Source organism: Anas acuta, chromosome 20 (genome assembly GCF_963932015.1).
Source record: "Anas acuta chromosome 20, bAnaAcu1.1, whole genome shotgun sequence".
NCBI classification, from domain to species: Eukaryota; Metazoa; Chordata; class Aves; order Anseriformes; family Anatidae; genus Anas; species Anas acuta.
The window spans coordinates 2,835,090-2,971,684 of record NC_088998.1 but is presented as its reverse complement, the minus strand read 5'-3'; the positions used below and the strand labels follow the sequence as shown (position 1 = coordinate 2,971,684).

Here is a 136,595-nt window from a genome sequence, read left to right as displayed (position 1 = left end):
TCTCAGAGGTGTTCGCACTTCTTGAGAAGAAAAGAGGAGAGAAGGAGGAATCTCTTCTTCAGAAGCGCTCAGGTCTCACGTCAGCACTCATAGCTGCCTTGTGTTTCCCAAGAGCTCAGAGGCTGGGTGCCGAATTGTACAGCAAGCATTGCAGTTTGTGTCGGGATACTCAAGGCAAAGTGCTAAGCCCTTATGACTATAATTTGCTGCTTACAAAGGGGTTGAGCTGTTCTGAAAGCCCAGCCCAGATTATAGGTGTCAAATGCTTGAAAATCTGTCCCAGAGCTCTTAATCCCGTTTCTGGGCTCTTCATGAATGGAGCCAAGCCATTCTCAGAAGGAAAACTTGGCAAAAGCAGCCCTCCTACACTGTATGAGTAGAAACTGCACTCACAGCTGATACCAGCAGATGCCAGCTGATACCAGCAGAGCAATTAAAGCCTGTGGCAGCCTCCCTCTGCTCGGGAGGAGTGGTGATAAGGGGGCAGCAGCCAGACACAACAGGTCCCACACCGAGACACGCTTCCCAGGCTGCTCACACCTGGGTGGGAGCTGAGTGCTCCCCAGCTCCACTTGAACTAAGCCTGCACGTGCCACGGAGCACATTCCACGGCTGTCCCGAAAGCCGCAGGTCATGCATGGGCAGGATCAGCGTGCACAAACACCTTCACCTCTGCAGAACGGGGAGCTCAGCCCTCCTCTCCCAGCAGCAGGATGTTAGCACACTGCTAGCGAGGCTGCTCAATAGGGTTGGTCTTCCCCTGTTTGTACTTGCAAGAACAATACTGGCCTGCGTGTAGCTTGCTTTTTTATTTTCTTTTTTTTTAATAGTGTCTTCTAACAGCCCTCTTTCAACAGCATACATACTGCCCATCCAAAATAAAGTCTGTTCAGCTGCTGACCCAAAAGACTTCCCCTGCACGGCTAATCCCCAAGGTCCTTTGCTCGTCTCTGAAGGCCAGGCTGTATGCTCCTGAGTGGCCTGCCCCAGTAAATTATTGGAAAAACAGCAGGCATTTAGCCCATGCTCTTATGACCACACTGCTGCTTGTAACAATGAGTTTCCTTCACGCTAGGGATATCTTCAGGTCTATCTGCTAGGGAAAATTATTTTCTCATATATTATCTATGCTTAAATTTGACAAAGAGTCTGGCCGATGATGCATGAGCTGGAGGAGGATTGAGCTGTTATAGTCTTAGCCGTGTTGCTCAGTAAAACTGGTTGAAGTGGCTAAGAGCTAAGATGGATCTTTGCCATGAACAATCAACTTATCTGATTTACTGCTTGGAGAGCAGCAGATGAACTGATTAGAAACATGCTGCACTTGTGGTGTCTCACACATCAGTAAGTGAAATATGAAGTGACAGAAGGGCCTGAGAAGTGCTTGCTGCAGGTAGACACAGCGAGTGCTGCAGCAGAGGGCTGGTGCGAGTGCACGGGCACGGTGCTGGGAGCACGCAGGGAGCTGCCAAGTTCTCCCAGCCCAGGAGACCTCAGCAGCACCAGGTGTGCAGAGGCGTGCGCTGCAGGACGACCTCTGCTCCAAGGCCACCGCCTTTTCTCTTTAGCTTAGCACCATCTAGAGGGATGCCTCTGCAAAGCCGAGGTGCCGGGACGCACCAGCTGATGGCACACGTTGGGCAAATAACGCCCGTCTGACCACGCTGCTTTGGGGGCAGGAGAAACAGCTGGAAAGCAAAGCCACAGAAGGGCAGCTCCCTCCTCCAGCTGTCCTTCCCGTCGGGACAAACATGGGGCCATGCTGCAGCCATCCCCCTCATCCTGGGGAGCTCTTCTGTGAATGGGCAAATGTCCTCCACAGAGGGGTGGAGGCTGTGGGTTTGGGGCAGGATTTGGGGGGGGTTGGCAGGAGGAGGATGCTGGGGGTTATTGTTTTCCCCCTTTTTTGACTTTACTTTTTAATTATAAACCACCTACAGATCTTGCATCACCTATTCCTGCAGGCTGCAACTAATCCGGTGACGCAACAGGAGCCTTCTAGGCTTGAGAGCCGGCATCTTCCCTCCTGTCCATTCAAACCCTCTTCTTTCTTCTTTTTCACAAGCACTGCACAGGAGCACATCGGGATGCCTGCTGAGGTAAAGGTCTCTGTGCAGAATTTCAGTTTGCAGCCCCGTGCATCAGAGCTTACTGAAAACTCCTGGCATGAAACACCGGAACCAGACCAAAGGCGAGGTGCAGTGACGTTATCTCCTGTCTATCTCACACCATGATCTTGCACTTTCTTCTGCAGCAGCCCAGGCTGCCGGCTTGCAGCACCTTGACACGCAATACCTGCTCGTCATCAGCCCCATCTCTGACCTTACACAATCCCAAGGCAAAGTCATCGAGATCAAAGTCCAGCCAGCCTGATGCTACAAGGAGTGGTTAGTGGGAGATAGGAAGCACATTGCCCTGCTCAAAGGGCAAAGCACAGCCTAACAGAACTCACCTGACTTTTGGATTAAGGAAAAAAGTACCGAGAAAGACTAACAGCAAGGTTTGGCTAAGGATGCACAAAACTTGTGTTCCTTTATTACCTGGCTGCAGTGACCCTGGGGACACAGATCACCGCCCTTCCTCCTTGGCAGTGCTTAGGAGGTGTTTGGATGTGGGAAGGATCCCAGAGACACCAAGACCAAGCTGCTGCCTGTGTCTAGTCTGCTAGGAATCGCCCTCACCTTCCCTGTGCACAGCGGGGCATGTGCAAAGGGGCTTGGGGAGGAAGGACACTCACATGCCAAGAAGTGCCTGCAGTGCTCAGACAGCAGCAGGAAAGAAATATCCCTTAACCAGATGATCTTTGCAGCCCCTTCCAACCCAAACCTTCCTTTGCTGCTGCTCCGTACAACCCAAGCGCAAACTACAGCAATCCTCCGTGGCTCAGCTGGGAGGCTAAAGTACAGGACTGACTTCTCCTGCCTCCAACCCATCTCTGCCAGCCCCCAAGCACCAGCAGCTGCTCCTCCTGCCGGCACCAAGCCCGGTCCGCTCAGCCGATGCTCCCAGAGCTTCCTGCTCCCCTGCCCACGCCCTGCTGCACCCACAGGAGCGCGTCACAGAGCAACAGCCCCATTGCCAGCCCGGCAGCAGGAGGAAGGAGGAAGCCGGGCTGCAGAGACACAAAACCACGGCAGAACTGGCTGCGAGAGCGCCAGACAGGCTGGCTGGGAAGGAAGGCTTTGCTGAGCCCGGGAGAAAATGGTTTGAGTAATTATTAACGGTAAGGAAACCTTTCGTTTGAGGCGAGAGGGCTTAAGAGGGATTTCTGCATGGTAATACTCTGCATACTTGGTGCTTATGGGAGGAGAAAGGCTGGTGATTGAGTGGTTTGAAGCACAGCCCGAATGCAAGCAATTCCTTTCCAGCCTGTTGGGTCCACTCCCCCCATTTCCAATCTTACTTTTGGCTGTGACCCACCAGGGGCACACACAGCCCCCAGCAGATTCTCCTGTCTCTCTCAGCTCTGGGCTGTCTTGGGGGGGGTTTCAGCATAACCTGAGCTTCACATTGCTGCAGTTTGCTGTTGTTTGCTGACAGTTGTCTCCCCCTCCCCAGCCTGCCGCTATGTGGCCAGGAAGATGGGGACCCTGTGCTGCCAGCAGCCCCAGGAGCCACCACCCAGCCCGGAGCAGGCAGCCCCACGGACAGGCCACCAAAGTAAGTTATTTTGGGGTTAAAAGCTGGGGTGTGTGGCCACGTCCTGATGGAGCACGGTTGTCCCAGAGCAACATCTCTCTGGGGCGATCTTTGTGGCCTCGAATCACCAGCCACCAAAACACACAAGCTGGCAGCCAGAGCTGCCCTTCCATACTGCCAGCCTTCCTCAGCCCCTCCCTGGCCCATTTCAGCCCCCAAAATCCCAGTGGATCGGCAGATCGCTCACACAATGCCCCACAAGCAGCCACACACCCCCCCCAGCTGCCCCTAATCACCACCGGGGGCTGCTCCCACGTCATCCAGCCACACTGCTCCAGAGTTAAAGCTCACATCAAAAATGAAATGCCCCCTGAACAGCAGACAGAGGAACCTCAGAGCTCACCAGCACCATTTCAGTGGTCCAGCTGAATCATGCCCAGGTCTCCCTCGGGCAAACAAGCCCAGAGCTGCACCCAGGGGTGACCACCAGGAGCTGAGGCCTGCAGGAGGCCGGGCTCTTCCCCCTGCTGCTCCCACACTGCTGCCTGGGGGCTATAAACCCTCCAGATATCACCTTGCAGTACCACAACATGCAGATCCTTAAGGGAGGAGGAGGGACGTCTCTCACCACTAATGCTTTAATTAAGTGCAAATGAAGGAAAAACACGACATCAGCCATCTGGCCTGCAGCAGGGACCAGAGCAGGGCAGGTGCTTGGGTGTGTTAGTAAGAGGAATCAAACTCCTCCTTTGAGCGTGGTTAAGCTCGTTCCCTGCTGTTAATTGCTGGGTGTTTGTTGCAATCAGGGGAGCTGTGCCAATTAGCACTAACAGAGGGCCCACAGCATCCCCCCACCAGGTGCTGTGGATGAGGGAGGCTGTGTCCCTCCCTGGGGACACCACGTCCCTCCCTGGGGACACCATATCCCTGAGGACACAGCTTACACAGGGGAGCTGCTCGGTCAGGGCTTGGCTCAGCTCCATCCCCTGGGGCAAGGCCCTTGCTGGGGAATGCTGAAGGCAGAGCACTGCCATTCAGCGGGGTGATGTTTTTGTGGTGCCTCCATGCTGACCGAAGCTGTGGGCTCCCCAAGTACCGTGAGCAGTGCCTCCAGTTGGCTCTGTGCCGCCAGCACAAGCCGTGTGCTTGGTCTGTGCCTCCCGAGCAAGGAGCTCTGCGGTGTCCCAGAGCTGCCAGGATACAGCAAGGAGCTCACAGATCCCACCAGCTCCTGGTGGGACACAGGGATGATGCAGGGGCACAAGCAGTGTCCAGGACACAGCGTGGAAGCTGCTGAGCTTCGTCCTGGGGCCCTGCTGGAGAGCTCTGTGCTAAAATCTGGCCCGGCTCACTGCACTAACCTAGCATGGGGCAGGGCTGCCACCAGCAGGTTTTCCAAGCAGCAGTTCACATCCCAGCCATGTCCCTTTGGGAATTATTTTTGTCCATGGCTAATCCTGACTCCCCTCTCCTTTACTCTGATGCTTGTGCATTTGCAGATGTAAACGTGGTGGTATCAGCACCCCCCCAAGCCACAGCCTCACTTTCCACGAACAAGGACGTGGCCCAAGACCAGCCCTGCAGGTCCTGAGGGTAACGGCCCTCGTGGTCCTCTCCTGAAGGCCACGAGCTGCCTCCCCACCCGCCTCCTGGAATCTGTGTGCTGGGAATCCTGCAGCTCTGGGATTGGGAAAAATCAGAAAATCCCTCCTGTACCTGCTCTCGGCACAGAAGCGCAACGACAGAGAACATCCCCATTGGTCTCCCTACCAGAAGTTTCCAGATGGCAGAAATGACCATCATGTACCAGGTGCTCCCGGCACTTCTGGGCCCTGGGAAAGAGCATGAGCCATTGCATTCCACCAGCAAATCAGATTTTTATGCTGTGAAACCAAGCTGTGCTCCCAATGACGTCGCTCTACCTTTAGACCACTTCCAAGAAGGTGAAGTCAGCTCAGGAGCTGGAATGTGGAGTCCAAGAGCCTGGCCCTGTGGAAATCCCATGATGTTTTGAACACACCCCCTGTGCCCAACAAGCCGGTGACCCAGCACGATGAGCAGCACGTGCAGAGCAGAGGGGCTGCAGAGACCACCGCCACATTCCCCACCCCCCCACCCCCAGCAAACCCCACACTGTCACAGAGCAATGAAGGCAGAATTGCAAAGCCCACCCCTGTGGGGGCGATTCTGCCTGACCCCCTCCTGTGACAGCCCCAGCTGATCCAGAAATAAAGATGGATGGAAGGAGGCTGACAGGGAGTGTGGTGGCTTTTTCTCCTGGAGGGGGTTTGCTGTTATGGTGTTTGCACAGAGCCTGGGGCTGCAGCGGGGGTGTGATGCTGAGGCTCCCAGGGAAGACGTGCCTTATCTCTCCATTGCTCCTGATGGAGCGATGTGGGACCAGGAGGAGGGAGCGGAGTCATCCCACACCTCAGGGCAGAGCTGGTACCTGGCTCCAGGTCCCCAGCCCCCTGCCTCTTGCTGCCACCGTAGCCCATGGTTCGGCCTTCAGTGCCATAGAATTCCCTGCTACGGTGCCACACGAGGAGATGATGGCACGGTGGGGTGGCCGTGACTGAGGGACGTGCACACCTCATTCCCCTGATTTTAAAGCCTTTCCTCACTTTGTGTGCACCAGGAGCACCACATGGAGCTGTGCTCCAGCGCTGCAGGAGATGGGATGGGGGGCACCGTGCCTGCCTGGCTGCAATGAGGCTGGAGACCACAGCCCTAAGGACCTTTTATTCTGATCAGTGCCACGTCCCATGACCATGCTGTGGTCCAAGCTGTGTGGTGAGGTGGCCAGGTGCACACAGTCACAAGAAGCTCTGGGGACAGAAGACACCAGCTACCGTGGCCCATACAGCTCTGCGTTCATGGGCTCACCTAAACACACAGCCCCTCGCAGGCTTACAGCCCCTCATTTCATTCCCCATTCCCTCCCATACTCCAAGTGCTGGGGTCTCCTGCTCACCACTGCCTCCTCTCACACACAGTGTGAAAGCACAGTGGGGGAAAATGAGGAAAGGAAAACCAAAAGGACTCAACCTGGCCCAAAGTGCAGCAGAAAAGGGAGTCCAACAAGAGCCATGCCCCAGGCTGCCCTACAGTGGGCCTTTTTTAAGGCCTAATCCCATGGATTGTCAAATGTCCAGCACCTCATCCCTGAGGAGCTCGCAGAGGTGGCAGTCACTGGGCACTGCCTCAAGCTGGCCCCTGAATGGCAACTTGGACGAGGTCTCAGCCACCAACTTGGCAGCGCCTGGCACAGGACAGAGCTCCCTGTCACCAGCAATTCATGCCACAATCCAAATCCGGAGCAGACACCACATTTGTAATGCATAGGTGTTCCCTGTCCTTGTTCCAAAGAGCCCATGAACTGCACCGCACTGCTGTGGGGCTGCTGTCTCCAGCTGTTCCCTGCTGCTCTCCCAGAACCCCGGGTCACAGCAGGGGCCACCCGAGGGTGCTTTGAGCTGCTGCACAATCGTTCCTGGCACCCAAAGCAGCTCCTCTGGGCAGAGCTTGGGGCCAGGCCAGCAGGTTTCAAAGGCAGCAGCTCTCTGATTGCATGTTTATTAGAGTTCCACTCGTTCACCCCCATAAGTCCAGGATGGGGCTTACAGCCCTCTCCTCTGCTTCTCCTCTCTGCTGTGCATGGGCAGCCTGTGTTTCGGCTTCCTGCAGCCCCCAGGGGTCACCTGCCCGGGAGGCAGCACTGCTGCGTGCTGAGCGCGGCGCTCTGGATGAACTGGCACAGGCAGGGCACGCTGCTGGGCTCCACGTGCCCGGCTGCTGTGGTCTTGGGGAGCCGGCCGCTGACCAGGAGCCGGACATAGCAGCCGCTGAAGATGACCAGGAGCTGCTGGGCCATCACCTGGAACGAGGAGGAGAGGCGTCAGTGTCTACCTGCGTCAGTGTCTACCTGCGTGGGGAGCACACGCAACATTGAACACCATTTGTGCCCTCGTTCAAACACCGTCCTTGTCTGATAGAAGCAGGGCAGGAGCCAATGACAGATATGTAACTGCCCCAGATCCCCTTCTGGTCAGCAGTGCTGGCACGCTGTCCCCATGGGACGGTGACGTGAAACGAGCCGCTGCCAACCACCTGGCCCAGCACCACGCTCGGTGCCAGCAGCGAGGCCAGCCCAGGGGCAGGGGGCTGCAGGGGTGGGGTGGTCAGGGCTCCAGGCTGCTCAGGGACCCTCCTGCTGTGTCACCAACTCCTGCTGATTTTTTTTTTTTTTTTTTTTTTGCCTGTAGACAGCTGGAGAGCTTCAACCTGCAGGGATGTCACCTGCACCAAATCCACTTAGTAACAGCGAGCAGAAAACTGCAAAATAAATCAAAATCATCTCTTTTGAAGCTTCTTGCTGAGCGGGAATGAGGACACATTTGTCACTCAGCAGGGCACAAGTCTTTGAGGGCACAGACTGTGGAGATGATGAAGGCTCAGCACAGCCAGGCCCAGCCCCAGCCCGGACACGGGCACCAGGTCCCTGCGCAGACCCCGGGCAGAGGTCAGCTTCCAAATGGGGACCAGGAGGAAATGCCTGGCGTATAAAAGAGGCAGCATCAAGGCCTTAAACATTGACCACCCAGAACTGCCAGCCCTGGAGGAGGTGTGGGTGGACCTCCAGGTCTGCAGGCATTTCTACCAGGGCAAAAGGAGGTGTCCCCAGGGCGGCGTCTGCTGGGACGAGGTTTGGAGGCAAGGTGCCTAGGGAGGCATTCAGCCCATCGAGGAGAGATATTTCTCCTCACCTCTGGTGGGCCCTCAGGAATGAGGCGGAGCAGCTGGTTGCACATTACGGGCTCCTTCTTGAAGTTCACCCCATTGGATAGGAGAGGGGACTCCTCGCACGAAGCCTCCTCCGCTGCCGGCTCGGGCTGAACTGCCGCCTCCATCACCACGCAGAGCTGGTCCAGGCTGTGCCGCAAGCCCGACTGGGGGAGAGGGAGAGTTTGGGGCAGCAGCAGTGTCCTCAGGACACCACTCAAAGCACCTCATTTGTATCAAAACTATCCTCCCAGGAGTTAAAAAAAAATAATAATAAAAAAAAAAACATACAGGATTGGCTAAGAGAAGTTGCCAGCACTGGGGGCTGAGAGCCTTCATCCCACAAGGAAAGGTTGGACATGTGTAACATCAGCCCCTTTGTGCAGTGGTTCATTATGGTCAGCCCTCAGCCCGTGCCTGTCGGTTCATCCAGGGAGGTGAGTGGCCATGGGATCTGGGGGTTTGCACCCCCTCACCTCCCATCCCGTGGCTGTTGCCAGCCAGCAGCGTGTGGATATCCATGCAGCCACAAGGAGGAAGAGACTTTGAGGGACAAGAGGACAAAAACCCCATACAGCTAGCCCAGTGCAGCGTTTAGTTACTCCTCAGGCTATCCCATTTGTTTCAGGAGGACAGCTCAAGGTGTCAGCTAGTTCCAACAGCGACACATGCCGTCAGAATTCACCCCTGACTCCTGGCAACTCCTTTAATGAAAGTCACAGTTAATTATCCAGCCACGCACAGCTACACTAAATAAATTCCTACTGAACTGGGCACCCGCAGATGAAGTTTGTCCCCCTCCCAGTTCACCCAGCTCCCAGTATACAGCAGAGGATGCCCAGAAGGCAACTCCAACACGTACTTCTCATCACCCACCTCCACCCCACCAAAGCAGGGCCCTGGGGGTGGCCACATGTTTGTCCCCACAGGCTGTGCCCGCTGTCCTTTACCTCCCGTGTCTGCCGCAGCTCCTCGAGGTGGGCTGACAAGGACTGGAGGCAGCGCTCGGGGCTGAAGTGCACAAACCACAGCTGGGACGGGGGGGTTAAGGAAGGGACCTCTCCACAATGTCCTCCCTGGAGCCCTCACAGAGGGGGCTGGTGCCCAGGGACTGCTCAGGATGCGGTCAGCAGCCAACTGCTGTGTCACAGCACTGATTCTAAGCCTGGTCTGGGCTAAGGCAAAACCTCCAGGACTGGCAAATGGGCAGCAGAGCAATGGCAGGGAAGGGGGATGTTTCCCCTCATCCCAGACCTCCTTGCATACCTTCTGCGCCATGGCAGGGACACTTGGGGTGACCCCCGGCCACTGCTCGTCACTCAGCTCAGTGGCATCATGTCTGAACAAGCCGGTGGGTCAGGTGAATTAGCCCCCCTAAACTCCTTCCTGCTTTCCTCTGTTTCTGGGGACCCGTTCCATTTATTTGTACGAGATTTGCTGTGCTCACTGTACGATGGAGGCACTACTTGCCGAGAGTTTGCCATGGGGATACAAATCCTGCTTCAAGAGCAGCAGCCCCCCGAAGGCAGCCACGTGCTGTCAGCCAAGGGACTCAAGCCCAGCGAGGAAGCCAGAGGGCCGACACAGACCTGGCATCACAGCAGGCAGAGGAAGCCTAAACCCGTTCTGCTCTCAGGCAGTTCTGGGACATGTGAAGGCTGCGATAGTCCTCACTCACTCAGGTGTGAAACTAAGCTGGGCTGAACGAACATGTAATTCAGGTTCCTCAGTGCTTCCTGCTCATGCTGCACGACCTCACAGCTGCCACTGCTGCTCCTGTGCTCCTCGCTGCTCCTCTCTCTGACCCCATGCTTTGCCTCGTTCCCTCTCCATTTGTATTTCATGCTTCTCAGTACCTTGGGGGTGGTGCGAGATCCACCAGTGAATCTGGGACAGCATCTCCCACACCTTCCTTTTACACCTTCATGCTGCCTTAAAACACACTTCTTTCCTCTAAACCTTTGTCTGGTCCAGAGAAGGCATCTAAAGAACAGCAAAGGACGTTCCCCCACCCCTGACTTCTTCAACCTGCACTTCTGTAAGGTGATGATCAGAAGTGCCTGGCAGCTGGAGACCTGCATGAAGTAGATTCTCTCATGCCTGAAGGAGGGAGCCTGGGGCTACAAATAACTCCTGAGAGCGCTTGGATGCTGCTGGCTGAGCTCCTCTCTGCAAGGCACAGCACGAGCTCCCAGGGAGGGGATTTCTCTGTTGTGTTGTTTTGCCATAGGCACATTGCTGGCACTCTGCTGTTAGTAAGAATCATCATTGTCATGTAAACACAGTACACTTGCAGGAATAATTGTCTGCCCCAAGGACTAATTTCACTTCCCTGTTTTAAACTCTTTATTTCCAGTAGCCTTTGGGTATATCTCAATCCCTACAGACAGGAGAAGAAAAATTCCCCATTTCCCATGCCATCCAATAGGAGGAAAAAAAAAAATCCTAGAAATGCCACCCTCTGGAAATCCTCCCTGATCACCACATCAATAAATACCTTCCCCATCGTTAGCTACCCAGCAGGAATATGAGCGATCCACCACAGAAAGGATACTTGTAGGATGCTGTGCGGCCCGTCCAGGACATCTGTAATCCCCAGAATTAAACTGTGTTTGATAAAGAATTCATTGACAGCTGCCAGCCTCACATCTGTATTCATATTTATCTATTAAAGAACATAGGAAAAATTAACATGCTCTGTGACAAAACCTGGGCCAGCCTACAGCTGCAGATGATCCTGCAGGCTGCTGGATGACCCCAAAAACCATGTCTCTGAAGGGAAGGCAGTGACAGGGCTGTAGCCAGGGCAGGGCATCAGCCATCAGCATGGCCTTGCCACCCCTGGCTGATGTCTGTGCAGCCAGAGATCTCGCTATGTGTGTGTTATGGGCAAGATGTGTGAAGGGGATGGGCTTCCAGCATTGTGTCCTCTCTCCCTTCCCCCAGCTACTCCTAAGTGAAGGACAACTCCACGGGTTAGGAGCTGCCTTTTTGTGCTGCACTTGGGGCAAGGTGGGTGCAGAAGCGGGGCAGGAGAGGAGCCCTGCTCTGCTGGTGCTCGAACGGGGCTCCCCACCAGCCGGGGGAGCACAAACCATGCAATGGTTGCTTTTTCTCCTGTAACAGCAGGCACTTCGAGCCAGCTTTCACCTACTTTGTAGGCGTTACGACACCTAACTCTATAATACCCTTGCCTGAACCAGATCTCTGCGCCTGCTCTAAAAATACTCCTACCACCCCCGATAGCCATGTTCTCCATCTGCATCTAGGAGGTGAGCCAGGTCCCAGCACGCTGGTGGGAGGGAACCCTGCTCCCCACCTGTGTCCACACATAAGTCACCTCCTCTCACCTTCCTCTGGCGCCGGTCAAGGACCAGTATCACGACCACGGTGATGGCCACAGCGGCCAGGGTCACCAGCACGCTGGCCTCCCAGTAGCGCCCGAAGGAGCACAGCTGGACTGTGGAGTAAATGTTTGTCCAGAGAGACATGTAGAAGATCTGTGAAAGCCCAGAGAGATGGATGATGCTCAGAAAACTGTGGAAGGGAGAAAAGTCAAGGGGAGAAGAAACCCTGCCATAAATTAATTAAGTCACCTGGGATTTTTCAGAGGGTGAAAAAGGACAGGAGTTCTTTCCAATAACAAATGGGGGGAGAAAAGGGTCTAGAAGGACTGAGTGAGCACTAGTTTATGATAAAAAACCACCAATCAGTAAAGACAGAGACTGAACTCTTAATGATGATTCATACCTAGGAAGGATTTCAATCCACTTCTTCCATTTAGATAAGAAATGCACTTGCTGAAGCATATTGATAATACTTGTAATAGTCCCTCTATTTAGAGAGCTCCTATGTCAGAGCGCTCAAGGTGGTGCAGAGGCTGCTCAATTACAGCAATGCTCAAATGATGGACGGTGACACTGGGCTCAAGGACTATGCTAAAGACTAGCAAATGTGGCCTCTGCATAAAAAACATCAAAACTGAATTTGTTTGGCCTTCACTTCAGGTGTCAGGCACTGGGCAGAAGACTGCCTAGAAGCAAGTAGGGTACATGCAGTGCATCTTGTCACAGCATCCCCTTGCAGTGATACAACTCATTCCCCCCCTGGCAGTGCCCAAGGCCAGGCTGGACGGGGCTTTGAGCAACCTGGTCTGGTGGGGGGTGTCCCTGCCCATGGCAGGGGGTGGAATTAGATGATCGTTAATGTCTCTTCCAACCCAAATCACTTTAAGGTTTACACTAAACAGGCACCAAAGCCCTCAAAACACCGAGCACAAACTCCTGCGATATTAGTGAAAGGAGAACATGCATATAATGACTACCAAAAAAAAAAAAAAAAGGCATCTAAAATGAAGGGGTCAGTTTTTAACACACCTTCAGCATGCTGGAAAGTAACCTTAAGGTAGCTGCTAGTGGCTGGGGACTTGGAGGAGCTTGTTTTGCCAGAAGCAGCAAAGCAAGACTAGACAAACCACCTGGTAGCCTGCATTGCCTGGGCCATTGGTCTGAATGAGCATCAGGACCAGATCAACTTAAAGTTAAAAAGAGCGTGATGGGGTACTACCAGCTCAGCAAATGCTGGTTACCAGCCCACTCTGAGGGGACTACTGGCAAGAGGCTGGGGAAGGTGTTTCACCCTGTTTTTGGAAACACATCTACGGCAAGCCTGGGAGAAGCCCTTACCACAGCGATGGCGATCTGGAACGCCCTGGAGTTGTAGAACATGTACCGCCTCACTTCGGGCTTCAGGATGGCCTCCTGGATTAACGTCCTCCACTCGTCTGCTGCCACCTGTTCGGGGAACAACCTCGGGTCACCGGCGTGGGGCTCAGAGCCACCAGAACAGGCCTGGTGGGGCCAGGCCCCAGCAAAGCAAAGCAGGCCCCGCGGCACCTTCCTGTGCAGTGTACCAGGCTCCATTCCCACCTGTACAGCTGTCACGGGCCAAAACCCTGTGTCCTTGCCTCATTTGCAGTGAGTGATATCTCCCTGGAAAGCGCAGGGAGAGTCAGAAGAGAAAAGCGTGGTTTTATGACAAAGGACAAGGCGAGACAGATTGTCCCGGGGTGTTCCAGCACACCAGAGTGCTCTCAAGCAATTTGGCTGAACCTACACTGAATGGGTTTCTTCACGGAGGTTTAAGCCAAGATCATTACACTTGACTTGAAGTCAATGAGGAATAGATTGAAATTAAACTGAAACAAGTCACTCTTCAACCAAAAAAAGAATAAAAATAAGAAGTGCCTGTGGTCTGGGTGCAGGTACAAACGGTGCCAGTCCTGTACCCACCCCTACAGGGCCGCAGGGGAGTGCGGTGCTTACCTGAACCCCGAGGGACTTCAGCTTCTCTGCACAGAGCTCCATGTCGAAGGAGGTGGCCGAGCAGTTATTGTCCATACTGAGCACCATGAGCACCTGCCCGTTGGGGGGGTCTGCAAGAGGAACACAGGCCCCCCCGACGTGCGTTAACTGGCTGCAGAACCCCCTTGGATATTTCCAAGGGCATCACGAAGAGCTCCAAAAGCAGCCCAGGGGCCTGCTGTCCCCTGTAAGTAAGGCACCTATGACAAGGGAGGAAACCCAAAGCACATTCCAGGGGCGAGCAGTCACAGATAACGTGATGCTCTGACCCTCAGCAGGATAACGCCTTGTCTCGCTGATCCTTAACTGGGAGGACAATGGACTCGAGCTGCTCGGTGCTGGTAAGTCTCCCTCAGAGATTCCCCGTTCCTACCCACCCCACCCACTGGGAGGTAACACTCCAGCAAACAAACCAAGGCGTTTTCCAACAACCACATTGTCTGGGATGTGGCTGGGCTGTCCCTAAAGCATGATCCCTACAAGCCTCTGGCGACCAGGTCCCTGCTCTAGCATTGGCAGCGCGGCTCTGCTCAGGGCTCCCTGTGATTCCTGGCTTCAGCTAGGGCTAGGATCAGAAATATAATCTATGGACCCAAGCTGCAGGCAGGAGCCCAGGAAGCGTGAGGACAGCCTGCCCTAGATTTGAGGAGCCGGCAGCTCGGAGCTGAGGCAGAGCAGCCTTGGAGCTGCAGAGCAGAGCTGTGATCTGGCATCCCATCTGGCAGCTACCTAGAGTTTACACAAGCTGAGCTACGCCAAGAGGAAGAGATCAAATCCAAAGAAGTGGCGTGTTCAGATGAGATCGTGTTTCATCGACATGTTTCACACAATTTTCCTGCCCCTCTGCAGCTCCAGGGCCAGCCAAGCGTCCCTTGGGTTGCTCCCTGACAACACCTGCTCAGTGCTCTCCACTCAGCTGTGCTGGCTGAGAGGCAGCGCACACTCACCCTTCCCTTCTCTCCTGCTTTCGTCTTCCATCTTCATCATCTCTTCACTGCTCAGGAATGGGAGATGCCAAATAAAATGAGGCAATTGCATTACGAAAGGGCGTGACAGCATCGGCTCCAGAAGGGAAGAGTAGATGCATCTGAAACCTCCAGGATAACGACGTCCTGTTTGTTTGCCAAGCTTAATCTCCTCCAGACACTGAGCCACAGAGGCGGTGAGGATGAAGCAAGAGTGAAAACAAATGGGCTGGGCTCTCCTGTTCCCCACGGCTTTGGTCAAGCTGATTGGCACAAAGCCTATTGGGTGCCAAGCTCAGATACCCCAAACCTGCAGAGGGGCTCAGCTCCTTGACCTCTGCTGGGGTAACAAGAGCTGCTTCATCCTCCCGAAAGCTGAGTGCTAAGGAAGTGCTGTGAATTGAGCAAGCAAGAACCTGCTGAGCACAGCACGCAGGTCTCGCTGCAATGGGGCACCCATGGCACTACCTTCTGCCTCCGCACAGCACTGAACCACGGCTGCAGAGAGGGAGCAAATTGGTACCGGGGAAGAGAGTCCCTTGGAAAGAAAAGCACAGGTCGAGTTTCCCAAAGACTGATTGACTTTTGAAAGCTGAGAAAAGAGGACTTCAGAGGACCTGGGTTTCAATAGTTAGACGGTCATTCACTCCTAAATATCAGGCTTTCCAAAAAAGTAAAGTGTATCCACCCCGTTTCCCAAGCACCGAAACATCCATAAGATTTGCTTACTTTTGCAAATGAGGTGCTGTCAGTGAGCATCGCTGAAAAACCTGCCACCTGCCAATTTAAGGGCACTGCGCTCAGCACTGCATCTCTCAGCAAGTCCCCAGAGTCACAGAGAAGCCCAGGTTGGAAGAGGACCACAAGAGACTACCCGGTCCAGCCTCGCTCGCTTACCTTTTGCCCACTGCAGGGATCCTTCCTTTAAATCGCTCTTGCAGTAGAAGATGGAGGAAAGGGACCCGTTTTTTTCAATTCCACCAGCTTGGCTTTTGTAGGCCATGCTGATAACCTCTCCTTCGGCGACTCTGCGTCGTGTTGTCAGAAGTTCAGCACTTCATCTCCCTCCCTTATCTTTGGCGGCTCAGAAACACCCAGGCAGCAGGCAGCCAGCCTGCTCTTCCTGTTGGGGACCAGGTTGTGAAATCTTCACTCACACTCCCACTGGAGGCTTCCTCGAGATTCTGCTTTCCATGAGCAAGGAGGCATTTTCTAGCCCTGTAAAGAGGAAAGAAAAATGCTCATACCTTGCAGAGAGAGCAATTAAAGGGTAAGAGCACAGAGCCCTTGGGTGCACCCTGCTCTTTGGAGCCTGCGCCCTGTGGATGTTACCACTGGGCGGGTGGTGGCCAGCCATGAGCGCAGCACACACAGGCTCTCCTTTTGCTTCAAATACTTCTTTTTTTGCTGCCATTAGGTGAAAAAGGTATCTCCAGATATTCCTTAAATTATTCCAGCGTCCTTAAATATTCACACTGTGCAAAGAATCGGCCACGCAATAGAAAAGGCTTCTCTTTGTGAGGGCAGAGTGGGGAATTCCCCGGCAGTCAGCGCAGGAAACACGCACGCACCTGCGCAGGGACGAGCAGCCCTGCTCAGCCAGCAGCAGCTCTTTGGCACGCTCTGCTCATCTCTGCCACCCTCCTCTGCTCCCCGCCGTGCCCACGGGTATTCGGTGTGAATGCTGCCGGCGTGGGGCTGCAGCTGCCAGGAGCTGCGGGTGGCTGTTCAAACCCAGGGCGTGCAACTCCAAAGTTTAATCACCTTCCTTTCAGGCAGATCGTCTGCATCCCTGCTGGCTCTCCAGAGCTCTTGTTTTGTTTTAACCTCAGCTCCTGCGTTGCTTTTGCACTGGGAGCTTGGTTTGAAGGTCCCTCGTGGATCTCAACAGCTCTCCTTTGAAAGGGATCACTTCACTTTCTTTACCGGTGGCTGTTGCTGCAATCACCCCCTTGCACAAAGCCAGGAGAGTCACCAGTGAAGGACTGACAGACAGGAAACTGAGGCAAGGGGAGCCGCACAAAAGGTTCAGATGGTTGCAGAAAACCTGCAAAGGGCTGGAAACTCAGCTCTCAAAGCAGCCAAGCCCTGGTGCAGGAGGTGCGTATTGTGCCCGTGTGCCTGGGATGGCCGCGGCACCTGCTCTGAGCGCTGGCTGCTCCCACGTTTTTACAGTTTTACTCCAGAATGAGTCTGCTGCACGTCCAGTCCCTGTGCAACAGCCCCTGGTGAGGCACCCACAGCGGATCACACTGCTCTGCAGCGCGTTTTCCTCGCAGAGCATGGGCAGATGTGTTACCCAGCACATCCCCAAGCACTGAAAGTGAACTCGGGGAATGTCACTTCCTTCCCCTTGGCCTTCAATCCCCTCAGTTCAGTGTCAAACAGAAGGGAAAATGAAAAACAAGACAAAATAAAAAATTTTAAAAAAAGAGAGAGAGAGAAAACAGGAGACAAAAGGAAACCCTAAATTAAAACCTGCCACCTTGCTCTCGCTGCCATTGTGTTATGTTAGTGATGAAGCAAGGCTCTGTGCCTCGGACACCTCGGGAGCACCGAGTCCCACAGCAGCCCCCAGGAGCTGCCAGCGACCGGTGCCACAGGGCCAGGGCAGCTCACTCCAGGGCCCGCTGAGCCTTCCCCAGCACGGGCAAGCCCCAAAACAACAGAAGCTTTGTTTTACACCAATCGTGCACTATAGACCTGGTTTGGCTCCATTGCCTTTCACTGCAGAATGTCTGCCTCTGCAGGGAAGGTTCGTCCCCCCACGTCTTCCCCTGTGCTAACCTGAGGGGTATCCTTACCTCCTGCACTCTTATTTTCTATGCAAAGCCATTCCCTTCGCCTCCTTCAGCCTAAGGACCTTCCCAGACACCTCCAAGCCCCAGCTATCTCAGCAAGTCCTGCTGCTGCGTTTTTGGAGAGGCTGCCAGAGGCTTACCTCGCCCGGCTCGCCTCCTGGTCCTGGGGTGCCGGCTCAGCTCCCTCACCTCCTCCTCCTCACTGTCCTTCACCCGGCACCGCTGGGCTCCCACAGCAGGAGAGAAAGGTCCCAGCCCGAGCGGGGGACACGGCTGGGACCTTCCCTGCCTCTCCCTGGAGGACGAGTGATGAGGCACCGCGAGCTGAAGGCGAGACGCCTGCGCCCCCGCACTCCCCGCTCTCATTACCCCAAGCTGCAAGCACCGACTTGCAAAATCTCCCTGGTGCATGTGACTTTTCCCCAGGCTCGCTTCAGAGCCGTGGTTTTAACCCTCTGCAGTTCCTCAGAAACGCTTCCCCATCAGGCGCGGCCATGGGAGACTCAGCAGCAGGAGCTGGAGTCACCTTTTGAAGGGTGGGGGTCCGGACCTGGACCCCAAAGGGCTTCTTCAGAGGGGGCACGAGCTGAGCAGTGGCGCAGTCCGAAGGCTCTCCTCCTCCTCCTCCTCCTCCTCCACCAGCTGGGCAGGATTCACCAAATACAAATCCCAAAGTTGCATCAGACAATTCGCTGCGAAGACATTAGTCAGAGCCAAGCATCAGCAGCAGGGCTGGAGAGATCAGGAGAGATGAGCAAAGATCTCAAGGCTGAGAACGCGCTGCTGCTGAATTAGCACAGGGTCACAGCAAAGCACAGGGGAGCAGAAGTAATGGGGAGGGACCCACAGCCCTCCTCAAAACAGGAGGCTGTGCTGATAGGGAGGGCGGGTGGGGTTTCCTCTCCATTATGTGCTCCAAAAAGCAAAGAAGGGTTGGGCACATGGCCAGACAGACCCCCCCCCAAAAAAAAAAAAATAAAAAATAAAATAAAAAAATCATGTCCTGGGGGCAGTGCTCAGCCTTCAGGCCAAGAGGTAGCGCTGGGGATCACAGCATCAGAGCCCACCAAAAGCTAGAGGATCCCCAGAGGCTAAGAACGGAGTCAATAAAATTTCACAGTGCCTGCTAGTGAACAGTTAAAAAAAATAAATAAAATGCTTCATTGCCCTGTCAGAGAACACTTCCTGGAGAAAAGGCTGCTCTGCTCTCTGAGGGCTCGATTTCTGCAACCCTGTTGGCTCCAGACTTTGCTGAGCAATGTGTTCATTAAATCACACGGCTGCACGGGGAAGAGAATTGTCTCCAAAACCACTTACCACATGGGATCTTGTTACACTGGGAGCTGGCAACTTGCAGAGTAACATCACCCAGGTACTGAGGAAATCACATCAATCTCGCTGCTGTCGCTCGCTGAGGCCTGGCTCACATCCCCACCCAGGGCAGGCGAAGCGTTGGGCTCGTTTGCAAACGCTCATCAGATCTGGCTTCGTTTCCTCCCCTCCTTGCCCACGCAAGGATCCTGACAGAGTCAGAAGTCGGAGACCAAAGTGCTTAGAAAGAGCATCGTCAGCTCACTGCGGAAAAGCGCCCAAGGCACTGTAGGGACAAGAAGCCTGAAAGCAATTCCCCTAATTACCTGCAGCACGTACACCGCACACCTCGTTTAGCAAGAAGCTCGTGGGTGCACTGATCTTGGCATCGACGCCTCGTGCTATCAACACCAGCAAACCCTGCCAATGAAAGAGGGGTGTTGCAAAAATCAGAGAAATAAAAGAAGCGATTCCAAGCTTAAAGGGCTCTGATGCAGCCAAAAGGCTTTAAACCATTCAATCTCCAGGCTCCTAACCAAGGCTGAGAGATGGTCGCAACGTGCCAGAACAAATGCACGCTGGGGCTGGAGAAAGCCTGCTGAGAGCCCCTGGTTTGTGCCTACCCGAGGAACCAGGGAGGAAGCCCCACAGCACCTTACACCAATCTAAACCAAACGCAAGGCTTTCCAGCTGCTTTCTGAGACTTTTCCAGCCCCCCACCCCCCTGCACTTGCTAATCCCAGGATCGCACCACGCAGGTGCTGGCCCAAAGGAGCTGGTGGAGCTGCAGGTCGGCTGCGTGGAGCCCAGGCCTCCCAGCCCAGCTCGTCCCAACTCCAGCAGTCATCAAACGCTCAGAAACCTCTGCCAGGTGTCGGTTTTCTGAGCACCTTATTCAGGGCGTAATTTCGGTGCTTTTGTTAGTCAGATGAGAGCTTACCTGGTATCTTCTCCATGTGAGCAGACACCCTGTAGCCACAGGGAACAGATTAATCACTGAACGTCTTACAGGCTATTTCAATAAACAGCACGTGTATTTTAGATTCTAGCCTGCCAACAAGCGAGGCTTTGCACAGGTGCCTTTATAGCCAGGCTCCTGAAGCACAAAGCTGTGTCTGTAAGGTTCCTGTCCCACCTAGTAACAGGCCCACCGAAACTTTAGCATTAAGCAGACAGAGAACAGAAATTCAAGCCTCTTAAACCAGCAGGGAGTACTGCAGATACAAAGCCAAACAGCAAACTAGAAGGGAATTTGGAAGGTCAGGCAAAAGCTCACCAGAAAGAAGGAACTTTCTGCCTAAAACTGAAAGAGGACACTGGCAAGATCCCAAGCAGACGCGAGGTTCTGCGGCTGCACGGCGCCCAGCTGACACCCTGGGCCTTGTTTGAAAAGCCAGGCAGAAGCAAAGAGGCTGTGTCCTGCGAGTGGAGGTCTTCCAAATGTCCCCAGGTTGGGCACTCGAAAGCTGAAATGGGAACGAGTGAAATTAAAACTGAACGAAAACACAGACTTTTCTACTCCAGAAAGCAACGCGTTGGCTAAAAGCTCGGCTTGCACAGGCTGGCAGGGGAGTTGGTTTTGTGTAAACCAGAATTAAGGCAGCCCGAGGGTTCTCTTAAGCTTCCCTCTTTGGTGTCTGAAGAAGCAAGTCCTGACTCATGTTAACCCAGGGCAGAGCTGCTGGCAGAGCCTCCCTCTCCCACTTCTCCTGCTCTCACCTGCCGGTCCCGGAGGCACCACAGCCTGCAGCGGGCTCGCTCGCCCTGCTGGGCAGCACCTCCAGGCTAAATCGTTCCTGGTGCAAATTAAGCCGATGACTTCTAGCCTCAATGAACCTGGTGTAAAATCAACACCTGCCCTCTCTGAAACAACTCCTGGCTTATTTCAGGTCTCCTTCATTCTGTCACGGGGCCTCAAAGCTCCGCATCCAAACGGGGGGCAGAGACCTCACCCTGTGCACAACCACAAGGATTTCTGACTCCTCCATCTGACCCGGGACACTTGTATTAACGTGCTGCAGCACAGCGGCATCTCTTCCAAACCAAGGCATTTGCCAGCTGAGTCTGGGGGAAGTTTAATTGTCACAGTCCCTGCAGCGCTGTGCAGCTGGTTATTGGTTGGGTTTCTGTATTTGATCTCACCTTTCTTAGCTCAGTTTTGGACTTCTCTTTGGGGAGTTTCATGCTATCAGTTTCAGATCATTTCTCCCATTTATCAAGATCATTTTAAATTGTAATTCAGTTCTCTGTACTGTTTGTATCTCTTCCCAGCTTGGTGCCCTGGACATACATTATAACTGTACTCTCTATTCCATCGCTCTGCATTAATGAATAAATTACAGGGAACCTGATTCCGGGAAAAAAACACTGCCATCTGAAATGCTTCCCCAGCCCGACAGCAGCCAGTTAGCCCTGTCCTCCGGGGTAACCTCATCCTCTGTCCTCTTCTCAACGCCACTTCTGAGATCCTGCCACTTACTTCAAGTCCCCCTGCTTTAAATACTGAGGCACATACTCTTCAGCCTCTTTTTTTATTTTCTTCTGACCCCCAAGACCATATTCTCAATTAATTACATGGTTTTACAAAAATATTTTTTCTGCAGTATCTGAAACCAGCCAGAGCTGCTGGCACATCACTGTTATCCCTGCCCTGTTTGCAGTGCTCTGCATGCAGCTGCAGGCTCTCCCTTCGCGGGTCTTGTTTGCAGCTGTGCCTGCTGCAGCAGCGAGCAGCAGCCAACACAGGCAGATCTCATTTCTTTGGATGAATCTGCACTTTCAGCAGAAGTTGAAGATAACTTTCATCAGTTTGTTGTTTTTTTTTCCAGTGAGCCTTAATGAGGAGAACAAAGTTGTCGAAAGCCTCATCCTGCCCTTCCCCTCTTCCAGCACACAGTCTTCTTTTACAGACGGCTTTTTTTTGTCAAACAGCTCCACAAAGCTGACAGATTGACAGTCATTAAATACAAAAACTTCATTTCACAATATTCCTAAAATACATGTTTCAAATGAAAAATGACACTTGCTTAAAGCATAAAGTGCGGTTCTTTTTCTTCCCTATTTCTGCCTTTTTTCCTATGAAGACTTAAAATATTATGCTTTTTATTATGGTAATGCAAAAACCTCTTTCTTGCACCTCAAATTAAAAAGAGGACACTTGCTATGTGCCTTGGATAATGATTTGGCTATTGATTCAGCTGGTGCTTTATTAGATTATTTTGAGACAGCCTAATATAATTTCATACCTATTTATTTTCTATTTCTATGCCAGTCCAAGATACAATCTTTTCTGCAAGAAATTAATACTTTCTCCTTTCAACCTCAAAGAAAGATTAAACTAACCTTCTTACTTGGATTATTTTGGGGAACTGTCTTTCAGCGAAACATTTATCTTGAGGGTTTTTGATAGTCTTTTTACTAATGCTTTGAAGCCAAAACCTCAGTTGTGAACAGTCGATTCTAGGCTTTTCTTTCTTATTTTGCACTAATGCAAGAACTACTGGTGTCACATAAGAGAAGAAGATTCCAGATGGGGAAGGAAACAAAGGAAAGGAAAAACAACCAGCTTTCATGTAGGCAAAGAGAGAGGAAGGTAAGAGGAATGGCATTGTTCTTACATGGTTATCTGCAACTAGCTGGTCCTGCTTGCTGCGTCTGATGGGCACGGGTGCAGGGAAAACAGCAGGAGCCCGGAGCTGTGGGCAGCAGGAAGGCAAGGACTGCCAGCAGCCTGATGGGCTTATTCCTAGCCTTAAAAGCTCCAGGCTTTTTAAAGATCATCAGGAATTGCGTAGGGGTCTTGCAAAAGCAGGAGGAATTTAAGGTTGGCCAGTTTGGATTTACACACTGGAATAAGCTCAATGATTCCTGCAAGGCAAATCGTCCGTGTGAGCACCCAGCCTGGCGGGACAGCAAATGGCTCCAGCCAAAACCAGCTGCAGCCACGGCACTGGGAAGACTCGCGGTCCTCTCTTGTGGTTCTGCACTGTCCAAGTCAAGCTGCCCGGGGACTTTCCGATAAAGCACCAGCAGCCAAAATTGCTCCTCTCTCAATGAAAACGTTCCCAAATTCCTGGGTTAGGGATGATCTGGCTGCTTTGTTTCACTGCTTGGACCCTGGGAATGGAGCCAGAGGGGAAAAGGAAGCAGGGGTGATCTTAAATTAGAAAACTACTTGCCCTAAAACTAAAATCACATGCTAAATTTCAAACAAAATGTTCCCATAAAAATAATTCACTGATTCTTGTTCCTATTCCACAGGAAGCCCCATCAGCACTGCTTTGCCATGTGCCTGCTTTCTGGGGCGCCTCTTGGGATCACCCAGGCTGTGAAGGACCAGGGAGAGTCACCCCTGCCACCCCTGCACACGCTCCTGTCTGCTGCTAGGCCCTTTTCCTACTTAGATTCTGTATTTAGCTGCAAGAACTGTACAAGGGATGAAGCCCAGGACATACTGAGTCTGAAAGGACAAAAAAAAAAAAAAAAAAAAAAAAAAAAAAAAAAAAAAAAAAGGAAACATCATCAGACAGAGCAGAGGTGTTGAGGGGCTTTGATTTCATCCCTCCCTTCCAGAGGGGGTGCTGAGCATAAAATTAAATTGTCCCTTTTATCCTTTTTGTCTCTTTGGTCACAGCCAGCACACCGTCTCCCTCCTGCAACAGGCACTTCGTTCCGTATTCACACTGGCTAACGAGGCTGCAACCACCCATCTAGACGGTCTGCGTGGGACACTGATGTTGAAACTGCCCTGAGGTACCAAGTACATTTGCACCCAGCTTGCCCAGAAATGCCAGCGGCCAGCCCGTCCTCAGCATCACCTCCAGCAAGGACTTGAGCAGCCTGCCCGTGCCAGGCAGCAGGAGCTTTATCTGGAGCTCCTTCTCAGGCAGCAGCAAGGAGATGCTGACCTTCAGAGCAAACACCACAAGCTGAGCAGGGAGCAAGCTCTGTGAGCACAGGCAAGCCCTAAAAAATTGAGCTCGGGCTTCAAGCAGCACAAATGTGTCCTAATTGTGCCTTGTACTGCATGTTAAGCCATCCAGATGACGCACATATTTTGGTGTTAATAAGCCATTTGTCCATCTGGTGCTCTCCCCGTGGTGCAGAGGACAAGACTTCTCCATGGTGTTTTAAAAATGAAAAGCATCAACTGTAAAGTACACATAATGTCTGAAAAGAAATACCCCAAAGACCAACTCCAAACCATCGCTGATGAACGTAGATGCAACAGTGCCAAATCGTGCTGTGTAAGTCCTGTACTGTGCCCATGTGGATCCCAGGAAACTGCTCAGCTGCACTCAGCTTTATCCAGCACACAGCCACAGCTACTCGCTGGACACTGCACAAACAAAACCAAGTCGGTGCTGAACACTTTTTACCTCCCTACAGCACCAGGACTGACTGGGCTGGCAATCTGTCCATATTTCCAGGGGTCAGAGCTCAAAGTAAAAGAATTGGTGCTACAGATGCTTAAAGCAGCTTCTGATCCCTTTCTGGAGTATGAGAGCAAATTACATCACATCTACAGGGGTCACATCTGCAAGGGACAATGCAGACAGAGCAGCAGCAGGGAAACATCAGGGACAGATTTGTACTAGCAGCTGGGGCTGGTTTTATTAACCAAACCTGCTGCAGAACAAGTGGAGGTCTAGATCTGATGCAAGAAGCTGTATGTCTAACTCCATACCTCTGTGCTTCTAATTCCTTACGTCTGCCGGTAGAAAACTGCTCCCTGCAGAGTATTTGTCAGGAGCCTGGCTTCAGCACACAGACAGCAGGATTCCTTTTCTCAGAACACCTCATTGTAAGATTAAAGAATCTCAGTTTAAACCAACACATCTACGCTGTAAACAAAGCCAGCCTTCCTGGCGAGCAGTAATTGGAAATGCTTCTGTGCAAAGTATGCAGTCAGGTAATCCTCACCAGTTAAATCTCAGGGAAACATTACAGAAAATCGATGTTCTTGCAAGCACTGGAACTTTTGCATGTTCTGAAGAGTAAGCCTTCACATCCTCTTTTGCCAGAAAGGAAATCATCAGGGGAGTTTTACTTCTTTTTTCCTTTGTCTCTCCCTATTCCAGGATACCAGGGTAAGAAGTGCTCATGTAACAAAGGGATACGACAGATCAGTAGGAGAAAGTGGGGACACGCACTGTATTTTTTCTGGACAAACAGCCTCCTTTTCCTGATAAACAAACTGGATGAAACTAATTATTGCCTGGGGCTAGGAGGACTTTTTTTAGGAGTATCATGCTGGAATCTGAGCACCTGTTCTCAACAGGAGGAAAAGTTTCATCTCCAAAGGACAGACCAGAATTAGCATGGTTACAACCTTTTAAGAGGCCGTATCACTTCTCCAGCCATTAGACCAGACTGATTAAAAATGCTTTGGTCCTGTTCACCTTGTACCAACCTGGCTTTTTCCCAGCTTGACACATTTCACTTCACAGGAGGCTTTTGTTTCAATTTTACAACCCATTTAATAGCCTCAACTCCTAAAGGGATGCTTTCAGAACTACAGTACAGTAGCATTAAAGTATTACCACAGGAGACACCACAGCAGTCTGCTCTTTCATCGCCCTGCATGACTGCTGGCAGATACCCATTTCTTTAAGGCTCCCATCCACCCTGCTTTCTTCCCTCCCTCCCAATCAAACTCTACAGGTCTGAGAGGCTTTTCAACGCTGCACTGAAGTTCTGCAGAAATACCCAAGGTTTTGCCTGAGGAAGAGCATCAAGGTTTCTTCCAACTGCATGAACTGCAGGTTAGATTAGCTACATGCTGATTGAGGTCTCCTTTTTGCAAAAAAGCTTCAAACTAAACTCAAAAAAATCAAAGTTACATTTAATATTCTGCTGGGGGAGGGTGGGGTGGAATAAACTGCTAAAACATGAAAGTTCTTGATGTACCTGTGTGTATTATTAACTAAAGAGTGAGACAATTATTTCACACTGTTCCTGAGCGCAGCAGGATGCTACAGGATAAAGCATGACCTTGGTATAAACAAGCAGTGCCTAGGACTTGACTAAAGGAGGGATAATTACTGCACAGTCCCTGGCTATCTAACTATACTAGTGAACTGGCAACGTTTTATTTCCCCTAATAGTCAGAAGGACATTTGTTCCTGAAGGTTTTCAGAACGATCTGGCTGGTAGAGCATCAGACTGGAGCCAAGAGGAGGAGCTCTCTAACGGGTTTTAAACTTACAAACTTACCTGCTGTGACCTTCAGACACTTGCTTTCTCTTTTATCAATATTTTATATTCATTCTTCAGTCCGGACTCTTCATGTAACACACTGAGAGTACCGACAGGATTCAGAACAAGTTAGCAGGCACAAGACTGACTAAAGAGACTTTGGAGTTCACTGAGTGTTTTTACTTTCAAGTGTCATGGTGCCAGACTTGTAACTCAAGCTAACAGCAGAATATACAGAGGATATTCAATACAGAGAAACTCAAGCACCCGAAGATTATCAGCTAGCACTGTACAGCCAGAGAATTCTTCTGACGAGGTTTAACCCTGTATGAAGGCTTACAACACACTGAAAAATGCATTTTGGTCAACGAGAATACAGTTACACAGGTCTAAATGACTGGCTCTAGGCTAGCATCCCTCTCCCCTTTCTAGCTCTCAGAGGAAAGGCTCTCACTGAGTACTATCCTGAAATAAGGGAGCTTTAATGTGCCAACCTGAACACGTTTAATAACTTAGCACAGATTTGTGAAATAGTCACGTGAAGTTTGATTAAGCTCTGAATCTATGGCAATGAAGAAACCAACAGAAGTCCGACAAGATGCTGATAGCCTACAACTCACTGAAATAATTTAACACCTTCACAAAACAGGTAAGGTATGGCTGAGAGCTGTACATTCCACCTGAAGCTCAAATGCTGCTACCAGCATTTCCCGTACACTTCTTCCTTCTTCCACCACTACCCATTGATGCGGTAATTCACGTGGATTTCAGGTTTGATGTCACACACCAGTGACAGCAGCTGGGAGAGGACCACCTCACGATTCTTCTGGAAGTTCTGCTGGATTACACTCATCTTTTCCTGGGTCTCCTTCTCAACCTCAGTGGTGCAGCTGCCATGAGATCCAAGTGCCTACAATAGTAGAGGAAAGAGGAAGCTGACATGCAAGTTGTTTCACAGAGAGAACATTATGATTAGCTCTGTATTTTGTCCTTCTGTACTGCCTCAGTGCACCTCAACCATTAGTCTTTGCTGGGGAATAACTGTTCTGAAAGGACAGATGAGTACACTTGGATTGTCCTCTCAGATTTCCCCCAAAACTTGCCCTAGTTTATCACCCACAGCCCATGTGTTTTTTATCTTCTCAGCCATTAGCTACCAGTTTAGAGCAGAAGCTTCAGAAGAATTCCAGAAGTCAATGTCCTACTGTACCAGCAACTGGAACTGTGAATCCCTGTGCGCTGCTGTAGCTGATGATATAAGGAAGTAAGTACTTGTGATTTAGTTTAAGCCCAGTCTTCACATCACCCCATTGCTAGAAGAATCTTTATAAAAATCCCTGGCTTGTTACCAGGATTGTGGGATGCGTGATATGCACACCAAGGAGTTTCTCGTGGATTACAGCATCTCCCTTGCTCCATAAGCAAAGGCAGAGAGAGCAAGTTCCCATTTTAAGTGGGGAAAACAAAGGCATGGAAAAGTACACTGAGACAGAGAGCACCGTGGGACTCAAATTCAAAGAGCTTTTCTCTTTGTAGAAGGGTAAGTTAAGCAGAACCAACTGTCATGCAGGAAAGTCTGCTTGTTAGCCTGGAATTACCTGGTATCACACACCCAGTGAACCAAACTAAAATGGGATTTTAACACATTCATTTTGACCAACTGGCAGGAAGGCTGTTGTACAGAAAAGAGGGGGCGTTACTGTGCTAACCAAAACCTGGACAGATGGAGAGCTGCCAGATCATTTCCAGAATATTTCAAAAGAAATGGCAGGGACGCACAGCAAGCAAAACCACCCTACCTGTGCTACAGCCCTCCATGGGAAAGGGGCTTCAGTTCTGCACCTCTGGGCTCCAACTCCTCTTGCTCAGAGCGAGAGGAAGATGCACACCCCAGCACGCAGCCAGGCTGAGCAGGGCACAGGCCTCACAACTTCCTCAGCAGAAGAGCGCCGTCCACAAGGCAAGTGGTTTCTACCAAGTTAGCACCAGGGAAACCAGCTGGCCATAGGAGCAACGAGCTCTGTCTTTTCTGATGCTGCTACACAGAGCAGGCGTGGGGAGGCTGAGAAACCCCAGAGCACCAGGGGGTACACGAGCTCACCACGCTAATTCACTGCCCTGAATAGCTCTGGCTCTCAGGACACAACATACCACGCTGATTCACTTCCACCAGCGTCTCCACGACACGTGGCTGTGCATCAGAGGAAGGCAGTTGGGGAAGTAGACCTCTGGTAATGTGTTCCACCCTGAGGGGGATTCTCAGGGCAAGTACTCGCAGTTTTAGGGCTAAGGGGCTGGACAGGTAACAGGGAGTGCTCTAGCAAACCAACCGCTGCTTCCTTGGCCTTGAATTCCTTCTCCCTCTGCAGGCGGTACTGCTCAATCTCTGCCTGGGCTTCTTCTTTGGCCTGCTTCAGCCTCCGATTCTTTCCTGTTTCCAAAGAACAGGACATGTGAAATACAGAAGCGAAAGTACTCAGAGCATGTTGCCCCCCACCCCTCCAGCGGCCTGATGCAAAGCCATTACTGTGGCATTTGCTATTGCAGCACCTCCTTCTGCAGGAGGCTGTCAGCACCGCACAAACTGCACACCCGCAGGGCTTTGTGGTGTCAGCCTCAGGGGCACGAGGCTGCCCCAAGTAACGCAGAGCCACTGCCCGGCTCACCGAGCACCCAGCTTCCAGCAGCCACAACTGGAGCAGTTTTCACATCCAGCAGATACATGAGGCAAGCTGCAGGCCCGGCTTTGCTCATGTGAGCATCTCACAGTGACCTCAAACATCACGGGAGGAGGAACACAAAGTTTTAGCTTTGCTTCAGGTCAGTTGTACAAGCAAGAGAGAGAACTGGGTACTGCATGACTTCCCCCCCGGGCTTCCCAAAAAACTCTTCACTCAGAGCTATCCTCAGAGGGCGTTACAACAAGCTGCTCCTTGCAACGCCATCAGTGGGTACAAATCATAGAATCACAGAATCATTAAAATTGGAAAAGACCTTCAAGATCATCTGATCCAACCACTGGTACCACCAATGTCACCCACTAAATCCTCTCCCCAAGCACCACGTCCAACCTCTCCTTGAACACCCCCAGGGACGGTGACCCCACCACCTCCCTGGGCAACCCCTCCCAATGCCTGACTGCTCTTTCTGAGCAGAAATGTCTTCTCATTTCCAACCTGAGCCTCCCCTGGCACAACTTGAGGCCAATCCCCCTGGTCCTATCACTGGGTACCTGTGAGAAGAGGCCGACCCCAGCTCCACACCCCTTCCTCTGAAACAGAGGCAGAGAGCAATGAGGTCTCCCCTGAGCCTCCTCTGTTTCAGACCAAACACCCCCAGTGCCCTCAGCCGCTTCTCACAGGCCTTGTGCTCCAGGCCCTTCACCAGCTTTGTTACCCTTCCCTGGACACGCTCCGGGGCCTCGATGTCCTTCTTGCAGTGAGGGGCCCAGAACTGACCCCAGCACTCGAGGTGCGGCCTCCCCAGAGCCGAGCACAGGGGGCCGACCACCTCTCTGGCCCTGCCGGCCGCACCACCCCTGTCAGAAGCCAGGCTGGTGAATGGCAGCACCCCCCGGGGCCAGGCTTAATGCGGGGGGCCTCCCCGCGCGGGGCCGCCCAGCGCCGGGCCCAGCAGCAGCTCAGAGCGGCCCCGTGCCCTCGCCGCCCGCCCCGCGCCGCACTCACGCTTTCGGGCCTCGGCCACCTTCTCTGCCGCGCGCTTCTCGGCCTGCAGCAGCTGCTGGATGCCCTGCGACTGGCTCGCCATGGCCGCGCTCCTCCTCCTGCTGCTGCTGCTCCGCCGGCAGCGTCTGCGTAATGCGTCACCGCGCCGCTGCGTGCTGCGTCACGCCGCACGGACACGCCTCCTCCCGCGGGCCGCGCGCTCGGCCACGCCCCCTTCGCCAGGCCACGCCCCTCGAGCCCCCCCCCCCCCCCCAGCTTGTTCGCCCATCTCGAGGATGGGATTTGGGTGGGGGTTTTTTAATTAAAAAAATAAATAAGTTATAAAACATACATTTTAGACATTATAAACGTAATAAATTTACATTTAATACATTTAATACGTTTAAATTAATTTTAAATTATTACATTAATACAATTTACGTTTAATACATTTAATGAAATTAACAAAATTAAAATTAACAAAATTAAAATTAACAAAATTGATAAAAAAGGTTTTTAATATATTTATTAAACAAATAAAATTTTGAAAGTTACTTTTATAAATTCTAAAATTCTAAAATTAATAGAAGTAATAAAAATAAAGGGTTTCATCTTCTATTAAATAAATTATAATATAATAAATTATAATAGTAAATTATAAACTATAAGATATATTTTTAAAATTCTGAAGTTAATAAAATTAATGAAATAGTAAAAGTTAATAAAATAATGGTATTAGTTGAAATAATGGGTGCATTTTTAATAAAATGTAAATTATTGTTACTGATTATGAATTGATTTTCATAGAATCATAGAATCATAGAATATCCTGAGTTGGAAGGGACCCTTAAGGATCATCAAGTCCAACTCTTGACACCGCACAGGTCTACCCAAAAGTTCAGACCATGTGACTAAGTGCACAGTCCAATCTCTTCTTAAATTCAGACAGGCTCGGTGCAGTGACCACTTCCCTGGGGAGCCTGTTCCAGTGTGCAACCACCCTCTCTGTGAAGAACCCCTTCCTGATGTCAAGCCTAAACTTCCCCTGCCTCAGCTTAACCCCGTTCCCGCGGGTCCTGTCGCTGGTGTTAATGGAGAAAAGGTCTCCTGCCTCTCGACACCCCCTTACGAGGAAGTTGTAGACTGCGATGAGGTCTCCCCTCAGCCTCCTCTTCTCCAGGCTGAACAGGCCCAGTGCCCTCAGCCGTTCCTCGTACGTCTTCCCCTCCAGGCCTTTCACCATCTTCGTAGCCCTCCTCTGGACACTCTCCAACAGTTTCATGTCCTTTTTATACTGTGGTGCCCAGAACTGCACACAGTACTCGAGGTGAGGCCGCACCAGCGCAGAGTAGAGCGGGACAATCACCTCCCTCGACCTACTAGCGATGCCGTGCTTGATGCACCCCAGGACACGGTTGGCCCTCCTGGCTGCCAGGGCACACTGCTGGCTCATATTCAACTTGCTGTCTACCACGACCCCCAGATCCCTCTCTTCTAGGCTGCTCTCCAGCGTCTCGTCGCCCAGTCTGTACGTGCAGCCAGGGTTTCCCCGTCCCAGGTGCAGGACCCGGCACTTGCTCTTATTGAACTTCATGAGGTTGGTGATCGCCCAGCTCTCCAACCTATCCAGATCCCTCTGCAAGGCCTTTCCACCCTCATTCGAGTCCACAACTCCTCCAAGTTTGGTGTCATCAGCAAACTTGCTCAAAATGCCTTCTATTCCTACATCCAGATCGTTTATAAAAATATTGAAAAGTACCGGCCCTAAAATGGAGCCTTGAGGGACCCCACTGGTGACCGCCCGCCAGCCTGACGCAGCCCCATTCACCATAACCCTTTGGGCCCTGCCCGTTAGCCAATTGCTCACCCATCGTATGATGTTTTTATTTAGCTGTATGCTGGACATTTTGTCCAGTAGGATCCTATGGGAAACCGTGTCAAAAGCCTTGCTGAAGTCCAAAAAAATCACATCAGCTGGTTTCCCTTGGTCTACCATACGGGTGATCTTATCATAAAAGGAAATCAGGTTAGTTAGGCAGGACCTACCCTTCACAAACCCATGCTGGCTGGGACCAATGACTGCTTTGTCCCCCAGGTGCGCCTCAATACGTTCGAGAACCATCTTCTCCATGATTTTACCAGGCACTGATGTGAGACTGACAGGCCTGTAATTGCTAGGGTCTTCTTTCTGACCCTTCTTGAAAATCGGCACAACATTTGCCAGCTTCCAGTCTACCGGGACCTCTCCAGACTCCCAGGATCGTTGAAAAATAATTGAGAGAGGTTCCGCGATGACGTCCGCCAGCTCCTTCAGCACCCGGGGATGAATCCCATCCGGACCCATGGACTTGTAGGGATCCAGGTGGAGTAGCAAATCCCGCACACGTTCAGGGTCGGTTGGGAGTTTGTCATCCCCACCGTCCCGGTCCTCCAGCTCAGGGCAACCTGGGTCCCGAAGCCCATCATTGGCATTGAAGACAGAGGCAAAGAAGGCGTTAAGCGTCTCTGCTTTGCCTATGTCATCGTCTGTGAGAAGACCTTTCCTGTCAAGGAGCGGCCCTATGTATTCTTTAGTTCTCCTTTTTCCATTCACATATCTAAAAAAACCCTTTTTATTTTCTCTCACAGACACAGCCAGCTTCAACTCTAGGTGTGCTTTAGCCACACGAATTTTCTTCCTACAGACACGAGCAGCATCCCTGTATTCTTTCCATGTCACCTGGCCCTCCTTCCAGTAGCGAAACACTCTCTGTTTCCGCCTAATCTCCATAAGAATGTTCCTGGTCAGCCACGACGGCCTCCTGCCCCGCCTGCCTGACTTGCGATATTTAGGAATTGAATAGGAATTTAGGAATTGAATTTTATACATTTATAAATTACAAACTTAAAAACTTCATGGGTTTTAATTGTTGTAATCATTGTGGCAACCCAGGCAGCCCGTGGCGTGCCCCTGGTGGCAGCGCTAGCATTAACACCAGTGCTGATGGGGATGTTGGTAGCGGTAATGGTGGTGTGAATGTTGATGTCCCTAATGCTAGCGGTGCCGCTAACGGCAGTGCTCATGTTAACGCTGCCCTTAATGCCATGTTAACGTTAACGCTGCGGGGCCAGCTGTGCGCTGGGAGCTGGGCTGGGGAAGGGAGGGCTCCGGGGAGACCCCACAGGGCTGCCAGGGCCTGAAGGGGCTGCAGGACGGCTGGGGAGGGACTTGTCAGTGATAGGACAAGGGGTAATGGCTTTAAACTCAAAGAGGGTAGGTTTAGATGAGGTATAAGGAGGAAATTCTTGACTCAGAGGGTGGTGAGGCCCTGGCCCAGGCTGCCCCAAGGAGCTGTGGGTGCCCCATCCCTGGCAGTGCCCAAGGCCAGGCTGTTTGGGGCTGGGGGCAGGGGGCCCTGCCCATGGCAGGGGCTGGAAACAGATGGGCTTTAGGGTCCTTTCCAACCCAAACCATTCCATGATCCTAATATTGTCCCCAAGCACAGAGCCACCAACACACAGGATTCGTGGCCACCCCAAATACCTGCGCTGAGGGCACCTGGAAGACCAGCCCCATGTACAGGCACCAGCTCTACCCCACCCAGCCCTCATCCCGGTGACGATTCAGAGCCCTGACCACAATTCCCTGGTACTTTTTGGAGCATAAATCACGATTATTGCCAGGGTGGAAGTGCCGGGAGCTGAGGCAGTGACTCACATCCCCGCAGGGTGGTGGCTGGCACGCCGCTCCCGTTCCCCGTGATGGAGGGGACACGAGACGATGAATCAAATGCTTATTTACAGAGGGGAACGGGGATGATGAGCGTGCGGCAGGGTGACCTTCAGCAGGGCCCGGAGATTAACTAAGTGGGCCTGTCAGCCTAGCCTAACGCTCGCTTCAGCGAGAGGAAGATAAAGATGGGGAGGAGAGCTCTGACCATAAATCTCTGTTTTGAAGCAAGCCAGGGACAGGCAAAGTGTGTGGCCACGGAGCAGGAGCAGCTGCTGGGTATGGATGTGGGCACGTCCCCAAGGCACTGCCAACCTCATGGGGACACCCAGCAGACCTGGACAAGCCAAAAAAGCCACCTAGGATCTGGTGGTGGTCAGCTGGTGCAGAACCAGGCCATTTCGAAACAGAATTGGCCCAGAAATGATTTTTTCTCATCTTGCTCCAAGAGGAGCCCCCTGTCCTTCTCTCACCTGTGCAAAAGTCTCCAAATATTAAACTTCCTCCAGCTCCCACAGCCCTCAGTTAATGGCCATTGTTCCCATTGCCATCCATCATCGTCCCTGTTAGCTGCTGCCAGTCTTCAGAGATTTCGTATACTGCTAACTAAAACACTTGAGCTGAACTTACAAATTTCTTCACAGCAGAATGCTTTGAAGGCATTGCAGCTCATCTCCAGGGGCTTGCAGAAAAGCAACAGTCACCAGGATGTTATTTTCCTCCAGGACGATCAGGCTTTTTGGACTTGCTGCTCCTAAGATAATGATTCCCTTTTCTACCACCAGACATATCCTGGTTATAATTGCACAAAGCTTTCAGGCAAAAATCCCACCTAAAGTACAGCTTTGGGTTGACCAAAAACATCTGACGAGCTTTTGACTACTTCATTTCGATGCTTAACAAATAAGACAATAATAGTTTGTGTATAAGCAATGCTTCCTTTGGTTGCGCTGCTTTACAGCTTAAGACTGCTCAAAAGCTAACCGAAGCCTCATGGTGCTGGTCACATGAAGCACATGTGAATCTCAGAGCTCTTTGATCCATTTTCCGCTTCAAATTTTGAACAAGAATTTCTCCCACTGTGAAAAATGGGTTTCCAATTCCCAGACCTGCACTGGCATGCATAAAGAGATACTTATACAGCTTTAACCCTATCAGCAAAGGGTTTATAATTGAGCAGCACAAGTACTTCTGAACTTGTCCTTTATTCCTCCAAGATTAATTGTACACAAGCTCATCACTAGCAATTACAGAGGAAGAGGCTACTACTGCAACTGGCACTAGCACCCCATTATTTGCCTGGTGCTGATTACTTAAACCATAAACTCAACTCACCCTAAATTTCACGTACCCCACATTCAGTGGAAGACTGTAAGAAGAATATCGTTAGAAGACAAAGGCTATTCCCACTCTCTGCCGTGGGAATACAAGTTGTTAAAATCCTTCTGACACAAACGTATTTCCCTGGGCTGCCCTGCCCGAGCCTGGCTCTGCCTGTGCGTGCACTGAGATAGGTAGCAGCAGGAAAAGTTCAGTATTTCAGAAATACTGCCTCAGTGTCAGGAAAAGGTTGGGTTTTCTTTCTTGCAAGCCTTAAAGACCAATTTTCATTTTGGAGAGGTGTCTGTTGCCTTTCTGCTTTTGTTCTGTGCTGGCTCAGGACTCCAGGCACATGCTAAACTGGTTTCAGAATCAATCAATGAATCAGACCTTTCCAGAACCAGGAAGAAAAAAAAAAAAAAAAAAAAAAAAAAAAGGAACAGATTTCCTTCATCTTTGTTTTTATTTCAGTTTCTAAGCACAGAAAACATGCACGATGTTTTTTGAACCTGAAGTCATTACAGATTCCAAGACATTTCATAAAGATCAAGATTTTAACCATTATGTTTGGCTTCTTTCCAAATCGGGTAATCACATTTCCCCTCTCTAAATTCCCCTGCACCTTCAGTTGGATGCGTTATGCTCCGTTCCCTGACTTATGTTCTGCTGTGCAATTGTCTGCTCTTTCAAAAAGGTTTTGTGTTGAATGCCTGGGAACTGAGCTGGTTTCTCTCTTCTGAGGTTTAATTCATTAACACAAATCACTGCGGCATTGAGATGATGCAACTGTTGGTTGTGGATAAATGATTGCTGGTTGATAGTTTAAAAACTACCAATGAATAATTGACTAGAATTCATAGTTTGGGGAATATTTTACATTTATGAGCTGAGTAATAGAAATCCAAGCACAGCATAGCAGTAGAATTTAAAATTGAAGAATCAAACCTCCAACTATACAAGTTGGTACTGCTTGACTGTACCCAATCTACACCAAGAATTTGGCCCAAAATACCCAGAATGAAAGAAAACATTTCATTTTTCGCTTTGAGTCTGTGATCAAGGGCAATTTAAAGCCTGCAATAACCCAATTGCAGTGACAGAATTACACCAGCAGAATGGACTTATGTTTGTATTATAAAGAATTGACTTTTTTTTCTTTATTTTTAAACAGTTCAAGAAACCATATTTCTAGTGCCAGCTCTCATTACCTTTCTCTGCGACAAGCATGCAACCTTGGGATGCTGTGAGGGAAGCCGTGCAGGCTTGCCTCAGTGAGTAGTGGGGCAGTCCAGGGGCTCCCCTGGGTTCCTCCTGCCCACCAGCACATCCCCGTCTCCCCAAGCCATGCTGCAGCCTCTCTGTGACCCAGGTGACAAAAAATAATTGTCCCCAAGCCCGATGCTCGCAACGCCATCAGTGTCCCAGTGTTAGGGAGCAAGACTGGCAGTCAACCACATCCATACAGCACTGCCTGGAACGGGGTTTTAGACGTGATGATGACAAAACAAGGCAGGTCCTGTTATAGCTTGGTAAGTGGTTTCTCCCCTAACACATAGCACCAAAGCTCTGACTGCTGCAGGCAAATATCAGTTCTTCATCAGCTTCTGCAAGACCACGGTTTTGCTCCTGTTCCACCTGCAGGAAGCCTCCTGCTCAGTGCTGCTTCCCCTACTGGTTAACCTCTCTCTGGGGTTTTCATCTTGGCTTTGTCTGCCCCAAACCACTGCTTTCTGGTGACTGCATTTCAGTGATGGATGAAATGAACCCCGCTTATGTAGATTGCTTGGTGCTTTGAGACATGTTTGAATAAATGACAGATTGCAGTAGAAGTCTCATTCATTATCAATATTGCTCAGAAATATCAAGTGTCTGAGGCCTCAATTTTATTTGGATGCTCATTACAGACTCTGGGGAAATGGAGAAAAATATGCTATGAGACACCAAAACTGAGCAGCACAGGGATGCCAGCCAGCATCAAGCAGTGGGAGAGAGCTCTTTTGCTGCTAGACCACAAGGGAAGATGTGGGTGCTGGGGGATGCTTCTCCACCACGTGCTCCTCCGAAGGGACAGCACCTGGGGCGCTAGCCAGGGCCCTGTTTGCCTCCAGGCTTGAGGAGATGCACAGCAGCGCCCTGTGGGCAGGCTCCTCACAGCACTGCTCACATCAGCTGGCCTGCTAAATGAGGCAGAGTTTCTCCACAAGCAGCAGCGAGAAGCTTCCCTGCCAAATTTCAGACAAATGCTCCGGGTGGCCCCGGGAAGGGGGACGCCGCCCGCTCCCGGCCTAGCTGGGGTCGGAGCCTGCGGTCAGACAGCAAACGTCTGCCCTCGGACCTGGGCGAACCCCTGCACACAGCTCCCTGCTGGAACCGAAACATGGAAAAATCCTAATGACTAGCCTCTGTTTTTAGGCTGTTAAACACCTGGGGAAGCCTGGGCTCTGCATCCCCAAGCTTACCGGCCCCATGCCCTGACATGGGGCTGTGGAGAGAGGCCCAAAATAGGCCGGCAGCCAGCACAACCCTCTCATGCTCCTGATGTTTTTGACAAACAAGCCCCCAGAATTGCTCTGCTTTGGCACTGCTCAGCACCTATTAGACCCCCAGTTACTAACACTGGGGAATTAAATCCACCTAGCTTACCCAACTTACCCCCTTGTTCTCCTCTTGCTCTTCCCTCACCAGCCCAAAACCCAGCTCCATCCCTCTCACTTCAGTTGGGGTTTGCCAGACAGCACTGAGCTGCAGGAAAAAAAAATAAAAAAATAAGAGTGCTTTCCCCACCACCTCATCCATCAGCTTCACGGCTCTCTCTTCTGCTGCCAAGAAGGGTTCTTCAGCAGCTGGTCACAGCAGAGCCAGCCCAGGGCCATTGGGTTTGCTGCGTTACGGAGGCTGCAATCATCATCTGCTTAATTGTGTAACGGGCAGGGGCACGGGAGCCGAGCTGGGTGCCATGTAATGAGATTGCAGTTCAGGAGGTTTCAGGACATTAACAGTGTGATTAACCTGAAACAGCCATGGTAACAAATTGGTTATCAAGAACAATAAATTGTCCTCTTACATAGGTGGCCTGGGGTTTTCCTTGCTGGGCTGTTTTGTGCCTCAGAAAGCCATGAGTCTGTCTACGAGAATATAACAAATTCAGCACAGAGCAATACCCGGGAAAAGACCAAAAGCACTTGATTAAACTCTATTCTGGGAATGCAGAGAAGAAAGAAAGGGAAGGCTGCTGGCTTTTAGGTCTTTAAGATGAGGACACAAGTAATGCGACAGCTGTCATCCCAATTCCCTTCCCCAATCTACAGGACAGTCCTTTTGGGGAGGAATTTGGGACTGACATTGCAGGGCCTGGAGCCAGGACAGGACGTGGCTGCTCCAGGCATGAAGGGCAGGGGCAGGACATCCTCCAGCACTGAGCTTTCAGAGCCCCAGGATGTGCTGAGCTGCTTGGTGGTGGGCTGGGAACCCCCTGCATCTCAAGGCCCAAGCAATCCAGGGTGTTTCCTGCAGAGTTTTCTCTACACAACCACTGAATGCAGACTCTAGGACATTGCCAAAATTTCCAGCTGCCTTTCCACCATCTGCGGGCAGGGAGTCAGCAGCAGGGCTGGGGCAGGGCTTATTCTGTTGCCAGCCATCTCCTGGGTGCTCTCAAGTGTGCTTCATCTGTAGCAGCCCTGCAGGAGGGTGCTGGGGGTGCAGCCCCTTCCCAGGTGCCCTCCAGCAGCCAAACCACAGCAGCAAGGGGCTGGTGGCAGCCCCAAGCTCCCTGGTGTGTGAGGAGCACGGAGCAGCTGCTCCTGGTACAAGGCTAAGAGTTGAGCTGGAGTCTGCACATAGACAGATGGGACAAGCGGCACCAACTGCTGCTGTCAGCAAGGCACACAAAGCAGCTTTGGCAATCCAGCTCAGATTCAGGGCCACAGCTCTCCGTGTTAATTTGGGGCAAATTTACAGCTCGTGTCAGAAATTAGATCCAAGCCAAGGAGAGCCCTGAGACATCCAGGGACTGAGCCAGGACAAGTGTGTACCATGCTGTCTATTGACCTGTGTTAATTTTGGCATCAGAGGGAAGGCAGCCTGTGACCCATTTGGGCTTTCAGGCCTGTTGGGACCTGCAGGAAGGCTGCCCTGCACCCCATTCACTGCCCCCTTCTTCAGGAGACTCTTGCAGAGGTCTCTGGGCCAGGAGGAATACAGATGGAGATGGGCAGATGGGGCATCCCAAAGCCTGCTGCACACTGCAGTGCTGGAGGAGTGGGCACCAGGGAAGACTGAAAGGGCAGGTGGGAGAAGTTGCCCTCTTCCAGCCTTGGCAGCCCTGCTTGCAGAGGTGAGGCTTCCCTCCGGGAGGAAAACTCCATCCCGTAGCATCTTCCTGCAGAACAGCTTCCAGCACCTTAATTTAGCTCTGCTGCCACCCCCAGAGCCACCCAGTCACCGCAGCACTCTTCTCCCATGGAGGAGCCTGCAGGATAAATGGACAAAATGCCTTGCTGCTCCTTAAAAGCCCAAAATCCAAAGGCCACAGGACAATAGACACGGGTCAATAAACACAGGACTCAAGATGGGTTTCCCCAAACTCCCTGCGATCCCTTCCCAGCAGGGCTCAGCTCGCTGCCACGAACTGATGGTGGAGGTGGAGAAGAGCAATCCATTTCGTCAGCCTGCTGGTGACGAGACACGGGATCCCAAGAGAGACGTTACAAATCCGTCTCACAGATAACAGCATAATTTAGGAACCCAGGCCATTACTTCAAGGATTGCCGTGGCTGTGTTGGAGCTCTGCGTTCACCCTTGGCCTCACCTGAGCCCCGACAGCATGGATCAACACAACCTATTGATTTCAGCAGGATTTTGATGGCAATCCTAATGCTCAAGGCAGAACAATGCTCCTGCAAGGACTTCTCTGCTTACTTAAGGCTTTACATTGTCAATTGGGTTTTGCCAGTGTGCGTGAGCTTGCTCTTTCCCCACTCCAGGTGTTCTGTCAGATTGATCCTTTCGTTACCTTTTGCAATCAATGTGTCTGGGCTTAGAAAGACGATAGGCATGGAGGTCAGCAGCCAGCCTGGATGGCAGTGCTGCAGCACCGTTATCTGGGTTGTATCCACCTCCCCTTAAAGCACAGACCCTGAGGGGCTGCATGCCTGGGGCTTTCAGTGGCTTTGAGAGGGTTTCCCACTGAGACGAAAGGGCTCAGTAGTAGCAGGTGCCTTTGATAATCACACCTTATCTTCACAGACAGGTGCTGAAACATTTGAACAATGCAATGCCAGGCTTTTAAAACCATTTGGGCATTTACAGATGACACTAAAGGCCACTTAGCAAGAAAGCCTCTTCTGGGATTCTCAGAATAAAGTCCCTAAATCCTCCTCACAAAGATGACAGCCTAAAACCCTTAGGTCTTGCCTGTACACCAGAGCACAGACTTAATCACATGCAAACTAACACCCACTCTTACTACCATGAATGCAAATACAACTAGGATCATTTATTCTGCTCCAGCTGCTGCCAGAGAAGGGAATCGCTCTGCCAGTGGAGGCATCTTTATACAAGTGAACCTGCCTTCACCCGCGGAGATGTACCTTGCAGCAGCATCACTACACAGACAGGTGATGGACACATGGAGAGAAGTGAACCCCGAGGAACAGACTGGAGCAACGAGCCTACAAAGGAGGCAGCCGTGCCTGCACATCCAGAGGCAGGCATGAGAAAGCCTGAGGGAAGTGCAGCTGATTCATCCAGGGATAAATTTGCCACTCCCAGTGCACGGATCCATCATTTTTAGGCTCGCAGTACTCCTGCCCATATATTTGCAGCATTTTCAGGTGTGGACAGCTTAGTTTGCCACATGTGAATCCATTGTCTGAATGACATCTGTGTTCAAGCAGAGTCTGAAAAAGCTCAGCTTTGTACCTGTCAAGAAGTCCATCTTCACAGCCTTTACTTACACCTTCATGGTCCAGCCACGATCCTGGTGAGATGCCAGCACAATGAGACAGAGGTCTCAGCATGGTGAGGCTGCACCAATTCTTGTACTAAAGGACGAATGGTCGAGTTATCCACAGCTGTTTTACTGGGAGCTTCTGGCTGATTTACATGGCAAAGTGGTACAATCAAGTGGAGGTCAAGCACACACAAAAATAGAAGCTCTTCTCAGGTTCTTCACATGAAGCATTAAATAAGGACTGCCCCTCGACTAGGGACTTTGGGTGTTGCTAGTTTCAACAGGCAGAGTTCTTCACTTCTGGTACTTGGCAGCAACTTTTGCATATTAATTCTGATAAGTGTTCCAGGGGTCCTTGCTGTATGGAAATAAGATGTTCATTAGCATGTAGCACAGGCAGATGTGCCACCCTTCCAGGTGGAGCTGTGCAGGCAGAGCACGCAGCTTTCCTTTCCCCTCCTGCAGGGCTCTACATGCCCATCCAACCTACACTGCTGCTGCCCGTTTGTCCTCACTCTGCAGATCCCTGCAGAACAGCAGACCTTAGATAAAAGCAGAAGAAACCTCTCTTCCTCAGACCACACACCTAACCAGCAGCTCACCAGGCAGCATGCTAGCAGGGGCTCCGTGAGCCTGGGGTTGGGGTGGAAGCCAGGATCCCCTGGCAGAGCCCAGAGGTGTCAGTGCCATACAAGCTCTTTACATCCAAACTGCGCTGATTTCATGACCCGCTGCTGATGGAGCCCCATGGAGCAGTACACATTAAGTCTACCTGGCTCCAGCAGCACAGCCCCAGCTGGGCTCCTTGCCACGCTTGTTGTTCTGCCCAACATAAAATACAAGAAAGTGAATTTGCAATAAAAAGGAAAAAAACATGAAATTTCTCTTTGCAATCTCATTCTGCTCTGGGGCAGGACTCTGGCAGAGTCCGAGCTCCAGCTCTGTTTCAGCCAGCCCAGCGAGGAGGATTAGATCAAAGTTTTGCTCATTCCTACCACAGGCAGGGTGTCCATAGCTCTAGGAAACACGGTCTGGCTGCTGTTACTGATACTGAAAAACAGCTATGATGGGTAAAACTATCATTTTTTTCTTTCAGATCAAGCCCAAGTTTACTGGTTCACGATACCTAAGCTCTGGCATTTTGTTTAAAAGGAAAGGTTTGTCTGTCTACAGTGCTCCGGAAGATCAGATTCAGGATAACAGTGTGCAGACACCTGCTATGTCCACACCTGGAATTGTGTTTAATAGCAGGCAATTTAACCCCCTGACGGTCCTCATTTTGTACGGAAACTGTGCGGGGATAGAAGGGGAGTTGGCTCCAACTGTGCTCGGTTGCTATGTAATTTCCTTCATTTTTTTTTTTTTTAATAAAAAGATGTCTGTTATCAACTCCAAACATTTAATACATACAAAAAGTATACATACACAGACAGCCCTCCACGCCCCTTCTCCTCCCATTTTGGGCTGATGCCCGAACGATGCCAATGAACGAACTGCATCCAGCTGAGTGGAACACCCCGCACAAAGTCAGCCACAGAGCTCATTACAAAATGCTCAGGCCTCCCCGTTTGAATCCCTTTCCCACGCATGATGACTGGTGTTTAAATAAGTACATAGCATTTTCTAGAGCATTTCACTCACTTTAATTAAAAGCTAATATTTATAGAGCCAGGCAGATGTGCTATACACCAAGAGAAAAGAGGTCTCCCCCCTGCCTCGCCAGTGCCTTTCTGCAGTAACGACCGTGTAATCGCTGCTAAACTGGAGTAAGCACTATTGATTGGTGCCTCTAATAGGGCATATTATTTTAAAGAACTTGCAGGAATGGACTATTCAAGCTCCTTTTATTTATTGAGACTATGAAGGCTGTAATCACACGGGAGAACACCTGGTTATTTGTCACACACTGGTCATTCAGGAGGTGTATCCGACACCACGGCCACCTAAATGAAGTGAAACAAGCACAGCCTCTGCTGTAGAAGAATTTTGTCATCATCTCATGGCACAAACCAGGCTGTGGCAGCCCACAGGCTGCTCCTGGCATCACACCAGCTTCTGACCTCCTCTGGGAGCACCAGAGACCAGCAAAGAAGGACCCCGTGCCCCATGCAGCACCTCACTGACCGCCAGTGTCTGCAGACACGTGGCAAAGGCACCAGCTTCAGCTACTGGATGCTGCTAGCATTGCACCCCCACACCAAAACCCCAGTGTTTCTGCTTCGAAGAGGACTACACTGCAAATAGGGACACTCCACAGGGCAATTGTACATCCAGGATTAAGATGGAAACCAGCTCGTGGAGCAACACTTCATTTAAGTGCTCTTAATTTGCCACTTTTTGCCTAGTAACTAGCACTGCTACTCCAGAGCTGTCTGCGTTACAGCATCGTGTGTTGGTAATTACGCATTATCTTCCTTCAGCACATCCCATCACACAGATTCTGGCCACAGCATCACAGCTCCCCAGAGAGCTGGGCTCGTGCTGTGGCTCTGGGAGCAAACACCAGCAGCAAGGGACGGCTCTGCAAGGGCACAGAGCAAAGGGCAGGGGGACAGTGACACCCTACCTGGGCGAGAGAAGCTCTGCTGATAACAGCCAGTGACCTCCACACATCCCTGGGCACAAGAAGCCACACACAACACAAGTTGGTTCCCAGGCTGAGCTGAAATACCTCTCCTGAGCCAAGAGGGGAAGCCCCAGGTGGGCTGCTCAGGGCAAGCAGAGCCAGCTGGAGCCCAGGGAGGGCACTTCACCTGCACGGTTCTGCCCTTCCAGCAGGATAATTCAAGAGCTATTAAGCAAAATCAGCCCTTAGAGGAGCTCCATCCCTGCTCTCCTGGCAAGCACAGCCCCCCTTGTCAGGGCTGTCACCATCCCTCCTTTCACCATCTCCTCTCCCTGCTTTTCTCCTTGTCTCTGCTTCACCTTCACTAAGAATTTCCCACTGCAGCATAATCACAGGTGCTTCACCAAAAAGCACCTACATGATTTAATGCCTATTAAACTCAGGATCCTAGGAAAGAAGTCCTAAATTAGTCCTGCATGTTCCTTGTCAGACCATTAGCCATTTTGACTTTTAGGCTATTTTCCACTTAAATCTGGGCTTTAAGTGTTTTCTCTCAAATTTGTTCTAACGCATGGCATGTTATACATCAAATAAAAGGTCCTGTTTGCTGTCCTTGCTCTAGCCGTAGTGCTGAGGATTTCCTCGAGACAGCTTAGAGGTGAGCTCCTGTCTGTGTGCAAACACCCGGCGTACAGCAGTGCTGGGCTTCCTTCGCCTTCGGGGGGAAGGGGTGATGGAGGCTGGTGCTTGGAGAGAGATCCGTGGTGTGCGAGGTCGGTAACTGAGTGTACAGCCCTACAGACAACCCTCCTTTTGGAGGCTACAGTCCTGATCTCTCTGTCCTGAAACAGGGAATTGATTTTGTTCTTGGAAGTTCAGTGGTGGTAGCAGTGATGTTTTTTACAAGAATAACCCTCTGCAGCTTTCTGCTGGTCAGGATGCAGCCACCTGTGTTAGAACAAGAGAAAGGCAATTCTGATATCCTGAAAGATTTCTTCTCATGTTTATCCCTAGCATTTTGTTCAATGCTCCTTGCAAAGTCTCCTGTCTGCAGTGAAACACATGGCCATCCAGAATTGCAGCAGTTAACAGCTCTAGGAGCCTCCTCGCCTTTCTCTGAATTATTCTGTGCATCCCAAGGATCTAATTTACCGCTTAAATGCTCTATTTTGTCCCCAAAAGGAGCGCTGCCTACACCAAACACCAGGTGACAGGAGCACTGTGCAGCTCACTATGGAAGCTGCAACTTCACCTTCAGTCCTGGTTGATCTGAGACAAATTAATCTAAATAGTACCTACTTGTGCCAGACTCAGTAAACCTGGTGCTGTTGGGAAGCTCACTGTGTGGGGAGCATCCAGACCCCCTTCCCCAGGGAAGGAAGAGCACGTCCCGTGCCTACCAGGCTGTGGGCACCATGAGAATAAATCAGGAGGAGGGAATGCACGGTGGTGTCGGACACTTGATGTTTCTCTGTCCTAAAACACAGAAAAAGGCTTGCAAGCTGTGGGTGGAAATCCCCCTGAGATGTCCCTGCAGCTCTGGATGCTCCTGAGCTAACTCCCTGCAAAGGTACCAGGGCAGCTTCTGCTTCTAGCACACAGAAGCTTCTGCTCCAGCACGGCTGGGGGAGCTGAATTGGGTCCTGAGGGCTGCCCGGTGCAGTGCTGGGTTCCCTGTGTAACCCCTGCCCTGTGCACGAGGGAGAGGAGGGGGCGTTAGGCACTGTCCCTGCCCACCCGTTCCTTGGCTGCTCTCCTCCTTTATCATCCCTGGAAGCTTTATTGCCAAGTTTTTATGCAAAGTAGAAAAAGGCTCATTAGATGATGTCTGAAGTGCTCCTCTGTTGCTGTTAAAATGCAGCAACCGTGTAACTGAACAAAATGTTCTGGTTGGGTTAATGCCGTGTGCAGGTACAGAACGACTGAGCTGCAGAGCAGCGAGAAGCCTGCAGAGGAAGGGGAATGGCCGCAGTCTGCACACGTGGCAGGCTTAAAGTGTGGGGAGAAGCCCAGACACCCTCACTCCAAGCTTAGTACCACATATGCTAAAGGTCTCTGACCTCCCTCACAGAGCTCCAGAGAGCAAATCTGGAAGAGGACGGATGCACCCCGGGTTCTCTCTGGTCTCTCACCCTTTTTTGCAGGCCAGGGACATGCAGAGATCAGATTTGTGAGGCTCTCAGGGTTGCACTGTTTAGGGTCTGGTCCTCAGGCTAAATCCTCAGCTGGTGCCAGCTGGGCAGCGCTGTCACAGTTCATGCAGGTGAGGTAAGTCCCTGTGTCCATCACCCCCAGGAGCTCCTGATCCACAAACACCAGAACAGAGCAAATCCCGGTGGCAGAGGGCTAGGAGCTAGGTTCAGGAGGGCAGCGCCTTGGGACGTGTCAGCAGCTCTCCTGCAGCTCTAGGTGAGAGCTCTCCAGCTGGGCAGCCACAGGGAGCAAGAGCAAGCTGGAAGTGCTGGTGGCCTCTGAATTCTGCTCCTTCAGCTTGAGCTCTTAGAAAAACATGCTGAGAGGAGAAACACAAGCTAGGCATAAGGAAGGTTTTGGACCTTGCAATAGTGTTTTGTTTTTTAAAAAGATGCAATATTGCTGTGTGCAGGGACCTCTGTGTCCTGCTACTAAAAGCCACAACCACTTCATGCCTCTTTGCCTGGGAGCAAATCCTCCCATGCTGGTGCCTGATTGAATCCCCAATGCTTCCAAGCAGCAAAAAGGGGGTTGGACAAGGATTATATCTTTATCTTCAACTGTCTTTATATCTTTTGCAATTCCTTTATTCTGAAGGTCTCCAAAGGTTACAGAAGTGGCACCTGTGCAGCTGAATCTTGCACTGGGAGCAAGGTTTTGATTGCTTCTCTTTTGCTTATGCTATGGAAAAATTGTTTTCGTCTGCCTGCTGATGGGCTGCAGGGAAAGTGGAGCACAGGATGTAGAACTACAGAATTTATCAGATAAACCAGTGCTTAAAATATCCTTCCTCGCTGCATCCCATTACATCTCTTCTCCCTGTTCCTGGTCTCGTTCAGGATACTATTAACTCAATGGCTTCGGTCCTGGCTCTGCTTACAGCACAGCATTAGGTCAAAATTGAGCATCAGCTGCTTGAGCTGCAGCAAAATTCATCTCAGTCTTCTGATAGCTGTAGGCCAGGAACCCACGACCAGGAACAAGGTAACGAGTAATTCATACAGAAAAGCTAGAAAATTAAATCTGTTCTACTAAAGAGAGGAAGATTTAGACTGGAAAAGAATCCATTTACTCCCCAAGTCCCTGCTGTTGCTCCCGATTTCCAGCAAGGGCGTGATGCTGGGGGCGATGCTGGCTCGGGGGCAGCCTTCCTCCAGCTGCCCGGGCGAGCAGCTGTGCAAAACTTACTGCGAAGTCTGTCTTAATGTGGCTTAGGCTGAATGAAGACATCTTTCTTCCAGGCTAAACAAGGTGTTTTAATGCCAGCCAGTAAATTATCTCGTGTAATCTAGCTGCTGCCTCCTGCTGAAGCAATGCCCGTGCTTGGGAGAGAAGGAGCTGTCTCCCTGTGAGTGAGTGTCTGCAGGGCAGCCCGGCGGTGACCTTGCTCCGAGACCTGCTGAGGAGCTGCCAGAGGCAGAAATCTCTTCCCCCCTCCAGGTAGACACCAAGATTCAGAAGAGCCCAGGCGACGGAGCAGGGTGTTGGGCTGAGCTCTGCGGGCTCTGCCACCAGCCTGGGGAGGGATCGTTGCCTCACCCGCGTAGCTTTTTTCTAGCTTGTATCAGCTTCTGTTTAGATGGGAATCTCATGAATAGTATTTAGGGACAGAGTGGCTGGGGCTGGTAATTCAGGTAACAGTCACCGACCATCCTGATGGCTGAGAGCAGCTTCAGTGTGTTCAGCTCCGGCACGATAGAGGCAGAGAGGTTGCTGCACCAGGAGCAAGCCTGAGGCTGAGCCTTTTTTCCTCCCCTTCCCACTTGGCAGCACATCCTGCTTGGGTGCATCTTAAACTGCTTTGTAGTGGAGCATATGCTTAAAATTCGGAGTCAATGGACGCAGGTTTGGAGGCTAAAGACACCAGAGACCGCTAGACTGAAGCACCAGTTTGGGCTGAGCTGTGATCCCCTACCTGCTGCTTTGTGCTCAGCATGTTGCTCTGGGAAGACTTTACTCTGGTTGGTGCAGATTTATTGCCGATTGACTTTCTTCATAGCACGCTGCAGCCCGCGGAGCCTGTCCTGCTTATCTCGAGTGTCAGAGAGCTACCTGGGAGCTGAGGAACAGCAGGAGCAGTGCTTGCTAGGTTGTTCACCAGGTTCATGTGGTGAGGGACGGAGCCCTCCCACTCCCTTTGCTTCCCCCAAGCAAGGTGGATTTCCAGGTGGATGGAGGCTGGCTGGAAAGCTGCTGGAGAAAGACTGGGTGTGCTTTAGGAAGTCTGTTGTAAAGCAGCTTGGGCTGAGCGCACCAGGACCTCCAGCATCTCGAAGGAGGCTCAGGCTGGGTTATGCAAAGGGTGTTTAGCATTCAGAGCAGCGTGCTGGCTGCTGGGCTTCCTGCACTTCGTGTGTTGCTGCTGCCGGGAGCTCAGCGAGGGCCACGAAGCCAGCTCCTCAAAAAAGAATAACATCATTTGGTGTAATAAGCCCGGTGGCTTTTTACTCTTTGCATCTCAAAAGATGCAGCCAGGTGCCTAGCGTAAACCCAATTGCTTAGCGCAGATGTGACTCCATCCAGGTTTCTGTTATTTCTTCCTTTCCTTGCTTTGATATGCGAGATGTAAAATCCACAACTGCTGTAACTAAAGAGATTCAGACCTTCCCTTGGGAGATCCTGCAGTAAAAAACTCACTGAATGCCTGCTGGGGCTGCCTGCAGTGCTAACAGGAGGAGAGCAAAAACCCGGGGGTCTCAGACATGCAGCACCAAGTCTTCTGCAGCCCAGCCGGGGACACAGAGCAGGAGCAGGCGGGATGATGTGGATGATGCTGTGCTGCAGGGCTGGTGGCTGCCAAGGGTGCTCTGGGCTGTCCCTTGTCCTCCTGGGAGGGCGTTTGGCCAGATCTCCTTCCTCTGAAGCTTCTGCAAAACAGCTGTGGAAATAGCTGGCTCCTAGGAGTGCTGTAGTGCCCTCTGTCCCGGGGCCCCAAAGCACAGAGGTGGATCTCCCATCCCTCTGCACCCTGCTGCTGGGTCCCTGGGGAGCTGCAGCCCCACCGCCACCCTGTCAGCACCAGGGAACAAGCACGGGGGGCAGAAGGCTGAAAGCACCCTCCGGGGCCCAGGAGGGTTGGTGTAAATACAGCTGGTAGCAATTAGTGAAGGGTGATAAATAAACGCTTGTTCTTTTCACTCCTGCTGCCTGGCTTACAAGCGAATTTGGCTTCTTGTGCCTGCAAAGGTTTTGTGCTGGGTGGTGTTATATGTGAGCTGTGCACACACCTGCATGCCCAGCTTTAGTTTATAGCCAATAGTTTAATTCTCATCTGAAATACAAAGTCATGCTGGAAACCTGTGAGGATGGAAGTTTGCACCAGGGAAACTCCGCTCTCCTTCGGGGGATCGGGAGGGCTGGGGTCCGCACGTCGCTGCCTGTGTGGGGCTTTGCTTGGAGCACGCCTGGGTTCAGAGCCGCAGGGACAGGCGATCCTCCACGGGGGAAGGGAATTAAATGCTCCAAAATGCGATCGGTCCCTGGGGAGATGTGGCAGGATTTAGACGATGACATAACGTGCTTGTCTCGTCTCCGCTGCTCTGCTAATGAGTCCGATTTGGGAGCATTAGAGATGTATCCGCGGGCTTTCCTGTGTGTGAGTCAGGGGATCACAGCCCTAATTAGCCTCGTCCTCTGCCAGCAGCCGAGCCACTCGGCTGTCCAGCACGGGCAGAAATGCCCCACGAGTGCCCTGCACGTTTGCCCAGCACAGCGCTGCCTCCGTCACACCTCGTGGCTGCTGAGCAGGGCCTTTGCCTGGCATTGCGGGCTTCTCTCGTCGTGGCTCTTAGAGAGATCTGCGCAACCACTTCTGTTCTGGAGAGCTTCAGAAATGTGATGACAGCTTAGAGGCTTTTTATTCTCTATTGGCTGTTTCTCACTTTAGGAGAACTTTCAGCATCCTGAACAGTATTTTTTCCCCTCCAAAACCAACATTTGCTTCCCCCAAATGCATAATTTCTATGAGAAAATTGGCGTAGGGGAAAACCTTCACTGAAGCTGATCATTTGGTGGAGAGAGGATGCTCAGCTGGGTCCCAGAAGGGAGGGGAGGTCAGCTTCCCTCTGTCTGACCTTTCTGAAGGAATCTGGGTGCTCGTCCCTCACTGAGAGCGTAGGCATCTCCACAAGGGCTGTTGTGGGAGCGAATATGGGGGAGGTGAGGATGCAGAGATTTCAGATAAGGGGATGATAAGAAACAATGAGGTGTGTGGCCAAATGCAGCTGTGCTGAGCAAAGACAGTCTCAGGATGAGTTCCTCTCTCTGAAGTCTTTTGCAGCACGGTCTGTGAGCTCTGGCGAGCTCCTTTGTGGTGTGGAGCCCCGCTGGAGCTGGGTGTCTGTGCTGCAGCTGCTGCAGCCGGCCGTGGTGCCGTACACCAAGGCCCAGCAAGGGCTGCGCTCTGCTGAGGTGCTTGTTCCCTGCACTGGAGACTGTGCTGTTTAATCTGGTGGCACCACGGGGCTGGAGGCAAATAAAAGCCTGCAGGGACAGGAGCCAGGCTTCAGGCTTGCCCTGGCTTTTTTTTCATATCCTTCCATGCTCCTCGTTCCCCTTCACAGCCTTTTTGTTGATATTTGGTGCTGAGCTGTGGTGGATGCTGGCAGCTGCTCAGTCAGCCGTGCTCCTCCGGCACCTCTCAGCATTGCCCCTGATGGCATGAGATTAATTCTGTAAAAGAAAATAAAATGACTGATGTGATTGAAATGCCTTTGCCCTGCTACATTTAATCAGCGGCAGTGGGTATTTATTGCCTTATATACCACTAATCAATAGTGATTAGTACCTCATTAACCTTTTCTGTTTTTCTGATTGTCTTCTTGCAGTGTTGTAATAACAGAGCTTCCCTCTCCAGCCTGACAGAGGCGGTTCTGTAGGCTGCAGAAGGAAGTGCTGATGCCTCTGATGAGGTCTGTGACCCTATTATTATGAGGAGGAATCACCGTGCCACCCATCCACACCAGGAGGTGGCAAATCCTCGCGGGGTTCACTCACCTCCAAGCTCCCATGGCAAACCTCTCAGCCCCGTAACTCTGTGACAACGGCTGAGCAAAAGCCTCGGGGGTGCAAAATCTCTGGTGTGGGGGATATTCCCCAGGAAGAGAGAGCAGCCTGACGCTCCGGTGTTGTTTCAGGGTGGTCACAGCAGCCAGGAGAGCACTGCTCCCCTGTGACTTGTTGTGTTTGCACCTAGGATGCACTTACAGCCTCTGTTGTGACAGATGCGCTGAAAAGCAAAGTGAGCAGCTGTGGGGAACCGCTCCCTTCCTCCCCTGCTGCATTTGCTCCCTCACATCTGTGTGACCAGCCCCTGGGGCCGAGTTCCCCGGCTTGCTGGGCTGAGCGGTGCTCCCAGAGCAAAGCTGCGAGGGACGGGGCGCAGCAGTGCACCCGCTGGGACTTCCAGCGCCGCAGAAACGGTGGTGGGGAGGTGGGCCCGAGGAGTGCAAGGTGGGCCCCGGAGACTGGCAGGCTTCCACAAGCAGCAGACTGGGATAAATTTCTGCAAATTAGATAAATTTCTTCAAATTAGATTAGCACTGTGCGGGTTCATTAATTCTCAGTGTGAGTGAAGCCCCCTGAAATTCCATCTGCTGGCAGGCTGAGCTCACACCGACGAGCTCTGCGCTGCTCAGGCCAGCTCTGAAACCGTCAGGTGCATTTTGGGAACCCTTTGGGACGGGGCTGTGCAGCCCCCAAGTGTGTTTGGTGTCCTCCAGCCACAGCGACTGCTGTAAGTGCCACAGCTCACGTGCAGTGGGATCGAGAGGGGTGTGAAATGGGGTTTAATGGGTGTGAAAGCATTCCAACAGCATGGAAACAGAAGTGTGTCTGGTAATACAGGTGAAACTATTGCTCTTCAGTTAACTTTTTTGATGTTGGCAGTATCTAAAAGTCATCCTGTGGTGTCCATCCTGTGGAAACAGTGTCTTGGTGGTCTGGAGCAAAAATACTTCTCTTCAATCTTCTGCATAATGAGGAGCAATGAAACTCTCACCCCACCGAATCTGTCTGGGGCCGGCTTTGCTCACTGCAGTCTCAGCGTGGTGCTGAGTGATGCGAGCGTATGGATTTCCTGGTATGCAGCCACGGGAGGGTTTAACAAGTGTCTGAGTTTCCTGCCCCTCCGCCCGCCTGGACCTGGCTCTTAGCTCTGCCGTTGGCTGGAGCACGTCGAATTGAACTTCATCTGATTAAGCACGGCAGCGCCGATAACTTGGAAGTGTTCCTGTTGTGAGTGGATTACATTTGTGCTCCTAACTCAGAAAATCCCCCTTGAAATGATGATTTCTCACTGCTCCTCGAGCTTTGCCTTAAATATGACTTCTGCCTGCTACGCCTGGAGCTGAGGCGAGGGAGCACACGTCTCTGCTGGTTGTGCAGCACCCGGCGTGGTGGGGAACGTGTGCCTGGGACCTGCTAAACCCCCTGAGGAAGCTTTTTCCTCTGCTCTGGCTGTTTCTGTTGACCACTGGACTGCAGCACTCAGCTGATTGTCGTCCATGCTGAGGAAAGCACCTGCTCAAGCCACGCAGCCCAGTCCAGCCGCCCAGGGACAGGGGATTGGGAGCCAATCTGCTAAACGGGGATTTAAACCAGAGGCAGCCCCGAGTGCCTCCGTCTCCTGACACTCCCAAGCAGCACAGGCAGCCGCCGCTTCCTCCAGGCCCTTCCCACAGTTCAGCCCAATCCTCCAGCTCTGCAGCAAGGGCTTTCCAACCAGAAATAAGTTTCCCCATCTTCTTGCTACGCTGCCTTTTAATTAGGAGCACAGCTGCTCTGGAAACGCGGAGCTCACTTTTCAGAGCGTGCTGGAAAGTGATTACAATGGATTAAAGTGGAAAGGTTAGGCAATTTATTCATCTGGCACTTAGCAAATGCATTGGATTATTTTGTGCCGCGGGGATGATTTTAAAAAGAAAACAACACCGTTCCAGCTCTCGCTAGCCCTGAGGTTCCCTGCTGCACGAGCTAGGTGGTGGAGCTGAAACGCTGCTTGAGCTGAGCTGTGCTGCGTGCAGTGACTGTAACGGAGCTGAGGTGAACCTGAAGGTGCTGCTGTTACCTTCCTGGTGTCAGTACAAGCCCCTCTGGTTACTGAATCTCCACCTGAGTCAGGACTGAACGTGGACTCTTCCAGCCCTCACAGATCTCGGCTCCAAAGGATGACTTCCCCGAGTGTTTGCAGAATAGTGCTGCTTGTAAATGGCATTAACTTCCCGTCCTGAGCACCTGCTGCCGAATATCCAGCTGGCAGAGCTCTTTGCTTTCCACAAGGACTGTTCTGATTTATGGTGGTGAGAAGCTGGCCCGTTTTGCTGAGCAGCCCTGGCAGGGCGCTGCGAGCCGCTGCTCCCAGCAGCTGTGGGGCCCTTGCTCAGCAGCTTTACTCCTGCTGAGAGCTCTGAGAGGTTTCGCCCGGGTGTGGGAATGTTCCTGTGCCTAAGGGCAGGATGAGCCCCTTCTCTCTGGTCCAAAGCCGTGTGCTGCCCTCAACTGCATGGCTTAAGTGCTTAAAGCAGTGGAGAGGATAAAGCCTCTAGAAATTAATCAGCCTCGCTTCAAAGCTGAGGGTCTATGAGAAGATCTCAATCCCTTTCTTTTCCAGGCCCCCCCCGGTTGGACAGTACAGGGTAAAGACCCAACTTGCAGTGTTCGATCAACCTCAATCTGAAGAATATCTGGGAACAAAACGTTGCAGGTGTTTTGGGAGCAGCTGTAAGTAGAACTAGAAGAGGTGTCACATCCAGCCCTGCTCCAAAGGGGTGCCTCGGAGCTGTCCTACAGCAATCAGCAGCTGAACGGGGCATCCCAGGAATGAATAGCCTCCCCCAGAACCCTCACAGCAGCAGGAAAACAGAGTTCTTCCCAAGCACAGCTCCTCCTGCTGACTTTGTGTGTGTGTTTCTGGGAGGTAGCATTGGTTTCAACTTGTCTTCGGTTGGGAAACTGCCTTTCTGATAGCTTGCAGAGCAGCAGTCAAAAGATCAGGGCCGAATTCCACCGCTGGGGAGCGTTGGGTCATCGAATGCCAGCGGTGGTTGTGGTTCTGACGCTGCCAGGGCTGACCTGGATGCGCTGCTCCAGGCTGGGGCTGGTGCACTGCAGGGCTGCTCTTTCTGTGTCGGCTCATGTCGGTGTCCTCAGCAGCTTCTTGTAGGATTCAAAATAAATAAAAAATTTGGAGATGCTCAGATACTGTGCCTGTGAGAGTCACAGCACTTTAAATAGCAGAGTCTTCAAGGGGGTTACTAAAATTAAAATTGTTTACATGCGATGTGAAGACATGAAATATCTTGTTTGCCCTTCGCATTTTGTTTGGCTGTTGTGGGCGTATTTTTGTTTTTACTCACTTTGTCATATATTGCCCCTTTTTTTCCCAGCAATGTTGACTGTTCCATCTGCTTATTTATCACCCACAGCTAGAACCCGAATTTCAATTACCAATCTGCTTTGTTTGGTCTTGTTTTATACGAGGCATTGAAAGCTCCAACAAAGCTTTAATACATAAAACTACTTGTAATGCAGCTGTTAAAGCTTTCCGATCATATCCATGAACAAAATGAATTCTATTGCTATCAAGATGCGTCTGATAAATTAGGTTTAATCCTCCTTGACTGCAGTGGATAGAAGGCACTTCAGCAACGATAGAAAGATTTCAAATGGATGAGATGAGAAATGTTTTTGCTTCAGAGACGTGAAAGAAGCCAAGATCTCAGGTAGTAAGAAATAACTTATCTAGCAACTGGAAAAGCAGTCTTTGGATTTCTGCACTGACATCTAATCTTGAAGGATCACTTTTGGATCTGAAGGGTATTTGACAGGAAGAATGTGCCAGGTTTCCACCCTCTGGGCGTTCTGCTGTCGGCAGTAACTGCAAAAGGCAAAGCTCAGCTGTGACAGGTGATGGTTCTGGTGCTCCTGATGCTGGGGGACCTGCAGCTCTGCTGGCTTTCATGTTCTGTCCCTTGCTTGGTGGCAAGGAGATAAGTTCCTTGCTAGGCTTTCTAGACACACATAGAGACAGTTCTCCCTGAAAGCTGACAGCCCAAACTGGTTGATGACCAGTTTGAAAGCTGACCATTTTGAAAGCTGACAGCCCAAACTGGCCAATGTGGAAGTAGAAAAGTGGGTGGCTAGGTGTGAGGCAAAGTCCTGTGCTCCCCTAAATCCTGCAGGTCTGTGCTGTGATCTGCAGTCTCTCTGCCCGTGGCACTGCTTCTTGATTGCTGTGGCTGCATCTTGGGATCCTTCATGGAATGGTGCTGTGGGGCTTACTTGGCAGCTATTTGCTGTCCATGAGCTGAATTATGTCTTGATTGGGTTTACCCAAGCTAGCGGAAGGGTGTTTAGGTGTGATGAGTTTGGGTTTGACTCAAATCCTGGCTTTGTGAGTTGCTCCAGTACCAGCCAAAAAGCCAGTCCATCCCCATTCCGTAGATCCTAAATCCCACTGACGTCTGACTGAAACACACCAACCGAAGCTCTCCACCAAATCACGGCTGAAGGGCTGGATTCCCGCTGTTACCTACAGCCGGCCTCCATTCCACCCGGTGTGCCAGGCAATGGAAAAAACACCGGGCGGGTCAGGTAACGGGGTCACGGCGGCCCTGTGGGGCTGCAAGCTGATCTGCTCGCCGTGCTCTGGGCCAGGGAGGGATGGAGGGGAGCGGGCTGGGGAGGCGCTGGGCCTCCCCTTGGGCCTCCCTCAGCAGGGCCTGGCTGCGGGGCCCATCCGTGTGATGAGCTGCGCGCAGGCCTCAGCCCACCTCATGCTGGTCACAGGGTGCTGTAACCCCCCCAACAGCCACCCAGCAGCCCCAATCCCGCTTTGGGGCGGTGCCAGCAGTGCGTGCTGGGGGGGGGGGCGTTAATTAACACCTCGCTAATTACCGCGCGGCGGGGGCGGGGCCTAGGCTGTGGGGGGGGGGGATGCATCAGGCGTCTCCTAGCAACGCGCGGCCACGTCACTTCCTGGGGGAGCGCGCGGGCGGCCGGAGCGGCGCGGGGCCGGCTGCGGGGCCGGGCTCGGAGCCCCGGGGGCCGCGGGTTCGAATCCCGGCGGCGGCGGCGCCATGAGCGCGGAGCCGGACTCGGCTTCGCTGCGCTCCTCGGCGTCGTCGGGGTCGGGCTCGAGCTCGGGACCGGCTCCTCCAGCTGCCCCCCGGCCGCTGTCGAGCAACGTGCGGCGGCTGCACCAGGCGCTGACGGCGCTGCTGAGCGAGGCGGAGCGGGAGCGCTTCGTGCTGTGCCTCAACGCCTACCACGGCCGCCGCAACGTCTGCGACCTGGTGCGCTCCCTGCGAGCCCTCCTGGACGCCCCCCGCCGCCGCCAGCTCCTGCCGCTGCTGCGCCTCGTCCTGCCCCGCTCCGACCAGCTGCTCTTCGACCAGTACACGGCCGAGGGGCCCTACCTGCCCCCCCCCGGCCCCCCCCCGCAGCCCCCCGGGCGGCTCCGGCAGGTCAGCCTGCGGCGGAGCAAAGCCCACCAAGGGCTGGGCTTCAGCATCCGCGGCGGGGCCGAGCACGGCGTCGGGATCTTCGTGTCGCTGGTGGAGCCCGGCTCGCTGGCCGAGAGGGAGGGGCTGAGGGTCGGAGACCAGATCCTGGGGGTCAACGGCAAGCCCCTGGACAGGGCGACCCACGCCGAGGCCGTCAAGGTAACGCCGCCGCCTGAGGGGGGTGAGGGGGGCACGGGGAGGGCGCCTTCAGCCCCTCGGGGGTCCCCCCCAGTCTCCTGTCCCCTCTTCTGCCTCGTAGTGGTGCTTACTTACAGAAGAGCCAGGCTTTAGGGTGTGGGATCTGGTCCTAAAGTGTGCTGCCCGCTCCCACGAGTGGGGAAACTGAGGCACGGGGAAGGCAAGGAGCTCGTCTCCTTCCCCAGGAGCTGGGGTGGGAGTGCCAAAGGCAGGTGCTGGGCTTTAGGGTGTGTGATCTGCCCCTAAACCCTGCTCCCAAAGGTGGGGAAACTGAGGCACGGGGAAACGGAGGAACTCAGCTTATCGCTCTCCAGGAGCAGGGGGTGGCAGTGCCAAAGCCAGTGGTCCTGTAGTGCAGGTCCTGGGCACAGCAGCTGGGTTTTAAGGTGTGTAATCTGCCCCTAAACCCTGCTGCCTGCTCCCAAACGTGGGGAAACAGAGGCACGGGGAAACAGAGGAACTCAGCTTATCCCCCTCCAGGAGCAGGAGTCCCAAAGCTAAAGCTGGTCCTGGGGCACAGGTCTGGGGCGCAGGTACGCAGCCGAGCTGCCTCCGGCTCTTTTCTGTCTCTTCGCACAGCCGGGGTGCCCCAGGCAGAAGCCCCCGTGTGCAGGTAGGTTTGGGGCAGGCAGCCGGGGGGCTGACCCGGTGCTGTTTTGGGGTTTGAGCTGGCTGTGAGCGACCCGAGCCCGTCCCTGCGCTGTACCAGCGATCTGGTGGCAGGGCTGCGGGGCTCGGCTCGCAGCGATCCCGTGAAGCTGCGGAGCTGGGGGGGAGCCGACCCTTGGGGCTGGGGGCTGTGGGCAGCGGGTGGGCAACGGGGGCTGCTCCGGGGCTGCTCCGTGCTTTAATTATTCCATAACGAGCTAAGGCGCTGCTGCTCGCAGCCCGCTCCCCGTGGTGTGTTTTTCCAGCCGTGCGTTAATCGTGTGCGGCTCTGAGCCGTGCCCCACGCAGCCAGCCTGCCTGCCCCACACCTGGACAAGGGCACAGCTTCAGCCTGGCAGGAGTCCTGGGCAGCCCTGAGACTGCAGGAGAGGTTTGTAGGAGTTCTCTCTTCCCCTGCTTTCTCGTGCTAGTGACAGGGTGGGAGTTTCGGCAAGTTTGTCCTGCAGTTGTGTGCTCTTAAGGTTGCAGAAGCCACGTACGTGGTCTGCGGGGAAGGGATGGGTGGAAGGCAGGTGTCAGGAATTTCTCCTCTGTTAAATGGCTTCACCCCCAACTCAACCCACGGTGCCGGGTAATTCGTGTAATAACTTTCAGTTTGCTCTCTAATACAATGTGCTCCCTCTTAGACTCTCAATTAGGCTCTATTAGCATTGTGTGAACTAAGTGCTTCCTGCACAGAAATAATTCCTGTAGGATGCGATTTGCCAGGGGGCCGTTCTGTGACAGGAGCTATGTGTTGCCAGTGTGATTTTTGGATATGAAAGAGGAGCTTAGAAACTGTCTGCTCGTGAGCTGAACTTCTTTAAGCTGCAGTCTTGTCGCTCACCCGGCTGTGCTGGCATCTTGTAGGGCTCCTGCCGCATCCCATGGGGGTGCTCTGGCTGCTGGTGGTGGTGGGGAGAGCCGCAGTGTGATTTACAGTGCTGCCTAACAGTTCTTGGGAGGCTTTGGAATGAAGCAAATGCTAATTTGTCCTTGCTGCCTCTTGTGGAGGGGGGGATGAAGAGGAGACTGCAACCAGCGATGCCAAAGGGCTGTCCTTGGAGGGCTTCCTTGGGGTTGGGGTACAAATGCCCGCATTAGGATGTGGAGCAGGGTGTCTGTGCCCTTGGAGGGACGTGGTGGTGTACGAGGTGGGCAGAACCCATGTGGTTTGCTTCCCCTAGACACCAGGACCTCAGCTCAGCCTTGATTCTGGTGTTAGCAGCTCCACCAAGTCCCCTGGCTGCCTCCTGGTCTGTGAGACCAGAGCGAACTTTGCTGGTGTCCTTGCTGGCGCCTGCTGGTCTGCTCTGAGGTGGGTCGGTGGAGGGGAAAGTGTTGGTGAGACCAAGCAGGGTTTGGTCCTGGGATCAGATTCAGGGGGAGAAAAAAGGTGAGCAGAGAGGCTTTGCTATTGCACAACAGCTGTGTGGCTGGGTCTCCCGAAGGCTGCCTGCCTGCCTTGGACCAGATGTGGTGATTGCCTGGTCCATCAGGAGCTGCCCGGGGACAGCACGGCTCCTGGCTCTGCCTGGAAAGGAGCCTGTTCCCGTGCTGTGTTTCCATCTTCATCCTCCTGCAGCAAGGAGCTGTTTGGGGCGGCCTCGTCATTCAGAGTACGCAGAACATGGTGGGGTGGGAGCAGTTGTCAAAGCTGTTCTTCAGGGTGTGGGATGGCTGCAGAGATCAGGAAGGCTGCTTCTTGCTGCTGGTCTGGGCTGCCCCGGGCACGTTGGGCTCCCCAGCCGGAGTCACTGAGCCTGAAATCAGCTTTCTGGGGTGCTCAGGGACTCCCAGCTGTAAGTACGGGCAGTGAGTGCCCCCGTGGTACCACCTTGCTCATGAAATCTGGTCGATGCACTCACAGGGCGATCAGAGCATTCATCTCACAAATCATGATGCTCGGCTGCCTCCTCTTGTGCCTGTGTGCAATGCAGGAGTGTCCCAGCCTTGTCCACTGCTCCTCTCCAGGAGAAAGGCACTGTCCCGAGGGCTGAGAGCCGTTTCTCATCTGTTTCGTGTTTTCAGGCATCAGCCAAAACTGGAACTGAATGAGAACTGCCGCGATGCTGGGCAAAGACATCAGAAGTAATGAGCTGTGAGCTGCTCTGGCTGCAGAGTGCCCAGTGGCCTGTGACCAGTGCGATGGGGCTTGTAGATATTTTTAGTGAAAATTGCATTTATAATTCCTTTTTTTTTTTAAACTTAAATGACAAGATTACCTAAGCACTCCAAATCAATTCACTTAATGGCCAGCTTCTTAACCTTTATGTTGGTAGTGGAGTTTTATGTCTTGGCTGCTCTGTGCTGTTCCGTTCAAATCCAAATTAAAGGACTCCATTACAATTAGAGCTCTATCATTCCAGCGTTCAGGAGTGCACTTTAGAAAAAGATCACTGTAATTTGAATTATGGTGTAAGGGGAGAAGTTTGTATTACCTGGCATCTTTTTAGAACTCGCCTGGCTTTCAGCAGCCTTCCCATAGCACGCACCTGATATCGATGCGGTTGTGCTGAAAGTTTATTAGTAAAGTTGTGAGGTTTTGTCCAGGTGTCTCTGGGTTTAGACCATGAGAGTACTACACAGGGAGGTATTTCTCCTTTTCTTGGGGGTTTGTGTTAAGCTCACACTCCCCTTTTTCCCCCAGCCCTTACTTCTGTTGCTTTGCAGTGGGTTTTCATGTCCTGAAAGCCTTGGGGAAGGGGAGAGGAGTGGGTGTGAAGCCTCACTGCTAATTGAGGATTGGGCTTAATGAGTTACAGCCAGCCTCGCACGAGCTGCTCTGCTTCTTGCCATCAGACTGCTTGCCCTGCCTCGTCTCTGCGTTTGCCCGGCTGTTAGCATCAGCAGACGAGCCTGACAAAAAAACCCACAGCCAGGCTGACCTGTGTGCAGCCATCCTGCGCAGCGTGGTGCTTCTGTGGTCCTTCTGTCTGTCTCAGGCTGAATCCCGGTGAGTTTCAGTCTGTCTGCTGAGGGTTTTCATGCCTCCCAAAGCAGCCTTTCCATCTCCTCCTCTGAGAGCTCAGAAATAACAAAAAGGAGGTTCTGGTTCTGTTCATTTGGCTGGTTGATGGCCAGCCAGGTGGTCCCAGTGGCCATGGTACCTTGCAGGATCGTGGCACTGCTGAGACCCTGGGGAGATGGCAGATACCTGCAGCCCTGAGCCTGGGAAGTGAATCTACAACAATTTTGCCTCCCAGGCAGCTTACAAGAACGTGAGTCTCACTTCAGTGTTTCCTGTGATGCCCAATTAATTGATTATCCAAGACTGCTTATTTGCTGTAGTCAGTAATCACCACTGTACTTCATGCGCGATTATAACAGCTGGTAGGAAGGAACACAGCTTGTTTCTTGGGCTTTAACCCTCCGAGTTGTGGATCATCACAGATGGTGATGGTTAGGGTGGGTGGGGAGGAAGAGCAGTCCGTCGGTGCCCTGGTTCTGTAGGTGTCAGCCCTGTTCCTTTATGCCTGCTTCCTTAGCTCTGTTCTAAAGTCACTGATCCAGAGCCAGAAGCCTCTCCCTTTCCCAAGGGATCTCTCCGGTATCTGGAGCACAGAAAAGGATGTGAGTGGCATCTATCCCAGCAGCAGTAACCTGTTCCTTGGTCTCTGGACCTGCTTAAAAACTGAACCCCCAGAAGTGCACGCAGCAAAAGCCCCTGCAGGGCAGGAGGCAGGGGCAGGGGCTCTGCAGTGCTGCAGGCGTTTGCTGCTCTGTCCTGCGAGCGGTTTCCATTTTAACTCGCAGAGCTCGGAGGATGGAGGTGGGAGGTGTAATGTCACCAGGATCCCTCCCCAGGAAAAAGGGGACGGGAAAGAGGTCGCTCCTGGACTCGGAGGCATCTGCCTTTGAAATGAGTTCTGCTCCTGGCAGGGAAGGGCTCGTGGCAGGGGCAGACACCGTGGGGCAGGCTCGAGGGGCCAGCTCACCTGGGACCCAGGGTCTGGCTGGGGATTGATGCCTGTCTGTGCACTAATTGAGCTGGTCCAATTAACGTTGTGGGTAGCGTGGAGTGTGGGGAGCGTCCTCTGGCCCTGCAGGGATGGGGTTTCCCTCTGTTACACCAGCAAATAATCATTACAAGCAGCCCTAATGAAATTTCCTCAGCATTGTACTGAGTGAAAAGGTTATGATGAGGTCCTCAACCACTCCTTTCATAACAGGAGGGTGGCACTACCTGGTGCTGGCATCGGCGTGTCCATCGGGGTTAGTGTTGCTAGGACATCCTTCAGTTCTTGGAGCACAAATGGTGTTGGTGTGCTTTGTAAATAAAGAGTTTTGTCTCAGTAGAGAGCTTGATACGATAACCCAAAGGATAAAAGCCTGCCTTTCCCTCCAGCCTCCGTTAGAGGAAAATGAAAGCATTGATGTGCAGCATAGCCGGGGAGTTAAAATCTCTCTTACTCACTTCCTCTGGCCTCGGGGACGATGATGGATTTTCTTGACACCTTCCTCAATGCCATGTCTCTCCGGAGAGTTATTGGGCTCTAAATCCCCTCTCCTAAACTGACAGTGTGTCTGCTGGAAGGATTTGGCTGGGTTTCATCTGACTGGGTGCCCTGCCCCTGAGTCCTCCTGGCGCAGGGATGGGGCAGCCCGCAGCTCCTGCCGGCTCCTCGCTGCTGGACCCAGAAACCGCATCGGAGCCCCCAGGGTGGGACGTGCAGGAGGGTCCCTGCCCCCTGCAGGCACTGCCTGTGTTTCCTCCGGAGCTCGGTCAGGGGTCTGGCTCATTTCTCCACCTAGATTCTTCCACAGTCAGCTTCTCTCCAGGTAATGAACCATAGCTAGGCAATTTGGGTTTGCTGATGGCTCTTGTGATATTTAATACTTGTTCGGTGATGTTTGGTATGGAGAGGGAAGAGGAAAAAACAGGAGGGGGGACTTGCCTTCATTTTTTTTCCTTTTTTTAAATTTTTTTTTCAGAAAGCGCAGGACAAATTTCCAGCCTTACCTTGAAATAAAGCTCTGAAGTTTTTGCTGCTTTTAAAGCTGTCTGCACTCGTGTGAGGGATGAGCTGGGTGGTGACTGGCTTTGAGGGGGCAGGAGGTGACCGAGCTGTTGTCTTGAAGCAGGGAGGGGATGTCAGCGAGAAGTCCCCGGGGCTAAGATTTCATTCGACCTTCCCAGGTGAAAGGGACATGGGCTTCCTGCCACCCTGGGGCTAAATGTGTGCAGTCACCATAGTTATGCATCCATTTGCATATATTTGCATAAGTGTAGCTGCTTGAAAACCAAACTGCTGTCACCTTTGCCTTGGCAGAGGGGGAGAGGCTGGACCGTGCCTCCTGCAGGTCTTCTTGTCCATCCCTGTGCCTGTCACCCGCTGCCTTCCTCTTGTCCATCTCCTTCTGCACTCTGTCTGGGGTGCCTCTTCCCCTCCATCCCTCGTTTGCTCTCCTCCTGCCTGTCACCTCTCCCTTGCACCATTTTTCTTCGTTCCCCCCGGCCGCAGCCACGCATCCTGCACAGGGACGAGCCCCTGAGGAAGGTTGGTGCAGGCTCTCCCGGCCCCTCAGTGCTGAAGCCATTCCCCAGCCGCTGTCAGGCAGGGTGAGGACGTGCTCTTGGTCCCAAGCATCTTATTTACAGCTACAGGCTGCGGTCTGCAGCAGGGGACAGCCCTTCCCTATGCATTTGTACGGCACCTGGTGGATTTGGCGTTAACCAAGGCGTTAGTTGCAGCTGTAGCAGCCTCTTACTCGTCCTGCCTGCAGACGGTGCTTGGAGCAAGGTGCTGGGGCCATCTCCTGCCCTGTCCATCCTGCAGAGGAACTGTTTCACAAACACCTCTGGCAGTCTCCCTGCACGGGGTCTGTCCCCTCACCTCCACTGCAGGCACGGGAACTTCTTCGTTCCCACTGGCACCGAGGTGGCTTTGCTCAGCCCTGCTGGCTCCCCGAGCTTAAAACTTACCTGGGTCCACCCAAATCCCACGGCACGTCCCAGGGGAGCACAGGAAACAGCATTTAGACAAACTTCTGCAAATTGCTCCCTCCATGGTGCTGTTACACGCTGTAAAAGCTCCCTCTGCCTCCATCCTCTGGTATTTCTGCATTTCTCTCTCCCCTTCAGGTTTTTTCCCTCTCTCAAGCCTGTTGCCTCACTCTTTTTTGGACTTAGTACGAAATTGCATGGTCCTTCAGTGATCGATAACCTCCCCGCTGACCTTTCCAGCTTGCAAATGGAGCGAGTGCGTGGATGCCCATTATCTGAGCAGCCGAGCAGCCCCGGCGAGTCTATTATCAGAAAGAAAGTGGCTGCAGCAAGGGGGAGGATGGCTCACGGTTAATGCTGCTTGTTTCAGACTGATCTACCCACTAAGAGAGTGAATTGGAATAGATTGCTCATTTCATTAGCGGCGGAGGTAAGTGAGTGGGCTGTATCTGTACCAGACGCATATTTTATTCCAGCTGCCAGAAGAGTGCTGGTGATTAATTGCCATTCATTCCTGACATCTGTGTTCCTGCTGGGGGGGGGGCGAGGCATGGAAGATGTTTTTACACAGCCTTTCAGCTCCCTTCGAGTGGAAAGAACGAGGGGAAAACTCTCAAGGTGGAAAGGGGAAAGTCTTCGGCAGCGTGAGGCTTGCTGGGCACAGATGGGTTTCGGGAGGGTGGCAGCTGGCAGCAGGTCTCAGCGAGGAACGCGCTGTGGTGTGTGTTTGCAAAGGTACTACCAGTGAGTACACGAAGTGTGTTCCCTTCCTTGTTTATTTTAAGCAGTCTACCTCACTCCCGAAGGGTTTGATAGGTAATTAAATAACGTGTTGTCAGAGGATCGGTGGCTCCATGGAATCAGTCTGCCCTTCTCTCTGGCACTTGCTTTTTCTAATAATATTTCTGGGCAATTGGTGGCTGTTTCCCTGCTAAATGTTTTGGCGCTGGTCTCCACGTTCGGTTGAATTATTTCCTTAAGCTCTTCGAGCAGGTGTGCTCGTGCATTGTGGTGCCAGTGTTAAAGCTTTCACGCCGTGGTCTTCCAATGCATTATAGGTGGGACAGAGCCAAATACCCGAGTCAGGAGCAGAGCACAGCAGCACGAGCAGCGTGGTGCAGGTCCTTGAAATGGCTCCAGAAAGGAAAGTCTGCGCTGCCTGATGCTGCAGAGGGGATTAAGGAGGTGGAATTCTTTTATTTAATGGTCCAGTGTAAATGGGTTAGGTTTAGTATGCCCATTTTGTGCTGCTCGTTTCTGTGATGTTATCTCTGCAGTCGCTGGGTGCAGACTTGGTGGAGCAGCTCTCCTTTGTGTTGCTGCCATCCAGAGCCTGTCCTGCCTCTCCATGGGCCCCACATTTTCTCTGTTGGGGGGAAGCTCAGGTCTGGTGAGCTTTTCCCTCTGCCCCAGGGGGCTGGGGTGAGCTGTTTATGGCAAGAACTTCGTTCATATGGGTGGGCGCTGGCCCTCTCACGTGCTGTTGGTGCCTCTCCTGATGCTGAGGGGGGTCCAGGACCTCGCTGTGCCTTATGAGCAGGGCTGACAGCAAAATTGAGGTCAGGGGACCTGTGCCAGCTTGGCAGTGCTGTGACACCTTGGGAGCAGGGAAAGGCAAAGTGCCTGATGCTGGAGCAGCTGCTAGGCACAGGGCAAGCAGCCTGAAGGCTGAAATGGAGGGGGGACAATGATGGGAACCTGTCATAAAGCCCCCTTCACCAAGGGGCTGGTGCAGCTGGCCAAAAACCCCCTGCTCAGAGGGGTTTGGGGACCCTGTGTAACACTGCAGGAGGTACAAGGTGGGAGAAGTCCCCGTGGTAGGGCTGAGAAATGATTCCTGCTGATTGATGGACATCCAGGAAGACCAGCTGGAAAACAAATCCTGTCCTCTGCCATAGGTAGCGTCCCTGCTGGCCAAAATGCCTGTGTGATGGCAGGGAAGGATGTGTCAAGGAAGCTGCCTGCATGGTCTGAGTGAACTAGCACCTTTGATCCCAGGTCATCAGCTGGCCTTTTCTCAGCAGCCCCAAGGAATTAAAATGGAACACAATGATCCTGGGACAGCAGGGTGGAGGTGAGCAGTCTTTAGAGGTCCCTGGTGTCAGCTACAGCAAGGACAAAGATGGAAAATGAGGGCTGCAAAGCACGATTCCAGGTGGGGCTGCTGAAGCTCCAGCAGAAGGATGCCCAGGCTTGGCTTCTTTGCTGGAGCTTCGGTTCCTCTCCTGGCTCAGCCCAGAGCCCCCTGTGCCACCAGGCTGAGCTGCTCGCCTCCCCCAAAATGGCTCTTCTTTCCATGCCAGCTATTTCCACTTTCCTTTATTAGAAGCAAGACTTTGCTCTCATTCTGCAGTCGCTTCCCTGGGGTGCTCCAGCACCTGGCCGTGTCCTGAGCTGTGGATCAGCAGTGCTGTGGGAGCTCCATGCAGCCCGCGGGGGTCCCAGCTGCACCTCGTGTTGCTTTGGCCCTAATGCCCGTGGTGGTGCAGCAGCAGGTATAAACAGCCCCATTAAATTCTCATTCTGTCTCAGTGCTGAAGCAATAAAAATCGGCAGGACCAAGGTGATGTTGTAAGAAACTCACTGCAAATGCTCCACTAGGGTGGGCACTTGGGTTCCTCTTCGGATCCAGCATTGGGGTTACAGCCTGGATTCGGATACAGCATCCTTTAGTGGGTGCCTGCTCCCAAGGCATTCTGTAACTGAAGAACAGCTGGAGGGGCTAAACAGGGAGGTGCAGGGGAGGGCACCCATCTCTTGTGTGCACCAGGCATGGTGAGAAAGCCTTCCTGGGTGCCTGGAGGACAATCCAGATCATGCAGCTTGGAGGGACTCGCTGCTGGGGCTGCCTCCGCTTTCTTTCTAAAACGGGGTGATGATTTCTCCTTACAGAGACTAAAGGCTGCTCCCAGTCAAGGCCCAGGGATGGGAAATAGCAAAAGGCAGTGGTGATGCTCAGCTCTGCTGCCTGGCAGCCCTGTGGGGGATCCCAGTGGCTAACCAGCCGGTGGGGCTGCCACACAGCCTGGTGGCACTGTGGGGTCGGCTTTGCATGTGGGATGGGAAATGGCCTCAGCCCTTCACCTCCAGGTGAGTCGCAGGTTGTGCGGTCTTGAGGTGGTCCCTTCCCATCAGGGCCCCGATCCCACAGAGCCCTGTGCCTACAGGGAATGGGCTCCCAGTAGGTTCTGCCCCAGGGGTCTCTCCTGTGCCTCTGGGAGCATCACTTTTCCTTTGTTTCTTCCAAGCATGTTGGGTTTCATCTCCCCAGGTACCCGGAGGGGAACCTGTGCGAACCAGAGGATGAAACCAGCCTTAGTAAAGCCAGAAAAAAAAAGTAAATCAAAGGGTGAAGAGGAGAAACTCTCCCTGTGCAGGAAGATGGATAGCTGCTGTGTTCCCTTGGAGCTCACCGAAGCAGCTGACAGGGATTTGTCTCTGGATGGAAGCTTCTCCCACTTGGCTCACCTGATGCTTCCTCATCTCGCAGCTCTGCCTGCCAAGCTTTTATAGGCTCATGCCAGATCTCGTTCCTTTGCCTGCTGTGCTTCATGGGACACCTGTGGTGCTGCCATCCGAGGGAAAACACTGCTTTGCTTCCCTTCTGCTCACAGCCCACCAACCTGTGTTTAAATTGCTAGTGGCTGCCTCGTGGATGGAAAGTCCCCTGGAGGCCCAAGTGTTTGAGCAAAATGGATTTAATGGTCACTGTTGGAGAAGCCGTTTGTGCCGACCTCCCTGCGATGTTTGACAAGGCTCAGGTGGCCCGAGGGAGGACACAGGTGGTGCTGAGCGAGCCTCCTGCTCCTCAGCCTCCTGCTCTTCCCCCCTCAAACAGGGGCTGTGCTCCTGGTGGAGGGGAAAAGCAGATTCCCTTCGCTGTTTGTACTCACGGCTAAAGGATTTACCCCCTGAGCTGGTACAAACCCAGGCTCACATTAAAAATAAAGTCTTTTCAAGCTGATGCAAAACCATGAGTCAAATCTCTTCTTGTAAATCAGCTACAATGGTGCTTCCAGCTGCAGCTCAGAGCTGTGCTTAAGCATCCTCCAGGCAAGGGAGGGAGGAGGGTTGGAGCTGTTGGCAGTGAAGTGTTGTTTGTGTTGCACTAAAGATCCTGTCTAGGTAACAGGATGCATTTGTTGGTGCTAAGAGGCTGATTAATTGGCTGTCTCTGGTAATTAAGTTCCCCGTGTAATGACGCAGCTTGAAGGAAGCAAGGGGTGAGTTGCCTGTAAAAGCTGAGGGAGGAGGGTTTTGTTAGGAGCCCCTTGCCTGTAAAGTTAAGAACAAGTGGAGCAATTCCATCAGGATTTGGGCAGAAACCACTCTGGGCTCATAGGACCAAATTATTTTTTAAAACAAATTTTACCTTTATCTGAATCACTAGGGTAGGATGGGCTGTGCCTTGCCAAGGGCAATCTAGCTGGGCCCTGGGAGGCTGGAGCTGAGCAGAGCCCCAGGAGCCAGCAGCTGGCCTCGAGGGTTTGTTAACAGATGCTCCAAGTGGGGTCGTGTTGGGGGTGATCCTAGGGGAGCACTGCGGTGGGCAGGACCTGCTTCATGCCTGGAAACCTGCTGAGGACATCACGACAGCCCCAGCCATCACCACTCCTTCCGTGGGGTCTGTCAGCAGCAGCATCCCGACGGCACCACCAGCTCCTGCTCCCTCCTCTCCTGCCAGCTCCTCCTGTAGCCGTGCTGCTGCCTCCCGGTGCTCTGCGGTCACCCCTATGCATAAAACATCTCCCCGCTGACGGTGATCCCATCTCCTGGTGGCCTTGTCAAGGGAACTGCAGGGAAACACAAAAAGTCCCTTGTACATTTCTGGCCTCTCATCATGGGGAAGTTGGCTGCGTGTGCAGAGAGCAGCCCTGCTGTCCCCGTGCTTCTGATATGTGACATTTAGCCCAGGCAGGACGGATGCATGGAGTGGGGACTGGACCCTGTGACCCTCGGGACGTGGCTTGGTCACCCCATGTGTTTGGGCTGATCGCATTATCCTCGTTTGCTGGTGCCTGATGAGGAGCTGCAGCCTCATTTGGAGGCGAGGCTTTCCTCGGGGGGCTCTCAGTGCTGTTTTGCCGTCTCGGTACCTAGTTACATAAACGTTGCTCAGGCTTAGAAGAGGATTTCATAGAAATGGTTCCGGTCTGAATGGATGAATAATGAGACAGGAGATGGGGTGCAGCTCCTCACAGAAAGTGGTGGCTGTAGGGCAGGTGAGAACCACCCTGCCACCCCCAGCTCATGGGTGCAGTGTCCTAGGGCTGTGTGCAGGGCTTTGGGCTGAGCTGAGCTGTGCCCTGAAGCACTGCAGCGTGCTGCTCTGCTCTCAGCCAGCCACCCTGGCCTCAGTGAGCTTGCTGGGACAGGGTGACAGCTGGTGGCAGGGCTGGGACAAGTCCCCAGCACGGAGGTGGGGCTGGGGAACCTGGTGCTGGCTGCTGGCATGGTGAGAAGCGAGGTGTAAAAGCAGCCGTGGTACCCCTGGCAGGACAGAACCCAGAGTGAAACCACAAGGAGGGATTTGTCTCCTGATTCGCTTATTTTTGGAAGACTGATTAATTGGTGGTGTGTACCAATTAGCTAAAGCTTGCTGTCTGCTGCAGAAGGGCTGACCTACCTGCGGCAGAGCTTGCTGCTCTGGGTAGCCTGGGAGGTGCACGATGAGTTTGCCGTGGGACGATGCAGCACCCCGGGCTGTGTGTTACGGGGTCTGGGGGAGCTGAAGGGATGGGGACGGGCTCAGCAAGCAGCCCGGGCTGTTGGAGCTCTCTGTGCTTGTCCTGCTGGGGCTGCTGGTTTCGTGGTCCTTGCTTCAGCTCTCCAGGCACGCGGTGACCTTGGGAGCGTGTGACCGACCGGCAGCCGAAATGCTGTGCGGGACAGAGATGCTGAGCGGGGAATTGGCGAGCTGGATCCTCTCGCTCTGGCAGGGAGGACCAGGAGCGGTGCCAGGTCAGAGCTGGGGCCCAGCCAGCCCGGTGTTACTGACGATATTCCTCCTTCCCCAAGAGCTGCTGGCGTTCGCTCTTCCCCATCACAATCTTTGCTTGGTGGGGAGAGGAGACCTTGCAGGGGCATCTCATCACAAGGACGCACGTATGGAAGAAAACAAAGCAGCTCCTTTATGAGAGCAGGTCCCGGGTGATGTTCCCGAGGCCTCAGAAGGGATCAGCACTTGGAGCCGTCCCCAGAGAGGGCTCCTGTAATGTTAATGGTGTTTTGATAAAAGCTTTGTCAGCTCCTCGTGGTGGAAGCTGGGGAGCCAGAGGAGCAATTGCAAATGGCCTTATCTGGATCTCAAGGCCAGCTTGGTGCGTGCTGTCTTAAACAGATTTATATATTTGTTAATGACTGTACTCACTAATTGGCTGCTTGTGCTGGATGGGGGGCTGGTAACGAAATGGCAAGAGAGGCAGAATTTCTGTGTGCATCGCTGAGCGGTGCCTGCTGCTGGCAGCAGGATGGGGTTTGGGACCAAGCTGGGGGGGACCAGCAGTGCTGTTCTCCACAAGCAACGACCCCTGCCCTGCTCTGACCCCGTTCTGAGGCTGCCAAAGGGCTCAGTCTGGGTTTCAGTCCGCAACCCAGGCATATCACGGCCCAGCCTGCCTCCTGGACTCGGCTTCAGCTGCTCTTTGCCTGGCTGGTGGGGAGAACGTATTTGCTCTGGCAGCAGCAGCACGGCCTGGGGCCTGCTGTAGTTCAAGAGCATATAAAAATCCCAGACCTTTCACTAGTTTTTTCTATAGCTCAGTCATTCCAGCCGTGCTGCAGCCACCAACAGAGATCTCTCACTCTCAAGGAAAGACGAAGCTGTGGCACTCCGTAGCCCTGAGCCAGGTCGTCCCGTGCCTCCGTGGGCATTAACCTCTCTTGTCTTCGGCTTGTCTTCCAGCTCCTGAAAGGCTGCAAGAAGCTGAACCTCTCCGTGCACTCGGTGGGCCGCATCCCCGGGGGCTATGTCACCAACCACATCTACACCTGGGTGGACCCGCAGGGCCGCAGCGTGTCCCCGCCGCTGGGCCTGCCGCACCACCAGAACAGCTCGCTGCGCACCGACAGCGAGAAGAGGAGCCACCTCCAGCTGCTGCAGGAGGGCGACGAGAAAAAGGTGAGCTGGGGGGCAGCCACCCCCCTACGGGCCCATCCACAGTTACAGTGTGAGTGGCAGCCTCTTCGTGGCTTTTGCAGATTTTCCTTTTCATATTCTGGCTTCCCTTAGGGCAGCCTGCCCAGCAGGATATGCTGTGTCCCATTTTCCTCCCCGGGTCTGTAGCTTTCCCTCAGTTTCCACTGGGGAGCTGTGTGAGGCAAGATGGATTGGTTTTGGTCCTGTCTGATGCAAGTACAGCCTGAGCCCGTAATCCTTCCTGAGCTGGAGACAAGGCGCTGTCCAGACACGGACTTGTCTGGCAGTGAGAATGCTGTCAGGGCAGTTAAATGAGAAATTGCTCGTCAGGCTTTTCCCAAGCAGGTTGCTGTTTTGGCTGGAGGCCCTTTGCTCATATGCTCAGCGGGAGACTGACCTGTCCTGGTCAGGAGGGCCTGTGGGTGTGGAGGGCTGGATCCCAACGCACATTACTGCCCTTCTGCTGGCCTTTCACATATTTCCTCAGGTGTTTCCATCAAGCTTTCTTGGGTGTCTTGGCAGTTTTGCCTAAGTAAAGGAAAAAAAAAAAACAAAAAAAAATATATTATTTTTTTTCTTCCAAAGTTGCTATAAAATAAAACGGATACTTTACTTTTTTCTCTTGGGGAGAGGTGAGCAGAGCCAGGAGGGGCCTGGGCAGCCCTGGCAAGTGAAAACAAAGCAGAAGGGGAAGGCTTTTCATCCTGTTGCCCAGGGGAGTTGGCAGGGTCTGGCCAGTGGTGGGCCTGTGGCAGAACAGAAAGGATATCAGCGTGTCTGATTCCCATCTCTGACCACGAGCCCATCATCCCTTGAGACAGGCCATATAATAAACGAAGGAACCTGGCTGTGTGTTCACTGTGCAATACCTCATCTTGGGGATTTAGTTTTCTTCTACTTTGTGCTTCTTGTGCACAGAGACCTTGAGACTCATTGCAGATGCAGAGGAACAGCGCTATGATGCCCTCGTGATGGGGCATGAGCTAGAGGAGCAGACGCTGATGATGGATAGGGAACCTGTTAGTCCCATGGTATTGCCTCTCTGGTGTTTGTGGGACATCCAGGTACTGTCACAGGAGTGAGCGCTGCCCAAAGGCGTGGATTTACCTGGAGCCTCAACATATTTCCTTCTGGTTATCCTGAGATCACTCTGGCTGCCCCCAGCACTTTGATTGTTTGCCCCAAATGTCCTCGGCTCAGCCTGGAAAGCTGTAAGCTGGGGCCTCCCAACTCAGCCAGAGAGGGAAAAATCTAATTCAGGACGAGGCAGTTTGCTGATGAAATATTTATGTGGGCCACAAGGGAGAAGGGCACATTATTTTTACTTTAAGAAGAGAAACTGCTGCTGGCTTGCTGCTGTCCCCCACCCCCTACCACTCCGTGTCACCTTGATACAGCCCCTGCAGAGCACGCAGAGGCTCTTTGAAGCTGCAGGTAGGGGGTGTTTCTGCACGTAGTTCCTTTACAGCTTGCTGTGCAACAACACGAGATGCTCAGAAGCCTGCAGCTGTGCGAGTCCCTTCCCAAGCGTCTGATCTCCAGGGAGGGGTGCTGCGGGTGCTGTGGGGCTCTCTGGCAGCGTGGCTGCTGCATGAGCTGCTGGCAGACCAGAGCACTCTCTTCTTCTCTGCTGTCGTCCTCAGCTCAATAGAGCTGTATTGCGGGGGTGCACAAGAAAATGAGTGAACTTTGCAAGTTAAACCAGCCTTAATTACCATAGCTTCATTTACTTTGGAAGGGAACTCAAGCCAAGTTGAATGAAGGCCACATTAAACTTCTAAGAGCATCCATGGCTTGGATGCTGTTGCCCAAACTCACTCCCAAGGTGCGAGGGGCCCTAGCTCCAAGTGTGGCACCATCCTGGCCTCAGCCTGGCTGCAGGACCTCGGTGTACTCCTCGCTCTGAGCTGTGCTCTGGTGCCGTAGTGTGATGCCTCGTTGTGGCAGCGCTGCACTTGCAGAGCACTGAGGAGATCTGCCAGCCTTGGGTGCAGTGCCCAGGCCTCGTGGTGCTCCCAGCTCGTGGCATGCTGCCTTCAGCAGCTCTTTGCTGAGCCATGAGGAGTGAAGAGCCTCGCTGTGTGCCTGGCTTTTCCCAAATCTGTGCTTGTTCTTCCATTCCCTGGCACTGCCTTCCTGCAGGCTGGGCACTTTAACTCCTCCTAATGGAGGATCATGCATTGTCTAATGGAGGATCACTCACTGATCCCAGGGCAGGGCATGAGCACCCCTCTATTACCTGGGGAAGAGTCGATTGCAATTGCAGAAAATATTTGAAGCTCACAGAGATGGGTTGTAATGATCTGATACAGAGGGCGGTGCTGGATCACAAGAGCAGGCACCTACTCCACCTTCTCCTGGCATCGCTCCTATGTGGCTCATCACAGCTGCCACTGCTGTTCCCATCTGACCCCCAGGAGCCCCATGCAGCTTGTGCCTGGCCCTTGGCTCCTCCAGACGTGATGTGGGGCAGTGAAAGCAAGCCCCACCATCATCAAAGGCTGGCTGGCAGCGAGACCCCAACCTAGCCAGTGGCTGTGAGAGGGGTTGTTTGGTGTGACTGCACGTTATTGGTCTGAACACGTGCTTCAGGGCATGAACTTACAGAGTCGTTTTGTCCTGCCGTTTCTGTGCACCACTGAGAGACGAAAATATGCCCCAGAACAGGGGAGCAGTCTGCCTCCAGTTTTTTTTCTTTTCCACTTGTGTTTGTTTATATATTGCTGATATAAATGGGGTTATTCTGTTCACAGATACCATGCAAATAAATGCAACCTGTCCCTGGTTAATTCAGCCCAGTCAGCTGGAATTGACGGGTATCCCTGCGGGCTGTTTGATTTCTGGATGGCTTTACATCCTAAGGGCAAGGCCGGGGATTAGTGGGTTTTTCCACCCCCCTCTCCTGTTGCTAATCAATCTGAATGTCCTGCAACACAGACGCAAAAGCGTTCTAGCAGGCGCTGTTTGGGAAAATGGGCAGAGATCAGGCTTCAGCCCTACACAGGAGGATGTAAACCAGGAACTTTGTTAATGCTTTGCTACAGTTCAGTAAACCTGCAGTGCTGCCGTGGTTAAGGAGATGTTTCCAGCTTCTGCAAGGTTAAATTCGAGGTTGGTGGAGGCGTCCTGCATTCATCAGGCAATAGAGATATCCCTGTCTGGCTACCTTTCTTCCCCAGCGCTGCTGTTCCTGCTGAAAGGATGGATTTTTGTAGCGTAGTTTAACAAGTTTGCTTATCTGCAGCCAGAAGCATTCATTATCAAAAAGCTTGAAATGGAAACCGCTGCTGCTGGCGTGCGTGTGGCAGCGTAAGCGATCTGTCTGGCGGCGGAGGGACGGGCGCGTGGCTGCCTGCCATCAGCGGCACCCGGCGGTGCGTGGGGGCGCACAGCAGATGGGCTGCAGCGGTGTGTGGCTGGGTCGGGGGGGTTTCGGCTCACCAGCAGGCTCACCTCCTCGGGGAGCTTGGCTGCAGCGCAGGTTCAGCACAGAAGGCAGCCAGCACTGCTGGTGCTTTGCTCACCCTCGGCTTCGGATCTTTGTGTGGACACTGGGGTTCCCTTGCTTTTGGCTGTAAAAGGAAGCGTTATGGGGATTTGGGGAGCTACCAGGGGGATGTCCACTGACTTTGCTTTCACACTCCTTTTCAGGCAGAGGTTCTGGGCCAAAATGCAGCTTGGGTCAGGAGCTATTCTGCATGGGCAAGCAGGAGGTGGAAGCTAAGACCTGGGTCAATCACTCAGTGTAGACCTGACCTAGTATGAATAATACCTAAGGAGAAGGCACAAGGGGTGCAAGAGCTAATGGGAATGGAGGGATGAAGGAGGTGCAGGCACGTATACACCTGTGGTTGTGCAAGTTGTTGCAAATCTCGATGCTTTCCATGTCCATGGTTGAAGAGATGGCCATATTTCCAAGTTTTTCCTGTTACTGGTTTCCTGTGGTCGCAAAGAGCCAGCCTTCCCTACAGAATGAGTGGGTTTGTTGTGCACCCTGTGCACATCTTCCCTGTAGGTGAAGTAGCCAGGGATGGTGGGCAGTAGCTAGTTTGAAATGAAGAGCTTGCAGTGCTGCAGAGCTCAGGGGACATTCCTGGAGCCGTCCATCTCCAGGACAGACACAGCAGCAGGACGCAGTCCCCCAGCAGCATCCCAGCAGAGGAAGCAAACTCTTTGCTGGGGAGGTGGGACCTGCTTGCAGTGGTCACCCCGTGTTTCAGAGCAGGTTAATGTTTATGATCTGCTCAGGCTCAAACCGTTGGGATTTTGACAACAGCAAAGACCACTTATGCTGTGAATTGTCGTTGATGCACTTCTGGGACCAACAGCTTATTTCATTAAAAGCACTTTGGAAACCATCAGCCAGCAAAAACTCATAGGTGCTGCTGAGCTGGGAGGAAGACGAAATGCTCTGCAAGTGTTGCACTGCTAATTCCCCGAGAAATGCCATTTCATCAGCTGAATTGTTGCTCTAATGTGCCGATTGCCAGGGGAGCTGCTTATTCCTTTATGCTTTTGGTGCAGCAAAAGAAAGAAAAATATACTCAAAGAAGAGAATGAGAATGTCTCTGCCTCCAGGCAATTTTGTGTTCAAAAGTAGCTATGTTTGTTACCAAAAAAAAACAAACAAAAAACAAAAGGAAAAATACATCTGTGATAACATTGCGTGGCTTGAATGCTTTCGGGAGGCTGATGGTGACTACTTGAGCATGAAGGATAAGAGATGCAGGAGATAAGGACAGATTTCTTTCTCTCGGCTTGTGATGACGTTTGCAGCGCGGAGCGGCCGGCTCCCCACGTCTCCTGCTGTTTGCCTGCTCTGACCTTGCTGGCTCTGTGGCTAGAGGCCTGCCCAGGCTACTTGCCGACTCATGGTCACCTCCCCACCACCCTGCAGGGTTTCTGTGGAGATTGGAGTGTGTGCCATGGGTGGCTGGTGCCTTGGACCCTGGGGTAAAAGTTACGCCGCTGCCTTGGGCCGCACTGCCCTGGCAGGCCTCGCCTCAGCACGGCCCTCAGGTCAACCCATGCTGGTGGTGCTGTGCTTCGCTACTTCAGGCACTTTGAGCAGAAACAACACCCAAAAGCGATGTTTATGCCCAAAGCCATGATGACTACAGGTCCCAGCATGGCTTAACAACAGCTGGGTGGATGGCCTGGCCTGGAGACCATCGTGCAGTGCTGCTGTTTTGGCCTGCCTGTCCCCTTGCGCTGGGTGTCACCGCTGTGCCGCAGGAGGTGGGCTCACACCTCGGCACGGTGTGCAGACATGAGGCGGTGGGGTTCCCTCCATAAGCAGGAGGGGAGATGAGCCCCGCGAGCCCCCTTAAGTGTTGTTTTTGTCGCGTGTTAGCAGTAATGGCATGGAAATAGCTGTCGGCACGGGTAGAACCTCCTCGGTCTGTCATGCAGCTGTGCGCTGAATTGTACCGATGCAGAGCAATTCTTGTCTGAAAGTGCTTTTTCTAATGGTAAAATTGAGTCTGTCAACAGGTAATTTCATAAACCGGGAGAAAAGAAATCCCATGCAAGTATCAACTCAGAGCAAACGCCTTATCGATTATGTGTTTTTTTTCCTCTTCATTTCCTGCAGCAGCAGGAGGCAGATGTTTCAGTGCTGAAATTGAGATTAAAATTGTGTCCCTGACCTTCCAAATGCTGCATTGTACGTGCAGGGGTAGCTTAGGGCTGGCCTCAGCCCTGGCGAAGCACAGGGGAGGAGGTGGGTGCTGTGTAGCCACAGGGACAGCGTGGCTCGGACCGTGCTCCGCAGCCGTGCCACAGCCTCCGTCCCATCCTGTGGCCATGCTCGTAGCCTGGGCTTGAGCATGAGAGGTGCCCTCGGTGGGCATTGCAATGGCTGGGGACAGTCCCATGCCTGGGGGAGGCGGTGTGACGATACCATCCCCAGCGGCAGCCTCACAGCATCTCTGTGGCAGGCCCCATCCCTGCAGACAGCCTCCTGGAGGCAGCAGGCCCTTGAGAAACTCAGCAAACTGCCTTCCTCCTTATCCCTAAGCCCCTGAGCAGGGATAGGGGCTTCATCCTGGCAATCGGCTTAACGCAGGGTTTGGCTCCTGGAGCGCCATCTCCCTGCGCCTCCTTCCTGCCTGCCTCGCCCGTCCTGCATCTGATCAAACCGAGCCTCCTGCCTGCGTGTGCTTGCTTCATTTCTCAGCTATTCCCTAAATCTGCGGTTTGTCAATAAGCTGAACGCTCTCAGAGTTTTTTCCTCCAGCCCCTGCTGCCGTGATGCTTTCCCAGCAGCCTGAGGTTCTGCTGCAATTTCTGCAGCGTTTATTTGGAGAGGAGTAGGTAGTTGTTAATTAAGAAATGCAATTAAGCCTTCAACAACCCAACTTTCACGGATTGCCAGCAGTAACATTTTTAAGTAGTGCATTTTATTTTAATTTATTTTTTTCCCATACAGCTGGAGCTTGCAGGGAAGAAGGTCTTTCAGACCTTTATTGCTCGGGGCTGTATTCACTGCTTTCCACTTGCTGCTTCTTGAAGACTAGATCCTCCTGGTACGTGTGTGGATATAAACTCGCTCTCTCAGCACCACACCAGCTTTGAAGGAGTATCTCTTACTCAATTCGATGATACTGGGGTGGGGAGACAAGCTTCCAAATCCCTCGGGCAGTGTTAAAAGGAAATGTAAATTTCTTGATACTGAGCTGCTTCTTGCGTTGCTAGCCTTAGTGCAGGCTGGTGAATTTATTTGTTGTTCAGGGATGCACAGAGGGATGCACTGGCCAGTACCAGGCTATTTTCACCCTGATCTGTGCTTTTGTGTGCTTTGCTGCTACGTGTATTTTTATCAAAGTTGAGGAGTTTTTGAAATATATGGCAGTGCTGTGGTGAAGAAATTCTATTCGGAGGCAAACTCTGAATGTTGTTAGGACAAATGGGGAGAAAAGAGAAAGATTTTGGAAAAGTTTAATGTTTTTCTGGTTTAAAAAAAAAAAAACAGTGAAATTTCTGTAATGCAGTAGTTCTATCAGAGCAACATTTTAATGTCAAAAACAAAAAGTTAAACTGCCCTTGATTTTGACAGGCAAATGCTCTGCTGGGTAGGTTGTCTGCCAGTTTTCCTGTGCAGCCTGGAGCATGAAGGTGTCTTTATGGTTCCTTTATAATGCTTCAATCCGAAAATTGTTTCCAGCAATTTGTGCGCTGCAAAGCAGGTGAGGGATTAACCCAGGGGATTTCAGTTCTGTGCAGCCTCAGACGAGGGTGGCGATGCAGGTGGGTAACTTCCCACAGCTCCTGCACCTCGCTTGCCGAGGCACAGCTGTTCTGGGAGTGCGAGCAGCGGGTGCTGTGCTGAGAGTGGCGGTGGCGTGTTTGTGGGATCACCCTGCTTTGGCCCACGGCCCCACAAAGCACAAGTTGATGAGGCATTAGTGGAGTTTCCAGCCGGCTGTGATCTCAGAATGGAAAAGCAGGGACTGTTTTGGCATCCATGTCATAAAGTACATAATTTTGCAGTTCCTACTCCCTGCCAGTCCCTAGTCAGATTTCTGTCCTGCGGCTGCTTAACCACCCAGATAAAAAGGATTTTCATTGCCAGTCTCCCTAAAGCTGGGCTGAACTCTCTGCATAATGCAGTGTCCTCCAGAAAGGCAGGTTAATTAATGAACTGAAGCTGGAAATGACTTTTGCATCCAGGTAAATGTGAAAGCTTTTGATTTGACAGGGATGAAGAGTTTAAATATAAAAACCCATTCACAAGCAGGCCTGCTTCTGGTTGTTTCTGCCAGTATGAAATGCGTCTTGGCTTTTCTCGTTTGTTTTTATTCCTGCTGTCTGCTTTTCTCCAGAATCGGCTTGAAACTTGGGACAAAAGAGGGAAGGAAAAAAAATAACACCACCAACCTGGAGTTATTAATTTAGAAAATGTCACGCCGTGACTGCACAAAGGCCGTTTTAAATTGAGACCCCCCACGGGAGCTAAACACAGGCTTGCTCATCCCCTCTAAATTCTCACCTGAACCTTCACCCAGCACCGGGCCCTGCGGGCAGGGGAGGTGGAGGCGGGCAGCTGGCGGTGCTGCACGGTGCTGCTGCTGTCGGAGCGCTGCGGAAAGCGCTGAGCATCTGCTGTGGTATGTGCTGCTGTCCTGAGCAGCGCAGGTGGAACATCTGCCCTGGTGTTATTAATGAGAGATAATCAGGCACGTGGCTGTGCAAATGGTTCCTGAATGCCTTCTGTGCAGGATGCTCTGAGGACGGGCGAGGTGTCCTGGTGGGTGAGATGGAGGGGACCACGGGTACCTGTAGGAGCCAGGCTTCAGGTACACGAGGCTGTGCTGGTGGCTCCAGTGGTGACTGGATCATGTCTGAGCGTTTGGGTGTCCCCAGTCAGTACCTGCACATCACATTTCTGTGCCTGAGCTGGGGTTTGGGAGCGCAACAATCCAGGGTACAGGCAGGGCTGCATTTGGGGGGGAATTTAACTTTGCAGCAGTGGTTGGTGCCTGCACCTCTGCCAGTGATGGGGAGCGTTGGGCACTGCCCCTGCTGCAGGAGTGCCACTGGGTCTTCTGCAAGCCCTGAGGTCCTTTACAGGGACAGGCAGCAGGATGTGGTGGGGTTAGAGCAGCTCTTCCCTTCTTCCATGGTGTTCCTTGGTAAAGCAGTTGCAATGAAGTCCTCGCTGGAGCAGTTTTTCTGTTGCTTGTTCTTCGTGCTCCCTCCAGGCAGAGAGCGCCTGGGGCAGCCCCTTGCAGTCGTGCCCTGTGAGAGAAGGGCAGAAAGTCGAGCTGGGCCGTTTCCCAGCCAGGCTGGTGGTGGGTAATTACCATGCAATCATGTTTGCATAGGGCACGGGCAGGGCGAGGGGGAGTTCACAGCCAGCGCAGACTGGCACCGCTCCATCAGTGGCAGCGGTGCTTTGGGGTTTTGTCTCAGCTCAGAGAGCTGCTCCTGGATGTGAAAGGTGTTTGCCATAAGTAAAACCAAGAGCTTGGTTTTTTGGTTGATGTTTTTAGTCCTTAACGCTAAGGGCTGTTTTTTTGTAGAATACAGGGAGGAGAAAGGAGCACTGGCATCCAGCGGTGCTGGCAGTGCCCTGGCTGGCTGATCCCCTTGCTGCCCGCAGAGTGGCTTCTCAGTCCCTGGCTGCGTCACATCTCCTTCCCTGGGTCCCAAACCCCTCCAGGAATAATGTCGCTGCTCCTCATGGGCTGGTTTGTGCCTCCTTCACGTTAACCTCCTGCCATTGCAGTGCTGTCCTGCTGGATTTGTCACCTGCTCCTTTCCACCTTCTTTCTCTTCTCTTCCAAGTTTTCGGAGAGCTGCCATCCTCCACACCTTCCCAGCGCAATCAGCGCATCCGCCCCATTTGAGCCCCTGAGGCACTGAAAGAGAGGAAAAGACAAAGCAAACCCAAATCATGGGTGCTGCAAGTTCTCCATGACCCGCTGAGGTGCTTTTGTGCAGCTCCCGGACACCTCTCAGCATCTGCTCCTCCTCCTCTGCAGGTCAATCTGGTCCTGAATGAAGGGAAGTCCCTGGGGCTTATGATCCGAGGAGGGGCGGAATATTCCTTGGGCATCTACATCACCGGTGTGGACAAAGGCTCCGAAGCAGAGAGCACGGGCTTAAAGGTAAGAGCAACCCCAGGGCAGGTTGAAGGAGAGCTTCACACACTGGGGCTGCAGGCACAGGGCTCTGACACACAACTGCTTCTGCTCCTGCTCTGCGGGGCTGTCAGTGGAGAGGTAAGTGGGGTGTTTCAGAGCAGGCTGGTGGCACGGTTTGGGTGCTAAGGCTTGAGGGAGCCAGGCTGCCGTGCAGAGAGAACTGCAGCCTTATGGCCTGTGGAGTAGGTTGTACCCTCCTTCTGCCTTAGCTCCCCCCTGCCTGATTTCTGCCCCTTGAGACAGCCTGGGGTTGGTTTCGGTGCAGGAACCTGAGGCTGCAGCACAGACTTGGCAGGTGAAGAAAGTCACCCTCACCTCCCTAAGCTGGCAGGGAGGAGTTTTCCATTAAAGCTCCTGGTCCTGTGCCCTCCCCTCGCGTCTCGCATCCAACCCCATTAAGTTTGGAGCTCGTGTTCTGCACGGGGAGCTCTGAGCCTGCCTGCGGGGCTGCAGTTAGCTGCCTCCACGCGGGGAGGGCAGGCTTGCTGCAGTGGGAACAGGTGTGTGCCACTTTCCTCCCGCAGCGTTGTCATCTGCAAGGATCGTGTCTTAACAAGCCGAAGCAGCAGGTTCACCCTCGGGGCTGGAGCAGAGCCCGTCAATCAGCAGCCTAAGCTGGTGTGACTTTGGGTTATGGCAGGCACCCTCTGTGCTCAAACAGGTTCCTGAAGGGTTGTCTGGGCCCTTCTGAGGCTGGACTGCTCTAGGCCAGAGTTTGATACGGTTTTGTCATGGACCTCTTGTAAATTGAGGTGCTACATCTCTTTTTTAGTATATTTTTAAAAATTATTTTTAATCCCACCATGTACAATGCAGACACATCACCTCAGAGCTCCCCCATCCTTCCTGCTGTACCGGGTCTCAGGGTACAGTGGGACATATTGGGACCTCAGTTGTGTGTGGTCAGGGTGTTTGGGGGTAAATTTTTATTTGTTCTACAGCACTGACCAGTAAAATAAGCTGAAAAGGGAGCTGTTAGACATCAGGTGTTGCTGATGGGTGGGGTGTGTTCGAGACTCAAACCCCCCAGGCTGTAGCATTTTCCTTCACCACTCAGAGGTTCTTTTCTGTCATTTTTCTCCCCTCTAAGAGACCCAGCTCCCTGCAGTCTCACTGTGTGCTTTTTACTGTCTCCAGTGCAGTCCCATGGGCTCTTACAGCCAGCTCTTTCCCTGCTACTTGTGTCAGTCAAGACAGGACAGACATTAAACCCCCTGGTGCTCCCTCAGTCCACTGAAGTCGTGCTGGACTGTGGAATATCGAGGGGAAATCCCCTCTGATCCCCTCCGTGCATCACGAAGCGATAAGTTTCTCCCTTGATCAACCCTGGCCCATTTAGGGCTAAGCCTTCAGCTTTGTCCCAGCGGCCTCACAAAGTCACTCACATCCCCCAGGGCTGCTGGGGCGAGGAGGGTGGGCACTGGTGGAGAGGGCTGGGACAGACAGGATCTCGTCCCTCAGGCAGCTTTGCACAAACCAGTTGCATCTGTCGGCACTGAGGTCACCAGGGTCCCCTTTATAGCCACGGGAGAAGGAGGGAGACCTTTGCTTGTAGGGCAGCAAGGAGTGAAAGCTGCTGCTGCAGGCTCCCTGCACGCCTCCCTCCTGTCCTGCATCTGTGTTTCTGCCCTGGGCTGGCACCTCGCCTGCACCCTGCCCCGGCACGCAGCCGTCCCCCGGGGGTGCTGATGGGACACAAGGTGGTGGCGAGGGGCAGCAGGGACAGTGCTCGGGGCACAAGGATTTCAGGACAGATGATGAGAAACATGGGATAATTCTTCCTCCTAAAGAGCTGGGACTGGCATGAGTCCGTGTGTCACTTAGGTCGCTTTGCGGAGCCAGGGGAGCAGCCGTCTGGAAGCAAACCTGCTTGTCCCTTGTCCCTGTGCCACAGGTCAGACTCCACCTCACAAACACCAAAAGCCAGAAAGATTAAAGGCAGGAAAAGGAGAAAGTCCCACTGTTTTCCTGAGGTTGTTCCCGTTTGTTCCATGTGCAGTCCTGCATTGCCCCAAGCCCCACTCCCAGCCGCACGGGGCACGTCGTTGCGCTCCTGCTGTCTGCCAGCCGGTGAGCTCAGCCAGCCTGCGCTGCAAGATGCACACAGACAGCCACAGCAGCACCACGCAGCCATCCCTGCACCTCTCCTGTTGTGCCTGCCACAAAGGCAAGACAAAAATCACACGCACACGTGGTGCAGGCAGGCGGCGCGCCGTGAGGGGCTGTGCCGCAGCGCTGGCTGCACGCTGGAGCCTGTCTGGTCGTTATCCCTCTGTCCTTGCTGTTCGGGTTTCCAGTTGCTGATCTGTGCGTGCCAGCAGGACGATGCTTTTCTGAACGTCAGGCTTTGTGTGATTTCAGACACGCACGCACACTTCCCCCCCGAGTTGTGTATGCTGCAAGCTGTAGATTTAGGACCGCCTGGAGGTTTGGAGATAAAGAAAGGCCTTTTAATTTCTGCTGTTAGGCACAGGCAGGTGTAGAGTGCATCCACAAGCTCCCAGTGCTACTGCAGGTGCTGGTGGAAGGAATGTGGTATCACAAGGAGGGAACTGATGGCTTAATAGGATCGCCAGGTAACGCGTTGCTCTCTCAAACAGAATATCTGTGGTTTTGTTCAGGGCGAGCTCAGCCCAGCCTGGCTGGAGTTGGTGGAAAGGTGACTGCTGATTTCACAGGCAGAGGATCCTTCTGAGGGTTTTGCTGCCTCCTCTGATGCTGAGATACGTCTCTTGCTCACCACATCCATTAGAAGTGTTTTTCTATGCTTAGAGGCAGAGAATAAAACCCCATGTAATGAGCTGCTGAATCTGGTGCCGGTCTCTGAGCCCTGGTGCTTGTTCCTTGCTGTCACAGACCCACGGTGACTTTGGGAAACTCGCTGTCAGCTCTGGAGCTCAGCAACTGATGCCTTGGTAGCATTCAACACCGGCCTCTTGATACGGGGCCTAAGTGGGACAGGGATTTTAGGGGAATCTCTCTCTGACATAAAGCCCTGCATTTATCTTCTTCCAGCTACTTCTCTGCCCTGTTTGGTGTAGCCATACCTAAGGCTGCTCTGGCTGGGGACAGTCCTCGGATTGTCCTGGCAGAGGTCTGTGGACAGCAGTGTCCTATAAATAACACATGGAGGGAAGAGATGCCCCAGGGCAAGGGTACAAGCAAGACGAGACTAAGAAGCCAAGACATTGTTTGCATAAAACAATATTTGCTTAAAAAAAAAAAAAGAAAAAAAAAAAAGAAAGAAAGCAAAGATTTGGCAATACTGAATTTGTTACATTTTTTTTTTATGAGTTGACTCTGCCAGATTTTTAATTTTAGGGGAAAAATATGCCAGGAAACCCTCTTGTGTCCATGGCACCAAATCAGAATTTCAGAATGTTGTAATGGGATTTTTTAAAATTGCCTTTAAATTTTGATTAAAGGGCAAACAAAACGATGTCAATAACCAGTCAAAACCAAGTCATCTGCTCTCAGACCCGAAGCTATAACCTGGAGGTCCCTGTGCAGAGAAAGGGGGACGAGCCAAGTTACAGCTGCCACCGTGGGGCCGAGGTGACGCCGTGTGGGGACCGCAGCCACCATCCGAGCGCTGTGCGGTGCCAGCAGCAAGCAGGCTGCGTCGCTGCAGTCAGTAATTAAATGTTCACCCTTTTGGCCTCGGCCCGTATGTTTATTCATTCTTGAGCCTTCGGACAGGGCGTTCTTCAGGCGGGCTTGAAAATGTGCTGCCTCGGTGCAATTTCCTGGGCTGAAGAAGTGCCGGGTGGCAGAGGGCTGCGGCTGGAGCACGAGCCAACCTTGTTTGCTTTCAGCTCTGTCCTTCTTGCTTCCCTCCTGACGTACACAGCGATGCCTCCGGGAGGTGAGCTTGTTCTGTTGGCACTTGGGACTCTGCTCATCTTGATTTCTTCCGCATTCATTTTTTCCTCGTGTTGTATTTTGTCAGGATATTTTTTTAGGCCGTTTTTCTTTTTTTGTTCTCCTTGACCTTTACATCAGAAATAGCAGATTTCAGGTAGCTTTCATTGAGCAAACAGCTCGATATTGAGTTTGCAGCACAAAGGCTGGGGTAGAAGGAGGCTGCCACAACCCCTATATATTCTCATACAAGAGAAGGAGAAAGAGAGACTATAAATCAGAAGAGGTGGGTGATTTTGCATCAGCAGTGACATTCATGAAGCTGTCCCTTGAACACTGGCTCACATTTTGAGGTCCACGCAGAGATGAAGATACTGATAAAGAGAACGTAAAAAGAGCCTCATGGGCAATAAGCTGTAAGGTGAGAGATGCACTGCAGAGATGCGTGGTCGTGGTGTGCAAAGTGTCACCTCTCCAGTGACGTTCCCTCTGCGGGGACATGGCACTGCTTAAACTGCTCCTCTGCTGGGAAGCCACCCGAAACCTCCCCGCAGCAGCACTGGAACCCCAGGAGACATTTTGTGTGCTTTTGTATCTAGGCTGTGTTTGCTTTGCTCGCTGTATTTGTACTGCAAGGTGTTTGGGGATAGGAACACATTTTCCGACAGCACTTGGCACCTGCTGCTCCCTTGCCTCGCTCCCGGATCTGGCTGATCCTTCCAGCAGCCTGCCTGGCCTCATTCAGCACGGATCATCTGCCCCGACCCGCTTCCCTCCTGGGGCAGTTGAGCACCTCCTTATTTTTCTGCGAGTCTCTATTCAGCTGTTGGTAAATTGATTCATGCATTCTCCTGTCCGCATTTTTAATTTCTTAAGGTCTGCTTTCGTTAATGATTTGTGCTAGAGAGAGATTCCTTCTACTTCAGTGGTGTCTGTGAGGGTAATTTAACCTCTCTTCTGGCCCATTAGTGGCATTAAATAAGACTGGTGCTAGTGCCAAACCGCCTGGCATCCTGCTAGCCCTGTTACTCCCAGCTCAATTTGGTGTCATTTAACATTAACTCGTATTTAAAATCTCTCGCCTAGTTTTCTATCTGTGTGACTGGGTTTCTCCCAGAGCCAATTTTTATCATTTTTAAGGGACTTGAGGAGATCAGAACCCTTGTCTTAACTCCATTAACTTTTCTTGACTGCGCATCCCTTTACCGTGTAACTCTGTCTCCAGAAAGAGAAGGGGCCAGGCCCATCATTGAGGTGTGGTATTTCTAAACTGTTCTGTTCTTTGTGGCCACCTTTTGCACGCTATGCTCAGCCCCTGCATTCCAGGATAGACATTTCTTTAGAAAGTGAAAATAATGCCATTTTCAGAAGTGATCAGGCACTCAGTAGGTCCCGTTATGTCCCCCCACCATTTGCTGAGCACCACTGGAAACTTGTGCCTGAAACATTCAGGGCAGTAGCTGTTCTGTGTATTCTTTTACAACTTTTTTTTGTGTCTTACTATTCCTTCATTTATTCCATGCTGGTCAGGACCTGTGCATACAGCAAATCATTTGCTAGAGTCAACCTTTATTTTAACAGATGGTTTGTTTGCATTTCTGCAGTCTTTTATTCCCTTCCCAGTTGTCCTTGACTTTTGGAGGAAAAAAAGAGATATCGATGTTAATTAGCAAAAATCCTTTTCTGCCCTAATAGGAGTGTGCCATTAGATAGGCTGATTTGCAGTCGTTTAGGCTGTCCACTGATTCCTTATCTGCCCTTCAGCAGCAATTATTTTTGCAAGGTCTTTTTCCCCTGCACGAGGTGCTCTCTTATCCAAGTATTTTGTGGCTGGTTCTTCTCACCCCTTGTTAATATTCAGGCAGCACCAGGCAGAGGTGGTCTGGTGCTGGGCACCCCACTAACAGAACACGAGAACAGACAGCCATGGAAAACAAATGATAAAAAAGCAATGAAGACAGGGACCGATGTTGTGGCTCATCCAGGGCCCCTTCTGGTCTCCCTGCCAGCTTCCTTTTGGCCTGCTCTTGAGGAGAAAAAACTAAAGAACGGTTCATTAAATCAGTGTAACTGTCTTGAACAAAAAAATCATGAAAGTTTAATCCCCGATATGGGAAACTATTAAAGATTCATGATTACAATAAAAGTATCTAATCGAATTTGGGTCTTCATTCTTTTGGTGCTGCAGTGAGCCCAGTGCTCCTTCTGTGCTAGCAGCAAAATCCCTTCCAGTGGATGGCCCAGTGAATTAGAGAGGCCTGGGAGGTGATGGCCATCACACCCGGGTGCATTTCTCTCGGCAGTTTAGTCACTTGCATAATTCATCCTCCTCGTTATGTTGGTGGTCAGCAATTTTCCGACTGCTGGGTTCAAGCTGAGAGACCTGGAAAAGATCTGGAAAGGACCCTGAGGTATTTCTGCTGTCTGGTGGTTGGGAATGTGGTCGTCTGTGGGGTTTGCCTTCCCTTGGGCTCCCTCCCTCCCTGTTTCTGTGTCTCTCCGGATCAGCTCAGGTGGAGCTGGTGCCTCGGGCTCTTCCTGCAGCTGGTTCATAGAAGCAAGGCTGCTTTTCTTTCAGACCAGGGAAGCTTCACATCCCCGGCACGTGATTTTGGCAGCTGGTCTCTGCTCTGCAGCCTTCTAGGGTAGGTGTGAGCATCCCATCTAGACACAGCTCTGCTCTGTGTGCTCCCTGCCAGCCGCTGCAAGGGTTTGCCGTCTCCTGGTCACGACCTTGCCAAATCCAGCACATCCCTGGTGCTGCGTCTTGTCCTTCTCCAGGGAAAGTCAAAGGAGGGAAAGGTGAGCCAAGAGCAGATGGCTCTGTTTGCAGGGGCTGCTGCTTTGAGAACCTTTCTGGAGCCAGAGGAGAAAGAAGAAAAGGAGAAAAAAGGTGCAGCGGGACCTGGAGCGTGCATCCCACTGCGAGCTCAGGGCCCTGCATCAGCCCAGCCTTGCCTTTGGGTCTCTCTCATCTCCAACATCTCTCCCGCATTATTAGCTGTGCAGCTGATGAATTAACCATGGTTACAAGGACAGCAAGCAGAGAGCACTGGCTGAACCATGCTGAGGTCAAAACAGAGGCCCTGATGGTGGTGTTGGGGGACTGGGCTGTCCTGGGCTGCCACAGCCCTTGCTATCCACCAGCCCCTTTGCATGTCACAGAGGAAGGAGATGTCCCCAGAAGAATGAGGCAGCCAGCCTGAGGTGGCTGGATGGGGCTGAACACAGAACCGAGCTCTGGTGCATCTGGGATGCAGCTGGTGCCTTTGCTCCAGCCCCTTTCCTATTTTCTCCGCTCACAGTTTTTTTCCAGCCTCACTCAGCATCCTGTGTCCTTTCATCAGAGGGAAAGGTAGACAAGAGCCCTTGACTTCTCATTATTGCCAGCATTATTTTATATAGCTCCATCAAGTCCCCACACATCACCTCTTCTCTAAATTTAACAGGCCTAATCTTTGCAATCTGTCCTTTCACAGGCACCTTCATCGCCACCAGTCATCACTTCCCTTCTCTGGAGCTTTCCCTTCTGTGTCTCCTTGCTGGGCAGGCAGGGACGTACCGGGGAATGCACTCACAGCAAGGTCACACATCCACGTGGATATCTCCAGTGCACTGTTTTTAGAGCTGTTCTTGAGCTGTTTTTTACCACTCCTTCCTGTCAGCATGTTTTCTGTTGCGTGCTTTCTTGATCCTTCCCAAATCACAGCTGCAGCTCTGATCAGCTTCTCCAACTCCTTTTGTCTCCTTGTGGCTTCTCAGGGAGACCCTGCACCATCGCTAGGTCTGCATCCATTTTTGCAAGGCCGGAGGATCAACATGAGCTCCGTGAATGACCCTCCAAAGCCAGGTATTTGCTATGGCTATGAGCAGAGCAGGGGAGCTTGAGGCTGGAGGAGTCAACATGGCCAGTACAGGTCTCCTGGCAGGCCAAACGGTGCTCAGGGACAGCTCTCCTTAGGGTGATCAGGAGTCAGGAGGCTTTCCTGAGCTGTGCAGCACCCGGACCTGCCTGCTGAGGCTAATTTTGGACACGAGGACAAACACAAGTCCCCACTGTGGCTTGCTCACACCCAGCCACAACATTTAAAGGACAAAGGAGCAAGCTCTGTGGAATTTGCCCTGCATGTTCATCCTCCTCATACTGTTCCTTCCCAGAAAGCTCTGCCATCCCAGTTCAGACTGTGGAGAGGACAGAGTTGGAGGGGAGAGGTTTTGCCCTTGTACCCAGAGATCTGTCTGGGGATGGGCCACCAGGCCCTGGCCTGGACTCCGGGCCAGCTGCAGAGGTGGCAGCCCAAGGGCTTTTCTCACGTTTGACCTGAGACCCAGTGCTCTAATCTCCACCTCCTGGCCATGCGGGTCAAATTTCCCTTCTTGGCCACTTGCTTGGACCCAACAATAACTTGTCTTGTGCCCACCTTGTGCCAGGACTGTTTGGGGAGCTTGCCACTGTGGAGGTCTGGTGGCTGATAACGCTGCAGGCAGCAAAGAGGGAAGCTGCCCTGCATCCTCGGCACATGTAAACTGCCTCTGTGGTCCCTAAAATAGCCCCAGCAGTGCTTGCACAAGTGCCATACAGTGGGTTTGGGGGTGCTGCTGGGGAGAATAGGCCCGGGGGCTCTGTAACAGGCATCTGGAATTTTCTTCAAGACTCGTTTCAAAAGAAAACAAAGCAAAATGTAATAACAATTAGGCTGCTGCAATCTCCCCTCGAGCGCTGCTGGGAGGAGCATAATTTAAGGTAATTGTGGTTTTCTTTGCTATTAAGCCAACTTTGCTCTCCAGCAGTCTGTGGGGGAGGTCCCCTGGTGCCACAGAAGTGCGTAAACCTGGCAGAAACGGGAGGCTGAGACCATGGCACTGCGGAGTACAGCAAGGGCAAGGGGAGCCGGGCTGTGGCCACTGCTTCGGTGTGAGCCCCGGGGTCCGAATCCCCTCGGGGTGAGCTGGTTGTGTTCCCCCTGAGGCCCTGGATAATGCTTGTGGTTGTGCCCTGTGCCCCTGGCTGGTTATATGGCAGCAGGGGCAGTGTTGGTGTTGGTCCCTGAACGTGGCTGCTGCCAGGGCCGGATTCTGCTTGTGAAATACCCTCAGTACCCTCTGGGGATGCACATTGCAGTGGTTTCTGCTGGCTCATGGTCCTTCGGCCACCCCAGGACTCCCCACCAGCTGCTCTTCCCCTCCTCTCCACTTGATTTCTCATAAAACCGCCCCTTGGGGGGCTGTGTGGTGCCGGTCACACCACGCTTGGGGCCCCTCTAGCCCAGGGGCAGCATGGCTGACACACTCTGCCCCAGGTTTGTGGGTGCTGGCGGAAGGGAAAGGCCCCTGGGAGGCGCCTTTCTGGGTCCTTTTAGCCTTGAAGCTGCCGGTTCTTGTTGGCTGAACTGCCTGCCACAGGCCTAACAAGGGGAAGGGGTGTGTGTGTGTGTGCAGGGGGCCTGCACGTGTGCCAGTCCTCAGCCAGCATGGCCGGGCCTGGAGAGCTGCTGCTCCGGCCCTAAACCCCGGGAGGTGCGGCACGTCCTGGCCCTGCTGCTGGGTGCTCGGGCCTGGAGAGGCTTCTTGGCTGCTGGGATAGTCAGCAGGTCTCTTGGTAGTCGTGGTGTCCTTTATTTCAACCCTACAAAGTTTGGGTGGCGCTGGGGGAAGCTGGGTGGCAGCAGAGCCGCAGCCCGCCGGCGGTAGGCTTGGCAGCGGCGAGTCGGGGCTTCTGGCTGGGGTGAATTTAAGTCTGGAGAATTAATCCCAGTCCTCTGAGGCTTCCTCGACCCAGCAGCAGCAGAGTGAGATGGACGGAGATGAAAAGTTCGTGCTGACTCTTTGTGCTGTTACTTCAGTATCCGAAGCACTTCCCTCTCTCCCTTTTCTCCTCCAAGCTGGGGGCGAGTTATTTAAAGAGCTGTCGTGTTCTGCTTGTATCACGGCATAAAGAAAACAAGATTGTGTTTTGACAAAAGCTGAGCAGAAGCCTATGGTTAAGCAAAGATATGAAGAAGCAGTTTCAGAGAGGTGGCTTATCAGGAACAGGGTGAATTTTGATATGGGAGTGAGAAGCGCACTGAATGCCCTAGAAGCGAAGAAAAAGAGGACTTGGGATGAAGGAGATTCTTCCAGATGAATGCTGTGCCTTGAGCACGGCCAGGCTGTCAGGAAGCCCCTGAGTACAACAAAGGCTGTGCCCACAAGATGAAAGCTCTCAGGAGCAGCTGGGGAGGAAATGGGGGGAGAGGAGAGATGAAATCCCGGCTGTCCCAGCTCCCCCCTGACAGGGCTGGGGCTGAGACACTGAGAGTGAGCCCTTGGGGCTGCACGCAGAGATCCGGGGTTTGGAGCCTCTGCAGATGGCTCCTGGCCTCCCAGCTCAGCAGGAAGGAGTGGGAATGGACTTCTTTGTATTTCTGGGGATTGTTTCCAACATCATCTGCAGACTGGTCTGACTCAGGATCCTGGATAGGCTCCTCCAGGCTTCCCAGCCTGGCCCGTTGCTGGCTGTTGGCTGAAGGTCTCACTCTCCAGCCACCAGCACTTGGATCCTCTCCCTCATCTCTGTTCATCTCTCCAATTACTGTGGCCCCAGTTTGGCGTTAGGGTAAGGTGAGTAGCTCCTCTCCAGTGGAAGAGGAAGGCACGTTCCTATCAGCAATGCCCACAGGGCAATGCCGGGCTCACCCTGCCCTTACTCTGCAGGTGGGAGACCAGATCCTGGAGGTGAACGGCCGGAGCTTCCTCAGCATCCCCCATGACGAGGCGGTGAAGCTACTTAAGTCCTCCCGCCACCTCATCATGACAGTGAAGGACATCGGGAGGCTGCCCCATGCCCGCACCACCGTGGACGAGACCAGGTGGATAGCAAGCTCCCAGATCGGAGAGACCCTGGTCAACGCAGCAGGGTAGGTGCCTGCTACACCCCATGCAGTAAATAGGGCTGCCAGGGCTCCCCTAGGGTACTTAGTACCCCCGGTGCTTAGCTGGGTGGCCCCCATGGCTGGTGCTCAGAAGACAGCACCCTGTACGGTGGGTGAGGTGTGGGCAGCATGCTGCTGTGCCATTCAGAGCCCCTTCCCTGGTCTCTCAGGCCGGGAGCTTTCCCCCATTAGCTTACAGGTACAGGGAGAAGAGTAGCTAAGAGATCTCCTCAGGGGATGACTGCTCCAGGAGGCGACTGATGGACACGTGGCACTTGGTGTTAACTCATCTTCTCCCCCCTCGCAGGGCAGCGGGCGATCACGCTGCGGAGGCGGCAGCCAGGGTAAGAGATGCCAGCCCTCACCTCAGTGCCTTGTGAAAAAAAAGCCATCTCTCCGTGGGAGGGAGGGCGGTGTGCTCCTGGTGGTAAAAGGGACGTTAGTTTATGAGGACGGCTGCCTTTTAGCTGGCTGTAGCCTTTTTCCTGCCTATCTCACGTTGCTAGTTTTATTTCTACAAAGCCTGGCATAATGGGAACCCCTCTCCTGTACCACTGCTGGGCCAGTTGTGGGGCGCAGCTGGAGCCTCCCAGCCTGGGGATGATCATGGTCAGGGGTGACAGGCAAGGGCATGGGGATCCCATCCCATCCCATCCCATCCCATCCCAGGATCTCTCCCACCCCGCAGCACAAGGGTAGCAGGGCCCTGCCCGGGGCTGTTCCTGCAGCACCACATCAGCCCTTCTGCACCAGCCCTTTGCAAGGTGCTCTCCCTTTAAATGGAAATGAAGCCAGGAGGTTTCACAGGTGGCTTGCACTGATAATGCCTTCATGCTGTTTGCTTGGCAAAACATGTTCCCCAGCCTCAGCTCCTTTCAGTGTCCCCAGGACAGTCGGGATGTTGTCTGGCTCCATATCTGTACTCTGACTGCTAACACTGGCAGGGGGGGGAGCAGCAGGGACCTCCTCCGTTAGAAATCCTCCCCAGAGAAAGAAGCCTTTTGTCAGTCTGCCTCTGCAGTCGGACATCCCTGGGGCTCCTCTGGGTCTGTTAGCTCTTTCTTTACCTGCTTTGAGCTTGCAGTGCAAGTTGTGCATTTTGTACAAGATGCATTTTGCACAAGATGCCTTCTCTCGTGGCACCCATTCCCCCAGCTGTGCCAGGAAGGAATGCAGCCTGCTGTTAAATCAGTGGCTGGCCAAAGGATAGTGCCCAAACCCAAGGCCCTGTTTTCTTCCTCAGCCTGTGTTTTACCGGGGCCTGGCGGGCTCGCAGGTAACGCTGAGCAGCATGGTGAACCAGACCCGAGTCATGCTGGAGGAGCAAGCGCGGCACCTGCTGAACGAGCAGGAGCGAGCCACCATGGGGTACTACCTCGACGAGTACAAGGAAGGCAACATCTCCGTGGATGCTCTGGTCATGGCGCTCTTCGAGCTGCTCAACACGCACGCTAAGGTGAGCCCTGCACCGGGGACAGGGACATTTTATCTCAGGGGCCTGAGCAGAGCCATGGTCACGGCGTGGCTCAGCACCTCCGGGTGTCTGCACAGGGTCAAGGGTGAGGGTTTGAGAGCAAAATCCAGGGGCAGGACATTATGGGAGGCACAAGCTGGCATTTGGTGGCAGAGGAGCTTCTGGTAAAGCTCAAGACCGAACGTCTTCCTTCGTTACCTGCCCGTGCGTCTCGTTGCCACTGCTGAATGGGGGGAGGATGGGGCTTCACGTGCCCGGGAGTGTGGTCATGCTCCAACCTCTCTTTGGTTGTCTGTCTGCCTGGCCCAGTTCTCACTGCTTTCAGAGGTGCGGGGCGTGATCTCCCCGCAAGACCTTGACCGCTTCGACAACCTGGTGCTGAAGAGAGAGATCGAGTCCATGAAGGCCCGGCAGCCCTCGGGGCCCAGCGTCGGCACCGACTCCTACTCCATGATGTCCTACAGTGACACCGTCTCTTCCTCCAGCAGCCACTTCACCTCCACAACCGTCAGCTCGGCCCGGGTAAGTCTCTTCCAGCTCTTCCTTTTCCCTTCAACCCCAGCTCCTGGCAGCCCTGCAGCAAACTCAGTTCCCCCAAGTGCTCTGCAGGCATTTCCCCCAGCATGAAGTCTGCTTCCCCCATGGGTTCCTGCAAAACTTTTTTATCCCCTTACAAGCTGCCAGGGCTCATCTCATCTGGCTGCAGGCTGTGCCACAGCACTCCTGCTTTTAGAGGCAGGAGTATCCTACAGGGGCAGGAAAATGATGACTTGTTGCTGACTTGGAAAGCACAGCCTTGCTCCGAGAGGCCTTTGCCATCCATTTGGTTCCCAGCAGAGAGAAAAGGGTCTAGAGCAGCCGGGTGGGCTGGAAGGAGGCAGGGAGCAGGAGTGCAGGGACAGGCACGGTGTTGCTCCAGCATTACCTGCCTCCTGATGGGTCCTGCACACGTTTGGTGTCCCGTATGGGCGCTGCAGGTACTTAAATTCTGAGATGCTCTGGGGTCCTTGCAGGCTGGGCACAAGAGTGAGATCTGTAGGGGCAATAAGGTGACAGGGTGACACATCATGATATCTCTCAGTGCCCCTGAGACGAGATAGATGCCCCATCCTCTGCGTGGGGGCTGAGCATCCCTTTGTCCCCAGGGAGGGAGCAAGTTTGCTTCCCACCCAGGGCCTCCAGCGCGCAGTGCGGGAGAAATCTCAGTGACTCGCCGCTGCCACGCCGTCCCTGCCGCTGTTCACCAGCTCTTGCTGCCACTTCAGAGCCACCTCCTCAGAGATGTGGCTGCCTGTTCCCTGTCCCAGCGGGTCCCCAGCAGCCAGGCCAGCTGCGTCCTGTCCCAGCCTCTGCCCACTCCAGCATTTAGCAGCAGTGCTCCCACGTCTCGCTGCCAGGCCTTCGTTGCACGCACCGTCTAATTAAGTTATCGTAATCACCTCAGAATGTGCAGGCACACAGCCCCCAAATTAATTTCCTGGCCGTAAAATGCCTTTCATCACAAATGCATTAGCAACCTTGGAAATTAAAACCTTCTTGAAAAGAACAGATGATGATGGGCTTTCTGCTTGTTTGACAGCAAGCAAACCGGCCCACGTGCGGGGCGGGTGGGATTGTGCTGCAGAGGGGCAGCAAGGTGGGGGGCTTTCCTGGGGCTGTATCTTTCCCACAGTTTGGCCCTGCTTTCCAAAAGGCCTCGGGGAAGGTTCAGAGCATCAGAGCTGTGTTTTTGTCCTGCTGACTTCAGAAATACCTAAAAGATGGCTTGCGGTGTTCAGGATGGATTGCAGCGAGTGCCTTTCTGGATCAGGATAAGCTGCTGCCAAGCAGGGAGCAGGGGCTGGGTGGTGGGTGCTGAGCAGCTCGCAGGGGAGAGAGGAGGCACAGAGCTTGTGGACTGTTTGCTCTCTCAGGAGGGGCTGATTGCAGCCTTCCTGCTCAGCACGGGGACGTGGATCCTGCAGGGTGGGCTTGGGGGAGGAGGGATGCGTTGTGCTGGGGTTTGCTTCTCTCGCTTGTTTGTTCTGCATCCTCCCTGACGTTATGTTTTCGCTTTTATGCTTGTTTTAATCTGCTTTTCCCTCGCACGTCCCCAGGAGCGGCTCTTGTGGCTAATAGACCTGATGGAGGTAGGGACCAGCAGCGAGTCGGGCAGCTCGAGTACCGCAGTTGCCATAGGAGGCGAGCTGCGAGTGCATGCGGATGTGCGCTGGGTGGGAGGTGGGGGACAGGCCCTTCCCGGGGCCAGCACGTGTCTCAGCCACGTGAGCAGCCGCCTCGTGTCTCCCAGCTCTGCTTCTTCTCCCCGTGGCTCTGCTGAGCCGTTCCTAAGTCCCCTTCCCTAGCTCAGCAGCAAGGCTGCGGGTCTCAGCACCGCAGTGCAGACCAGGCTCAGCTGTGAACCAGCTCCGACTGGTACCAATGTCCTGCCTGAATGAAAGCCCCAAGTGCCAGTAGCAGCTCAGAGCTGGGCTTTTAGAAGGACCAGCAGTATTAATACCCGAGGGACCCCCGGCTGTGTCCCCTGCCTCGTGGCCCTGTTGTGCCAGCTCTCCCTGCTGTTGCCTTGTCTCCCTGTGTAGGCACCCTGGTGAAACACTGCGGGGTGTCCCAGCACATCACGCATCCCCAGGGACTGGAGAGCTTTCCTTACAGACCTCAGGTGTGCAAAAATCTGTGCAGGAGGGTCGCTGTACTCACACTGTGTGTGTTCAGCCTTGGAGAAATCCTTGCACACATCTCAGAGCCTCGAATATCTGCCTGTAATCACAGAGCTCAGGGCTGGGAGGAGGCGAAGGGCTGCACGCTCGTGCCCTGCAGCGTGGCTCTGCTGTGCAGGGAATGTTGCCCTCTCCCGTGGCTGTTGGGCACTGAATGGTGGCGGTCAGCAGGTTTCACACACCGCAGCTCTCAGCTCCACCACTCACCAGTACTGCTTTGGGACACAGAGCCTCCGGTAGCTGAGAACCCGACCCAAATGCCTCATCCCCCAGGAACAACAGATGCCTAGAAGAAGAAGGCTGTGAGGTTTATCAGAGGCATTCTGAACCTTGGGGCAGGTTTCTTTGGTTTCATGAACAAAGTCAGCAGTTTGGTGAGCAGACATGCCAAAAATAGCTCGTGTGGGGCTGATCGGGACAAAAAGTGATTGCATTTCGGAATGTCTGAAGGATACTCGGCGGTGAGGCGAAGTCTTGTTCGGTTGTGCCACCCACTGGCTGTGTCTGCCTGATCGTCATTGCCACCTCTCCTAAATGGAAGATTTGGAAGATTTGGATCCCAAGATAAGACCTGCAAAGCAGAGGTTAATTGTAGACTGCAGTAATCAGATGTGACTTGCCTGGTCAGAGCAGTGTGAGTTTCTAATTTGCCTGCAACCAAGGCAGTCCTTAAGGGATTTAGCATTGCCTTTGTCCCTGCCTCCTGCCCCAGCACTCATTATTAGGATTAAGGATTTGAGATCCCCGTTGATTTCATTTTTCTTCTCCACTGCCTCCTAGCAAATTGACTGTCATCGAAAGGGCCTTCTCCTCCCAGGCTCTGGCTCCCCAGGAGCTGCTCCCAGCTCCCCGAAGCTGCAGGGCTGCTCCCAGTGCAGGAACTCAGCTCGGCTGCCTGCTGTTGGTCTCCGTGTCACCAGGAGCATAAGGAGAGGATGACGGTGTGAAGTCCTGAGCTGTTCCTCTGCTGGGAAGAGAACCCCAAGCACAAGTGTCCACAGAACAAGAGCAGAGGAACTGGAGACCTCTGCCAGGTCCAGCAGCCCCCGTGGGAGGGTGTCGCTGCTGCCCATACCAGAAGAGCCCCCCACACCACCAAGTCTGAGATGTCTGTGCTCAGGGGCTCCTGGGGACCTGGGCTTCTGGGCACCCTCATCTTTGTCCTCAAGCCCTGCAAGTGCACGGGAGAGGGAGAAGGAAAGGAGGAGAGGGGGAAGGCTGGGCTGCCACTCAGCCTGGCGCAGTTACTCAAGAGCTAAACCCTGCGGGAGCTGGGCTGTGTGGCTCTGTAAAGCTCTTGTTAGCAGTTACAGGAAGATAAGGGACTCATTTGGAACTGGGAGGTTAATTAAAGGTTGATCTGTATCCCCCAGGGAGCTGGTGGTTTTCTCCACCACCTAATCTGTGAATGGAAACGGGCTGCCTGTCTGAAAGATGCTCTCCGGCTCTGTTGCTCCACCCTGGGGCTCTGCTCGAGGTGGGGAGGACAAAAGTCCCCCAACTGTACCCTGCAGAGGGGCTGGAAGGGCCCCGCCTGGCTCCCACTTCCCATAGGTAACTGGGAAATAGATGGGGCAAAGGAGAGGCGGAGAGAGGCAGCAGCCTCAGTAAATGCCACTGCCCATTTTTCAGACGGCTTCGGTGGGGCTTTTAAGGGAGTTCCAGGAAATCACGGTCTGAAAATAGCCAATTCCTGAAAGCAGCGTGCTCAGCTTAAAAGCCATTACGTTTTACAGCCCGGAGCAATTTCTGTGTAATCACTTTTGCCCCCAGAGCACTCAAGTAGTGGAAAGGCAAATCTCCTGCTGGCACAAAGAAGAGCCCGGGTGGGATGAGCAGCGCTGGTGTCAGGGGGCACCGAGCTGGGCATCGGGATCAGGGCTGTCCTGGGGTCTGGCAGGGGGCTCTGGTTGGATCCACACAGCCACCGTGTGCCAGGAGGCCTGGGCTGGGATGTAGGATGTGCTCCAGGAGGGGCTCGATGCCACGGTGCTGGGCACAGGGTTCAGTGGGGCAGATTGTAGGGCGGCTGTTCCTTTAGTAGCCATGCGGGTTCGGAGGCAGGCTGCTCCTGCGTGCATCGGGGGGCTCTGATCCTCGCTCCTCTGGCAAATCTCTGGGGCTGAGGCTGGAAGGGGAAGAGCTGGGGGTGCAGATCTCAAACGGGGCCGGGCTGGTGCAGAAGTGGCACCGTCTGTGCCTGGGCTGAAGGCTGCGGGCAGCAGCGGGAGGTGGGTGGCACAGGGGGGGGTGAGCCTGGGCAGCTTTGTGCAGGGCACCGTTCTCGTTGGGGCACATTTCAGCATTTTGGTGCATTTTGCCAGCTCTGTGCGTGGCCCTGGCCAGCCAAGTGTCTCCGCTCCATGGTGTCACAAGGGAGGTGATGGCACCGGGGCTTTTTGCACTCGCTGCCACCTCTCTCCAACCTGATGCCCCACTGCACAGCCCCGAGTGAGTTCCCCTGATCCCGTTCAGCCCTGCGGGCACTCAAACCAGCAGGGTCCCACCTTGCAGGAGCAGCCCACGATCATTTTAATGGGTATAAATAAAGGCAGGCTCCTTTTGGAAGAGCCCCAGTGTGTCAGAGCTGCCCAAAGCCTGCTCGTCCTGCTGATGTCAGCCACATCTCTCCTCAGCCCGGGCTTGCCGCGGTTGGGTCAGAGACCCAGCGGGCAGGGGATTCGTGGATTTGTCTCTCCCCAAAGCCACCTCCATGGGATCGGATCGGGGGCGAAATCACTCTCGTCAGGGGAAGGCGCAGACTCGCAGGCTGACGCTCTCCCCGCCGCTCCCCGAAAAAACCATTTCTTTCAGCTCTCCTTCTCCAGGGCTCCTTCGGAAGCCACGGAGATAAAAGCAATTTCCATCAATGTTTTTGCTGCTTCTCTAATGCTTTTAATTGTCTCCCGTGTCTATTTTGGGATGCTAACGTCTTACAGGCACAGCAGCAGCCTCCAGCAGATGGGGAAAATGCAGAGGCACCAGCTTTTCAGCTAATCAGTTGTTTATCCTGCAATAAATAACCCACACTTAAACATAAGCTGCACCCTGCCCGTCCCACCCCAGATGAACAAACGGCCCCGGGAGCGCGATGGGATCGAGGTGGGCTGGGTTCCTGGTGCCTGAGGGGCAGGGGGACACAGCCAGCAGCACAGCCACGGCTCTGGGCTCAGCTCAGGACCAGTTTGGAGCCGCAGAGCTCATTCCTCCCTCCTCCCAACAGCACAGGGAGCAGAGCTCTGGCTCAGGAGGGCAGAGGCCCCACGGGGCAGGTTCACAGCACACGTTGAGCACCTTCCTTGCCCTGGCAGAGGCAGTTCCGAGTTGCTTTGCTTGTGTGGTGTGTGAGTCTTCAGGGGAACCACCCAGCAAATAAAACCCTCCGGCTGAAGGCCCCTCACAGGGGGCAGGGCCATGCCCTGCATCCCTCTGCATGTTCCCTGTCGTGCTGCCCCTTTGGTGGGTGCTCGTTGGTGCCGTGACCAGGTTGCTTCTTCCTTTGCCTTGTCAGAACACGTCAGAGATGGAGGGGGGTGGAGACGGCCACCAGAGCAGCATCAACACCCTGCCGGACATCTCCCTGGTAAGGCACCGCGCTGCTGCCAGCCCCAACACCGGGTTCTGCTGCAGTTTCTCTTTGCTGTATCACCAACCGATGGGTGTCACCGAAGGAAATTAATCAGACTGCTTAGGAGGAAAGGTTTGGGATGTCTGAATAAGAGCAGGGTCTGGTTGTAGGACCCAGGACAGGAGTTGTGTGCTTTGTCCTCTAGCTGGCCTCTTTTGTGGGTCAGTTTCTTATCGCCATTAATGGGTGTTCCTGTGTCAATGGGTTACTTTGCCACCGTCACTGTCCGGAGGCCGGTGACAGTTCTGTTCTTGGTTCGGCAGGATGACCTCTCGTCCTTCCCGGAGGAGCCACCCAACTTCAAGCCTCCCCCTCCTCCTTCAGCCTCCCAGATGCTGGACCCCTCCGCCGCCCAGCACCGGAACCCGGGGAAGGACAAACCCAAGCGCCCGTCCTCCGAGTCCTCCCAGTCAGGCCTCTTCTTCGTGGCCCCCCGAAACCCCACGCCCCCCCTTAACCACTCCGAGCAGGACACAGCCAGCGTCACCTCCACCGCCACCACCTCCACCGAGGAGTCCTCCCCCAGCCCCATCTACGCCACCATCTCCCCGACCCTGCACGGCCCCCGGCGCCAGATGGATGCCCAGCTCTCCCTGCTCAGCCAGCACCCCATCGGGCCCTTCCCCAGGGTCCAGTCCCCGACGAGGCTGAAGAGTCCCCCCGCCGAGGGTCCCGCAGCCCCCGGCCACCACAAACCCCCTTCCCCGTCCCCTCCGCCCCCCCCGGCGCACCCCGCGCCCCCACCCCCCGACAGGGGCAGCCCGCGGGCCGTCCCCAACCAGCACTTCATCATGGTGGAGGTCCACCAGCCCAACAGCGAGCCTGACGTCAACGAAGTCAGGCCCCTGCCCCAGGCCAGAGGTGGGTGTCCTGCGGGGACGAGCGGGGCTGGGGGGGTCCCCGCTGTCGTTGCTTTATTTATGGGGGTGCTGGATTGTGGGTGGGCGTTGGGTGGTTGTGGAGGCCTGGTGCCAAGCTGGGATGAGGGGTGGGAGCGTGTCCTGTGAGCACTGCAGGGGGTGGCCTCCACCGGTCCAACTTGTGGCCTCCACTGGCCCAACCCACGGCCTCGGACCATCTGGGCAGGTGTAGGACCAAGGGGTGCACGCAGCCATTCCCTGGCTTCAGGGGATGCTCAGTGCCTGTTTCTGGCTGTGGGGTGAAAATAAATAAATCTTGGTGTTGCTCAAGGGAGAGGAGCAGGAGAAGGTGACAGAAGGCAAGGTCCCATGGGAGGGCGTTGGGAGAGCGAGCCCTGCATCAGGCCTCAGGTCCCTGCCTAAGCATGAGGCATTTTTGTGGGTTTCCCCGTTCTCAGCGAGGGGCCCCAGAGGTGAATTTGACGATTCCTGCTCAAACTGGGGCAGCAGAGCTGGGTGAAGGCCGCGGAGGCCGGCTCGGTGTGGCAGCACGCTGCCATTCGGCATTTGTAGGTCGGTGTGCTATTTTTTTCAGAGAAAAAAAATTCAAATACAAATTTCCCTTGGGTGCTGAGGGTGCCCAGACCTGGTGCCGGTGCCCCAGCACCCCGGGGTGCCCCAGGGTCCCCCCCAAAAGCCCCGTGTGCCTCCAGGCTCCCTGGGACCCGCTGCGAGGAGCACTGTCGCCCTCCCGTGGCACCGTCCTCCCACTGCAATTAGTTAATTAATCAGCGTAATGAGGGAGCGAGGGGCTTGGGGTGCCCCCGGGCAGGGCCCTGCTTGAGGGGTGTCGTTGGGGGCATCCCAGGTGGTTTCCCCCGGTCCCCGTGCTGCTGCCACCCAGCCCCAGAGGCAGAGGAAGCTGCACCCCAATCCCTCGGGGATCGAAGGGGGGAAACAGCTCCTGCCTGGCACCTCGAGCTCCTGGGGGCTGGGGGCAGAATGCAGGCCCTGGGCTGGCCCCAGCAGGATCCCGGAGCTCCCACATCCCAGTTTGGGATCCCAGCTGGATACCGGGTCCAGTCTTAGGGCCGTTTATCCCATGCACAGCTCCGCTCTTAGGGAGGGGTTCACCCGGGAACCCCACTCTAAAACCAGATCCGAGTGCCGGGGAGCTGCCCGGCCCTGGCAGCGGGTGCCGAGCCCTCTCCTCCACCCTCTCCTCGGTCCTCGGAGGCAGACCCTCGCCGCCAGCCTCCCCCCTGACATCCCCCCTCTCCCCCCAGCCTCCACACTGTCCCAGCTGTCGGACAGCGGGCAGACCCTCAGCGAGGACAGCGGGGTGGACATCGGCGAGCTGGAGATGGGCGGCAAGGACAAGAGCCGGCAGCCGGTCCTCGGGAAAAGCCGAAGCCTGAAGGAGGCCGCCAGGAGTGAGGCGGCGGCAGAGGGGGCCTCCAAGCCGGTGAGAATGGGTCCGGGGTGCTCATGGGTCGGGGTCCTGTGGGAGGAGCGCAAATGGGCTGTGACATGGGGTCAGAGGGCTGCTGTGCTCCTCCCCGCGCCCTTCCTGACCTGCCCCGGTTTTGGGGTGACTGCCAGGGGTCAGCATCAGTCCCTGTGCCAACCGAGGGAGTGTAGCGGGCAGAGGGTGCCCAGGCTCTCTCTGCAGCCCCGCTGTCTGCCCGCAGCCGGGGCTCCTGGAGCCCACCTCCTGCCTGATCCGGGTGTCCAAGAGCGCGCCGACCCTGGGGATCGCCATCGAGGGTGGAGCGAACACGCGGCAGCCGCTGCCCCGCATCGTCACCATCCAGGTAGGGCAGGCTGAGGCTGGGAACAGCTCGGCACGCATCCCACCCCGCTGCTCCCCGTCACTGTGGGCAGGCTCAGGAGAGCCCTGCAGCCGCCTGCCATCAGCCACGGCAGCTGCAGCCCTGCCCCAAGGGCATTTTTGGGGATGGAGCTGCCCCTTGGTAATCCCAAATGTCCCCAGTACCAAGGCATCGTGCTGCTGGGGGGGATTTGCTGAGCAGCAGTGTTCTTGTGCCATACCATAATGCATGTCCTGGGAACTCAGGACTTGCTGCAGATGTATTTGGGGGGTCTGGGCAGCCCTGAGAGCTTGGCTGGCCCTCCAGATGTCTGGGAACCCTCTTTTTCTGCTCAGATCAGGATTGGGGAGGGGGAATGGTGGATGAGAGCTGAGGAACTGAGCCCACAGCCCTGCTCTCAGGAGCTGTCTCCTCGCACTGTTCCCTGGCTGTTTACTTGTGGCAAAATTGATGTCCCAGCACCACAAAGGCAGAGCTGAGCCTTGGTTGTTCTTGGCCACCCCAGCTGGCGCCGCGCTGTCAGCCAAGAGCCAGCGGTGTAGGGACAAAGCCAAATTCCTCTCCTCTTCCCCAAACCCAAAATATTTCACTTCCACGATGTTCACACTGACCTGGCAAGGGCCAGCCCCTGCCTCGTCTCCCCTCCCCGTGCCCAGAGCCCTGGGCTGAGCAGGGGGATGCGGATCCATGCCATGTCCCCCCACTGATCCCCCCCCCCATGTCCCTGCAGCGCGGGGGCTCGGCGCACAACTGTGGGAAGCTGAAGGTGGGGCACGTCATCCTGGAGGTGAACGGCACCGGGCTGCGGGGCAAGGAGCACCGCGAGGCCGCCCGCATCATCGCCGAGGCCTTCAAGCTGAAGGAGAAGGACTACATCGACTTCCTCGTCACAGAGTTCAACGTCGCCCTGTAGGAGCCCACCAAGAGCCTCAGGACGGGCACCAGAAGAGACGTGGGGACACCCCCACGCCCTCCCCTGCCCTGCTGCCACCTGCCTGCCATCCTCATGGGGCCGTGGGGCAGGCTGAGGATGGGCACAGCTCAGAGGCCGCATCCCCACGGGGTCGGGCACGGCGGGCGGCGAGGCTGGGGTGGGCAGAAGGACGGAGGAGGTCGAAAGGAGCCGGACACCCTGTACATTGCTGGCGCTGTCGTCGTGTGCATACGGACACGTATTGCTTGTCGTTTTGCAATAAAGCTGTCGGGTTACAAGGAGGCTGGATTGGCCTGGCATGGCTGGGCTCAGCTCAGCCTGGCTTGGCTCAGCTTGGCCCGGCTTGGCTGGGCTCAGTTGGGCTCGGTTGGGCTCGGTTCAGCTCTGTTGGGCTCGGTTTGGTTGGGCTCGGTTGGGTTTGGCCGGGCTGGGTTCATGTTGGCCGGTCCCTGCTCGGCCGTGCCCGTTCCCGCCAGCGCCCCCGTTGGCGCCACGCGGCCCTGCAGGCGCTGCATAAATTATGCAAATAACCCCCCTCCTCCTCCTCCCATTGGCCAGCTCGGGCGGGTTATGCAAATCCCCCACGGGGCGCGCCTTTATGCTAATCACCCCCTGGCGGCGCGCTGCGATTGGCGGAACGAGCCGAAAGGGGGCGTGTCCCTGAGGGGCGCCGAGCCCCGCCCCCCCCCCGCCCAGCCCCGCGCTTTGTCCGGGCCGGGCCGGGCCGGAGGCGGCCGGGGGGGGGCGGGGGGCGCCGGGCCCCGCCCTGCAGGTGAGGGGGGGGCACCGGGGGGGGGGGGGAGGAATTGGGGTCGGGGGGGGACCGTGTGTGCCTGGGGGGGGCCTGGTGGTGGTCACAGCCCTATGGGGTCCCCCCCCCCTATGGGTCAATTTATGGGGGGGGGGATGGGGATGGGGATGGGGATGGGGATGGGGGGGGGGCTCGCCCGGCCCTATAGGGCTGGGATTCGGCCCCCCGCAGGGTTTGGGGTCGCTGGGGGTCGTGCTTTGGGCTCGCTGTCCCCTTGGTAAGGAGCGGGTCCCGTCCTCCCCCCTCCTTCAGGCTCACAAAAAACTCGGGGGGATTTAAGAAAAAAAAGCCTGGTGAGCAGGGGGTCGCCCCCGGGCCGGGTTGGGGCCGGGGGGGTGCTGGGGGCCTGCCCCAACCCCAAAAAGGGGCTTCGGGTGAGAGCAGGGACCCCAAAACCCCGCTGCTGCTGCAGGAGGCTGGGACGGGGCCGGCGGGCATCGCCCCCGCTCCTACCCCAAAAGGGGTCAGATGTCCTGCTGCTGGGCACTGCCGGTGCTTTTTGGTCCAAAAGCTGTGATTTTGGGACATCCTCGTGCATTTGGGGGTCCGGGGCTCTGGGCGGGCTGCCCACGTGCCGAGCTTTCCGCTTGGGGTGTGCGAGGGGCCAGTACGGCACCGCTGGGGGGTCATTGGGGTCAGGCTGTGGGGCTTTGCGGGCACGAAATGTCCCCGCTGGGACAGCAGCGTCCCCCCCCCGGCTGGCACCGCGGCCGTACCCAAGCCGGGGCGCGTCCTGGCTCGCAGGGGGGTAATTAATGAATTAATGAATTAATGCAGCCCCGTTACTGTGTAATTAGCAGCGCAGAGCACACCTTGTGCAAGCTCCTGCTGCTATCGGAGCCTTAACGTGGCCCCGGGGGGGACATTTGGGACAGGGGCGGTGTTGGGGTGCTGGGGGTGCCCTGGGGGTGGCTGCTCACCGGTGACCGACCCCGCTGCGGGGTGCAGCTGCTGGGGGAAAGCCTCTGATCCCCCCCCCAGCGCTGCAAATCCCCCGCACAAATCCTGCTGGAGGTGCCTGGGTGCTATTCCTGTGCAGCTGCTGCCCAGCACCAACGGGGTCACCCCAAAGCCCTGCCTGCCCCCTCCGAGCTGTACGGGCACCCCAAATCCTCCCTGCAACCTTCTTGGGGAGCCCACACGAGGCTTTTTCCTTTATACTTTTATTTTCCCCGAGCTCTCCTCGCCCTGAGGCTGTTCCCCGGGGGGGACGCGGGGATGCTGTGGGTTCTGCATCTTCTCACTGTGCCCTAAAGAGCACTTTTGGCTCCGGCCCCTCTCTCGCCTGGGACGTTTCCAAACGTGGCTCCTGGCCCAATTCCTGGCACGGGGGAAGAAAAGTGGCCCTGAGCCCCGCGGGAGCGCTCCAGCAGCACCCCGAGGGGGGATGGGGACCCCCCAGAGCCCTGTGGGGTGCCCTGGGTGGGTGCCGCGGTGTTGGGGTGCAGGGGGTTAAATCGGCCCCCTCTGCCTTTTGGGACTGCCGACCCCCAGGTGCTGATTTCTGGGCCCTGCAGAGCCGCAGCTCCTCTTGGTACCCGCGTTCATCGCCTCCCCCCTTCCCTGGCAGCATCACCCCCCCCCTGCACTGCCCCCGGCTGCAGGTTTGGGTTTATGGTTGGGTTCAGCCACATTCGGCACCCTCCCAGAAAGCCCACCGCCAGGCAGCGTGATGGGAAGAGAGAAACCCTTTATTTTTTTTTCCTTTAACTTCCCTTTAAACGAGTCGCTAGCACAGAAGAGCCCGGCCAGAAAACCACAAAGCAAAGGAAAACAATCCCAAGTGTGTGTGTGCGCGGGGTTTTAATCCCACTTGAAAGCTTACATTTGGGACAAGGACCTAGGGGAGAAGCGTAGAAGAGCTCGGAGACCCTAAATCCTCCCTGCCCCTCCGTGTCCCCACTGGGGCCATCCCAAGTGCCCCATCCCCCAGACCCCATGGGGTGGAGCTGTGGGGCTGGGACCCCCAGGCCAAAAGGGTGAGACAAGGGGGGGGCAGGGGACAGGGTTTCGATGCTGCCTGCACTAATTAATCCGGATTAATTGCCGGCAGAGATTTCTCCCCCCCTGGCCGTGCCGGCGGAGGCGGTGCGGGGCTGGGCCCCGGCGCGCGCAGCCTGCTGGGCTGAGGGCGGCCGTGGGCCCGCAGGAAGCTCCCTGCACGTTTCCGACACGCTGCGGGGCTCTGGGGGCCGGGGGGGCACCGCCACGGGGAGCTCACGGTGATGGGGACGCAATGGGGTGGGTGCCGGGGGGGGTGGGCTGCGAGCCCCCCACCCCGCTTTGCGCTCCGTGCCTCCCCGCTTCGCGCCCAGCCCCGGCCGTGCGCCCTCAACCCCGCAGCGGGGGGCTCGGGTCCCACCTCCCCTTAGGATTTGGGCTGCTCCCGGGGCTGGGGGCTCCGTTCCAGCCGCTATAAACCCCCGCAGAGCCTCGTCCCACCCCCATGGCCAGGTTTTGTCCCCGCTGCTGCTATGGGAACGTCAGAACAGGAGGGCACATCCTGCTTTAGGGCCCCGGCGGAGCGAGCGCGCGGGGCCTCGGCGAGGCAGGATTGGGGTCCCCCCTTCCCAGCCCCAATCCCCCCACGCTGCTCCTTGCCCCCAGCCCCAGCCGGGACCCCACTGCCGCGGGCTCGTGGCCATTTCGGGTGGATCAGAGCACAGCAGGGGCTCGTGGAGAGGTTGGGGGTCCTGGGGGGGCCGGGGGTGGCAGCACGGGAAGGAGGTGATGGGGTGGGGGGAGCACAGGACCCCCCCCCCGGTGCGTTCCTTCCCCTGGGATGTGGTGCGCACAGCCCGGGTCCCCACCGCGGGGACGTCCCCTGCCCCTGGGGACAGGGAAAGCCCCGTCAGGGGGTGACATCTCCGTGCGGGGAGGAGGGGACGCGTCGCACAGAGCCCGCTGTGTCCTGCTCAGCCTCCCTCCCTCTCTCCCTGCAGGATGCTGCGGGGCTGAGCGCCGCGCTCTGACCTACATTGGCCGCGAGGAGGTTCCCCAGCCCCCGGCTGCCCCCCTGCCATGAAGCGGCACAAGTGACAAGGGACAGCGTGGCACAAGGTGCCCTGCCCGCCATGGCCAGCTCGGCACCGTGGCTGCGCTGGGCACAGACGGAGCTGGGCAGCGGCTGCGAGGAGCTGAAGCGCTGGGAGGAGGAGGAGGAGGAAGAGGAGGAGGAGGAGGAAGACTTTGGGAGACACATGGATGAGAACGGTGTCATCAGCCTGGGGGACGACGGGCTGGTGGCTGTCACCAGCCGGCCGGGGAGCTCCCATTTTGGGGAGGCACCTGCTGGCAGCATGGACCTCAGCGACCTGCAGGACTCGGGCTCGGAGGAGTGGGGCCGGGAGGATGCCGGGAGCCCCCCGTTGGGTGAGTCCTGTCCCGCTGCCCCAAAACCCTCGTGGGGGGGACCCCACAGCAGCCAGGGGGGCTCGGGGCCGGTGCGTGCTGGCTGGTGGCAGTGGCGCTTTGCAGGTGATGGCGAGGACCTGGAGGGGTCCCCAGTGGAGCCGGCTCGCTGGCACCCACGGCAGGACCTGACCGAGGAGGAGGAGGAAGGGGAGGAGGAGGAGGAGGAGCGGGGCAGCTCCATGGAGGATGAGCGGCTGGAGGGGCCCTGGGGGGCAGAGAGCGATGGGGAGCTGCACCCCGAGGCGGGGCCCCTCCACAAGGCCCCGGCTGTCACCACGCATGGCGGGGACACCTCGGGGCCTTCGGACACCAGCCCCGACCCCGCCACCCCCCCAAGACGCCGCCGGGGCTGGGGCCGGGCTGGGACCACCCATGGGAGCCGTGGGCAGGGCTGGGGCCCCAGCCAGAGCCGCTCAGCGCCCCAAAACCCCACCGGCAGCAGGGCTGAGCCCGGCCCCAAGCTTTTGGGGAGCCCCCAGACCCCGCACCAGAGGCCCCGAGTGCCCGAGCCCGGCCGGCTGTCGCGGTCCCTGAGCCCCCGGCGGCACGGCGGTGCCAAAAAGCCGAAGGAGACCCCCGAAGGCTGCCGGTACGGCCGGGGGCAGCTCAACCACCCCCTGCCCGACCTCTCCAAGGTGGAGGCGCGGGTGAAGTTTGACCAGAGCTACCGCCCGCCGCCCAGCAGAGCCCTGCCCGCCCGCGCCAGGGCCCCGGGCGGCCCCCTGGTCCCCAAATCCCCCGCCGAAATCGTGCGGGAGGTGCTGCTGAGCAGCGGGGAGGGGGCCCCGACGCAGCCCCCCGCGCCCCCCGGCGTGCCGCAGGAGCTCAGGTCCCCCCGGCAGGCCACGGCGCTGGTGCAGCAGCTGCAGGTGAGGCCCAGTGCTCCCAGTTCGGGGGCTGTACTGGGAGGGGCTGCGGGGGGGGCCTCGGGGCGTGAGCGGAGCGGTGTCACCCCTCTGGGGAGCTGCGGGGTGGGGGTGTTGGGTCTGGTCTCCCCTTCCCCATCCCGTGAGGACCCAGCACCTCCAGGACTGGAGCCAGGGCTGCTCGTGGCCCCCCCATCTGCTTGTGTCCCCCCCCCCCGGTGCCCTCCTGTCCCCTGGGAGGAGAGGGAGGCTCCTGTCCCCCCCCATGCAGGGGATCCAGGGCCACCTCCAGGGCCCCTTGTCCCCCCTGCGCTGGGCTGCCTCCTGCCACCCCACCCTGGTGGCCGTCCCCATGACACGGGGACGTGTCCCCCCCCCCGGCCCTGCAGGAGGACTACCACAAGCTGCTGACCAAGTACGCCGAGGCCGAAAACACCATCGACCAGCTGCGGCTGGGTGCCAAGGTGGGTGCCGAGTGGGACCCAAGGGGACAGGAGGTGGTGGCACTGCCCAAGGGGACACGCGGTGGTGGTGGCACTGCCCGAGGGGACACACGGCGGTGGCAGCAGTGCAGCACCTCCCCTGTGCCCCCTGCGCCTTCCTCCCCAACCGCGCTCTTCCTCCCGACAGAGCTGCGGTTGAGGAAGGGTGGCGGTGGGGCCGGTGACAGCGCTGTCACCGCAGCGAGTCACCCTTCCTCCCTGCGCCGGGGCGGTGCCGAAACCTCCCCAAAATGGCCGGGGAGGCTGCTGCAGGGCACCAAAATGGCGAGGAGCACCCGCGGGGCCGGGGGCGTCCCCGTGCCCTCCTGCGCTGAGGCAGGGCACCCGGCGGTGCTCGGGGTGTCGCTGGGGTTTGGGGGGCACCCATGGGTGCGACGCTGCGCTGCCAGGCTCCCACCCAGAGGGGCTCCGTGCCTCAAAGTCCGGGTGCCGTCCCCGTGGTGCCTTCGTGTCGGGGTGTGGGGTTTGGGGTGCTGTCCCCGGGGTGCCCGAGCTGTCTGTCCCGGTGCAGGTGAGCCTTTACGCCGACCCGCCCCGCGCCAGCCGCAGCGCCCACGCTGGCACCCTGGGCAGCGGCTGCAGGGTGATGGCCTTCAGCATCCCGCGGGCCAGCACGGCCACCGTCAGCACGGCCCCAAACCCAAACCCGAATCCAGCCCCGACCCCGCCGCTCTCAGTGGATGGAGGTGGGTTGAGCGCTGCGAGCGTCGGGCACAACCCAAACCCGTCGGGGTCCACGGCTTGCCCCGTAGCGGGGGAAGCAGTGCCAGGGGGGTCCCCCCAGCATCACCTTGTGCTTGTTGCAGATCTGGGACCGGCTGAATGGGGGATGTCCCTGCGGCCCTGCTCCCCCTTTTCCTCCTCAGGGGGCTGCCCCACATGTGTGGGGCAGTGCCGGTGCCTGGGGCCGCAGCTCACGCGGACGCTGGCGGGGCAGACCCGCAAGCTTCAGGCACAGGCAAGTCCCAGGTGGCTGTGGGGTGGGGAGGATGCCCCTGATCCCCCCAGCACGGAGCGGGCTCGTACCCCGGCTCAGCCCCTTCTCCCCAAACCAGGTGGAGTCCTTCGAGAGCTGGCTCCATGCAGGGAGCGCGGTGCCGCAGGAGCAGCTCCAGGTGCGTCCTTCCTAGGGCCGTGTGGGTTCCCCAGGCTGGGGGAGCCCCTCGCTTTTACCCCCTGGGGGGCTCCGTCCCCATTCCGGGAGCGGCAGGGTGCAGCCCCAGCACCGAGGGTGGTTTTGGGGCTGTGTGGGGCCGAGCTCTCAGGCTGCCCTTGCCCTGCAGCGGTTCCGGCGGCTGAAGGCGGCGCAGGACGCGCTGGAGCGGGCGTACCTGCGGGCACGGGAGGAGCACGGGCAGCAGCAGCAGCACCCCGCAGCCTCGGGGGACTTCGACCCGGAGCGGTGAGCTGAGTGGTTCAACAGGGGGCACGCGGGGGGGTTCCTGGGGTTGTGCTGCTCAATTGGCCCCTGGCTGTGGGGTGGGAGCGCTCTGCTGGGCTCCTGCTGGTTCTGGCTGTGCCATTTGCTGGGGGTGCCGCTGAGCTGCCCCGTCCCAGCCAGCAGCGACCCCGACCCCACTGCTCCAGGCCCTTTGCAGGAGCAGCCCCCCCAGGCTGGGTGTCCCTCGGGTACTGAGGGCGCTCTCTTTCAGCGCGGTGGAAGGGGAAATATTCTGCCTGGGGATGCGCCTGGAGGAGCTGAAGGAGCGGCTGGAGCGAGCAGCGCGCCCCCCGGGCTCCCCGCGCCCCCAGCTGAGCCCGGCGGTCACCGAGGGTCCCCCCAGCACCCAGGGGACATCGGGGGACGGCGAGGTGGTGGCAGGGGGGGCTGCCCCGGCCCCTCTGGCACAAGCAGCACCGAGCGGAGGAGGACTTCGGGGACCTACTGGAGCAGTAAGTGCCCCTCATGGGGGTTTAGGGGGGGCAGCTCCCGGCACCCCAAACCCACCCTCTCCTGCCTGCACCTCGCAGGTACCAGCACTTCAAGTCCTTGCCGGCATCGCTGAGCCTGGAGCGCCTGAGCCTGGCGGGCAGCGGCTCCCTGGAGGAGGCGGATGGCCCTGCGGCAGGGGACAGTGGCCCTGGGCAGGTCCCCTGCAGGGCACGGTCACTGGAGGAGGGCACCGACCTCGAGACCTCCCCCTCGTAAGTGCTGTGGGCGCACGGATGCCCCATTTAGGGCGAGCGGGATGGCTTGGGGAGGGTTGTGTCTCGAAGCAAGCCGGCTGCCCGGGCTCCCCGTGTAGCTGGAGGGCGTTTTAGGAGACGTCGGGCATCGTGTGCGTGCTGTGCCGGGTGTGGGCGCACGGGGATTGAGGCCCTTTGGAGACCGCCTGCCCCACGCGGTCCTCACCCCGATGGGCTTCAGGGTTAATGGGGCACCTGGCTGCTCAGCCCCACTCCTCACCCTCTGCCCCTTCCCCACAGCCCCCCCCCGCAGAGGAGAGCCGTGCCGCTGCCCCACAGGGACCCCCTGCGGCCGGAGGGGACCCGCGGCCACCACCAGGAGCCCCCAGCTGCCCCCCGGCCACCACCACCGGTGCTCCCCGATCCCCTGCCACCGCGGGTGCTCCCATCCCGGCACAGCAGCGGGGCGGGCAGCGCTGCCACCCAGCGCCGACCCCTCAAGCCCTGCCGCCAGGTGAGCGCTGGGGGCGGTGGGTCCCCGCTGGCTGTCACCCTGCCGGGGTCTCCCGGGGGTGCAGGGCACCCGTCCCGCTCGCAGTTGTTGCAGGAGCAGCGCATGGTGTCGCCGGAGACGGACAGCGGCTTCGTGGGCTCGGAGGCCAGCCGGGTGTCCCCGCTGGTGCGCACCCCCGAGCATCGCCCCCTGGGCACCGGGTACGGCCCTGGCACCCTCCGAGGGGGTTTGGGGCACAGGTGGGGGGAGAGAGGTGGAGGGGAGCGGGTAAATGGGGTGTTGGGGGCGGTTTGGGGTGTGGGTGGGATGTGGGGGGCTGTCTCCATGCCCTGTCCCTCCCCAGGACGCCAGGCTCGCTGGGACCACCCGCCCCCATCCCCGCGCCCCTCCGTCCTCCGCAGCAGAAGGATGCGCAGCCGCTGCCCCCCGAGAAGAAGCTGTTGGGCACCTACCCGTCCCCCGGGCACCTGCCCCCCCGGGGCAGCGTTGGGGGGCCCAGCCTGCCCCCCAGCACCGCCTCGCACAGCAGCTCCCCCCGGCTCTGGGCTGAGAGCCCGGGCAGCGAGCTGGGACCCCATGGTGCCGGCGGTGAGCGGCCAGCCCCTGGCACTGCCCCGCGCCCCCCGCCGCCACCTTCACCACCTCCTGCCCGCTCCCCAGCTCACAGCGACTCCGAAGGGGGGGGCAGGAGCAGCGCCAGCGCCTGCAGCCCCCTGCCCGGGGGGGGCACCGCCTCGCCGTCCCCTGCCCTGGCTCCCTGCGACCTGCTGGGCTCCCGCGTGGAGCGCGAGTGAGTCGGGGTGGGAACGGGAAGGGGGTCCCTGAGTTTATTCCTCGGGTTGGTGTCTTTTTTTTGGGGGGGGAGCTGGGTTTGGGAGAGCAGACCCTGGGCAGGGCAAACTCGTGGCACGCATAGGCTGGCTCAGCTCTGTGGGCACGGCAGCCCCAAAATGCCTCACACTGGTTTGGAGGGGGCATGGGATGCGTCCCATGGTGGTTATAGGGATGGGTTTTAGGGCTGGGGCTGGTCCTGGGGCTGTCGGCCCCCCCCTCACCGTGCCTGTCCCCCTGCAGCCAGGCCATCCGGGCACTGCAGGATGAGGTGTGGCGGCTGCGGCGGAGGCTGGAGGAGAGCCTGCGCCGCTCCCGCAGCTACCCCGAGGGAAAGACCCCCCCACGGGGCGCCCAGGCCAGGAGGCAGCCGGCGGCGAGTGGCCCCTCGTCCCCCCAGGATGCAGCACCCACGGGGTAGGTGGCACGGCAGAGCCCAGCTTTACCCCAAAACAACAGCGGGAACCCAAGCGGGACCTTGGGAGGGGACAGCAGCCTGGCCACGGGTGGACACCTGGGGGTCCCCAGGGATGCCGTGAGCGGGGTGGGGTCCCTCGGAGGTGCCCCCCTCCCTGCAGCACCATGGTGGCATCGCGGTGCCACCAGCCCCACTGCAGACCCAGCTGGGTGCTGATGGTTTTGTGCCCTCCGCAGGGAGCCGAGCCCCCCAGCACGGGGCAGGGTGGCCCCCCCTGCTGTGACAAGGGGCAGGTCAGCATCGCTGCCACGGGACAGGACCGAGCTGGACCTCAGTGAGTGGGGACCACACTGGGGAAGAGGGGGTGGTGGAGAGGGGCTGGAGGGGACCAAGGGGACCGGGCACATCCCGGTGACCCCATGGGACCCAGCACAGCCCATGGCCAGACCCTGAGACCAGCCCCAAATCCTTCCCTGCAGGCTCGGAGTTGGGCCACTCGTTGGCTGGGCACGGGGACGGGTGGCACCAGGGCACCCCGGCCACACAGAAGCGCTCTCGGAGCCCCCCGGGCACGGGCACGGTGCGGGGGCAGTACACAGGTGGGTGCGGGGCAGGCTGACCCCACAGGGCGGGTGATGGGGGCTGCCCTCCCCTGGCCCTGCTGACACCGGGACTTGCAGGGACGCGGTACCGGGTGCCACCACCCGCCACCCCGGCACCCCGAGGAGAGCCGAGCACCCCGGGGTGCCCCCAGTGCCGCGGGAGCAGGACGGCACCAGGTGAGCATCCCTGACCCCATCTGGCTGCTTCCCAAGGCTGTTAATTAATGACTTTGTGCATTAATTACTTAATGCACAGGGAGCTGGGGCTCTCCACGCTGTCCCTTTTCCGGACCCCATGGCAGAGCTGTGGGTTCCTGCGGGGAGACGGCTTTGGTGCCTGCCCCGCTCCCTGCTGTGCCCGTTCCCAAATGCCTCGTGCCTTCCCCACGCTATTTTCTGGACGTTTCCTCCCTCTCCCTGCAGCCGGACCCACGACGGGCGACGCCGTGCGGCAACCCCAGCAGAGCACCCCCAGGACACGGCGCTGCCCCACATGCCGGGCACCCCGAGCTGGCCCCACAGCGAGCAGCAGGGACGGAGCCGCACACGGTGCGTGGCAGGGGCTGCCCCAGCTCCTGGGGGGGGGACATGGGGACAGGGGACACCCCCTCCGTTAACCCCAGCGCCTTCCTCCCCACCGCAGAGCTTGGCACCGAAGCCACGTCCTCGCCGGGCTCCCGTCCCCGAGCCGAGCCGCCGGAGCAGCCGGGACTGTGGTACCTGGCGGGCGGCCCCCCCGTTGGATACCTCGCCCCCGTGCCCCTCGTGCCTTACGCGCCCCCCCTGCTGTAAGGATGCTCTGCACTGAGGGGGGGGGCTGGATTGTCCCAGGGGGGCCACGAACACCCCAGGGCTGCCCCATGGCCCCTGGCGTGGCCACGGACCCCATGCACCGGGCTGGGCTGTGGGAGTGGGGTCCCAGCTCTTTTTTGGGGGGGGGGCTGAGGTGTTGGGGGGGGGCAGATGGGTGAGATTTGGGGGGATTTAAGAAAAAATAATGGGGGGGGAGCAGACTGTGGGGGTGCAAAGCTGTGAGATGTCCCCATGCGATGACCCCTTCTTCTTCTCCTTGTCTTCTCCTTGTCTTCTTTCTCCTCCCCCCAGCTACTGCTCCCCGGCCGTCCCTACCTCAGCCCCGACCCCCCCGCCGGGCCCCCCCCCGGGGCTGCCCCTGGCGGACCTGGAGGAGCTGCAGCGCTCCCTGGGCCGCGCCGTGGCCGCCGCTCAGCGCGCCAGGAGCAGCACCAAGAGGCTGGGCCGCTCCCTGGCCGCCGAGCTCAGCAGGGCGCGGGGCCTGCGGGGGTCCTGCCTCTTCTGAGGGCCCCCCCCGGGTGAGGAAGACGAGGAGGAGGATGAGGAGGATGAGGAGGATGAAGGCTGTCCACGAGGGCACAGCCCCCCCCAGGGGGACGTGTCCAGGGCACCCTGTGGCGGTGCTCAGGCTTCGTGTAGGCCCTACCACAACACAGGCCCTGTTTGCAGCTGTGTTTGCCCCCCTGCCACGCCCGTGCAGAATTTGCCATTTTTTGGCAGCCAAATCTCGCTGATTTGACCATTCCAGCTGTTTTTAGGATGTTTTTATTTTTTTGGGTACGTCGCAGCTCGCCGGCTGCCCCCAGACCTCGCCCCAGCAGCGCCCGCACTTAACCCCCACCCTGCTGCGTCGCGAGCCTCTCTTTTGGGTCCAAACCTGGCGTTTTTAGGTACTGTCCCTGCATTCCAGCCCCGTTGGGCACCCTCCTGGGGCTCAGCCCCACAGCTCGGCCCTAATACCCTGTGCTTTCTGCTCTGCCCGGCAAAGCCCCCACTCCTGCCCCGTGGGGCTGTACAGCAGCTCTGTGTGTAGGCAGCTATCTGTAGGTACGTGTCTGCGGTTCCTTTTTAATTTCCAGCAGGATTTTGAGGGCATTCAAGGTTTTTTTTCCCATAATTTATTGCTGCCGCTCCGAAGCGGCCCCTGAGCGGGTGCCTGGGGATGGAGATGGGGGTGCTGGGGTGGGGCTCTGGGGTCCGGCCCTGCACGTGGCTGCTTGTGCCTGTGTCCAGGCAGAAAATGAAGGGATTTGGTGTTTTCCTTGGGATTTCCAGGGAAAGTGGAGGGAAACGTGTCCGGGGAGACCCAGGCATGGGCAGGATGTGGCCCCGAGGTGTTCCCAGGGTGGTTTTATAAAACACCCATTATTTTTTTTTTTAGCAAAATGGGTGGGTCAGACACCTTGTGCACTGGCATGAGGGCCTCAACGAGATCCTGTCCCCAGGTTGGGGACAGCCAAAATCCCCCCCAGCCCTCCCCCTCCCCGCTCAGAGCCCCTCCGTTTGTGTAGGACCTACCCGAAGTGCCCGCCTCGAGCTTATTTATTGCTGAACTTCCTCATACAAAGACCCATTTGGGGGGGATCGCTCATGCCCAAGGCGACTTTACTCAGGTCGGGAGCCTCCCTGAGGGCTTGCAAAGCCACCAAACCCTTGTCCCATCACGGGGCCACCCCACGGGGCCGGGTTTGGGCTCTGCTGGCATCGCCTCCAGGTGGGGGGGATGCCCCCAGCCCCGCTTCAGAGCCTGAAACGCAGCGGCAAGGAGCACAGACGTTTTTTTATTTCCCCACACTTCCTATTTTGTGATACCCCACAGAGCCACTCAGATGGTTATTTTGTACGAAGATAATTGCCTATTTTTTAACGAAATAAACGCCGTTGTTTTGCTTTCTGGTTTCCCCTCTTGTTTTTAAGCTTTCTCTCGGAGACACTGCCTTTGGGGTCACCGCTTCGCCTCACCCCGGGGCTGGTTTTTTTTTTGGGGGGGGCACACCCCAAACCCTGCCTCCCCCCGCCCCGCAGCCCCCAAGCAAGCGGCAGGCGTAGCCTCCTTGCACTGGGTATGGAGATCGCGTTTATTGAGCCACTCGAGTGCTTGTACAGAACAGCTATACAGAGATGATGATACATGGTTGTGCTTCAACACCGTCAAACACTTAGATTCCAGTAACTTCAAGGTAAACAAGTTCCAAGACAGACTAGATTTTTTTTTTTTTTAGTTTTTCTTTTTGATAAATTATTTTTTATATAAATAACTGTAACAGAAAAAATAATAATAATAATAATAACGTCCAACATACAGGATCCTGAAGCGTTTTCGCGTTGCTAAACTGAGAAGGAACTCAAACGGGGCGGGAGGACCAAGGGGGAACCAACAAATATCAGTGCAATGATACAGCCTTTGCCCTAAAAATATATATTTAACTTTATGGGCAAGGAGCAGACAGGGAAAGGAAGGAGAGGGGAGAACCACCAACGAGGCAAGAAAGAGATTTCGGGGAAGGAAAAGGGGGTCACAGCCTTCAGAGGGAGGGAACAGAAGAGAACAAAACGAAGGACCCCAAAATATTGCAGTGCATCTAGTGGCGGGGCGGGGGGGGGGCAATCCTGGGACGTAAAAAACAAAAAATCCGAGGAGTTTTGGTTAAATCACTATACACCAAGCTGTAAGAACTGCACGAGACACAGAATTCATATACACGGGGTCCGCTGGGGGGCCCGGGGGGCTGCGGGGCCTCGGGGCGACAGCACGCTCGGGAACGCTTCACCACGGGGGGGGGACACGAGCGGGGCGGGGGCCTCATAGCTTCCTTGTCTGCAGGGATATATATATATATACGTGTGTGTGTGTGCTGCCTGTTAAAAATATATATATATATCTGTGGGCTGAAGGAGGACGCAGCCTGACAGGGAGGGAAGGGCCGTGCAAGCAAACGGGTCCCGTCCGCGGGGTTTGACCGTTCTGGTCCCTTTTTGCGTGGGGATTTGGGGTAGCGTGGGGCAGAGCCACCCCACCCCGTCCCCTGCCAGATGTTGGCACGCACATCTGGGGGGGCAGCCGCCCCCAAATCCAAGGGAAAGGGCACCGGAGGGGGGGGGCTTCTACCCCAAAAAGAGCTGGGGAGGAAACACCGCCAGCAGCAGCGCGGGCGCAGTGGGGCAGGAGGAGCGGCCGGCTGCCCGTCCGTCCCTGCAGGAACCCAATGGGGAGGGAAAATTTCATTATTTTTTTTTTTTTTTGGCATTTTCCTGTTATTTTTGTCGCTGCCATTTGCGGATCACTGGGAAGTGATGTCCCCAGACAGCGGCAGCTCGGGGTGCGGGTATCAGTACTTTTTTTTGGCCACGCCGCAGCGCTTCTCCTAACGCGCTTGCATCTGGGGTCCCTTCCCTGCGCTGAGAGGGGGACGGGGAAGGAGCAGGGGGGGCTCAACACAAGAACAAGAGAGAAAGCTCGGCCGGGCCAGGGTCAGGTTGGGTTTGGGTTTGGGGACGGGGACGCGGTTCGGCGCAGGAGCGCGCCCCAGGCCGGGTGCCCGGCGGGGGGGGGTGCAGTCGGCGTCGGGTCGCTGGCGGCGTTTCCTTTTAACTGCTGCTTTCCTCCTCTGTTTTATTGAGCTTCTTCAGCGTGTCCAGCAGTTTCTGTGGGGTGAGGATGTGCGTGGACCCTGCGGGGGGCAGAGAGGGCGAGGGTGTCAGCGCCGGCTTCGTGCGTCCCCCCCATGTCCCAGCTGATGGCCCTGCTCCTCCCCCCTCCCCAAAAAGGGTCCCCGGCCCCCCCCGGCGAGGCCTTACCTGGCGGGAGGGTGCGCACACAACTGGAAATGCTTGCACAGAAATGAACGCCCATGGGAGGAAAAAACGGGGAAAGGAAAGGCAAAGGAGAGATGGAGGAGATGGATGGAGCTGGAGGGCGGCGGGATGAGGCCGGGGGGGCCGGGAGGTGCCGGGGGGCGCAGCGGGGACGGGGACGATGGGGACCCTCCTGTCCCCATCCTGCAGCGGGCACCTGCGGGGGGCATCAGGGTGGGGGGAGCATCGCAAGGGGGGAGCAGCAGGACGCAGCACTGAGCATCCCTGGGCAGAAGGGGTGACGGGGGGGGGGGGGAAAAAAGGGTTCAGAGAGGAGGAGGAGGAGGTGAAGGGGGGGTCCTGACTTCGGCAGCCCTGCTCCTGCCCGGCTGCGCCCTGCTTGGCCCCTGTGTTGCAGGGGCTGCTTCTGCCTGGAGCAGGATGCGGCCAGCACGATGCTGGGCACCACATCCCCGTGCCCGAGCGCTGCTGGTGGCAGGAGGACGGACCTTTGTCCCCGTGAGCCCCGGGGGGGGGACAGCACGTGGCCCTGCCCCATCCTGGGGAGGCCACCACGCCGCCACCGCGAAGAGCCAAGCAAAACCAAGATTTCCTACAGAACCGAGGATTTCAGCCCAATTTCTTCTCCCCCGAGCACACCGCAACGGCGAGAGGAGCCGGGGCAGGCGGCGGGGGCTGCCCCACGCAGACACAGCCCCCCCGGGACAGCGCTCCACCTGTCCCCGAGCGGGTGGGACCTGCCCCGCGTCCCGGCCCCTCCGGAGCGCGCGATGGGGAGCGGATGGCATGAGGGGGCCGGCGGGGCCGGAGCCATGGTGGGTGATGGAGGCGGCGCTGGAGGCGTTCCAGCCCAGGAACTGCAAGCATTTTCTCATCAACGGAACCCGAAAGGAAAAGCAAACCGAAAGCATAATTAACGGAAGGACGGAAGAATCAAAGAAAGCCCTTCGGGGAGGAAGAGTTTCTTTTTTCGTTAGTAGGCTGCCTTTACTTGGTTTCTTTGGCTCACTCCATTGCTGGAGCCTGATCCTCAAATGATACCCTAGTGGAGTCCCTGAAGTCGGGGTGCCTCAGGTCCATGAGAAATTTGGTGGGAGTGAGAATGTGAGTAGAACCTGCGGGAGAACAGAGCGGGGCTGACGTCCCGGCCACAGCCCCGGGGGGCACACAGCATGCACCGGCGCCAGCCGGGGAGCCCGCGGCAGCTCGGGCGCATTTTGGGGAGGGGGGACAATGACGAAGGATGCGCCGCCTGCCCCGAGCATGCGAGGACGGTGGGCACGGAGAGGTGCGCGGCACGAGATGGGCGAGACGCGGAACGGCGACGGGTCGGGGGGCAAGAGGGGGATGGCGACCGGCTGCCCGAGCCTGTCCTGGGTCCGGTTGCATTCCCCTGGGGGTCTCAGGGGGTCTCAGAGCCCCCGCTGGCAGCAGGCAGCGCTGCCACCGTGCGCATCACGCCTGAGCGAAGGGTGCCGAAGGCGGGCACGCTGCGCGGGGCAGGGCGCACGCACGGCACATGTCCCGCTGTGCCTGCGGGCTGTGCCGGGTTGCACACACCCCATTGCACACCCGCTGCGTGCCGGGTTGCACAGCGCTTCCTTCCTCCTGCGGCACGGCCCCAAAGGAGCACCACGCAGCGCTGGGGGCAACGGGGCCAGCGCCGGCTGCACCCCCCCTCCCCAGCTCCTGCACCTCGTGCAGCAAAACTCACCCAGGCGACGAAGAGGGGGGCAAAGAGGGGGGCGGCTGGGGGGTCACGCTGTGTCCCCAGGGGGGTGACACCGGCAGGACGCCTCGGCGCAGGGGCCCTGCAGTCACCTGGAGGCCGGATTTGGCGGCGGCGGCGCGGGGCGAGCGTGGGATGAGCAGCGGGCGGGGGGCGCGGGGCCGGGCCCCCACTCACCTATTAGCACTTCCCACTTGCCGCTGGCTTGCGTCACCTCGTAGGCGCAGCGCATCTCGTTCATGCTCACCCCTCCCAGGATGAAGATGATGAGGCGGGGGCCGCTGCGGTACTCGCCGGGGGCCTTGTTCTTGTGCCAGTGGCCGTAGCGGGCACTAGAGAGGGAGGAGAGGGGTTAGGGACGGCTCCGACAGCAATGAGTGAGCTTATTAAAAATAAAAAAAAATAATAAAAATAAAAATAAAAATAAAAATAAAAATAAAAATAAAAATAAAAATAAAAATAAAAATAAAAATAAAAATAAAAATGAATTGGTTCCCAAATTGCTGTGAGAGCAGGTGATGTCCTCGGTGCCTTCCCAGCCACGAGGGCGGCTCGTTTTCTGTTCGGGGTGGGGAAACTGAGGCACGGGATGGCCGCGAGGGGGAGGGCAGGGGCTGGGTGCCGCGGGACCCACCTGACGGCGGTGGTGCTGAAGGAGGCGGAGGAGCGGGTGGAGATGTAGGGGTAGTGCTTGGTGTCCAGCTTGTCGTCGATGGCATCCTGCAGGGCACAGCCTCAGTGAGCAGCCGGGCGCTGCCCCACACCCGCGTCCCCGCTCCTCCCTCACCCTGCTCCCAAACCCCAGCAGGGTGCAGCCCCCAGGGCACAGACACCAGGCAAAGCCCTATCAATTAAATTACGCGGTGTTCATTTGCATATATTTGCATACATTTGCATTGGGTGGCTTTAGGGGAGGATTTGGTTGAGCTCCTGAAATTCGGTGCAGCTGGGAGGGGGAAGGTGGTGCCTCTGCTGCGGGGCACGGGCAGCGCGGGGGCTGCAGTGGGGCATGGGCTGAGGCTCACCCTAACCTCGAGGTGCCTCCCAAGGTGGGGAAAGGAGGCCGGGAGCTTCCTCATTTCATTTTTCTGAGAGCCTGAAGGGCTGGAGCTGATCTCCAAGCGTCCCAGCTGGGGGACCCAGCCCTGGGTAAGGTAAGGAAGCTGCTGCTTTGTGCTCGGTGACCACAGCTGGGGGATGAACGTCACCTGCGAGCCATTTGTTGGGTCCTGGCTGCACTGTGCAGCCCCCACAGATCTCTGGGATCAGCTCCAAGGTGCCCCAGGTGCAAAACAGGGTGGGAAAGTTTGCACGGAGCTGGGTGGAGGAAGGCAGGAGCAAGGCTGTGTGATTTTGGAAATGAAGGGAGCTGCGGTAACCGAGCGCAGGGCTGGGCTTTGTACTGTGGGGATGCTCAGGACACGGTGCTCTAGTAGCTGTGCAACCCCCCCACAGCCCGGTGTGCACATGGGGGCCAGGAAAGCTTCCCAAATCCCCCCCTACCTTGGAGCAATCACAAAGAAACCCCCACAGCCACTGCCCGCATGGCACCACGGGGCTGTGAGCGGCGCAGAGGGTGCACTGGGGAGATGTGCCAGCAGCTCCCTGCTCCCCACAGGTCCCTGCCCGGTGGTGCTGAGGTCCCTGCTGTCCCCCCCGTCCCCGCCATCGCTGTCTCACCTCCATGATGTCCTTAATGACGGGGGTCCATCGGGAGAGCTGGTAGGTCTGCTCGCTGATCCGCTCCTTCCGCTCCGGCTTGCTCCGGCGGCGCAGGGTGGACTGGGCACGAGGACGGGGACACCCTGAGCCACGGGAGGGCCACCCCAACGGGGACGTCCCGAGGGACACGAGCAGGGTGGGGGCCTTCCCGGGGGCTGAAGGGAGGGCGGGAGGTGGACACTCACGTCTGTGATGATGGGCACCCCGAGGTGGGCCATGTTGGTGATGATCTCGCTGTCCTCTGCCGGGATCTGGGCGTGCTGGATCAGCTTGTTCAGGTTCTCCTCGGTGATACCTGCAGAGAAATGGGGAGATTTGGGAAAATGGGACCTGCTGAGGAATGCCTGCGAGCGGGGACACGGCCCCTCAGCGTCACCTCAGGACACCTGGCTGGGTGGCAGTCACACAGGGCTGAGCTTTTCCACCCAGCTTTTGCTGGCCCAATGCTCCCGGAGCTGCCCACATCCCTTCTCCCCCTGCCCCGCTCTCCTCCTCACCATTCTTCAGGAAGATGTACAGCAAGATGATGCGGATCTTGTCGTAGGTGCTGACGTTCCCGTCCAGCAGGATGGGGACGATGGCCCTCATGGGGTCCTTGATCTTCTCTCCTTCAGCATCGGTGCCCATGGCCAGGTCCTGCGGAGCACGGGCGCGCTCGTCACCACTCGGTGGTGGCTCTGGGCTGCCGGGCAGGAGCCGCTGTCCCCGGCCATCCCATGGGGTTACAGGGGGTATGGGGGGGTGCCGGTACCTGTTCAACTCTGCAGAGCTTGTCCACCGTGCCCTGGTAGTGCTTCATGCAGTCCTCGGCCAGGTGCAGGTGAGTGGAGTACTGGGGAGAGACGCGCGGGGACACCCTTGCAGGGCTGGAGCACACCAAGGTCCCCGTGCCACCGCCCCAAAGCTGCCAGCCCCAGCCCGGAGCCACCTTCCCGCTGGGAAAGCCACCTTTGGGTGCTCCCCGTGAGGCTCAGCACCAGTGGCCCTGCTCGGACCTTTCCTTGCTTTACCTTGCTGAGCTCCTTCTGGTACTGCGGCATCTTCTTCAGCATCTGGGACAGGTCTCTCATGGTGGTCTGCGAGGGAAGGGGACGAGGTCACCCCGGGGGACTTGGGGCCAGGACCCTGCCCAAACATCCCCCTCTGTCGGGGTTTGGTGGGACACGTGTGCACCCCATGCCAGGAGGACCCCGGTGCCCCTCCAAGGGCACCTTCCCCATTCCCTCAGCCCCAGGTGTGGGGTCAGTGCCCCACGGCTCCCCCCTGCCCATCAGGAACCCTTTACAGGTGTCCCCGTGAGGCTTTGCTGTATCCTGGCCCTTGGGTGCCTGTGCTCGCCCAGAGGTGTCACCTTATCGCCTGTGTTCATCCTCTTGCTCGACGAAAACTCCTTCAGGGACCGGGTCACCTCCCTGGGGACAGGAGGAGGGCGCAGCCATCAGCACAGAGGGACCGACCCGAGGGGCCGCTGGGTGCCCAAACGCACCCACATGGGGTAGGGGCAGCAGCGAGGCACCCCGGGGACACTCACTGGGACACCTCCGCGATGTGCTTGTGGCGAAGGGACACCCAGAGGTCGTCGTCCTCGTCCAGGAGAACCTCCTTAACCCGGGCTTCCCCGATGCCGCTCGTCTCGTACCTGGGAAGAGGGCAGGAGCGGGGAGGGGACGGGGCGCGCGGTCACACGTGGCTCGGGGGGGGGGACATGGGGCAGGTGGGGGCTGCTCTGGGCTCTGCCAGCGGCGGGGCGAGGTTATTTCAGTTTGATTTAATTCCCACCGCCTTGTACCCAGTTATAGGTTGGGAGGGGGTTTAGAAAAGGCTTCTGCATCAGCCCCGGGTGCCTGGGGGTGGGTGAGCACGGGGGGGGGGGGCACTCACTTGTAGACGTCATTCTCGATGGGCAGCAGGTCGTAGCTCATGGCCTGGAAGGTCAGCTCGTGCAGCACCGGGGAAGCGGGGTCGAAGCCACGGTCCAGGATGAGGAGCTGGGAGCGAGCCTTGTCCGGGCCCTGCCGAGCCACCGGAGCCGTCAGCAGCGGTCCCCAGGTCCCCGCTGCCACCACCCATCAGGGGGTGCCCCCTGAGATGCGCCCCCCGGGCCTCCCCCTGCTCACCTCGCCCATGGTGGGGTCGTCAGCCTTGTAGGCATCCAGCTTGTCCTGGATGAGCTGCGCCAGCATGGCGTTGTCTTTGTAGTCACTGCGGAAGGAGGAGGAGGGAATGGTCCTTTTCCCCTCTCCCCGAGGAATTTGGTGAGCCCCCGGGTGCCCCCCGTACCCCTCTGTGCCGCCTCCCCCCGTCCTCACCCGCGGTACCGCACGGCCGGGTACTCCTTCAGCGTGGCGCACAGCGTGGCGATCTGCTCCGCCAGCCGCTCCAGGATCGGGTTCTTCATCTGGGCCTTGTGGGGGCTGTAAAAGCTCTGGAAGGAGTCGGCCGAATCCAGGGAGTAGACCTGGGGAGCGCAGCGGGAGGGCGCTTAGCGGGGCCAGGACGCGGGGGCATCGAGCAGCCCTGGTGGGTTGGGGAACCCAACCCAAACCCAGGCAGGTGCCGGGTCCTGGCTGCAGGTTCAGCAATGTTCAGGGTGTCTTTTGGGGTTTTGGCTGGCACCACTGTGCCCTGAGCCCCTCCCCAGCCCCTGCTCCTTGGTGCAGCCCCTGGGCACGCGCAGAGCCCCCAGGAGCTCGCCCAGCCCCTGCGCACAACATCGCCTGCGCCCAGGCAGGGAACCAGGGACACGAGGAGGAGCAGGGACAGTAAAACCAAACCAAATTCTTTCCTGAACAGACCACTAGGAGCTCATCTTCCACCTGCCCTCACCATGGTCTCCTCCAAAATCCACTGCCACCCGTTCCTCCCCACTCCCCTTGTCCCCGCAGCAGGGGGCTGGTCGCCTGGTGCCCCCGGGTGGTGCTGTGCCGGGGGGGGGCAGAGCCTGACAGCACGGGCACAGGGCCAAGGCGCTAAATCCCCGCAGCCGATCAGCCCTGAGAGGTAATTGGAGGAGACAGGGCGCTGGGAGCAGCACAGGGAGAGGCCTCGTGGGGTCTGCGGCTCTTACGCAAATCCTGCTGGGCTGGGGAGGGACCCGGAGCACCCCCTCTGCCCCATCCCCTGGGACACCCCAGCCCAGACCCACCTGGGACTCGGAGGGCAGGAAGGCGATGTTGATCTCGGTCAGGGTCTTGATGACCTTGGCAGCTCGGGATTTCACCAGCTCGTTGAAGAGGGCGTCGGGGCAGGCTGGAGGGGAGGGAGAGGAGGAGGCTGCACTCAGGGCATGGTGGCCAAGCTCCCGCGGTCCTGCTCTGCCCAGGCATCCCTCCCACCCACCTTTCTGTGCATGTTTTAGTGGAATCGTTCCCTTCTCTTGGTTTGCACGATGCGTTTTGTGATGGGGGGGTGCTGCCTGCAGTGCCTGGGGGTGAGGAACCCGGACCCCACTTTTGGCACGCGCAAACCCCCCCGTGGCCATGTCCCAGCCCCGTCCCGCAGCTCCCCGCGGGCACCCCCTGCTCTCTGCTCCTTGCCCCGTCCCCCTGCAGTACTCACAGTCAGTGAAGAAGACGTGGGCAGCTCTGTACTTGGAGGTGGGGGGGTCCTTGAAGTCGTTGATGAGGGAGTGGATGGACTGCAAGAGACACGCGAGCGGCTGGGCTGGGCTGGGCAGGGCGGCCCCGCATCGCGGCACCAAAAGCCCAAGGAGCAGCACCCTGTGGCCCCCACACTGCACCCCACAGGCTTGGCACCACGACCCGTGCCAGGGTGCCCCCACGGGCGCAGATCCTCCTCCTCCTCCTGCCCCCAGCCCCTGCTCACCTTCTCGGAGGGTGTGATGAGGTACACGGCCTCCAGGCTGGGCAGCGGCTCCCGGCGCTTGTTGATGTCTTCCACAACTGGGGGGGAAACACAGGGGTCATGCTGGGGGGGTGGCACCAGCTGCCAGCCCCCCGGTGCCCCAAACACCTCCCTGGCCACTCGCCCCCACCCGTGTGGCAGTTGGGGCTGTCCCCAGCCCACCCCAGCCCTGTGTCACCCTGTGGGGGGCACTTGGGTGCTTGGAAAGGTCCCGGGGAGGGGGGCGATGGATTTGTGTGCGTGCTGCCGTGCTGTGGCTGCTTTGGTCCATCCTCATGTCCCTGCGCTGCGGGGGGGACACTTGGGGGTGATGCTCTGCCTTGGGACGTGGTGGTACCCCGGGGACAAGCCCCCAACACCCAGCACCTCCCGAGGCACCGCCAGGGTGTTCCTTCTCCTCCCTGAGCACCGCAGGGAGCTATTTATTTATAGGGCTGGGATAAAACAACACCTGGCCTCCTCGCAGCCATCCTCCTCGGAGCCAAGCGCTGCCAGGAGGCGAGGGGCTTGGGCTCCCTCGGCCCCCGTGGGCTGGGAGGGACCCAAAGGCACCAGGCACGGGATGGAGACGGGGGGCTGGGTGCCAGGGGGGGGCTGTGCGCGGCACTGTACTCACTGGTGATGCCCTCCGTCATGATGTCGGTCATTTTGCAGCAGGAGGACAGCATGCGCATGCTGAGCTGGTCCACCACCAGCACCTGGGGACAGCGGGCACCAGCTGGGGACGGGGCAGAGGGGAGAAGCCCTGCCCTGCACCCCGACGGTGCCCTGGGGCTCCCAGCCCACTCCAACCCCCTCCCAGCTTCATCCTCCTCCTCCTCCTCCTCCTCCAGCCCCGCTGCTCACCTTCCATTCTCCCTTCTTCTTCACCTTGCGGATCACATCGTGCATGATCTCTGCAAGAGACAGGGAGCAGGGGGTGGTGTGAGCACCCCAAACCTCCTGCAGCACCCCAGGGTGCCCACGTGCAGCGGGGGGGCTGTGCTGGGGGCGCTGGAATCCCCCCATTGCTTATGGGGCCGTGCCAGCCCCTCTGCACCCCTCCTGGGGGTCCCAAAACTGCCATCCTGGGATGGCTGCGAGCAGCCACTCGCTCAGTAGGGCTCCTTTTGGGGTGGCAGGGGTGTTTTGGGGACGTGGCACAAGGGGTGGCCCCCAAAAACCCACATGGGGCTGAGCGCAGGAGCTGAGCCCACCCCGCGGGGAGCAGGGAGCGGGACCCGAAAGCACACCCCAGATGGCAGAGGGACGTGGGGGTCCCCGGGGGCCACCCCGCACGCCTCGGCCCTAATCCGAAGCGCCAGGAAAACAACAGCGGCTTTAAGGGCTCCTTTTAGCAACAAGCCCCAGGCGGCCTCAGCCTGCTCCTTGTAATCCCCCAGAAGCTCATCTCGCACCCGGCCCTGCCCCGCTTACACAACCAGCCGGGGTCGGTGTCCCCGCGCTGTCCCCTCAGCCAGGCCACCCCCTGCCCGTTCCCCTATCCGTGCTGGGGTGGGGGAGCAAGCCCCAAAGGTCCCCTTTGTCCCTGGACAATGAAGTACAGAGCTGGTGGGCTGCCTGGCCGGGCTTGGGGAAGGGTCTGCGTCCGTGCGCCGCCGTGCCACATCCCTGCTGCCCTCCTGGGGGGCTTTGCTCCAAGCCCCTGGCACCCAGGACAGGGATGGGGGTACCCAATTAAAACCCCAATTAAAACCCCATCAGGAAATGTTTCTGAATTACATAAAGTGGAGGCGTGGGGGGGCAGTGGGTGCAGGTGCCGCCCTGCCAGCCTCGTCCCGGGGAGCCTCCCCCATGGCAGCAACCCCAGGGGTGCCGGTCCCGCGGGCAGAGCTCGACGCAGGTTTATATGGGGCAGCTGGGGACCTGAATTTGCCTCATTCCAGGACAGGGCTTGAGGGAGGCACACGGAAGGGACTGCCTGGGGGAGCTGCCAGCCCTATAAATGTCCGTGTTGGGGTGATGCTGCATTTGGGTTCACTTCCCTGCCCTGCCACGTGCTGTGAAGCTGCAGGGGCACGGGGCTGGCAGCGGCGCAAAACCCGCTGCAGAACTCGGAGGTTCCTGCTGCACACAGGCTCCTTCCCCATTTTGTGTCCCTGGGGGAGCCCCAAAAGCTGCTGGCCGTGACCTTGGGGTGCTGCCCGGCCTTGCTCTCATCCCGTAGCTTCTCCCTTGGGTGCGGGGCACCTGCAGCCCCCAGACCACATCCCCCATGGGGGCTGCGTTCGCTCAGCTTCGAGCAGCCAGCGCCCGGTGACAAATATTGCCAGCTCCTGCCACAGGCTCCTTCCCTCTTTTCATCCCTCATCTTTGGCTGTTTCCCCTGCGCAAGGACCCAGGGATAACGGTGCTGTTTGGTGCTGTTTGCAGGCACCGTCCCACACCCTGCGCCCGACACCCTGGGCAAACAGCCGTGATGCGAGCACCGAGGTGCTGCCGGTGGGGACAGGGCTGGGCTCCTGGCTCCGGGCAGCCAGGCAGAAATCCTGCCCCTGCAGCAGCGTGGTGCTCCGGGGCAGGGAGAGGAAGGAAGGAAGGAGGCTGGGAGCGAGCGTCCTGCACCGAGGGCTGCGGGGAAGGAGCCTCGGGTGCCTCAGTTGCTGCCGGCCCCGCAGCTGTTTGTCCATGGAGCAAAACCGGAGAGGGTGGCAAGGGAGAGGGGATGCCAGTGAGGATGAGCTGGGAGGATGAGCCACGCAAAGGCATCCTTGAGGCAATTCGGCACTCGGCAAGAGGGGAAACAGCAGCTCCCCTGCTCCTGGGGCCTCGAGGCAAGCCTGGCCCCTCCTGGGCAGAGATGCTCTCACGTCCACACAACAGCAGGTCGGACGCTGCCGCCCGTGCCCTCAGATGGTCTTGGCCAGAGCTTTGGGGCTCTAACGTCAGCCGGTGACGCTCGCAGCCGAGCTTTTCATCTTGGAGGCAGCCCAGGTTTCGGGGGGGGATTCGTGTGTGTATCCAACCCACCCAGCACCTCCAGCACTCGTACGTTGCTTCTGCTCCCTTCAGGCTGGAAGGATTTTAATCACAGTTCCTGCTGAGAACGGACAGCGCAGATGGGTTGGGGTTTATCCTCCGATGCAGAGAAGACCCCAACACCACGGGCAAGGAAGCCCCACCTCAAATTGGGGACCTCCAGTAACGTGGTCCTAACCGTGCCACTGGGACACCTCGTGTGGCGCACCGGAGCCGCCACCTCCCCGGCCACCCCCTTGCTGGGCAGGGCTCCTCCTGGGGTGACAGTGGCAGGAGGGTGTCCCAGCACATCGCCTGCAGCCAGGGCCAGAGGCTGGTGACACGGTGGCCTAGTAGGACTCGCGCCCATCCGGCGCTGCAAAGAGGCTTAGCGGTGTTACCGACCCGCGCCTGCCTCGGGGACCGACCCCACACCTCTATTCCTGGGGGAAAAGGTGCTGAAAAAGCTGTGACCAATTCAGGCTGGGCGGGGATGGACTCATTTGGGGTGCCCCAAGGCAGTTGTCAGGCTTTGGAAAGAGCCCGGAGCCCAGCGAGCAGCCCCAAAGCCCACCTGCAGTGGAAGCAGGTCCTGGCCAGCCCCAGGTGCTGCAGCACCAGGATGGGGTTTCTGCACCCAGAGGTGTTCGGCAGCGATGGCCAAGCCCTTCTCTAATGCCAGGAATTATGAAATCAAACTCCTGCTGCTCGGAAATGCTCCTCTGCCACCATGTTCCTGGTCCTCGTGTGCGGCACACCTTGTCCTGGCGTGGTGCAGGGTGGAGTGACGTGAGGGGCGGCAGGAGACCAGGTCCCGCGGTCCTACAGGACCCCAACCACGGGCTGCTCCTTGCCACAGGCACGGCTCAATCCCTTCACCCTCCTCCTGTGCGCTCCGTTTGGGACCCAGAGTCCTGGAGCCGCCGGGGAGCTGGACCACGGAGGCCCTCGGTGAGGTTTGCTCCAGACCCACCTCCCTCGCGGAGCTGTCACGACGCATCCTTGAGACGTGTTTGTCTGCGGGTTGGCCTGGCAACTGCCTCCTGCTGGTTCGTTAACTAATTGGGGAAGGCAGCGCGAACGTTACCTAGGCAGAACCACGCTCCGATGTAGCAGACCGTGCGTTTACATCCAAAACATCACCAGCTGGGGACACACAGGTGCCAGCGTCCTGTGCCCAGGCGGTCCCCGATCAAATAGGATCAGAGGGTGGCAGGGAGGCCATCAGCCCATCGGGGCACGGAGAAGAATTGCATTTATGGGAGCCAAAAACACCTGCACGGCCTCGACAGGGGCAGGGCAGAGACCTGGAGAACGGCTCAGGACTTTGGGAGCACGGCCAGAAGGACATGAGGAAGATGAAAGGCGTGATCAAAAAATCAAAAAACGATAAAATTCATCAGGATTTTCACTGCAGGACCGCTCCTGACATGGGTTCTTCGGGTCTGCACGAGGACCTGGGAGTCGAGCAGAGCTTCTCCTGCTGGGTGCTCAGCGGGGCACAGCCCTCAGCAGGTCCCTTCTGAAGGCATCGCCCTTCCCTGAGCTTGTTCTCATCCCCCAGGCGTTCCCATCCTTGGAGGAGGTGCTGCGATGTGCCAGTGGCTGCAGGAGCCAGGAGCTTTCCTGAGGCAGGACGGGACATGCAGGGCCACCGCATCCCGGGGTAGGTGCCACTCGTCCCCACACACACAATGACTTTCTGCCCTGGTTCTCCTCTGCATTGACCAAGAGGGAGCAAAACGCCACCCCCCTGGGGTGCACGGGTCCAGCTCCAGGCGGTGCCCCGGTGGCACATCTCCCCGTCCCGTGGGCTCCACGAAGGCCATACCCGTGCGTGCCCACCCGTGTGTCTCCGCGTGGTTGTGGGGAAGCCCCCAGGTCGCGGTGCCTTCAGCCTGATTTATTTTCTCCCTCCAGAAGGCAGCAGCCCCGGGCTCCTCCCCGCGCAGCGAGCTGGTGGGCGCAGCATCTGGTGACAGCCGCGCGGTGCCGAGCCTCGTCCTCAATGCCTGGGTTTTTGGGGGGACTTTCTCCCAGGAAAAATCCTCAGAGGTGCCAGGGAATTGGGCCCTGACCTTATTTATTTATTTATTAAGAGGGGAAATTTCTAGGCCTGGTGGTGGCTTTTTTTCTGCTTTCCTGCACACGCAGACATCGGTGGGTGGAGGCAGCCCTGCTGAAGCGATCGGTTATTGCTCACGGTGACACAGGGACAATATTTTTCAGGCTCAGGTGTAGAACATGGTCCGGAGGCTAAAATTGCTAAATTTTCGAGCCATGACCCAACTTGGAGCCGATGCTGGAGGCAAGGCAAAACAATCCCATGAGGACAAACCCAAAAACCCCAGTAGGGGCTTTGCCAAGCACCCGCTCTCGTGGGAGCTGTGGGGTCTGCTCCCGGCTGTGGGGTTGGGGCACGCCGAGCTGGAGGCTCTGCCCCATGCAGGGATCAGGATAAGGACACGACGTGCACCTATGCCATGTCCCCACCACGTTGGCCTGGTCCCGTGCCCTTCATCACCTCCTCTTCCTCCTCTTGTGCATGGCAGGGACCTGCCCGGAGCTGGCTCTGGCTCAGCACACGAGCCAAGCACCCTGAGGTGGACTCGGAGCATCCTGTATTTGGCCCCAAAATCCTCCCGTGCCCTCAGCAGGGTGCTGGCAGCACGAGGTGCCCCCAGCCGCCCGGGTGAGTCACGCACCAGCTCCGCAGGTCCCCGGGGGCCCCGGCCGTGCCCTGAGGCTGGCAGCGAGCCCGCAGCCCTGCCCTGCCCTGCCCGTGCCACCCAGCTCAGCGTGCGCCCGCTCCCTGGGCTGTCACCTCCCCGCAGGGAGGGATGGGGGACACCGGGTGACGTGGCACGGCCTCGGCGGTGGGGGTCCAGGGGGGATTTTAGCGTGGGCTGGATGGAGCTGCCGTGAGGATGCTGTGCCCTGGGGCAGGGTGGCCCTGGCAGGCAGCACGTAGCTGGGGACAGGCGAGGACAGGAGGAACGCCCACCCAGGGGGGGTCAGGTGAAGATTTGGGGATGGGGGCCTCAGGGGTGGGCCCCAGCTGCCACAATCGGGTGAGATTTTTCCAGCTGGAACCCAAAGACACCGGGAGGACCGGCCCCAGGGGAGAGCAGGTCCTGGTATGGATGCAGCCATCGCTGCTGGATGCGGGGAGGCGCAGGGACAGCCCGGCTGGGGGGTGACAACGGGTGCCCGGGGCACCTGCGACACCCTGCCCACCCGCTCCCAGCTCCCTGGGGGCCCCCAGAGCTCGTCCTGCTCCAGCACCAGCTGGTCAGAGGAATAATCCTGGCCTGGAGGGAAGCCAGGGCGGAATGCAGCTCTGGAGGTGGGGCCGTGGCGGCGCGCAGCATCCCTCCATCCATCCATCCCTCCTCCCTCCCTCCTTCCCTCCTCCGAGGATGCCCGCAGAGGGCTCCTGCCCTCGGGTCAGCCCCAGGGCACAGGCTCAGCCCTCCTCTGCCCTCCCCGGTGAGCGTCTCCCCCCTCTGCGGGTGCCCCTCGGGGAATCGCTGCCCTGGTGCAGTGGGGGAGAGCCGCAGCGGGGAGGGGGAGCTCTGGGTACCCTGCGGCTCCTGGCAGCGGGGAGCAGCCCCGGCTGAGAACAGCACCACAAAGCACGAACGGCCCCAATGAGACCCGGAGCCTCCTGCAGCAGCCTCGGGAGCCCCCAGCCCCAGGTTGGGGGTGGGCTGGACCCCCCCAAGCGCTCCTGCAGGGCCCCCATCCCTCCATCCTATGCAGCATTTTGCCCGCACGCAGAGCCCTGCCCTCTCCTTCCAGCCACCCACGCTCTGCAGGCTGTGGGGCTGGCACCCCGCTGCCCCTTACCTTCCCCGGCCCGGATCCCCTTATTTTTGGGCAACCAAACCCCAAAGGGACGGATCCGGCCAGATTTCCTCTGTGTGTGTGTGTGCACAGCTGTGATCGCCCCCAGCCCGTGACAATGACAGAAAACAGGGGGCAGGGGACACGCAGCGCTGCCCGTCTGTCCCCTCTTCGCCGAGGGCAAGGTCCTGGGGCCCTGCTGGGGGGGTCCAAGATCCGTGTCCCCCCCCCACCTATGGGCTGGGGGCTGCCCCTTTCTCTCCCCAGCCTCCTGCCCGGGCAGGGAGGGGGGGTCGAGCCCCCCAGGATGACACCCAGCAAAGCCCCCCCCCCCCAGAGCCCATCCTGCAGCAGAGAACCGGGTGGGGGGGGGGCATTTTCCTGCATTTTCCATTTTATTTCCCAACCCGCTCGGCTCTGACCCCCCCTCCCTAACGCCCCCCTTAATGCAGCACCCCAGGGCGGGTTGGAGGGGGGGGGGGGGGACACGACTTGCGCAGCCCCCCCCGGGCAGGTGCCGGCTGGGAACAAAGCGGGGCCATCAATCCATCAATCCGGGGGGGGCATCCATCCGAAGGGGGGGGGGCATCAATCCGGGGGGTGTCCCCCCCCCCCTCCATCACCACCCACCCGATCACACCACCAGCCCCGGCCGCACCATCTGCACCGCTGCGGGAGGGGTTCGCTGCCTCCGCAGCCGGAGCCATCGCGGCCGCGGGGATTTCTCCCATTGCCCCCCCTCCCCACCCCCCAGAAAAAAAAAAAAACACCAAAAAACCACCCAAACCAGCCCCTGCTACGGAAATCAGTCCCGCAAGATGGGCGCGGGGAGGGGGGGGGGGCAGCAAGGCTGCGGGGAGCCCTGGGGAAGTTTCCCCCCGGTTCCTGCCCTTTTCGCTCCCGTCTCCTTATTTTTACGCACAGATTTTCGCAGCGGGGGAGGGTCGCGCGAACATTTCCCCCCCCCCTCCTGCAGCCTGGGGCTTTTTGGCCCCCCCCCGAGGCCAGCAGGCCGTTGAGGAGCTGCTCGGCTTGCGGCAGGAGGGGAAGGAGGAAGCGGAGCCGCGGCTCCTCCGTTCCGCCCCGCAGCCCCGGCCAAAAATAGCGAGCCGGAGGGCACCGAAATCCCCGGCCATGGGGTCCCGGGGGGGGGCTGATCGGGGCTGGGGGGGGGTCACCCCCTCCCCGGGATGAGGGGCGAGGGGAAAAAATGTTTCTGGGTTCATCAGGGAGCCCCCCCGGGGAGGGGTTTGGCGCAGACAAAGCGGCGGGCGCACGGCCTGGCGCGGCGCTGGGCACGGACACCCCCCGTGCCCCCCCCTTTAATGTCCCCCCCCCATCCTCGGTGCCCCCCCCGTGCCATTTGGGGGCCGTTCGTGTTTTGCTGCCCGCGCCCCGATCGCCTCCCGCCCGTTCAGATCCGGGGAAAAGGCTCCGGCGCCTCCCGCTTCCTCCTTCCCCCCCCCCCCCCCTTCCCCGCCATTTATTTATTATTATTATGTTTTTTTTTTTTTACCGCTTCCCCCCCCCCGCGCCGCCCTTCAGCACTGCAGAAAAAGCCCAACAGCTCCAAAACACCCCCAAAAAATAAAAATTAAAATAAAAACCAGAGGGGGACACCCCCCCCTCGCTGTCCCCGCTCCCTGCCCGTTGTCCCCCCCGAGCCCCCCCCCCGGGCTCCGTTTGGCGCATCCGCAGCATCCCCCCCCCGGGGGCATTTCCCCTCGGCTTCCCCCCCCCGCCCGGAGCCCGGCGTTTTTCCACCCCCTCCCCTTTATTTTATTCTCTTCCTTCCCCCCCCCCCGGCTCAATTTTCAGCCCCCCCCCCCCAGCGATGCGCGGCCGGGCTCTTACTTTCTCCGACCACAGCCTTGAGTCCGATGGGGGCCATGGTGCCGGGGGGGGGGGGGGGTCGTGCCAAGCAGGGGGGGGGGGCGCAAAGAAACGAGGTGTCGGGTTGGAGGGGGGGGGCGGACAAACAGCCGGACAGCCGCTGCGGGTGGCAGCGAGGATGCGGAGTGGGGGGGTGAGGGATTTGGGGGGGGGGCGCGACACCGGGGACAAGGTGGGGGGGGGGGGACACCGGGCTCCGGTGGTGGCCGCGGCGGGGCTCAGCTGACTGCGCGCAGGGGGCGGGACGGGAGGGGAGGGGAGGGGGGGGTGGGGGGGGCACAGACGTCACGACTCCCCGCCCCCCCTCCCCGCCCCCCACCGCAGAGACCGCCCCCCCCCAGCATCTTCCCCCCCTCCCATCGCTGCGCCCCCAGCCCCGCACCCCATTTCGCAATATTTTGCCGTATTTTGCCATTTTTTGCTATATTTTGCCATATTTCTGTCCTGCCCCCCCCCCCCCCCCAAATCTCCCTTCTCCCCACACCCTGGGGTTGGTGGGGCGGTGGGAAATGTGCCCCCCCCCCCGCATTCCCCAGCCTGTTTTGGGTTCGTTTTGCGGCAAAATCAATTTTGCGGGGGGTGCAGGGGATGGGGGCACTGGGGATGGGCACAGCCCCTGCTCACTGGGGGGATGTAAATGGGGGGGGGGGGCAAGGCTGGGTGCTGCTGGGGGGGGCATTTCCTCGGGGTGGGGGGCAAGGGGATCCGGAGGGGCTGTGGCAGCCTTGTGCTGGCTCCTGGGGCCGGATTTGGGAGCTCCCCCCCGCATGGGCAGGGTGTAAGGGGGTGTAATGGGGTGTAAAGGGCAAAGGGGTGGGGAGGGGGCTCGGGGGATCCCGAGGGCCCCCCCATGGGTGCGGGTGCGTGGCTGGGTGCTTGCTTTGGGGTCACACAGCCAGCTTTGGCTCCATTTCCCCTTTATTCCCGCTGCATTTATCGGGATGCTGTGGGATGGCCGAGCTGTGCCACGCCGGGTTCCCGGCACGTTTTGGTGCTTTGGGGGGGAAATGGGGGAAATGGGGGCCTGGGGGAAATGCAAGGGGATGGGAAGCTCGTCCCGGCTCCCCCAGTCACCCCGGGCGGACGTCTCCATCGATCCCGGGCTCCCAACGCCGCTCTCTTTGTTAAAAATAAGCCGGAGTTTGGTTTGTCAGCGCTGCCGGACTCGGTGCCAGCCACGAGCTATAAATACCTGGCTGCTATTTCCGAGCGAGGTATTTCTGCTGCCTTCCCATCGCCCCGGCAGCCTTCCCGGGCAGGCCGAGCATCATCGGGCTGAAGGCAAAATCACGGCACGTGTCCCAGCCGGCCCCGTCCCTGCCCCCGGGGACACCCGGCGCCCCAGCAGCCCTGTGCTTCCCTGGCTTCCAGCGCTGCTGGCAGAAAAAAAATCCAATAAGCAAGCAGCGGCACTTGCTGCGCTCACAAAATCAACAGGAGCCTCTGGGTTTGGGACCTGAGGCTGGATCATGGCACCCAAAACGCCCCAGGGCAGGGATCCTGCCCTACAGGAGCCATTTCGTGTCGCTGGTGCCCCTGGGCTGAAACCCCAAAGCTTCCCCCACAAACGGCTGCTGCCTGCTCCGGAGGCTGTGAAAAGGGGAAGCTGTCCCCACCTCGGTGGCACTGGTGGCAGACATGAATGGGTAAAGGGGAGCCAAAATGCTGGATGGCTTCCCACCTTACAGCTTCCTACCCTACAGCTTCCCGTCCCACCTTATAGCCCCCAGCTCCCAGCCAAACGACTCATCCAGGGGCTGGAGCATGTCCCAAGGAGGGTGGCTGCGGGGACGGAGAGGGCACAGCTTCCCCCGGTGCTTCCCTCCCCACTGGGGCCCCTTGGGGACAGCCGTGTGACCGCATGGTCACAGCTCCAGCGCCCCTGGGTCTGCATTTCCCTTTCCAGCACGACTTTCTGGGAGCAGGCAGGAGAAATGAGGTGGGATTTGGGTACGAGTGGGGGGGTTGCAGCTCTCAGCAACCCCACAGAGCCAGGAGAGCGCGTCTGGCTCTGCGTCCTGGCCTCCCACCCCTCGCTGGTGGGTCCCAAAGGGGGCAGGTTGTAGGGGCTGTGCACCCCCGTGTCCCCCAGCCCTCGGGACACCGAGCGGGGCCAGCAGCGGGCAGGGTGCCGCGGTCCCCAGGGTGGCAGCGGGGTGCTCTGGGTGCAGGCAGCGCCCGGCCTTTGTGCCTGGGGCTTCGCCGCTGTCACCGCCCGGTCTCCATCGGGCTGGCAACGTCGTGCTCATGTTCCCTGTGCCCAGTGCCTGGTGCCTCCAGTGTGGGCTCTGTGGGGAAGCCGGCAGGGCCCCCACCCCTGCTGGGGTTCCCGCAGCAGCCTGCGGGCAGTTGGAGGGGCAGGGGTGGTGTTTTCTGTGCCCCGTGCCCACATCCCGTGCCCTGTGCCCAGTGCCCGTGCCCCATTCCCATCCCCATCCTCAGGTCCCGTAGCTGTGTTCCTGGTGCTGCCCATTCCCACACCCCAATCCCAAACTGGTGTCCATGCCCCCTCCCCATCCCCATGGCTGTTCCCCAGCTCCCCCGGCCCTTCCCCAGCCCCCTGCCCGTGCTGGCTGCCAGCCACCAGTTATCCCAGTGCCGACCAGCAGAGGGGACTGGTGATCCACAGCAGCCTCCAGCGCCCTCCTCCAGCCCGGGCCGGGCCGCAGGAGCCCCGCGGGTCCCCCCCCAGCCCCGCAGGGTCCCCCCCGGGCTCCCCGCAGCAGGGGGTGCTGCCTGCCTGCCTGCTGCGCCCCCCGGGCCGTGTTTGGGGCTTTTTGTAGGGTCCAGGCTCGTGTCCGGCTAAAGCCGTGCCTGGGGCTGGTCCTCACAGAATCACACAGAATTTCTAAGTTGGAAGAGACCTCAAGATCATCGAGTCCAACCTCTGACCTAACGCTAACAGTCCCCACTAAACCATATCCCTAAGCTCTACCCCCAAAAAGGGGTTCGGGAGGCTCCAAAAGGGGTTCGGGAGGCTCCGTGGCCAAGCAGCAGCTGCAGGGGCCGGATCCTGCCCTGGCTCAGCACGGGGCAATGCGGCGTTATCAGTGCCATAAATCCCGCTGGAGTCACAGGGACGGAGGGTGCCCAGCCCGGGGCAGAGCTGCCCACGGCCTTATCAGCACCGAGGAGCTGCAGGGCCCTAATTAGGCGGCGTTTAATTGCGCCAACGCCAGTTCCTGTGAAGGAGAGCAGTCAGCAGCCCCTGGAGCAGGAGCTGGGGAGCAAAAGGGTACGGAGACGGCTTCTGCCAGCACAGGGAAATAAATCCTTACAGCAATGAGTGCAATGACTCTGCGGGTCCTGAGGGCGGGGGGGGCCAGGAACAACCTGCTCTGGGTGCTCTGTGGGGGCACAAACTGGGCTTTACACCATGAAAGGCAAGAGGGGGGCAGCAGGGGGTTTGTCCCCGTGGGTACCGAGCCCGTGGTGAGCAGGTGAAGCCGACGATCCTCAGGAGGGGCAGGTTTGGTTTGAGCGCAGTCGGGATCAAACCCTCACAGCTCAGCGCTGATATTCCTGAACTGCCCCCTCGCTGGCATCAATCGAGGCCTTGGGATCGCCCAGGAGCATGTGCCGGGGCCTGGAGGTGGAGGAGGCACCAGCAGCGCTCTGCTGTGGGTGTCACACGTGGCTCCGGGGCTTTGCCAGCTCGGGGACTGTCCCCGGCAGCTGGCTGGCACCGGGAGCGCATTTGTCCTCCCCGGCTGTATTCAGAGGGAAATCCTTCCTTTCGGAGCTCGTTCGTCCAACAGATAATTCAGGCAGCTCCAGACAGATAAGCATTATTTACATCCGCTCAGAGGGATGTAATTAGCTGCCATGATTAGACTTTATCGTGGTGCCGTTTTTAAAGATCTGTCTCGAACCGGAGGGAGCTGCAGGGGGGCAGCGCGGGGCCGGGCTTGCCGAAGCCCTGTGAGCATCACCCATCGCCTGGCTCCCTCGGGGTGCCGGCACCCACCCGGAGCTCCCCTCGCACCCACAGGGGGCCGGATTTAACCCCATCCTCTGGTGCTTACTGGGGTGTACTGGGTGTCCTGGGGGGTCAGGAGGGGAGAGCAGTCAGGGCTGTGCCTTGCCTGGCCACCGTGGGATGGG

The 136,595-nt window shown here is 56.6% G+C and overlaps 5 protein-coding genes and 2 long non-coding RNA genes across 20 annotated transcripts; 4 read left to right on the top strand and 3 right to left on the bottom strand.

The window, feature by feature from the left end:
* Positions 1-3,057: 3,057 nt before the first annotated feature.
* LOC137842790 (uncharacterized) lies at positions 3,058-5,887 on the top strand. Its single transcript, XR_011089214.1, has 3 exons — positions 3,058-3,223; positions 3,559-3,660; positions 5,139-5,887. It is a non-coding gene; the product is annotated as an uncharacterized lncRNA (long non-coding RNA).
* A 1,314-nt stretch (positions 5,888-7,201) lies between these two features.
* Positions 7,202-18,387, bottom strand: TMEM268 (transmembrane protein 268). 11 transcript variants are annotated; one of them, XM_068657310.1, is made up of 11 exons: positions 17,691-18,059; positions 15,647-15,967; positions 15,479-15,526; positions 14,732-14,930; positions 13,746-13,855; positions 13,107-13,214; positions 11,772-11,921; positions 10,976-11,086; positions 9,372-9,452; positions 8,406-8,588; positions 7,202-7,516 (listed from the first exon to the last, which is right to left on the bottom strand). In XM_068657310.1, the coding sequence occupies exons 3-11, from the start codon at positions 15,506-15,508 to the stop codon at positions 7,337-7,339; spliced, it is 1,152 nt and encodes a 383-aa protein (XP_068513411.1). In that variant the 5' UTR covers positions 15,509-15,526; positions 15,647-15,967; positions 17,691-18,059; the 3' UTR covers positions 7,202-7,336. The 11 variants fall into 11 exon arrangements, with proteins under 11 accessions (XP_068513411.1, XP_068513404.1, XP_068513403.1 ...); XM_068657303.1 differs by lacking the exons at positions 15,479-15,526; positions 17,691-18,059 and adding an exon at positions 18,077-18,387 and having other exon boundaries at positions 14,732-14,878; XM_068657302.1 differs by lacking the exon at positions 15,479-15,526 and having other exon boundaries at positions 14,732-14,878; positions 17,691-18,058.
* Positions 18,388-26,216: 7,829 nt separating this feature from the next.
* On the bottom strand, positions 26,217-29,856 carry ATP6V1G1 (ATPase H+ transporting V1 subunit G1). Its single transcript, XM_068657314.1, has 3 exons — positions 29,745-29,856; positions 28,389-28,489; positions 26,217-26,968 (listed from the first exon to the last, which is right to left on the bottom strand). The coding sequence occupies exons 1-3, from the start codon at positions 29,824-29,826 to the stop codon at positions 26,795-26,797; spliced, it is 357 nt and encodes a 118-aa protein (XP_068513415.1). The 5' UTR covers positions 29,827-29,856; the 3' UTR covers positions 26,217-26,794.
* Positions 29,857-55,437: 25,581 nt separating this feature from the next.
* WHRN (whirlin) lies at positions 55,438-102,045 on the top strand. 3 transcript variants are annotated; one of them, XM_068657297.1, is made up of 13 exons: positions 55,438-56,125; positions 69,664-69,879; positions 79,383-79,508; positions 90,099-90,301; positions 90,624-90,660; positions 91,560-91,772; positions 92,100-92,312; positions 93,887-93,919; positions 98,022-98,093; positions 98,402-98,999; positions 100,285-100,463; positions 100,690-100,812; positions 101,561-102,045. In XM_068657297.1, the coding sequence occupies exons 1-13, from the start codon at positions 55,541-55,543 to the stop codon at positions 101,741-101,743; spliced, it is 2,781 nt and encodes a 926-aa protein (XP_068513398.1). In that variant the 5' UTR covers positions 55,438-55,540; the 3' UTR covers positions 101,744-102,045. The 3 variants fall into 3 exon arrangements, with proteins under 3 accessions (XP_068513398.1, XP_068513400.1, XP_068513399.1); XM_068657299.1 differs by lacking the exon at positions 79,383-79,508; XM_068657298.1 differs by lacking the exon at positions 93,887-93,919.
* LOC137842791 (uncharacterized) lies at positions 64,840-66,730 on the top strand. The gene is made up of 2 exons (XR_011089215.1): positions 64,840-65,849; positions 66,031-66,730. It is a non-coding gene; the product is annotated as an uncharacterized lncRNA (long non-coding RNA).
* A 333-nt stretch (positions 102,046-102,378) lies between the features above and the next one.
* On the top strand, positions 102,379-114,553 carry AKNA (AT-hook transcription factor). The gene is given in 21 exon segments (XM_068657296.1): positions 102,379-102,536; positions 105,518-105,947; positions 106,053-106,858; positions 107,245-107,319; positions 107,870-108,044; positions 108,165-108,316; positions 108,414-108,473; positions 108,642-108,760; positions 109,011-109,182; positions 109,184-109,251; positions 109,330-109,503; positions 109,786-109,999; positions 110,084-110,199; positions 110,343-110,789; positions 111,074-111,247; positions 111,485-111,582; positions 111,728-111,847; positions 111,929-112,027; positions 112,274-112,399; positions 112,494-112,638; positions 112,955-114,553. Coding segments are annotated over 20 exon segments (3,852 nt in total). The 5' UTR covers positions 102,379-102,536; positions 105,518-105,649; the 3' UTR covers positions 113,169-114,553.
* Positions 114,554-114,717: 164 nt separating this feature from the next.
* LOC137842787 (syntaxin-binding protein 1) lies at positions 114,718-132,557 on the bottom strand. Of its 2 annotated transcripts, XM_068657300.1 has the most exons (20): positions 132,453-132,557; positions 124,641-124,690; positions 124,411-124,492; positions 123,756-123,832; positions 123,489-123,567; positions 123,076-123,179; positions 122,240-122,388; positions 122,048-122,132; positions 121,812-121,942; positions 121,462-121,569; positions 121,282-121,342; positions 120,941-121,006; positions 120,682-120,762; positions 120,428-120,566; positions 120,116-120,225; positions 119,889-119,990; positions 118,843-118,928; positions 118,386-118,540; positions 117,471-117,594; positions 114,718-116,334 (listed from the first exon to the last, which is right to left on the bottom strand). In XM_068657300.1, exons 1-19 carry the CDS (start codon positions 132,487-132,489, stop codon positions 117,485-117,487), a joined length of 1,812 nt encoding a protein of 603 aa, XP_068513401.1. In that variant the 5' UTR covers positions 132,490-132,557; the 3' UTR covers positions 114,718-116,334; positions 117,471-117,484. The 2 variants fall into 2 exon arrangements, with proteins under 2 accessions (XP_068513401.1, XP_068513402.1); XM_068657301.1 differs by lacking the exon at positions 117,471-117,594.
* Positions 132,558-136,595: the final 4,038 nt, after the last annotated feature.

Coding starts and splice junctions, on each gene's coding strand:
- TMEM268 (XM_068657303.1), bottom strand. CDS start 15,752: ATGGCCTACAAAAGCCAAGCTGGTGGAATTGAAAAAAACGGGTCCCTT. Junction 11,922..13,106: donor TCCAGATCGCCATCGCTGTG/GTAAGGGCTTCT, acceptor GGGCTTTCACAG/ATCTTCTACATGTCTCTCTG. Junction 7,517..8,405: donor TTCCTGAGGGCCCACCAGAG/GTGAGGAGAAAT, acceptor TCCTCGTTCCAG/GTGATGGCCCAGCAGCTCCT.
- ATP6V1G1 (XM_068657314.1), bottom strand. CDS start 29,826: ATGGCGAGCCAGTCGCAGGGCATCCAGCAGCTGCTGCAGGCCGAGAAG. Junction 28,490..29,744: donor GGTGGCCGAGGCCCGAAAGC/GTGAGTGCGGCG, acceptor CTTTGGAAACAG/GAAAGAATCGGAGGCTGAAG. Junction 26,969..28,388: donor TCAAGGCCAAGGAAGCAGCG/GTTGGTTTGCTA, acceptor CTACTATTGTAG/GCACTTGGATCTCATGGCAG.
- WHRN (XM_068657297.1), top strand. CDS start 55,541: ATGAGCGCGGAGCCGGACTCGGCTTCGCTGCGCTCCTCGGCGTCGTCG. Junction 92,313..93,886: donor CAACCGTCAGCTCGGCCCGG/GTAAGTCTCTTC, acceptor GCACGTCCCCAG/GAGCGGCTCTTGTGGCTAAT. Junction 99,000..100,284: donor GCCCCTGCCCCAGGCCAGAG/GTGGGTGTCCTG, acceptor CTCTCCCCCCAG/CCTCCACACTGTCCCAGCTG.
- LOC137842787 (XM_068657300.1), bottom strand. CDS start 132,489: ATGGCCCCCATCGGACTCAAGGCTGTGGTCGGAGAAA. Junction 120,226..120,427: donor GTACATCTTCCTGAAGAATG/GTGAGGAGGAGA, acceptor ATTTCTCTGCAG/GTATCACCGAGGAGAACCTG. Junction 119,991..120,115: donor GGGTGCCCATCATCACAGAC/GTGAGTGTCCAC, acceptor CCTCGTGCCCAG/TCCACCCTGCGCCGCCGGAG.